This window comes from Fusarium tjaetaba (assembly GCF_013396195.1).
Source record: "Fusarium tjaetaba strain NRRL 66243 chromosome Unknown NRRL66243_c0000328, whole genome shotgun sequence".
Lineage (NCBI taxonomy): Eukaryota > Fungi > Ascomycota > Sordariomycetes > Hypocreales > Nectriaceae > Fusarium > Fusarium tjaetaba.
In genome coordinates, this window is record NW_023501524.1 from 1 (window position 1) to 106,653 (window position 106,653).

Consider the following 106,653-nt stretch of genomic DNA (forward strand, 5'->3'; position numbering starts at 1 on the left):
CTTCTTCCTCTTCCTCTTCTTCTCCTTCTTCTCTTCAAGGAGGGACAGGTGCTGGAACAAGGTGGCGACATGTCCCTGACTTAAACCCATCTCATCGCCCTGCATCCCTCACTGCATCTCTGAGCATCGTGGGCTAGGGAACCAACGTTAGCCAACATACCTGGTGGTTTGAGAGTACGAACACACCCAGCCAAGAATCAATGAGTCGCTGGCTTCAGAGTTGGTACACGGAGAGTTCTTTGCCTTGCATGGCACTATTACCTATCCCGCTTCGCCGGGTCTGGTCCTCAGTATGTACGTAGGTGGCCAACATTTTTGGGTTTCGCTAGAACCGTAACAACCAGGAGAGAAACAAACAAACAACTTTTTATGAAGTATGTTTGTAGTGTATGGTCATTTTTCTCCCTGCGACCATCAACCCCGACTACTTGGAAAGCCATCTTAATCTCTTGCACTTCCCTCGATTTAGTAATTCGCCGATGCCCAGACGGGAGGAAACCTTCCATGCTCTCGAGAATATTCTGATGCAACTTTTGCTGGGGTTATACTGATTGCATCCTCGCCATGTCCGATATGGTGGTTTCCGACCTGGGTTGGGCTGACGGAACGGGACACCAGGATGCCGCCGCATGGACAAAATGAGCTGAACAAAGGATCGAGGCGAAGCAGCTGATGAGCATTAGTCAGAAATTTGAATACTGTATTTTCCCCGTGGAATAAATAGAGTTGCGCACACGAAGAGCATTCCAACAAGAGACGGCATCTCCGATTCAAGTTTGGCGCGAAATGCCATGATTTAGATTCCAGATTAGCGACGTGGAAACGAAGAGAACATTGCTGTTACATTGGTGGTGCAGCTGGTGATGCAGGCCTCGAACTTTTTCAGTCGGCTGATTCGGAAAACCTCATTGATGAACCTGCTGCCCAGTGGGCAATATTATGTGGTATGCGGAAAATGAAACGCGCGATCAAATCAGCCACGAACTGTTGCACCAGAGTCTGAATCCCAATGCCACTGCACCTATTACTACGGCGGTGAAAGAATCCCTTCCATTTTCATGGCTTTGCAGTAACCTTGGGCAGAGCAGCATTGCAGCCAAGTTTTGGGCTGTACTTCGAACATAGGTGCATTGATGCGTTGGCCACTTCGTGTCCTGGCGGATGGTGATGTGGTTCCACACCGATGATGTTTTGGCTGCGGTTCTTGCTGTAAATGATGGACCCTTTTCGGCTTGTTGTCAATCCTGACTCATAGAGAAATCTCAATACCCTGGCAGTGTGTGCAAGCAGGAGCCCAAACCCGAGACTCTGGGCCTCAGTTTGCGAGAGACCATGGCGTAGAACAATAATCAGGGCTTGCACACAATTCTGACGAGAAATGAACCGATGTTCACGACTGAGCTGATGCACGCTTCGTGGTCACCCTTGTCAGACAAGGACTCGACGAGGGGCCCGTCCTCAAGATCCTCCTAGCAAACACACCACAACGACACCACAACCATCCGACGCTCCTGGACTTCCAGGGCTGTACGCGTGGAGAGCTTGATAGGCGCTGGGACTTGACTAGATGATCGAAAGCGTGGGTTAACCCTGACAACCTGTCTGCCCTGGACATTATTCACCATTCGGTTCGCTATTGCCCAAGGTCCCAACAATATGATTGTAAACATCCACCAATCCAGGTCAATGAAGCGGATTATTCAGTGCTGCCGAGGCTGCTGTGCACCGTTCATATTACGAGGGTTCGCACATGGAACATGTCTGTACATCGAAGGGATAGATCAGATTAGTCCGTACTAGAAGAGCAGTACCACCAGGCTGGGATGCACTAGAGATAATACTGGCCAATTGGCGAAACCGAGATTGGTGAAATGCCTTCACCATGAAGCTGGCCACTTTTCGCACCGAGGAAGGCTGTGGCCGTACTGGTACAACCTCATTGAGCGCCTCGGCGAACTTTGCGTTTTTTCTGTTATGTGAGACTACATACCTGACTTGCGTTGCAATTTCACAGCGGTCTGTGTCGACCCAACTCACCGCCCAGACCCTCTTATGCCCGTCATCAACATAGAACAGAACATGTGGTACATTTGCTTCACTCTTCTCGTAACACTGCTGCAGCGATGTCGTCCTGCCCGTGGCGAGGCGCAATCATGCAGTGAAGCCAGAATGGTCCTGACGGAGACCCAGAAGACACGGCATTTGTGGTGGTGGCGGTCGGCGGCGTGAGCGCATACCGTCTGCATAAAAAGATTCTGTCTGGCCGAGGTTGAGGATAGTCTGCCATCACAAATCCAAACACTGCCACAAGTTCCATGATTTTACTCTCATCAGTCAGCATTCGGCTTGCTTTGTTGGCGAACATGGCAATCAATGGGACATCAGGGCCAGCCTGAGCTGCAGATTAATTCGTAGCGGCCGAAGCTGGGGCGGCTCATTAGTCGTACCCGACTCCAACTCCGCTACAATATGCACGCTTCTGGTCCGTTTCTAGATCAGCGGCGGCGGTGGATGGATCTTTATGTGGCCCGCCCAAGAGCGTGCTAGTGCGATGACGATGACGGATGGTCCCTGGCGTGGAGTCTGTAAGCCCTTGTGCCGTCCCTTTTTGGAGTTGTTCCAGGCGTGAGCAGTGTGGCATGTTGAGTGCTACTGTAGGCAAGGCAATCCATTGGTCCCAAATGACCATTCTCCCCTGGAATCGATGGACGAATCGGCGGGCCAAGTTTGGCTATCCCTGGCCTGTTTGGGTCGAATGTTCCTGGGACTCGATCCGTCTTCGGCAAGTGGAAGTCTGACCCTGCTTTGTTTATTTTTGTTGATGTTGGTTGGGTTTCCCTGCGTCTTTGGTATTATACACATGGGCTTTCATTGTAAGTTCAATGGCGATAATGAGAATATGATTTGTCTTGCATCAAGTGGTATGAAAGGCGGAAAGTATCCGCATATCAAAGGGGCCTCCCTGTTTAAGGCTTGGGTGTACTTACTTGACCTTACCTTCCAAACTTACATGTCGCCCTGCAAGTGGAAGGAGCCGTTATCCCTCCAACAAACCTGCCGCGCACACGCACACACACCTCATCAGCCAAACTTCCACTATCGGTCATCCATCCCAACTCATCGCATGCTACCAGTATCTCCATCTTCATCTCCATCTCCTCCCGCGGATCCCATGAATGACATCCATGGCGAACCCACTTGTCCCATCTGATGGAAGGATCACACACTGTGCCCAAAAGCGTATCTTCACCTCTCGGATGAGTCTGTGGGGCCATCATACGTCGCTACACTACGTTATACAGTGATTACCGTGTATTTGCAGCGCTTCTCGTCATGACGATGGACTATATCGGCAAAGACTTTCATATCTTGCATTGGGAGCGACAAGCATTGTACACACTGTACAGAACAGAGCAGATTTCTCCTCCCGTGCATCTGTCACTTGCAGAAAATGAAGACTCGTTTAAACAAAGAAAAAAACAGGACATGGTGAGCCCCCGTGATACCCCCCCTAGACTGAGTCAAGTAGCGTCTGACCTTTGATTCCCTACTCATCTAACAGAGACGGGAAACCAAGACTATAGCAGCAACATGGCTCAGATCCGAATATTGGAGGGTCACGTTGTCGCTGCAGTATTAAAATTGCACTCCAACTCCCACACTTACTGTACAGGCTTGCCCTAGGCTGGTTGGGTGCCAGGAATCAATCTGAATTTCTCAGCTTGCTTGGTATTGACAGTTATCGACTCAGACTCGAATTCCGTCCCAGTGGCGGTACCTTGAGTGGTGGCTACCGACAGTTTGACTCACTAGCTCATCTAAGCATCGATCGCTTCAGCTGAGTGTTAATGCCGCCCGCCATTTGGGCGAGAGGGTATCTACAGAAGCCACTGTATTTTCCACTGGATTCCAGGGGCGACAGCCCCAAACCATTCGCTGTTTTAGTTGCATCCAGTGCAACTCCCTCGATAATTGCCTGCTGTACGGCTTGCCTCACCCAGGTGTCCTTGTGGATCTCATTGAAGCCACACGCCCCTCCTATTCACAGGGACCTCCACGCAGCTGCTATTAGGTTACTCCCTACACCCTGTAGGGGTCATTCTGACTACCCAAAGATACTTTGGTCGTTAGTTACCTGATTTTGCCTCTGCGTCTAGGCCCACCGCTCCCTCCAAACTTCAGCCATGCCACGCGATTAAGATGAATCCGCGCTTGGCCTCCCTTAAAAAAATTCTAGCCCAAGGAAGGCTGTGGCATAGGATTACTATCGACTCGGATCATGGTTTCGATGGATACTTCTGTGTCTCGTAGTCCAGCTCAGTCTAGCCAGCTCCGTCTAAGTGGCTCCCCTGCTCGCACCCCAAACCAGGATGTAACCCATATATCAAATATCCCCGTCTCCCGTCACTATCGTCCCCTTTTCTCTCTCTCTTCCCGTTATTGATGTTTTTTTCCTATTTCTGTTTTTTTCAAACACCCGTGTCTTGGATATATACAACAAGACGACTTTGAATATTCCCCATACTTTATTTTGCATCGCAATATAGATTGTTGCCTATTGCGCTAGCCACTAGACACATTCACTTGGTCGAAAAGCAACTATCCGCCAGAAGAAGAGAATACAGACAAATCAGGACCGCATTGCATACAACCGAAACGAACTGCGAGGCGACACACCGAGAGCACATCCACAACGAAGGAAGAAGGAATATCATCTGTACTGTCACACAGCCGTAATTGGGTACACACAAACCGACGCTGTCCGCTGCAAGTTCACTGGATCCTTGTAAGTCGACCGCATAATCTCAAAACCACCAGTCTGCGACTCGCTCGACCACTGTTCCGCCTACTGCTTGTCACTCAAGGTACAGCATCTGGCCGATGAATAGTTCTTAGCCGAGTGCATCTGCAACTGGCCGTATCGTTGTGACTGCTTGGTTTCATCCTGAAGCCCATGTCAAGCTTTTGCTACAGTTCTTGTTATAGCTAACACGTATCGCATCAGTTCAATTGGAAACCTGGAATCAGTTGACAGACATTCGACTCAATCACTGAAATACTTGGAGGGCCAAATCAGTAAATTACCATCAACATGACGGCGGATCAAGGGTTCGGAGGCCCGGTCGAGCGATCGAGGCGGAGTCTGTCTACCTCGGGACCTGGACCTAATGGCGAGGGAGAGACAAGACCTGAAAAGGAGACAGCCCGAAAACCATCCACAGACGAGAAGGACGATGCTATAACTACCTCGCAAGTCTTGCCTCGCCGATACGATAACCCTTCTGGTACACCAGCCCCAGTAGCTGCACCACTATCACGAAATCCTTCAGAAATGTCAACAACATCTAGTCCAGGACCTGAAAGTCGGAGATCTCCTGCCCCATCACAGCCCTTGGAACCTCCTGTAACGAAATCAAGTCTAGGAGAGCTCGAGGTTTCCAAGATCATCAACAACCCCAAACTGAGGCACGATATCAACTTTGACCCTGAGCTTCATTTCAGACCTAATGTGGAGGGCGATAAGGGCCGAAGAAAGCACGATCGTGCTAGCATTTTCTGGACGACACTCAAAGAGGAACTGGTTGAGTTTATCGTGGACCGAGACAGTTTTTACGCCAAGCATGGCACAGGAGACGACTGGTGCTTGCCAAAGCTTCTCAAGTCTGTGAAGGAGATCATCCAAACCCTTGTGCCCCAGCGCGACCGACAGTTTCTGGATGAGGGTCTAAACGTGGAACTTCTTATGCAACAGTTTCACCGAGGCATTGCTGATTTGGAGAAGCTTGCTTCGTGGCTCTCACGAGTCCTCAAATCTCACTGCGCACCAATGCGGGACGAATGGGTCGATTCGATGTACAAGCAGCTCAGCAACGGTAACAGCAACAACGATGTTGAGGAGCTTGTCAATGGCATGCGAAGTTTGCTCAGTGTTTTGGAGGCAATGAAACTCGACGTCGCCAATCATCAAATACGCTGCCTTCGACCTGCTCTCATTGAAGAAACCACAGCTTTCGAGCAAAAGTTTCTGATGAAGAAGCTGCGAAATCGCAAAATGGATATAGGCGATGCCAAACCATGGTACCAAGAGGCTGCTCGAACTTATCCTAACGGTGCCGGGAAGATGTACTCATGCTTTGGAGATATGGGGGTTTTCTTTGAGGGAATTTCGCGCTCTATGCTCCCCTCTGCTGGAGAGAAGCCTCTGCCTGGTACTTTCTTCTTTGATGAGGACCGACTTGGACGTGTTCGATCGGATATTCTGGATGCCATCAACCTAGACGTCTGCATGCGCATGTACGAGGATCTTGAGCGTATCGCGAAACTCAATTCGCCCCCTGCTTTTGCAAGCGCTATGTCAGATGACCACGAGTTCAACTTCAACACTCCTCCCTCGAGCTCAAGACCTTCCAGTGTTACACTGAGCTCTGCAGATTCAGCTTCGTCATCGCCACGGTCCTCCATGGTCCTTCCCCTCTACCTCAACTCAGAAACCAACGAAGCCAAAACAAGAGCCCGAAATCTCCGCGACAGTCTGGTTGCTCTGCTTCAGCAGGCACCACACGACCAACATTATCACGAGAAGTGGCGCTCAATGGCTCCCTCTATGGCTCTGCAGATCTTCCGATTCACCAACGCCCCCATGGATATGCTTGTCCCCTTCGAGGAGAAGCTCCTGGAGAACGTTTGCCGCATCTCCTCACCTATCTACAAGGAGATGGAGGAGGCGTACCGCATTCGCCTGCTTAACGAGCTCGCCATGCGCGTCCGCTACTTCAAGGCTCTTTCAGGTGTATGCTTGTTCTCGATTGCCACTGGTAATCGTGTACCAACAAGTAGCCGCAGCCTGGATGCAGGACGAGACCGAGACCTGGATGCAGCCATCCGCATGGGTCAGCAAGAGGGTGGCATCGAAGATATTGCGACTCGTATCGCTCATGTGGGCGTTGTCCACTGGAGGATATGGGCACGCATGGCATATGTCGACGAAGACGACATGTCTATGGACTAATCAGCCCGCGGCGGAACAACATCATGTATCCCTTTGTGTCACCAATTCGTTATACCCACATTTACCTACTTTTTAATGTCGATACATGATTAACTACGCAATATCGGCTGGACCGCATTACACACACTGGCACACAACCTCACCTCACGCACACGCATACGCATACGCATACGCACTATGCACTTCCCTGGCCTGGAGCCGTTCTGCTCTGTCTGCCAAGGGAGTGCAGATTTTTCGAGTCAATATTCGGGTACCTACCCAAAAACATACACTGGTCGGCGGCTCTCTGCATTTACTCAGTTATCACTGCATGTTCTGCACCTTTTCATAAGATATGCTTGTTTTGGTTTATTCTCACCCAGTCTGCGTTTGCTACTGTGGCGTTGCATGGTGGACAGTCTCTGTTTTATTAGGGGATCAGTGAAACCGGCCCCTTTTGTTTTATTTGGTCCAATGGCGCTTTTGGTGTTGTGCATTGGAATTATCGAGTTGTGGTGACACTGACGTCGTACGGGCAAGCACATGACCTCTTCGGCTTCAGGCTGTACAAACATGTGCGCAGCTTATTCGCATTTAGATCAGGCGCACATATTTATCTATCTGACCTGCTCATACTGGAAGATTTGTTTCTTGAACATACATGGGGCGCTTATATGGCAAATAGACTAGACAGAGAAAGACTAGAAGAAAATCTACATGTTCTGCAACGATTGGTCCCCATCTGTGATTGATTGACTGTTTTGCTGAGACTGTCATGCCAGCTTCTGTTCTTCTCAGTGAGACTTTTGGTGGTAGGTTGCACTAACAAGGTGTCGTGTAAGGTCAGTTTAATTGTTCGACAAGACCTCCTGAACTATTCCCTTGACTTCCAAACAGTTTTTGTCAGACTTGACTTTCCTTACGAGGGATAACGTAAGGCCATACATACAGAATGTGAGACTGATGCCCCATGATGCCTCCCGTGTGACTACCACCACATGTGACTTGCTCACAGTATAAATGAATAGTCCGTAGTTCAATATGTCGACTGCCAGGAATGGAAGTTGGCCTTTGTAGTATCAGTGTGTATTCAAAATTTCCTTTCCTTCGCTTCCCTTTCAATCTTACCCGTAAGGTACTAAGCTTGGCTTATTGACTGGTTTCACCACATGTATCCTCATCCTTCCCTGAGTAGGATTCATGCGGAAGGGTAATTATAGAAATTAAAGAAAGTCAGCTTATGTCTCCCTTTTTTTTTTTCGCTTTTCTTTTTTATCTTCCTTATGGGGTCTTGGTCGCTATCATAGCACTCAAGTTGAGTTCGAAGAAATACAGTATTCCCATTTAGAGTCTGCTTGTCCAATAAGACAGATTGAGGCGGCTTCGTAGGAGTATAAGGATTAGCGAATAAGTCGCTGAATACTCACATGAAGTAGCCCATGTCCGTATCGATATACTTAACTCTCCGTGTTAGCTTCCTGTGCTTGATGAGTCTCTTCTAAGTCAACAATAGAACCGAGAGAGTTTCATCAATGACCAGTCTGTTTGTTAAGCCCTTTTCAAAAGTGATGCACTCATCCAAGACATATTATGGCATGGTGCAACGGGGACAGCTTCACGAGAGATGGTCACAGCTGAGGTGTTCATCCATGGCGCATCAACATGACCAGGGGATGCCAAAGTCTCGATATTCTAAGGCATTTCCACAGAAGACTTCATAGCGAGGCTGAAAATTCGTAATCATCGAATGGTTAATCAGGCCAAGACTGCCGTCTCTTACTCAAAGTCTCCCGGCCACTGTCCAGCTCCTAAATTCTATCAACAAGTTCCCCCCTTTTGCTTCCGACTTTTTAAGAATCATGGATTCATCCAATTCACATTAACTCTTAAACCCCTGCAAGAGCAACTTGCATATTTTGCTCCCAGCCTAAAAAAAAGATGAACTGGTATCTAAAATCACCAAATCTAACTTGTTGCCGCTCAAAGAATCAACTGTAATAAACAAAACTCCGGCAGACAAGATCAGCGACGAAGCTTAATATACAACCCTAACATCTCAGGGGTCAGCTCATTGAGGGTTCAGGGAGGCTCTGGCAGATCCCTGATCCCGCTTGAATTTGGCAAGCTCTTCCTCCAGCTGGCGTGCTCTAGCACGTTCCTCCTGTTGATATTAGTTAGCAATTGCTCTATGCACAAGACAATCTGGGATATAAAACATACCTTGAGGCTCTCTTGGAACTTCTTCCTCTCTTCACGCATCGTGGCCCTGAATTGCTCACTCAGCATCGAGGCTCCTCTGCCAACACCACCATTTGGTGGGATTGCCTTAAGTCGTTCGCCATCAAGATCCTCTTGAAGCTTGGTGATATGCTCGCGAGCCTTCTCCATATCTACCTCGAGGCGCTGACGAAGTGTCGTAACCTCTCCTTCAAGAGTCTTCTTTGCCGATTGGACGTCCTGAAGCTTGTTCTCAAGCTCTATCTTTTCTCGTTCGGCACTGAGTGTCTCTCTTGTGACCTCCTCCAGCTCTTGAACAGTTCCAGCTAACTCATTCTTTAACCTTGTGAGCTGGTTCTGGAGCTTCATCACCTCGCCACTAGTCTTGATAGCTGCGACATCAGCGGCCCTCTCTGCACGGGATCCATAGGCTCCGTCCAGTTCCGCTTGGGCAATCGTGAGCTCCGTCTTCATCTCTACGAGGTTCATGTTAAGAAGCTCAAGTTCGTCCTCCTTATCTTTCAGCATCTTCTTTCTGGAAGCAAGCTCTTCCTTTTGGCCATCCACCCGTTGCTGCAAGGACCTGGCATTGTCTTCTGCCATTTGCTTGGATCGATTCACTTCATCGAGCTGCGCGTTGAGAGCATCGATCACTGAATCGACCCCAGTCAACTGGTTGCGAGTATTGTTGCTTGAAGACTCGGCAGCCGACAGCCTCTCTTCGAGTTGTTTGATGTCGGACTCAAGAGCTGCGATCTTGCTGTTGCGCTCCTCAAGTTGGGCTTGAGCAACCCCTGCAGCTCCAGCAGCTCCCGCCAAGTCTGCTTGAAGAAGTTCCATGTCAGACTCGAGATGGGTAACCCTTGCATTTCGTTCTTCAAGGCGGGCTTCAAGGTCATTTGCCTTCTCCAACTCGGCCTTGAGTGTAGAAATCGTCGCACTGTGCACCTCAACCTGGTCTCGTAGAGTATTGACTTCTTGAACCTCGGTGTGAAGAGTAGCAATCTTCGCGTCCCGCTCTTCGATCTGTGCATGAGCAGTACTGGCCTGCTCAAGCTCGGACTGGAGCGCTGCAATCCTCTTGTTTCGCTCCTCGATTTCACTCTGGGCCGTCTCCAGGTAGTCCAACTCTGCTTCCAAGGCAGTGATCTTGCTTTCGCGATCCTCGATTTGAGACTGCGCGGCAGCTGCCGAAGCTGCCGCGTTAGCAAGGTCGGACTTGAGCTGGTCGAGGTCCCTCTCAAGCTTGACAATCTTCTCATCCCGTTCCTCGAGTTGAGCGTGAGCTGCACCCGCCGCACCCGCAGCACCAGCTAAGTCGGCCTGAAGACGTTTCAGGTCTGCTTCCAGCTCGGCAACCTTCCTGCTGCTACCCTCAGCCTCAGCCTTCGAGGGGCCAGCGTTGTGCGCAACACTACGGGCACTTTCGAGTTCTTCAAGGGTCTCTGAGAGCATTGTCTGGGCAGTCATCGCATCTCTCTCAGCGCGAGCCAGTAGAATTTGTGTCTCATCCAACTCCTCTTGTTTCCTTGCCAGCTCTTCATCCTTCTCGGCGTCTGATTTGTTATTGAGCTCGCGCTGTTGCTTAATCTGTCGCTGGAGCACAGATTTCTGGTTCTTGAGTGTAGTGGCTTGAGAGTACAACCACTGAACACGATTAGAGAATCCGGGAAGGCTGAAAGCCTCCTCAATATCGAATTCATCGTCAGAAACTTCGTCATCCTCATAGCCTCTCTCCATGCGAGCCCTTCGACGCTCCTCTTTCTCCTTCTTAATCTTGGCGAAGCCTGTCTGCATCATATTCCACAAGTTCATCAAGATCCTCTCAACTTGGTCACCGTCCTGTTTCTCTGGTGGCCCGGCCTGAGCTGCCTGCACGGCGCGTTCTAGCTCCGAGTCGGCAGTGCGTAGTGCATCTTCAAGATAGTCAAGCTTCGTCTCAAAACTGTCTTGTGGTGAATGAGGTACGGCCGGGTAACTGGGATCCACTGTGAGGAGTAGATCTCGTGCTTGCTGGTTTAGGGACTCAATGCGTTTCTCGAAAGCGCCGTCAGTCTTGACGGTCTCGCCAGAAGACTCTTCCTGTTCGACCTCGATGGCATTGAGACCCATCTCAAGGTAATCCAACTGGTTGTTGAGGAGCTCTCCTGGCTTCATTCCCGAAACTCCAAATGGGGGATCATAATAGTCTTCGTTCTTGGAAGGATTGAAGCGAACAATCGCATCTCGCAAAGAGCCGTTCAAATTCTCGAGTCGTGCCTCCATCTCCGTTATCGACTTAACCAATGAATTAGACTGGCCCTTTAGATGTAGATTTTCATCCTTCATCTTCTCCATCTCGTCTCTCAGCTGATTTTGTTCCCGAATCGGTGATTTAAGGGGTATTTCTATGGGTTGCTGACGGGGTTGCCCTCTCGTTGAGACTCCATTGGCTTGGTCGTAATAGTCATTATCGTTGAAGTAGTGCTCGTCTCCGGCGCGATCCGTGCTGTTGCGTGTATAAGTATATAGGCTCTCTGGGCTGCCAGGCATGCCATTGAGGGGTTGAAGTGGAGGAGTGAGATCCTTCTTCTTATTCGAGGCCTTATGAGTGAGTTGAAGAATACCAGCAGTATGCTCCAGGAGGCGTCTTTGGGGCTCCATCAGTCGCTTTTCAAGGTTGAAGAGCTCCGCAGCCAATTCTTCACACTTCCGCTCGCTGGCCTGTCTTTCCGCCTCTGCTTCCTTTGCGCGAGCGTGATCGCCGCTATTACGACCTAGTAGACTCCTTCGCTTCCCATCCAGTTTTCCGGGGTTGTATAGCCTCGCCATCGAGATTGCGGCATCTCGGTATTTGGACTGAATGGTCAGGTTTTGCCGGGTTGACTCGACACGCTGGGATAAGGACTGGCTTTGCTTCTTGAGGTCGTCCACCTCTTCTTGCGACAGAATCGTATACTCTTTGCTATCAGAGAGGGCTGTTTCGGTTAAGAGATGTACCTGAATCGGGTCTCGGAGGTCGACAAGCGCTGAACTTTGCGGTCGATCAGGGTTCATCTGTACACAATAAAGATTAGAAGCCGCAGGTCCATCAGCCTCCACGACGGTGGACAAGAAGCGTACCGAATTATACAATTGATGATCCTTTTCAAAGCCGTTTATTATATCGCTGCGATAGCCCTCGACAAATATCTTTCCGCGTGGGCTTGGTGCTGGTGGTGACATCCTATTAGAGCCATACCCATACGGGCTGCCCTCTCGCGCGTATGCACTCATGGTTTCGACGGGCTTGGGATCGTGCTGTGTAGGTTATGAGGCATGGGGTAAAAGTCGGACTGAAGCAGTGCATAAAGATATCAAAACACCTCCATAGAGAGCAGTGAAAAGGCTGACAAGTATCCAAAGTTTGGACAAAAAAGTGGTTGACCGGGATCCGTGTCGTGCCGCTGGGTGAAGCTGAGCTGAGATTGGATGTAACAAAGGGGGCTTTGCGCCCAAGAGCCACTGAGGCTGGAAACCCGCAGAAAATCGACAGCAATAAAACAAAAGGGTCTCGAGTTACAACCTCAAAGAAAGAGTACAAAAGTTGTGAGAAACGATGCAAATGCTGGGGACAGAAAAGGAGAGGTCGGGACTGACCATGAAGAAAAGGAGGCCCATCGAGAACCCCAAGAGTAATGGAGGTAACTTAACTTAAGTTATCGAGTGGGACCTTTGTGAAGACCTCCACTGAAAGTTGAATTACAGCGGTTGAGCTAGTGGTCTAGCCGAGTCAGGTTGGTAGGTACGTACCGTACCTGCGTAGATCCCTTACCACACGTGCCAATGGACTTTCAGTTTTCAGGGGTTTCGCGGCGGCTGGAGGGGCGCACCCGCATTACTTAGCACGCTTAGGCATGGGTTTGGCAGCGCTAGGCTTCATAGAGCTCGCAGCTCTTTAACGATGCACCAGTAGGAATGCAGCTTTGTTTCGAGGGATTGTCATATTAAAAAGAAAAATAGATTAAAAAGAGTTTTGTTCTGTTTATACGATTGATCCGTGCATGAGGAAACATGATGATTCCTTCTGTAGAGTCTGAGCTGACGTGTCTAGAATCCTTTACTTAGACCCCAATGCTCCCTTCTGACCGTGGCATACCGTCACGTTGCGTGGCATTAATGGCTGTGTCCGATGATCGACGCAGATATGCTGACAGTCGATGGTGGGATCGTGGCTGACAACGCCATGGATAAAGTTGCTGTGAGCATTCTCCTTGGACGCACGGAAGTCCGTTAGTTTCGACAACTCAGACTCAGAGATGCATTCTATTTACAGAAAATGATATCCCTGCTCTGAAGATGCCCTACTCCGTAGACATTCAAGGGATGTCATATGCTCATTGGGCTGAAACATTCCCCGGGAGCCAAGGTATGCTCTTCAATATTGTACTGTAGTCCCCTATCCCGCAATTTTTCGGAAACCATTGGCTATTGCCCAATTGTGACAATGCGCAATGCTAAATATTGCTACCATACGTACCGACCACTAAAGCACTTCTCGGACTTGATCCATGATTTGTTGCCCCATCGTTCTCCGGCGCTCTGCCTGACCCTCCGTTGAAGCCTGAGCTCCGGTTGCGACAGCTGTTGTCGAGTTTTCATCCTCGAGTCGACGTCGAAGGCCCTCAAACTCGGCACTTCGTCTATGGGAGCTTAGTCCTACAACCCAGCCCGGCACTCGCCAGCGCACGAGGGCAGCCGGGAGAAGTCCTTCTCGCCACGAATATCCAACGATCCATCCAGTGGCTGCGCCCAGGACCGAGCCTGGCCATTGCAACATCGCAAGATGCAACGCAATGGCGTACTTGTAGGACTTATCCGAGAACGTGAGACCAACGAAGGGTCGGTCCGTTGGAGGTGCCTCAGACGTGGCAACTCGATACTTGTACATGTGCGGAACCATGGCATGATACTGGGCCAGAATAGCAAAGATGATGGGAGTTGGCCCAGCCGGGATGTAGTTGAACCATCCAGCAGCGAGAGGCCGCAGTACCATTGAGACAACAAGGGGTATGATGGAGGTAATGAAGAAAGTGACAGTCAAGAAGGACTGCGCACAATGCTATTAGTAATGTGAGGATGAACGTTTCTTGAAACCACTTACAGCGAATTTGCGAGAACCCCACATTCTCTCAACGATGCGAAGGTTGTATAACGACATGGCCGCAAAAAGTACCTCTGTTGAGTTGACATAGCATAACTGGTAGGCCAAGATTCTCCAGAACTGCCGGTATCTCCATATGTGGGTGTCAATGAGAATATAGAAGTAGTGCTTGACGTCAAGAACACTCGCAATGATAGAGCCAGCTACCAGGCCGACCACGCCGAGCCGAGTGGCAGGTGTATTGGTAAAAGACATGGTGAGGGGTTGTGTCGAGATTCAACGTGACATGCTATAGAAATAAGCCGACCCTAACTCCCGTGGGAAGACAAGGAGTTTCTATCGGATGCAGTTGAGATTTGATTAATTGCAATTAATGTTGAACCTTGCTTGGCCTTTGAAAAATGGCTAGTGTTGTAACGAGAGTGAAGCTATAGATGCAGTTCTCTGAGCTACCTTACCTATCCGCAAGGTGGCATTAACTATCACGTGCAGCTTCGGGTAACTATGGATCGCCCCGCATTGCCGTTGAATAGCCCGCTGACGTCGTTCTGACATTGATTTCCCATCCAATGACAGAACAGATCTTAGATGAAAGCAATTAACTCTTAACTTGATAGGCTGATCTACAACAGCAGTGTTGGTTAGGAAACAGAAATTGAGCGCCAAATCGGGGCTCCTTGACTCCTGGTTTTCTTTCTTATCGAACCTTTAGGACCCGGGGCTCTGTTCATGGACGTGCCGTGAAAGACAAAAACCAGGGAAACGATCCCCCTAGAACATGTCTCCAGTGGAAGCCGTGTAAGTAGCTACGATGGACAAAATACAAATTATACACTATATACAGATGAGATCGATCCAAATGATGAATTGCTGCCTGTTATTGTAAAATAGTATTCGATCAAGGCAGAAATAAATGGGCGATGTTGGCTGGAATTTCCCAAAAAACTCACGTGATAGTTAGATTACAAGTAGAGGCACTACCCTATATTGATAGTGATGCCTCAGGGACACTCACCTCTTCACGATGGAAAGGATTGTCTGTGTTGAATAATTGATCTATTCCTTGTAGTATCAATGCCCGATTAATTAAAGGTAGCCCGAATGCCAATAAAGGGATAATTGAATTAGTTGCGCTTGTTTGAATGACCTCACTTTATTTGTAATCTCTCTCTCTCTCTCTCGCAAGTTTGTAAAACTGGCTGTACTCATTCATCTTCATCCTTGATCAACCTCACCTCATCCTTACACCAAAAAAACACACCCTCCACCAGCGGCTCACGCGGATATGAATAAAGACTCAATCTTGTCGACACAAACATCGAAACTTGTGCGGATCCGTCTTGGGCCCAAGACTTTATCGCTCCCTCTGCCGGTCTCCCGCTGCTCATCACCGAAGCCCGAAAAAACAGGGCATTAATCCCGATCACGCCCTCCACTATCCCGTCACTACCACACTACCACTATCACTATCGACTCCCTGACATCCATCCAATTCAATTTCACCATGCCACTCGCCAACTTTGGCACCCTGGTTCTCCACCATCTCGTCTTTGTCGCGCATTTGGTTTATTTCCATATTGCTTTCTCGCATATGGAACCTAGCGCGCTCGTGGCTCTCTACTGCGTCTCCAAGCTACTCGCCCGTCGCGCCGACGACATTGACAGCCCTCCTCCAGAATGGCCCCCGCCAGTGATCCAGTGGTAGCCGGAGCCGAGCTGCAGCCTCCGTCTCCGTCTCCGGTCCCGCCATCTGGGTCGACGTCGGCACTGGCTACGGGTTATGAGTCTCCGTCTGAAGAGAATCCGCCCTTCTTCTCCGTCGTGGCCTCGGCTCCAGCTGCTCCAGGGACAGCACATTCAAGACATCATGTTGTGCCACGGCCGGCCTTGTCTCAACGGCCATCGTATATCACTGCTATACCTCCTGAGCATACTAATGGTCATGCCCGTCCAGGTCGATTGCTCAACAATGAGTCTACTCTCACTTCAAATAGCCTGAACCATGTTATCGCAACAGCTGAGAAGGGCCCCGGGAACCAAAAGGTTGGCATTCGAGATCGCATCGCCTGCTATCAATGGACCTATTTCACTATGGTATATCAACGCCTTGTCTCTCCGTTGTCTCTGGTCTCGCTAACTCTGGGATAGACCATGTCGACTGGAGGCGTTGCAAATATTATTTACTCATGTGAATACACTATCTCTAATGTCATGTTGCGCCCCAGAAGAAAGTAGCTAACTCTTGCTAGTGAAGTGGGAAGCACCTTGGCTCCGTGGCATTGGCCTCTTCTTCTTTTTTCTCAACATTGTCCTTTTTGCAATGAATTGTATTCTTATCTGTACGAGATTTCATCTGAGGCCGGGGAGTTTCGTGAACTCCTTCACAGACCAAGTTGAATCGCTCTTCATATCAGCTTCAGTAGGGCTCCCTCTTCTTATGGCATGCTATTAAAACTAATGACAGCCAGTTGGTCTCGTAAGCAACAGATAACTATTATCCGGGCTCAAACACATTCTAACAAACTTAGTATTGCTGTAATATTAATCAACACCTGCCAATATGGTATTCCGTACACCGGCATATGGCTGGTCCACACCATGGAGTGTGTCTTCTGGGTTTACGCTGCCCTGAGCGTCTCTCTCAGCGCATTCCTATATCTTATATTATGGTCTACTCTGTAAGCTCAAGCTCATATGCTTATCTGGCCTGGTCGGCTGACTATCATGGCCAGAATATTTCCCGTCCATACCATGACGCCAACTTGGGTCTTCCCAGCATACCCTCTATTACTCAATGCCCCCTTCGCAGCAAACCTGATCGCGGCTGCAGATTCAGCTGGTCACAAACTATCAACCAACACTGTAGCAATGGCACTCGGGGCCACTGCTATTCAAGGAACCGGTTGTTTGATCGCTTTCATGATTTCATCGGCCTTCATATACCGCCTCATGACGCAGAAGCTCCCGCGGGACATGCAGAGGCCCGGCATCGTACGCACGCTCTCTCTCCTGTTTTTCGACGTTGCTGACCCTTACAAGTTCATGTCTATCGGTCCCTATGGCTTTACAGCTGCTGGCATAGGTATGTTTCGAATGTCTTGCAAAATATGTATCATGTCTGACAACATCAGCTCAACTCGGCAGCCAAGCAGACTTGGTAATACCTCCAAACTTTCTTGACAATCCTCAATTTGGCGCTATCATTAAAGTCATCAGCATTCTCGTTAGCCTCTGGCTCTGGGGTCTTGCTATGTGGTTCTTCATAGTCTGTGTCGGCGCATTGTGGAAATACTCTCTCTCCGGCCATCATTTGCCTTTCCAGATGACATGGTGGTCTTTCGTTTTCCCTAATACGGCTCTCGTATGTAACCCTTTTCACCGCAGCACTTCTCACTGTATGCTCAATGGGTTTCCTCTAGGTTACTGCTACCAGTGTCATGGGTAAAATATTTGATAGCAATGGCCTGCATATATTTGCCTCTGTCATGACCGTTGCAATCATCATCGTCTGGGCTCTTATCTTTATCCGGATGTGTTGGAGTCTGAAATCGAGAAAACTTCTGTGGCCCAAGGATGGAAGATAGAGCATATTAGAGTGATTACAGCATGCCACCGTTTCTGTGCCTTTCCCTTTCGTCTCATCGAAACAGTCTTATTGATCAAGATATCAGTAGGTCTAGCATATCTGAGGTAACCAGGCCAGCATAAACCGGCGTCCGGTATCTTTAGCATAAGGGCAGTCATATCAAACTATTTATTTGAATTTAGAACCTCGCTACTGCGATTTGTCCTAAAGACACTGCTTGATCCAAACATCTAGTGGCATGACCAAGTCAACGCAAAGAAAATGCGGTTTATTTCCCTGACAGGAACTCCAAACTCTTTGACAATGCTGTTCATAAAACCGATACTTGCCATTGCGCGCCTCTCATGAAAACAACAACAACAATATAATCATCCAAGCAAAGATATCTTGATTCGCTCACGGGAATCTGCAAACGCCGCCAAACTCCATTAGCAATACCCCTGTACTAGTACATACAACCTCTCCGGCGTCTCCAATATAAATAACAATAAGTGAGAAGCATGGTTACTCTACAACTTCGCCTTGACACCTTCTCCAGCTGTAGCCTCGAGATTGACAGTTACCTCGCCTGTCTTCTCCCCATGGCCGAAGAAGATGACTTGCACAGTCAAGTCATCACTGAGAATCATTAGTAATATGCTATCCAACACCAATATCATAACTTACCGGTATCGTCGTGAGAAAGGCGAAGGCAGCGTGAGCAAAGCGCAGACCTGTTCGTCGTTGTTGCCACCAAGGGCGTTTCGGACAAGGTGTGTAGCCACATTATTATCCTTCACGGTGAAGCGATCCTTAGCATCCGGGTCAATACCCCATTGCTGAACACGGATAGGGGTCTTGTTGCCATCAGGTCCGGCGGTCTTGCTCTCCTCAACGGGTAATGGTGTTTTTGACGAGCCAAAGATCTTGTTCCATGCAGCATCAAACTGTGAGTTGGTTCCAGACTGTCCCTGAGTCTCAATCCACTTGCCTACAAGGCCGACAACCTCTTCATTGGTAAGCATCTCCCAGAGGCCATCGGTTGCCAGGACAAGGAAATCACCATTCTCGGGGTTGACCTTGGTGGTTGTAACGATAGGCTCGGCGGTAACATAGGGAGGAGTCTTTAAAAGAGGTGAAGGGCTGCGACCAAAGAAGTTCTCGCGCAACTTCCAGGCTACATCTCTGCTCCACTTGTAGACGGCGTCTCCAAAGGCACGACTAGGCTCTAATCCACCAAGAACACGGCCATTTCGGATGACGTTTTCCTCCCCAGGATGCTCCTTGCGCATGCGCTCAACCTCTTGAGGGTTGCTACCCGTCTGATCCTCTGATAGAGCAGTGGCTGTCCACTTTCCGTTCTGTGCCCTGCGACCAAGGACTGCGCGAGAGTCACCAGTGCATGCAACCCGTAGGAGGTTGCTGCGGCTGTCGTAGAATGATAACAGGGCACACGATCCTGATAGAGCGGGCTGTAGAATCTCGGCTGCGACAGTCTTGGAACCGCCCTTGAACACCTTCTCCACGCTCTTGTGGACGATCTCGTTATCAAGGTTGTTGAACCCAGTTTTGATGGCCAGATTTACTGCATCCTCAGAGGGAAGATCACCGGAAGCCTTCTTGTAGGTTTCGTTCAATTCGCGGGCGACGTAGTTAATCAGGCTTTCCCTCAAGGTTGCAGAAGTAGTCCATCCTCTATGTCGTGTGAGTCAACACCCTTTTTATAAACCGTGACACAAGCTCTATCACAAGATGAATGAATACTTACGAATGGCCGTCAAAAACACCCCAAAACATCCAATCGCTGTTATCTGTCTCGACAGAATATCTACTGGGGACTTGAACAATCTTCTCGGCGTGATCATCCTCGATTGGGTCGTTACTGGGCAGCTGTACCAGGTCGTAACGTGTGACACCCTGTCCTCGGCTGACGGAAAAAGACTGTTCGAGGCGACGAAGCTTCTGCGTTGCTTGGTCGGGAGTCAACATCTCGACAATGCGACGCCCGTCGTCACTAGTTGCCTTGGAGATGGGTCCCTCGCCAACAATGGTGCCTTGTCTAAGTTCGTCGGCGCCTACTACGAGAACAGTCCGAGTCGGTAATACATCCGCTGTCTGAGTCGAGGCGAGGCTAGTCCTAGAGCCTACAGCCGAGCCGGGTGTGTCAGAGCTGTTGAGAGAGTACCAGGCGCCGTATCCGACGACGATACTGGATACCAGCGCGACTGGCAGGCGACGAAAGTACATAGAAGACCTTAGGGGAATGGCACCTGCAGGGTTGCGGCGACCGCTTCGAGCGTGTGCGCTAGCCTTGGATCTTGCCTGGGCGAGAGTGAAGGACGAGACGGCGAAGCCACGACGAGGAGTGCGGGAGAGAGTGCGGACGGTCGAAAGTGAGGTCGTCCTTAAGGCTCTCACTGCGGCTCGATTCATCTGGACGACGGCGGAGGAGCTTAGGGCCAGGCTGGCAGAAGATTGAAGAATTGGCCTATGGTTATGAAGAAGAGGCAGAAATTGTTGATCTCTTGTTATCAAAGAAACAACTAAAATATCCGACGACAAAGTAGACACAGTCCAGTCAAGAGGTAACAGAAGGACGGTGATAGTGATCCAGGATGATGAAGGTGGATGGAAGCTAGTAGTGGGTCTGCGCGCTATCTTATCGCGACCATTCCCCTCTGAGATGGTAATTATAGCCTGAGGTGAAGCTTGCAAGGTCTTGAGACTTGAGTGACTGCGAAGATCGGAGCTTGATGATCTTGAATGAATACCTTACCTACCTAAGTATTTAATATTTACATGATCTGACTTGTTTGCCTCTTCTTTTCCCATTCATACAAAACATCTGCCTAGACCTTCTACTGCGATTTATCCCGAGTTCCCTCTCACACTCTCACACTCTCATAGTCACGTCTCATGTCTTTAGTCTAATCGGTCAGCCCCACGTGAACCAGTGCGATAGCAGCCGACCTGAGCTTAACTCACCTCAGTGTATAAACCCGACGTCTACCGAGGCCCTCGCTCTTCACTGCTGTTTCAGAGGCTCTGCGCTGCGTGACCCCTAAGTCCTGAATAGGTAAGTCAAGCCTTGACCAAGGTAGTAGTCCTGTGAGCTTTACCAACCCCGGATTGTCCTCTCACATGTTAGTGAGAACCCTTGCACACTATCACTACCTAGTAGTAACACTCTCTTGATGACATTGAACCCTCATGTCTCAGCTTCCGTGTTCATAAACTCATTGAGTGCCTGCAGATATCAATATTTACCCAATCGTCACCTCCTCCAATGGATCAACAGCAGGAGGCTTCATCAGCCCAAGGGTCACTCACGGGAGCTGACCGCATCAGAGCTCTGAAAGATGAAACTGCCATCTTCACTGCATTTGACACATACCCGTGGTCAAAAGATAAAAACTTTATGGTAACATTATATCACAGGATATCAAATGGTCTATAACTCGGTCACTGACATTGATCTCAGTCTGGTCTCTACGCTATTCTTGGCGAACCAGGCCAGCAAAACCCTCAAGCATCTCTCGCAGACATGGCCATCCACGCCCGAATATTCTACTATGCTCAGCGCATTGGTGTCAACATCGACTTCAGCGCCTACAAGGCGTGGCTTGCCAGTAATCCTGACTATCAACCCCCAGATGTTCTGCCTGAGGAATATCGTCAGCGAGATGCAGCCAATGTTTCTCCAGTGCCAGCCCTAGACTGGCAGAAAGCTGCACCAAAGACAGATCTATACATTGATCGGAAAACCGCTGCTGCTCAGTCTGGCTCACAAGATCAACCAAGTTACCCAATGGGATTTGCCGAAATGATTCAACTTATCCAAGAAGGCAAGCCTGTGCCTGGCATTCGCCAGATCCCAAACACTGTTGTCAGAGATCCTGTAGGTCCAAATCTGAGCGGCGACTGCGCGCCTACACTAACTTTGATACAGGCTGTGAAGCCAGTTGGAGCGAGAGCTGTTCCCAGAAAGCCGTGGGAAAAAGATACCACAGTTGAAATGCCTGCTCTCCCAGATCTACCAAAAGCACTCGACACAGAATTTCCCCCAGTACAGGACGATGTACCTGTTTCTTCGGCAGCTGGGGCTTCTTAGTTTTCAGAACGCCATGTATCAATATCATATAGCATCAATGGCGTTGGGAGTAGCGATCGCTGGCAAACATACACTTGATTCTGACGTTGGGCGGAACAAAATCACCGAGGTACTATAGATATGACGATGTACTATCACAGTATACGGGAGAGGGAAAAATTATAAGATAATAAAAGCATCAATCGTTTATTAAAAGATGTTTAATAACTACCGTGACGACTCGAGTGCTATAGGGAGACGCCGAAACCCAGCATCCGCATAGAAAAACAACATACAAATTCGTGAACTCTCCCCGACCTCTAAGGACATCCTTTCGGATCACCATCACTCATGCTCGCTGATTGACTGAAGAAGTGTGGCTCTAGTATCCCATTATTAGGCTCGTTCCCGCTCACCTTTCGAGTAGCAGCGTATGAGCGGTTGGATAAGAGAACCAGTCCTGCGAGGGCTGCTGTGGTGATTAGCATCTGCCATCTCCTCCATATTGCAAAATCGATAACCATAATGTGTCCAATGCACCCGAGCAGGCTGTAGCTAGCTGGGCGTAGGATGACGTGTGATCTGTAAATTACTTGCGCTGGGAGATGTTTCTTAAGAAAGGTCGACATATTCTGGTTTGTTGCGTGATCTTGACGAGTGGAATGATTGGTGATTCAGATAGGGGTTCCTTGACACGGATGAAAAAAAGAATGAAAAGAAAACAGGGGTAGAATGGGGGAGGCTCTGCATTACCAGCAGGCAGATGTCCTCGTCGATGTCAAAGATCGATGGGCAAGGTAGAAAGATTTTAGCGGTAACCATTGTTGTAGCGCGGCCCAGGTCCCATGCGTCCGCCCATCCCAGGGCCAGCGCCAGGACCAGGACGAGTTGCGACCGCGTGGTTGGTACAAAGCATACCAACTCGGGAGCCAAACTTGGAGCCTCGCAGTGAAACCATGTGCTTTCGGATGTGGGCAGCAACGATTTCGCGATGCTGGGGAGAGGCATTGTTCAGAATCCACTGAATAAGATAGTTACCGTATTGATCACTTGCAATGTCAATCAGTGGAATGCGAGTACGGTCACGACGACCTTCACAGACTCGGTCCAGGTAACGACCAAGGAATTCTGCACCTCCAATTTTGAGACACTTCTCAACGACCTTCGAAGCGAACTGGTCGGTACTGTACTCAGCGGCGTAACGAATAACATGGTCAATAGCTCGACTGCGATCCGGGGGAGCACCGTGTTCACAAATATGCTGGATACACCAGTTGCCAAATTGCCCATGGGCGACGATGTCAATGTTGGCAAGGACTTCTTCGATACAAGGGCGCTGTTTGTAAGAGTTAGCTTGCGACTTTGACGGTAAATGGGTGAACTTACCTTATCCTCCTCGAGGCAGTTTTCAAAAATGTTCTGCACGACAAGACTACCGGTCTCTCCCAGGGCAACCTCATGCCACATGCCCCTGAGAGCATCATTGACAAATTTCATGATTTGTGGGGGTGACTCTGTCCAACGCAGCTCAAAAAGCTTCTGCCAGACGTGGCAGGCATAACGGTGAATGACCGTCTCAGGGATTCGACGAAGAAGCTCGTGAACCATGATAGCCTTGAAGTTTTCAGGAACAGAGTCAAACGCCTTTTGAACGACGTGGCATCCGAAGGGATCCATAGACAGATTCAGCGTGTTGCCCCGAATGGCTTCCGCGATGTTGATGACTTGGTCAGGTGTCCCATGCTCAAAGCATCGCTGCACCAAAAAGTTGCCAAAGCGATTGATCATCAATGGATAGGCCTGGGCGACGATTGCGTCGACAATTTCGAACTTCTGGTCAGCGGTTCCGACCTTGAGCTTCTGCTGCAGGAAGATGGAAGCTTGTTGGTCGTTGTTGCAGACAATCTTGTCAACAATGTACTTCCAGTTGCAATTTACGTTGCGATCCAAAAGACGGCGATAATTCAGCGGCTCTGTCGGAGCGAGGTAGGTCTGGTCACCGGGCGCCAACACCTGTCTCGGGTTTAGCGTTCTGTGTGAGTACAACGCAGGCAAACCAACCTCATTCTTCCATCCAGAACCAGTGGTAAACTCGGAAGCGTGAGGTGAGAGAGGTGTTCCAGCAGGGTTGGGATATGGTGGGTACACACCCATAGGTCCTAATCCTTGGGGAGCGTTGGACGGTACTCCAGGCGCAGGACTTCCCATGTAGTCTGACTGATTCATGGGACTATTAAATCCTCCTCCGTAGCCAGGTCCGAATGGTTGAGGTGAGTTAAAACGGCCCTCGAAGCGGTTTCCTCGACGCCCGTAGTTCGATCGCATCATCTCAGTATCTGGGGTCAGGCGTTCACTTCGGTATCCTTCCATCACGGGAAAAGGCGTTCCGGTAGGTTCAGAACAAGGCTGGCTGAAGACACGCCCTCCGAGCCATTTTCCTGGTGTTGGTTCCATGACTGGTGCCTGGACTGTGTTGGCAAAAATTGGCTGATTGCCCCAGATCTCTCGAGTACGATTGAATGTGGAAGCGGACACGGCGTCACTGGTATCAGAGTGACTGTCGTCGGGAGGGCCCCAGGCATTCTCACGAGGGGGGTAAATTGGACCGCGGGTCCCGAAAGGGGGCACATCGGCTGTGGTTTTCACAACGCGTGTCTCGGCTAGTTCTTGATCAAGCTTCGAGATTTCGTTCTGTGCCTGGGCGAGCTGTAACTTCAGACGCATTACCTCTTCGCTCTCGCCGCGAGCTTCGTCCAAGGTAGCACTTGCAGGGCGTGTAGTAGGAGCTGTACTCGGGAAAGCATCAGTAGCAGGAGTGACGGGAAGAGAGTTGCTCGAAGATGCATGATCAAACGCTCTCGCATACTGGTTGGCTTCGTCCCTGAGCTTGTTGGCATCGTTTTGCTGATTCAGGGCAGATTGCTGCTCGGAGAGCTTTGCAAGGAGTTTATCCACAGGGTACACCTGATCGATGGTCGAGCTATCATGGCTGAGTTTCATCTTCTAACACGGTCAGCAATTTGCAAATTATACATCCTGGGCAGACGCTTGATTTCACCTTTGGAAGGCCTTGATTCGCCAACTTCGAAGTGGATAGAGCGGCGATGTTCTTCTTTGCAGGAATGCTCTTGCCAGTTTCCTTCTGCGTCCCGAGTTAGTAGGTTGTTCTTGAACGTCGGCAAGAAGAGATTTCATCAAGGGTGAACTTGATCAAAGAATGTTGATGTGGCAAAACTCTACTTACTGAGCCCGGGGCAAGTGGCAAGGGATTTGAGTTTTCAGCCTGCACATTGGCAGCGAAGATGGGGACAGTCCGTTCAGGAGAGACCCCAGTAGACCCAGCTGAAGACATGATGTCGCAACAATTGGTCCGAGCCTCGGCGAAGTGGTTTTGGTGATGTAGCAGTCAAATAAGAATTGTAGATGACAGAGTGAGCTGTAGGGAACACACGATGAGATAGTGAACGAGTGTAGATGTGTCAAGTTTGTGGTCCAAGAAGGAGTTGATTGTGAAAGGAAGAGAGTGTAGAGGGGAGAGAGTGAAGAGGAGGAAGAAAAGGAAGAGAGGATGGTGGTGAAGGAAGGGGAGGTTATTCACTGACGCAGATTTTTCCACGGGGCCAAGTTGGAGGGAAGTGCGGATGAAAGAAGCGCAGAAGCGGCAGGTGCCAGCAGCCGACAGTTAACAGCCTAACCACCAGCGTTCCTTCCACTTTTATTGCAAGTGTCAGTCGCAGCGGGCACCCGACTGACAGTGGAAGCAAATGGGGGCATATTATGGAAGAACCATGCGGCTTTACAGTGACATGACACCCTGAATTCTCGGATTCGTTCGAGCATACAGGGAAGTCAGTGTTCCGAATCGTGTACCTACCTATGATTCAGTCTTAAAAGACAGATCGATATATGCAGGACAGGCTATGCAACACATGGCGCATATGCCGACCTAGGTAAGCTCCTAACCTTGAGCTTGTATCGGAGGTGCTAGGTATTCTAGCTGGGAGTTCTTGCTTCAGCTAAGAGTTGATGTCAATAGGAGCTGAGGTAAGAGCGAAAGGAATAAACCAGATGCGAGACCTTGACTGCAAGCGACACAAGCTTAGAGAAAAGGCTTATGGTCAAGGAGATGTAGTATCAAAAAGCTCGCAGGCAACCTTGAAACAGTTTTTATTTAGCGAGATGGTGCGTGTTTGCAAATGCATTTGTTGCTTCAGTGCAAAGCATTTGTTCTTTGGCCGAGGCGTCACTGTTGGGTTATTCAGGAGTCATACGAAAGGCCTTCGAATTTGTTGGATATCTATAGTCGAACAGCCCGCTAGACTGATCATCGAGAGTCATAGCACAAAGGGTAGAAATTTCGAAACATGTTTGATGTAATGGGTACTGATACAAATGATTATACATACTGCGATACATGGCCACTTCGGGATCTATTTGCTCTTCCGGCCACCTTTATCCCTCGACCAAACTTTATGAGTCGTACAATTGGCGTATGAATTGTCACATCGTTCAACACTTATGATCCATGGTAAGGGGTCTCTTTGCCGCTAGGGCCAACATTGGAAATATCCTTGTCATTATTGTTTGATTTATCGCTTCTTGTGAGTAGGAGCTGTAGGATGTTAGTAGCTTTTCCCGGCATAGTACAATATACATACCTGGAGGCCCCTTCTTCTTCTTGGGTGCACTCTTTCCGCGGAGTTTGAGCCTAGAGATCACGTCGTCAGCATTTGCACATATCCTCGAGGTTCCCAGTATCTAGCTTACTCTTCAATGTACTCGAAGCGATCCTCTTCACCCTCATCCCAGGTAGCCAGTGTCGGTCCGAACTCTCGCTTTAGATCCTTGATCGTCGCTGTCTTTCGAGGATAGTAAGCCGCCATGGCCGGTCCTCTTAATCGCTGTCGTAGGACCTTGTTGCCCATGCGTACGCCTTCGGGATTGTATGAGGTCGCGAAGACCTGGCATTGCGCCTGCGAAATGTCATTAGGTGGACCTAAGTCATGTTATGGAGAGCCTCACCTTTACCAAGTCCAATATGCGCGCTCGTGGGACACTCATCGTGGCGTCTTTTGCATCAATCGTTGCTCCTGTTAACTTTTTTGAAGCTTGACTTGACGTCTGATGTGAAGTTGAGCAAAACACTTGATTGGCTAGAGCGGAGATCTAGTGGGTCTTTCAGAAGAGTACCTTGAGACCAACCAACTCCGATACCTCCACTCCATTGAAAATATTGGGCGCCTTCGACTAAATTTACAAGTTGGGATTCGATAAGATATCACATAAAACGAGTGCTTGTGGGATTTTCTACATAATCCGTGATTGCGATTCATATTATGCCTTCAACACTCATAAAGTGTTTATGAAAATTACATGTTATCAATGGCACAAGTGCCAGAAGACTTAAAATGCATTGACGAGGTAACTTATGTAGATGCCTTATGAAGCCGGGAAATACCTGAAAAGGAACTAACTGAAACTCATCTCAAATAAGGTAATATCTTAAAGTTGTCCAAGAAACTTTTATCAGTTATGGTTCAGATGCCAAGTTTTCTGCCAGCTGAGAACTCTCATAGCTGAATTGTGGGTCTTGTCTCTAAGATTTGATGGAACATCGAAAAGCACAGGACTTCCATTAACTTTTTTTATTCGCGTCGCATCATAACAAGAATCAATAATGTCTAAAAGGCCAAACCAAGATGATCACTGCGAAGAGTATGAGCCACGCAAGCGCGTGCAACTTGATTCAGGGAAAGCTCCTCTGACTGGTACTATTGCTACTGTCGCGCCTGGGGTGTCGCGCTGGACCGTGGCAGACATCGCTCCATGCCTACCACCTCTGCCACCGATAAGCCCAGAACTAGAGGAGCAGGTTTTCAGGCATCCTGGGCTGGGAGCGCCCAACTATGAAAGGCTGGAGTGGTATGGTGATGCGGCCCTCGAAATGATATCCACAGAGCTTGTCTTTGAAACTTTTGACTACCTACCCACCGGACGAAGTAGTCAACTTCGTGAACAGCTGGTCCGCAATATCACACTCGCGGATTATTATCGACAGTACGGCATGCAGTATAAAACAAAACTTCCCATGGATATGGGCTCAATGGTGGGTTTGATACATCGAAGCGGCAGAGACAAGGAGACGATCAAGATCCAAGGCGACGTTTTCGAAGCATACGTTGGAGCAGTTGTGAAATCGGATCCCCAGCATGGGGCCGCAAATGCCGTAGCTTGGCTCAAAGCACTCTGGGCTCAGACAATCAAGGAACAAATCAAGCAAGCAGAGCAGCATCGAAAAAACGCTTTGAAAGGCCAGCGATTTCTGGCTCGATCTTCTGCGGCTACAGCACCCACAAAACAGACAGTCACTACACAAGCCAAAACGGCCGCGGAGCCCAAGGCGCCTGCGTCAAACAAAGAGCGCCTTTCTCGAGCAATCGTCGTCAGGGGTATCAAACTTCGTTACGAAGACATGCCTTGCAACAAGAAGGATAAGAACCTCAATCTACCATTGTTTACTGTTGGCGTCTATCTGGATGGGTGGGGAGAGGCCGGGAAGCTGCTAGGTTTTGGGACGGCTCTCGGGAAGAAAGAAGCTGGCGAGAAGGCAGCGAAGTCTGTCTTGGACAACAGGAAGCAATTGAAGGTCTATGAAGCTAAGAAAGAGGCTTGGATGAAGGATGCGCAGGAAAAGGAGCCAGTTGCTCAGACATAATGCTGAATGAGAGTGTTCTGGAAACATGAAACCGAGTCACTATGAGATTATGAATACATTGCATAATTCCTCAAAGCATAGAGTAAACGAGTAAATAATGAATAACTCCATATTAAATACAGAGACATATGCATATACAATAAAAGACGGTAATATTCAGGCCAGCAAATGTCTATTCTCTGATCAGTTGGCACTCAATTCTAACCAAAGTCCACTTGTTAGTTTTATGCTGTTATTATCATGAAATCAGGCCGAGCTCCTGGGCAAGACCCTTTCCCATGTGAAATGACCCCAGGCCCAGACACAAGAGGGTATTGAGGGGAACTAGTTTACCTTATCCCTGGGGAACCTAGGAACCCTTTTCTAGTGGAGCCCGCCCTGAAAGCACATCCCCCGTGCCCGTGTTGGCGAGCCGGGAAGTGCGCCGAGGTCAAACATTTGCCGATAAACGGGCCTCCGCATGCTCTAAGTTAGGAGCAGATCTATCATCATCATCATCCAATTGCTTCTGATAGCATTAACTCATCTTAGTTCCAATGACCCTCTTATTTTCTATCCTAATGGAGTCATAATACACGGCGACTAGACTTTTTTCATTGCCTTCTACGTGTAGACTAATTATTTCTCTCTTTATTTCTTCCCATACACCCGTCATTTTACAATCAATTGCGAGCTTGTTATTCTCCTTTCTATTCGGGACCTTTCTCTTTGTGGGGTTCCGTTATCTCGGCCAACAAGCCGCGGTCCGGACGGCTCCAGGTCCGATAAAGGACCCCAGGTCGAAGGTTGAGCTTGAGCTCGACGCCATCGCCACCACCTCTGTCGGCCGCAATTTGCGAGTCGCGAGCCATCTTTCTTACATAAAACATAACCGCCAATATGGCGGACTCAGTAGGTATGTTGCATTTTTCAATTTGCGCCTAACATGCTGTACCACGGTGGCTGACGTGATGATACAGATCGCGTGTTTGTACACGCTCTCAATACTGTCAAAAAGATACCCAAGACTGGCGCATCGAGACCACCTCCAACCGATCGACTCCGGCTATATGGACTTTATAAGCAGGCTATGGAGGGTGATGTCGATGGTGTAATGGAACGTCCAACGGCCGCCTCCGGAATGGCTTCCGACGACCTACAGCGCGAAAAGGACAAATGGGATGCATGGAATCTGCAAAAAGGACTTAGCCGAACAGAATCCAAGAGAAGGTATATCGAGGCGCTGATAGATACGATGCATCGATATGCGACCACGCCGTAAGCGCTCTCCTGAAGCCCAGCCTGGGCCACGGTACGATCGGTTTACACTAACACAGTTTCCCAGGGATGCCGAAGAACTTGTGTCAGAACTCGAATTTGTCTGGAATCAGATCAAGAACAACAGCCCAAGCTCATCGTTATCGTCGCCACGAGCGAATCGATCGGCCGGTGCATCCCAACCATACGAAGACGCTGCGCAAGGAAGCGATGCCGAAGGCCCTATGAAGGAGATCAGACCGATGAGTGAGTACGACGAAGCGGAACTCCGGTCCCAGAAGCAACTAGAACTCGAGGACGATGATATAGATGGTACGCAAAATCACGATCGAGTTAGTGGCCGGTGGCAGCGAAAGGTCGAGCGTGCCCTGACAACCATGTCTGCCGAGGTAGCTGCTTTACGAGAACAAATCACAACAGGTCGAGAGTGGCGGGCAAAGAAGGAGCGCAGCTTACCAGCTTGGGTGAAGTGGTTTGCCTGGGTGGTAGTGAAGCATCTGTTCGCCGACTTGGTTATTCTGACTGTCGTGTTATTATGGCTAAGAAAGCGCAAGGACCGTCGCCTGGAAGATCTGGTTAGGGCAGCTGTCAGGCTTGTTAGGGAATATGTTCGAAATGTGTTGCCTTCTCGAGGGTGATGGTTTGGGTGTGTACGATCCGGCGACAGCACTTCTCGAGGTCACTCAGCATGGTAACGATTATCAGGCGCATATCACCAGGGCACAAACACTACCTCTCACCATATTGGGTAGTTGACATGGCTCTGTCGGGCTACTAAATGATTATTGCTCTCGGTGTATAATCATAAGTATCAGGCGCTTCATGGAGTATGGGATTTATCATTGTATTTGTAACAAGAGAAGCGTGGTCATTTTGTATTTTGCAGTATGTATCAGGTAGATATTGGCATACATTGGATGGATGGCACTTGTTGTAGAATTTGAAATTCCCCAGCCATTTATCAATATGAGTATGAGACGTTGTTTCATGATGACTGAATATTGTTTAAGCCAAAAAAAGAAAGAAAAGAAAAATGAGGCTCAGCTTAACAGACGGTTTCCGTAGCTTATTTTTACCTTCACTTTTGTTACCTAGGTAGATAAGGTTGCCTACCTGTCATATGCAGGTACAATCGCAATACAACAAACGCTCCAATATTCGCCCGTCAAACCCACCTACTCACCTCCAGCATCATCAGCCTCAGTGCAACACCAACTGCACAAACAACCACAAAGTTTGCCATGTCTCATCCACCATTCCACTAAAAACTCTTAAAATAAAAGCCATGGCGCAACCTCCTCGACCTATCCCGACCTTTGACCCTCTGCTGGGGGTTTCAGACCCTGAAGGCTATCCCATCATCCCAAGGCTGGTGTCATGCGCGTCGGCCATTTTCTGCCCTATTGGCGAGGACGACAAACTCAAGGATCCTCTCAGCTCTTCCTCACTCACCAAGCTTGACTGCCTGCAGAAACAACTCGATGCTCTGAATACTCACTCGGTCAAAGACCGAGAGAATTTCCTCGCCCTCGCTGTTCGCGAGCGTGAACGCATCTTTCAGGAAGGGCGCCGCTTTCATGCCCTTGAAGAGCTGCAAGGCGGCCAGGTAAAGCCAGACGTGCCGCTCGGCCTTACATCCCAGGAACTCGGCATCATGGTTGCAAACATGGAGGCTCCAGCAAGGCCAGGTATCCCAAACACGGAGAAGATCCCAGCACCAAATCTTGACTCTTCTAATGCTCGATCATTGCGTGAGCGCCAAGCTTACGAGCAGATGCGTAGTGTGGCTCATTTCTCACAGATGGCCGCGCATCGTGAGGCTGAAATCAACCGTCGCCGCGAGGCCCTCGAGGCAGATATCAGAAAGGAGCAGCTTAAGCAAGACCAGGAGCGTCGAGTCAACTAGAAGTCGGCTCGTTCACCGGGACAACAGCATGCCACAGCTCAAAGCATCAAGTATGTCAATGGGGCATCACAAGTCAACCACGACAAGGAGATGTACATGTTCCTCACGAACCCGAATCGCAAGCGAAAGCTGCCATGACGAATCATTTAACGATGTGCGCGTCGTAGTGAAGGAATTAGGTATTCAACTCATCTACCTTCAGCCTCCATCCGACGTCCTATATGTACAGATGCTACGAACTTCCCAGACGCATAAAAACAAAGCAAATATTTCTATTCTTTTGCAGCCACCACCTCATACGCCGTACTCGACCTGGCCCATGGGCTTATCCTCCTCCATACCAGGAGCCATAAAGTTTGTCCTAGGGTCACCCGTAGCCTTAGCCGCTGAGCAGCGAGCCATTGTGGGAGAGCTAGACATAATGTTAGCAGGGGAATTCACGTTAATTATGAATCGATTTCACATACCTTCGTGAGATAACATCGGTGAAGTAAAAGTTGTCGATAACCTTCTTGAGAGGTGTTCCAGTCACCTGGGCACCCTTATTCTGGTCGACGAGCTGGACCTTGCTCAGAGCAGGGAGAGCGACGGGCTCGACAACGTCATAAGCAGCCAGAGCAGGGCTGATTTCAACCATACGGTCTCGGACCATGGCGACATCGTCATAAGGTAGAGGGGCGCCAAGGAACTCGCTGGCAGCTCGGAGAATCTTCCAGTCAGTTCGAGATGCACCGGGGAGGGAGGTAGCAGCTCGTGTCATCTGGACACGGCCTTCGGTGTTGATGTAGGTACCAGCCTTCTCAGTATAAGCAGCACCGGGAAGGACAATGTCAGCAATCTGAGCACCCTTGTCACCGTGGTGACCCTGGTAGACAACAAAAGCGTCCTTAGGGATATCCGCCTCGTTCACCTCATCAGCTCCAAGGAGCCACACGAACTTGGGCTTGGTTTGGGCAACCTCAGCAGAGGGGGTCGTGAAGCCAACCTCGAAAGCACCGGCACGAGAAGCCTCACGCTGAAGGACGTTGTAGCCCTGCCACTCCTCAGTTCGGAAGTTAGAAGCATGCTTATCAACGAAAGCACCAATGGTCTCATAGTATGCCTTGGCATCTGCGTGGTCGGTAACACCAGAGCCAACAATAATCATAGGTCGCTTGGCGTTCTTAAGAGTCTCTCCAAAGGGACCAGAGAGGGCGGACTTGAGAGCAGCGTGGTCGGTGCCAAAGTGCTCGAACTCGAATGTGGAGTCCCATGTCTCGCCAACAACACCGATCTCAAGGTCGGATCGGAGCCACTGCTTTCGGATACGGGCATTGAGAACGGCAGCCTCATGTCGAGGGTTGCTGCCGACGATTAGGATTGCATCAGCCTCCTCAATACCCCAGATCTGAGAGTTGAAAAGGAAGTTGGATCGGACATCGACACCGTGGGCGATAGGCTGGCTGCCAGTAGGGGTATCGAGAGCCAGGTTCTCAGAGCCAAGCTTGTTAGCCATGTCCTTGGCGACAACCAGAGACTCGACCTCAGTAAGAGCACCAGCAATAACCTTGAACTCGTTACCCTGAGGGTTCTTAATCTGATAAGCACGGCCAATCTCAGTGAGAGCCTCCTCCCAATCAGCAGGCTCGAAGCGGCCCTCGCGACGGACCAGAGGCATGGTCAGTCGCTGAGTCTTGAGGCCGTCACAGGCAAATCGGGTCTTGTCGTTGATCCACTCCTCATTCACATCGTCGTTAAGTCGGGGCAGAATTCGCATAACCTCGAGACCACGGGAGTCGACACGGATGTTGGAACCAAGACCATCGAGAACGTCGATAGACTCGGTGTGCTTCAGCTCCCAAGGACGAGCTCGGAAAGCATATGGCTTCGACGTGAGAGCACCAACGGGGCAGAGGTCGATAACGTTACCAGACATCTCGGAGTCCAGGTTCTTCTCGAGGTAGGTGCCAATCTGAATATCGTTGCCACGGCCAGTGGAGCCCATCTCCGGAGCTCCGGCAATATCGTTGGAGAAACGAATACATCGGGTGCAGTGAATGCATCGGTTCATCGAAGTCTTGATCAGGGGGCCAATGTTCTTGTCCTCGACGGCTCGCTTGCCGCCAATCTCGTGGAATCGGCCTCGGTCGGCTCCGTAACGCATAGACTGGTCTTGGAGATCACACTCACCACCCTGATCACAAACAGGACAGTCGAGGGGATGGTTAGCCAGCAAAAACTCCATGACACCCTCTCGGGCCTTATGGGTCAGAGGAGAGTTGGTCTTGACAACCATTCCGGGCTGTACGGGCCAAGCACAAGAGGCAACGGGCTTCGGGGCCCTCTCAACCTCCACCAGACACATTCGGCAGTTACCGGCAATCATAAGCTTCCTGAAGCATTGTCAGTGATGAATCGATCGTGGGAGGATTCGAGGGTATCGTACTCGTGGTAGCAGTATCTAGAGATAGTTAGCTAGGCTATTCAAACTTGGCACGAACCGTCTTGACATACCGAGGGACTGTTGATCCCGCCTTCTCGCAGGCTTGAATAAGAGCAGAACCAGCTAGAATTCCGTCAATATGCGCCCATTAATACAGCCAAACAACCCGTCATACCTTCAATCGAGACCTTCTTTCCATCTAGTACCAAGGTTAGCCTCTACATCGTCGTCAATGGCTCTATGCACAAAGATGCTCACCAATTGTCAGCTCCACCTCGGCCGGGCGCTGGCTTGTCGTCGCGAAGGTTCGCGAGACATTGACCGCCCGCCGGCTCGTCCGCCAAGCCGAACGTGCTAGAGTATTTCGGAGCATCGTGTCGCCTTGACGGAGGGAAGATGAAAAGGGTTGCAAGGTCGCTGGCGGCGAATATATGCTCAGTCGTTGACGTCTTGAAAGGGAACCTGCTGTTCGGGTGATGGATTTAGTGGCGCTAGCCTGCGATTAATTTACGTTAATGCTCATTGGTCAGTGTCGTTTTCTGTTTGCCTCAGGCCACAGCGCTGGATCCTACCTCATATTTTGCAATTTGCAGCTGGAGCTTTTTTTTGAATTTTTCTTCTTCTACCAAATTAATTGTACACGGGCACACTTTATTGTAGGTGAGCTTGCGCAACAGATCTGCTCCGGCAGAGCTGTTGCTTCAGTCGAGTCTTCCTCTATCTTGTGCTCAAGATTGATATTCACGCCGTTTATGGAAGCATGGGAGAGTAACCAATCTCCATGACCGCTGCCTCTTACCGCCGGTCGTTACATACCACCAACCAAATACTTAGAGTAGTTGTAGATCTTGCATGAACCGAAAAGTGTACGTGTCTCCATTTTGGGTCTATGTGGTCATCTATGAACTGCAGCTGCATTGCATGGCCCGCTCGGTCTTTGGGGGGTCATCTGTCCATCGGAGCTCCTCATCCTTATCGCCCTTGTACGTCTTGCCATCGAAGGTCTCGCCATCCCAGCGATCTTCAAATGGATTGAGAGACATGTGCATGACGCGGTTCAACACATCTCGTTCGCCGTCCTTCTCAACGCGTTGGATGAGCTCATCAAGGATCCAACCGCGAGGAACGAAGTTGGGGTTCACTCGCTTCATCGCCTCGATTCTGTCACTGTCTGTAGACTCTGAGACGTCCCCTCCCTCGTCCTTCCAATCTTCGATAATACGCTCGCGCCAGCTTTCGAGCCAGATCGCGAGACGCGCTCTGGCATCCACTTCGGAAATAGTCGTTGGGGGCCCTTCTTTGTGGAAGAAGACAGACGCCTTCTCGTTACGTGCTTCTCCCGTGGCGATATCCTGCAACTTGATCTTGCTGAGACGACGAAAGAAGTGGTGAAAGTCAAGTTCCAGGGCCTCCAAAGTGTCGAGAGCCTCACTGAAGAGGACATCAAAGTCAGAATCCTTGTGCGTCTTGAGACCCAGACGAGCAGTCATGAGTCGTTTGTACTCCGCAAGGAACACTGCCTTGTACTCTTCTCCAGCCTGTGTAATTAGCTTCTCGGCCCTTGCCACTACTTCAGCCTCTTGCTCTTTGGTAACGCCTTCGTTAACAAAAGTTGAATCGTCGACATTAGCGCCTGCGCCCATCAGTTCACCGACCGCCTCGCCAAAGCGAACGAGGTTCCACCAGATTATGGTGGGTTGGTTTCTGTAACTATAACGAAGGGTGTAATCATCATGGTTGGGTGTATATGCAGGATCAAAATTGTCCATGAAAGCAAATGGACCAAAGTCTATTGATAGACCGTAGACCGAGGTGTTATCGGTGTTCTGCTATGGGTCAGTAGGGTTTCTATCTCAAAGTATGAACAACTTACCAAAACGCCATTCATAAACCCATACGCTTGCCAGTGGGCCACCACTTTGGCGTTGCGCCGTACAACTTCACGATATAATCTCGTAAATCTGTTCTCTTCAGAACCATTATCTCCTTCAATAGTCTCAGAAGAAACGCCACGCTTGGGATCCAGTGATTTAACAGGCTCATCGGGGTCTTCAAGTCGACCTGGCAGCTTATCCCAGCCACCAAATACATCCTCGGCGATGTATGTGGCCAGTTGTCTAATAAGCTTACGGTCTCCTCTAGCTCGAAGGATATCAAAGTTACCAAGACGCAACCATGACTGTGCAAAGCGCAGAACGATGGCGCCCGGCTCGATCGTCTCTCGACGAACCTTTGAGTCTGGCAGAAGCGTAAGTGATAGAGCTCTGGTAGTTGGGATCTTGAGGGCATTGAGTGCTTCCGAGACAATAAACTCTCGGATACTGGATCGTAAGACAGCCTTTCCATCAGCGAACCGTGAGTAGGGTGTCATGCCAGCACCCTTGAGTTGAAGCTCATAGCGCTCACCAGAGGCAGGGTTGGTGGTCTCAAAAAGAGAAATAGCTCTGCCATCACCCAGTTGGCCAGCCCATTGTCCGAATTGAAAGCCTCCGTAGCATTGAGCCCAGGGATATCCGCCCTCGAGCTTCTCTTCATCCCAGCCATATAACTTGTTCCCAGCTACCAGCTGTCTAAAGTCATCGGTAGACTCTTCACCAGACTTGATTCCCAAATCGCGCAACGCAGCTGGGCTAATGGCCAGGAGCTCCGGATCCTTTTGCTCGGCCGGCCTGACCCATGTGTATACGGCATTGCGAACTTGACGAGGTGTAATCTGATCTCGAGGAGTTTTGTGGGAGTCGGCAGGCGTTGGGAAGATGGAATCGGCGGGAAGAGATTCGGTAAAATGCCATGACTTGGGAAGATCCGCAAGTGCCACGCCTTCGTAGCTAGACGCCGGCGATAATGCGCCATTGCCGTTAGAAATATGGGCAGCCATTTGCTTGAGTCTTGGTAGATGTGATGCTGGTGGTGAGCGCGGGACAGCTCTGCGTAGGGCGTTGCGACAGAGCATCAACGGCGGGACGATATGTTTAGGGAAGAGATGGGTTTATAAGGAGTGTGTAAGGATTTGGAATCATTTATGTAGACATCAAAGAAGGCGACATTTCAATGGTTCATGGCGATGTAACAGTGTTTGGCTGACAAAAGTGGCAATTACTGACGGTTATCATCGTTTATCTTGACATCACCTCTAGTTTCCGCTCCGGGGCCTCGGTGCCGCCCCGCGATCCAGATCCAGACCCAGATCTGACAGGACTGACTTGACTCTTCGGTAAAGCAGGCCCCGGTTATTCGGACGCATGTAAGACGGAGCCGGGCCGCCATTCAACTTCATTTACATGATGTAAGAGAGTATGTGGAATCAAAAAGATTACGATAAATCAATGAAGTTCAAGAGACTTGCATTGGCCGATCGCTTGACCGGTCCCAAGTTGACAGGCTACCCTATATCATCTGCCAGTTGCTTGACATGCAATTAGAACGACATGGACATTGCTCTGTTATTCATAGCACATCAAAATCAAAATACGAACTACAATACGTCTCAGTTGGTGGCTACCACTCGTAGTCAGTCCCAATGGGCTTTGATTCTACGAGTGGATAGGCCTTGTTTCATCATTGACGCTCTCCAAGGTGTTCGGGTCATCCGTATAGAAACGCCTCTCTATCGAACTCCTAACCCCCCAGATCAAATTCTTCAAATGGCGTGAAGGAGATGTTGTCAGAGACCAAGCCCTCCATTTTTTTATTAGATATCTCGTCCGCGAACCCAAATAACCGAGAGGTAATTTAGAATTCGGAACCTTGCATCAGAGTTAAGCCCTAAATTTAGGAGCATTTCGAGAGAAATCTTGATCATCATATCATATTGACTGTAACTCGCCCAGCTAAATCAAGCCACTACTACGCATTACGTCTATCTGACACGAAACGACAAACAGACCACTACGTCCTCCCCTAGGACCTGTCGTTCTCATCAAACTTGTTCCTCCAGAACCCACGGAAATGCTTCTTGGCACCAAGTCGAGAGATCTCTGCAATCTCATCCTGTGTCAACTTGAATTTAGGTAGCTTAGCCAAGTATCCCTCGAGTCGCTCAACCTTGTTGCTTGTTGTAAGCGCAATGATGTCTTGGTCGATGACCCATCGAAGACCGACTTCACTCTCTGTCACGCCGTACTTCTCAGCCAACTTTGCGTAGAAAGGGTCTACAGGCCCTCCCTTAGCAGTGACAATAGGAGTAAGGGGGCCGTAAGCAGAAACAGCAATGTTGTGCTTCTTGTGAAAGTCAACAAGATCGCCGTGCTGGAGATACGGGTGGTACTCAATCTGGTTGATAGCAGGCTTGATCTTGGCGGTCTTGAGAACAGCCTCAAGGTGCGACTGGAGGAAATTGGAAACACCAATAGACTTGGCCTTGCCAGATTCCTTGATCTGCTCTAGCTCGGCCCAACGCTGCTGCAGGTCCTCATCGGTTTCGGCAAACCAAGGGCCGTGAATCAAGTAGAGATCCACATACTCCAGACCCAGCTTCTGGAGAGAAACATTGAAAGAGTCAATAGCAGAGCCCTTCTTCTCAGCAGGGATCTTGGTGGTGACATAGAGCTGTTCCCGAGGGACACCACCAGCCTTGATGGCTTGCCCAAGCTCCTCTTCGTTGCCATAGACTGTAGACTTGTTAGATGTGGTCACAGCTTGGTACTCTGTTCTGCTCACCTTCGGCACCGTCCAGATGGCGATATCCAGTCTTGATAGCCTTGGTAGTGATGTCGACTACATGCTGGTCGAGTCCACTCTGGGGGTCTTTCTTGTACTGAGCTGTTCCCAGACCGAAAGCTAGCTAATGATTGTGAGTAATGTTCCGTATCGAGGATGATTTGGCCTGCTCATGGCTCTCTCGGAACCCAAAGAGGATAAACTTACAACCGGAATCTCATTGCCGTCATTGAGTTTGTAGGTGGGGACATCCTTTGTAGCGACACTGCCCATTTTGGCGGTATTTCACAGTTTTGTTGAGGGAGGAATGTGTTTCAAGTATAAATTAATTAATTGTCAGAAGTTCAGAGTCTAGAGCGAGAAACTTGGTATGAAGAAGAGTGATTGCCACGGATAGCATGTACATTGCCGTGTTGGTTTAAATAGGTGGTTCCCCTTCCTTGTACTGATACCTACTTGATCTCCTCCCCCACCCTCGGGTTTGATATGGCGATTTACGGCGGGCCAATTCCGTGATTTATAACGACATGTATGAGGATGGGGTAAAGAGGAGGTGAATCACTACGTAGTGACTATTGCCGTATTATTAATATGAAGTGGGTTGCAGAATTCACGCAATTATAATCATCAGTAGCGAGACCAGACGTCGAAGACGTTGATCTAGATCTGGCTGGTCACACTCGATCGTAAATGAGGAGGGCATTCGACCCTTGTTCTGAGATGCTCTCGAGAGACATATCCCATATGTTAATAATGCTCCAATTTAAAAAACACTTACAAGTTATTGATACTTATTGCTGGTACGTATGTGTTCTTTATCTTGCCCACCTTGGGCGACTACGTTTTGCTTTTGAGTTGCGCTATTGGATAACTTGATATAAGCGTTAACTTAGTACAAGCGTTAAAATACCATTGCTGAATTTATTTTGACACTCGATATCAATGCCGTGTTTCTAGATGTGAACCTGCAATGCATTCACCCCGAGGCTCGTGATCCTAACAAGTGAACCCCTGTATACCCAATAGCGCAGGATCGATTTAAATGTTGGGTAGCTCTATGGCAACTCGCTGGCGCCCTGAGTCTCATCCCTCTAGGCTGTCTGGCGCCACACACTCTTCATCATGTTGGTAGCGGGCCATGTAGCAATAGCTGCGACCATAAGCTCTGGCATAAGCCCTTCTTCAGTGCTCCAGTGAGCCGACAGAGGCATCCATGGAAGTGTTCCAAGGACCTCAGCCTTCCAGTTATTCTTCCACTCCTCCTCAGCAGCGACATCGCCGCTTGTCGCTCGGCGCGCACGTTCAACCAGCAAACGGACGAGCTCGAGGGCGACCCACGCGCACCATGAGCGAGCAGCCATGATACCTAGCTTGGCGCTCGTCTTTGGCGACAGGTTGGTAGCGCCCTTACAGGTCAGCCAGCAAGCACCTTCGCCAATGTTGTAGACCAAGTTACAAATGATCTGCACAGTCATGAAAGCAGTGTTGACTCGGTTGGGAGCAGGCACTTTGGCACCATTCGCATCGAGTTTTTGACCACGTAGACGAAGAATCAGATCTTTGGCCTCGAGATATGTGCCGATGATACCCCACATACGGTTCATAGTGCGCCACTCACCCAACATGTTGGTGAAGCCCTGAATGTACTTGGACAGACTGAGGGCTAGAGTAGCAAGAGGCGGCGCAGTCGCGGTAGAGAGGACGACTGAGGTCGAGGGCGGTAGCTTGAAAGCCATCTCGACGACCTTGCGAGCGGAGTGACGAAGAGTAGTCCGACCCAGGATGTTGAGAATGGCACCGATCAAGCGAGCGGTGTAAGTTGTGAAGAGGAGGACAGTATCTGTGCCTCTTCGCGTCTGAATGACGCGGTTGAGATGTTCGACGAAGTCATCTATGGCAGATGGCGACTTGAGGAGTCGCGCGAGAGGACTAGACTTTTGTGCGACATTTTTGGTTTTGCTGTTGATGTCGGAATTGGAGTTGGAGTTGGAGTTGAGGCTCTTTTCGATGGGCTCGGCCGGAGGTGCATCGGCGACGACGGGCTCCGCTGAGGGATTGACGATAGCCTCGGCGGGGGACTCAACTACTACAGCTGTTTCTGTTTCTGTTTCTGTCATGGCGGCGGGTGATTAGGGAGGGAGAAGCTCACGGTGAGCATCGAGAGGAGCAAAAGAAAATAGAATAAAAATATGTAATGAAAATAACGGAAGACAAAAAACTTGGCAAATGGAGGTCAACGGTAAGAGGTGCTTGGTTCTTCATTACATTACTTCTAAGGTTAGCGGACTCAGGGACGACGTGGGGACATACGGAGTAGATTTTTATCAATCAGTACATCTCCCATGTACCTTTATGCTCTTTTCGCTGAGTTGACCGAGGCCGCAGGTGAAAACTCCGTAATCGTCAAAGGACCCGTGCCTCGGTAGTGGAGTTGCCCGGGTGAATGTGATTCGTGCGTAGGCCCGAGATATTTGCTCGGTAGTTTATGTCACTGCAAATGCTGCGTAAGGCATGCTCAATACAGAAAAGACGGCGGCACTTTGTTGCATCAATGACGACTGAATGCGTACGGAAAGGCGTGACCTTATTTGTTCATGATCTGTCTTGCAACTTGGTATCCATGCTATGAGGGTAAACTATACATATACAATAGTGGTTTGCCGATACCGGCCGCGCAACAACCAACAGATTAAATGTATATACATTAACAAACTTTGGAGAACACAATACACAACGCTGTCCCGGCAAACTGTCATCAACCATAATTCAAAGCTCATCGTCAGATTCAGTGTCACTCCCTGCAGGAGCGGGTACAGGTGCAGCCTTTGTCGACTTCTTTGTCTCGAACGGCAGAGCTCGCGGTGGCGGCGGTCTCTCGCTCTCCTTGGAAGCAGTCTTTCCCCGTGAAACTGTGTCTGGTGCCTTGTTTTGCTGAGGTGGTCTTGAGTCGAGGCCATCGTCATCGTCGTCGCTATCACCAGATGCCGTCGCTTCTGTGGTGTTTCCGGGATCCGTATCCACGGCCTCCTGCTTAAGGTCGACGCTCATCGTGTCAACAGCATCATCGTCCTCTGATTCTTCAAGTCTTCTTGATGCGGGAGCCTTTCTTTTCGATGCCCTTGACTTGCCAGCTTGGCGAGTAGGCTTCTTTGGTTTCGGTTGCTGAATCGAGTCTTCCACAGCCTGGGAACGCTGAAATTGGCCCGCTATGCTTGGATTTGTTGATAGTATATTTAATGCTTGCTGCTGTTCGCGAATCTTGACCTTCTTCTCGTTCAGGAGATCCCTGAACTTCCTGAGCAACGCTGTTTCATCCTCCTCTTTGGCTTTGATTAACTCTTCCAGCTGTAACTGGAGCTGGGCCACAACAGCATCCGACTCGGAGGATTTTGCCGACAGGTCTGCCGCAGTTTGTTTACTTGAGGCAGAGGCCTCGACCGCTACACCACACCAATCGAATAACTCAATGGCCTCATCTGGATCATGATTTAGGGTGATTGAGCCCAGACGTTGCTAAGACGGTTAGTAAAAAGACCATGTTTTAGAATGGTATCATGGTCTTACAGTGATACCCTGTATGTCCTTTCGAATGGTGATTGAGATGAACTTTTCGCTCTGGACCGTGGCGGTGGCTTGAATATCCAGAAGGGGTTCCTGCTGAAACAAGTCTTCGAGAATCCGCTGCCATTCGCTGTCTGAAACAGGGCAATTCTTCACACGGAGAGACACGACTCTATCATGTTTCACTATCGACAAAGTCAGATTCAGGGATCGAAAAGTGATCACGTTCGCGCCAGTACTGGAGATTACAGAGACATGGGTCTCCCAGATTGCGATGTTAGAGGGAGAGTAACGGAAATGACTTACAGGATGCAACATAAGGTTCCTCTCCTTCAGTGCCCACCAGCTTCAAATCAAGTCGTTTCGAACCATTGGGCGTGGCTTGCAATAGGACAAAGGAGGATTTGTCGTCACTCCGGGGGAACTTGAGGACTCGAGCTTGAGAAGCCATTGGACAAGATAGGTCCCGGTAGAAAGGGTCCAGTGAGACTCGTGTGGTTGTCAAACCTAACGGGGGTTCAGATCAAGGCCGGTGGAATGATGCCAGATGATGGGGCGCCACGGGAAGAATATTTGATGGAGCGTTCTAACTCCCTTGTCAAAGAAGCAAGTGAGACACGGTATACGGGCCGAGGAGATCAGCGTTTGAAAGCTGGCTTGTTTGAGGAATGGGGGCTTTGAATCAAGTGTCAAAGCACGTATCCTTTTGGAGCTATATGCGGTCTTGGCGAGATTCGAGCGTCGAGGGAATGTCTTATTATAGAAGAGACAAGAATGAAGAAAAGAACGATGATCTTGACGAGAGTATTATATAGAGAACCTCAACTCAAACTGGGTATCGGGTCCGCTCTGTCAGCTTCTTTGTTGTTGTGTAAGATGGTGGTGTTGGTTGTGCTTGGACCATTTCTCTTTGAGCGATGTGTGAAGCTCTGCTTATTTTTTTTCTAAGTATATAGAAAGGCTTGGGGGTAGCTCAAGAAACAGTCCCACAGGGAGGAAATGAGAAGAGAAAGAAAGGAATCTTTTGGTGTTAGAGTTTAGGTTTCTCCAAGTTATATCCGTAATAAGTAAGTTGATTTAGGTGTAGGCAGCCGTTCCACTTGGAGCCTCTCGCGGAATGCATTCATGCACAATGAAGCGGTTGGCTGCAGGCTGCAACACATTTTAGGCGAGGCCTATTCAGGGCAGCTCTATCCGTACCTTTAGGTAGGTAGCCTAGGGAGGAAATAAAACTCGGGACCTTGAACCTAACTGATAAAAAGACTTAGGTAACTGAGTATAAATTTAGGATAAGTTTAGTATACCTTTTGTAGAGTTTATTTTGTCACCCTAAACTTGGGTCTCGTGTTTTCTTACTCCCAGAGGGTAGCTTCTAGGCCTGGATGGACCCGCTTCAGGAACTTGAAGTGCAGCGAATCAACCTCCGCCTAGTATAAGCTGGGGCCTACATATAATTTTGGCCTTGTCCGGTTAGTTCACAACCTTTGGTGATTCTTTATCACAGTCTATCAATCAGCATACATACCATTGTAAAACTCAATATCGGTCAAGTATGAAAATTAATGTTGGCGTTCTTTGTAACCGTGACCCATTCCATAAGTCCAAGTCTGGATGTATCAGTCTCGTAAAAGAGCCTACCTATGGATATTTGTGTCTTGCACGACGCATCTCCCAACTGGGACATTTACGAGCGGCCTTCCCTCGACGAGCTTCAACTTTAGAAACCCCGGGCATGAGATCGTGCCTAGAACTGTCTTGTGGAGTGAGAAGCCGGTATATAGTCGTATACTAATATTTTCGACGAGACATGTTGGAGGGAGGTTAATCTATGCGGGACAGTGGCCTGGGGACGACGAGATTATCATCATCATAATAGCCAGGGGTGTCTATTTGTCTGTCTGCCCAGGCAGGTTTTTAGCTTTGTGAGATCATCCAAGATCGTCCAGGCACGCCAGGCACAAGATATGGAGGCGAAAAGCTTGGAAAACAAGCTGAATTAAGCTGACGGAGCTGGCTCTTGAGCAACCAGCCACCAAACGCAAACTGGTGACGTCCTGTGAAGAAAACTTCGACTTGTCGCGACCATGACGCGTGAACGTTTGGGCCAATCGGGCGGTTCCCCCTCGCTTCAAACGGTTTCCCACAGGCAAGAATCTCATTGTTTTCACAGCTAGACTTGTTTGCGCAAGGGTAATCACGTGAAATCACTCCCATTTCTCAAACCTGCCTCCGAATTTTGCTTCAAAGGTCTGGTCACATTCTGGTCCGTCCAGGAGAGACCTTTTCAGGTGTAGCGTCTGTAAGCATTCAGGCGTAGTGCTTAAATAGCGCAGCAGCCAAGAGCTGACCACTTGTCCTGTGTGGAGCCACCTCTAGCGATAGCAGTGCCCAGCAACTGATGGCTACAGTGGGCACGTCCCTTAACAGTTAGCGGGGGCCACCTCCAGCCACGCTCAGAGTTACCCCCCCAGCCTTCCATTTCTCTACCAAGCTGGAGTGCACGGGAGTGGAGTGCACTGTGATTCACAGAGCACCTCACCTCAGTCGCCCACCAAACCTAGAGCCAAACTAAACAAACCAATCCACCTCATCCACCACCGACCGCATTCCTGACCTTTGCATCCTGTCTCGCACGTCACCCTCTCGACCATCAAAAAAATCCTCACCTACGTACAGATATCAAATTCGGTTTCCCTCTTCGAACGAGCTTTTCCTGTGTCGATCTTGGTTTTTGTTTGTCCATCCGCTCGCAGCACACGGCGACTTGGCGACGGTTTTCTTTGTTACTATTATCACCACATTTCGCTTCGCTTCTTCTCACACATTTGAATACTTGATCAGCGACTCGCACAAAGCTACTACAAACGCATCCGCAGCTTTCGCGAAGCCTTTCCCTACGATTGTCGATTTTTTTGTCTACTTTTCTTGACGCAGCCTTCTCCTCAAACGTCACATTGTCACGCTTGAAGGATATGCTATTGTATGCGGGGAACAATTACCATTGACAATAATGACTACACGCAATTGACATCGCGTCCCCAACAGCCAGGCCAACCAACACGATTTGTACAACCTTGGCCTCAGCATACAGATTGCGTACTGCACATAGCAACACATTCACTACCATGGAACCCTTACGACTTAAGCCCAGACAGCCCGTCGAGGCCGACATAGAGAATTGGGACGACGATGACTTCGTGGTAGAAGGCGACGATTTATCCTTCCGAAGCCCATCTACTGCCACAAATAATCCTTCGCGACCATCCTCTTCAAGACGACGCGATTCTGGGTCATCCCACTTTTCATTTAGATCTGAACTCGAAGGAGAAGAAGAGCAACAGGTCCATATCCCGGGAGATGACGAGAAGTCAACGCTAGATGCCATCGCCGCAGCCCAAAGTGCCGGCATTCCATTACCATCAAATGTTCCATCTTCTGCTCTCATGGGAGGTACTATCAAACGTCTTGGCGGACGAAAGATTCGCAAGATCATCCAAGACGATTGGGAGAACGATCTAGAGATCCCCGACTCATCGCAGGGTTTGAAGATGAAGAAACTAGAGCAACCCAAGTCTCCCGAGACCTCGCGACATGTCAGCTTTGGATCTACACATACTAGCCCTATGAGCTGGGGCAATTCACCTCCGACTTCTCCCTTTGACAAAGTCAACCGACGTGAGTCCACTCAATCAATTCAGTCTATACAAAGCATGCAGTCTATTCAGTCTGCCACAAGCAGTCTTTCTGCCGCCATCAATCTGGATAGATTTAAAGACGCTGATGACGACGATGACTTTTTTGGAGATGGAGGTGATACTATTAGAGCCTCCAAAAACCGTCAACTTCCTAAACCTGTTTCCTTTATTACACCGCCTACTCCTCAGAGAGAGGCCAAACCCTCCAACCCGGAGGATGATTTTGAGATGGATCTTGAACTTCCATCAGACGGAAAACTTAAACTTTCTACCAGAAAGGAGATCCCCAAGACACCTTCCAACCAGTCAGAGGATCTGGACTGGGGAGAAGGAAGCTTGGGCACTCGATATGGTGGTACCAGGCGAGACGCACGTTCTGCCCGAAGCTCAGCGGCTTCTGCGCTTAGCCCAAGTGTGTCAAGTTCTATCACTGCTGAAAGTGAAGATGAAACATTTGATGGACTTGTCCTCCCTCCAGGGCCTGTTAATTGGACCGAGAGGCTTCAACAGAGGCGGAAGAGTCGATCGCCCAACCGCATTTCCGAAGAACCTATTGTACCTGCAAAGAAGATCCCGGCAGCAGAAGCCGATAAGCCTGATTTTCTTGACGGCCTTGATCTCGGCGAAGGAGATGTCTTTGATTCGAGCAAGCTCACTCTGCATAAGAACGTCAGAGTCAAGGAAACACGGCCGGTGAGCCCTGCTCGACCCAAAGCGGCAGTGTCGCTCACGTTTACACACAAACCACTCAATTCAACTCGGATACCTAGGTTGAATCACCATGAGCGAACACACTCAACATCGTTGGAGCCTGTATCCGAGAGCGGTGGCCCTATCCCGCAGCGCACTCGTCGCTCTCATTCCAGATTGGGTCACTCATCCCAATCCTCCATCGTCAGCCTACCAACTCCCACTACAACCTCACCATCTCATGGACTGCCGCCCACTCCACGCAGGAGGGAAGTTAATCTTCGCACCTCTACAAATTCACTTCGAAATGAGCCGACAACCACTAGTGCTCAGCTACTTAAGCAGAAACGCTCCCTACCTGCAATTCGTGGCCCGGCCAAGCAGCCTTCCTACCGTCATGAGAGGCCCCCTTCGAGGTCGGAGAATAGTCGACCATCGTCTGGTGTGAGGCCAAAGACGCCCACAGAACGTCAGCGACATGGCGCGACAGACAGCCCGGCAACTGTCCGCAAGTCTCACCTGCCATTTCTGCCTGCCGGTGCCTCTCAGTCGCAGTCACAGCACGTTGCTACAAAGCAGACTCGTGGATTCCGTCGACATGATTCAGACAACTCTATCAGCTCTATTGACCTACGCCCTAACTCTCGTACACTTTCCCGGTCGACAATGCGATCACCCAGTCCAAATCATCGTCACCGCGCTACTGCCGATACTTGGGAGCGTCTGAGCAAGCCAAAGAACAAAAAGAACTTTGGTGATGGCCACGAATTGGACGGCTTTGATGATCTGCCCACATCCAAAGAAACCGAGACGAAGTACCTGAAGCAACCGACTAGCTCAGGACCAAAAGTTGCTTTGCGTAACAGGCTGTATCAAAACGTTCTGCCAGACAGGAACACTACCATGTCTCCATCAATCCCTCCTACCCCTCGACCATCCTTCACTCCTCACTTTGCTCGCGACACAGCTGCAAGTAGAATCGCCCGGGAGACTGCGCTGGCTCAACGGGTCCCTAGCAGTGGCCCGTTGACGCCTCTAAGCTCCCAGCGTGTGGCTCACCTTTCCTCGCGAGGCAATCTGACGCCTACCATTCCTCAGTCAAACATTCGATCGAGAAAACACAAGCGACCACAACAGACCAAGCCACACCTAATCTCAAACTTGAATAGTGGCAAAGAGTCTAAGAGTGAGTTTATTAGACCTCGCGTTGATACTATCGCTAACCAAAAAACAGTGGTGAATGGTATGTTCTACAATGCAGACACATACAGATGGGAAGGCAATGAGAACGCCCTCAATGTTTTTGAACCCCCTGTACAAACACCTACCCAAGCTGTTGTCTCAAGCAATACCCGCGAGAAGGAAATGTCGACACCTCGTCCTGCACTCATCACCAATATTAGCGCCACAAAGGGCGTTCAAGTTGTCGGTGGCATGGTTTTTGATCCACAGAACATGTGCTGGCTTAAACTTGACAATCCTGCTAAGCCTACCTCTGAGACCAGCGACACTATGGATGGCTTTGACGCGCTGGACGACGAAGACGTTTTCAAGGATATTCCTGACTTGGAAGATAACACTGCTGCCGACGATGAGGGCGCTCAGGGTCGCGTTAGCGACATCAAGGATGAGTGGCTCGTCGGCGAAGAATTTGATGTTGGGCCTGAATTCATCAGGCGACAACGAGAAGAAGAAGATCGGTGGAGAAAGAAGTGCGAGAAATGGATCGGCCGAGGATCCAGAGATCGCGAAACCTGGCGTTGGACGATACGCGAGCTTGTCTCACAGTTTGACGATTTGGCGGCTATGTGAGAAAACTCGAGCCTCACGGCTCTTTACCATTCTTCGGCATCACTGTTAAGCAACAACTTGTAATACGCACACTGACCATGCCGAGCAATTGTGGACACACACAAAATATGGCAGGGTCACCTACACGATTTATGGAACAAACAACTGATTGTCATGAAAGGGATTACGGCTGGATACCCCGGGTGGTTTGGGTCAACATGACTCCCTCTGGTTTTTGATATTTTTGTTACTCTATTTTGTTTTGTTTTTTTGCCAGCGCCAAAGGGATATTGATGACGACCATGTACTATATGGCAAAAAAGGGTTAGGCTGGCTTTGGGTTCTCGGGAATGATAGAAAAAATGGCGGCCAGCGGCAAACCCCCTTACGGCTGGGAAGCTGGGCTATTTAATGACGAGATGAACTTTACGACCTGCTTTATTAGCCACGACATTCTTTTTATTCATTTCTTTTGTGGTCTAGTTAGATTTTATATCAAATGAGATGCTTATAACAAAACGAGGATACCCTTGTAGTTGAAACTGTTGTGATATGAATGGACTCCAAACACTTTTGTTTATTATCTAGCGTATAATATGAAAAACCCTCTACGTGAACAACACTAAAGGTCGTCAAACCCGTAACCATTTTTAGAACAAGAAACTCCCGCGAATGGTTGAGCAGTTGGTATCTACTTCTGCTTTGTGATCTCCTTCTCCTTCTTTGCCTTTTTGCTGTTACTTTTAGGATCCAGACCTCTTCGGCGCATGGCATTCCTTCGTCCCTTCTCCATGTACTCCTTATCCTCCTCCTCATCCCAGCCGCCAAAGTCGTCATCAGGCTTCGTCTTGCCTGTCTCCTCATCATCTGTGGCGATAGGTGTTCTATCGACGACCTCTTCCTCGTCAGCGGGGCCAGTAGAACGGTCACGAGCGTTGGAGGCATTGGCGGGCGTGGGGCCGATCTTATGGAACTTGGCAACGAAGAAACCGTCCACGTTGTAGGTATGAGGGTAGTATCGGCGAGTGTGACGCATAGAGGGGTCGAACTTTTTGCCCATGTAGCTGGTGAAGCCCTCCTTTCCGAATGCGAGACCAGCATCAACGAGGCGAACATTGGGACGACGAGAGAGGGCATATTGAACGACTTGTTCGTTCTCCTCAACGGTGACGGAACAGGTTGAGTAAACAATGTAGCCGCCTGTCTTGGAGCTGTGGTTGACTGAGTCAATGGCGGCGAGAACAAGCTGCTTCTGAATGTGGGGGAGTTGCATGAAGTCACGCTCTGTCTTGTTGGTCTTGACACTGGGATCCTTTGCAATAACACCAGTTCCAGAGCAGGGAGCATCGAGAAGAACACGATCGAAACCACCCATAGGCTTGGGGAACTCACGGGCATCGTAGTTTGAGACAATGACGTTGCGCGTTCCAAGACGGTGAATGTTACCGATCAGACCCTTAGCACGAGCCTTGTTAGGATCGTTAGCCACGACGATACCGGTGTTCTTCATCATAGCAGCCATGTAAGTAGTCTTTCCACCGGGGGCAGCGGCCATGTCGAGCACGCGCTCGTTCTCCTGGGGGTCGAGAGCCATGCAGGGCAAGAAAGAGGATGCAGCTTGGAGAATGTAGTGACCGGCAAGATACTCAGGAGTAGCACCGAGGGGTACGCTACTCTCGAAAACCTGGAGACCAACCTTGGACCACTTTCCGACGGGCTCAAGAGTAACACCACGGTTGATAAGAGCCTGGGCAAGATCACGACGATGAGTGCGCAGAGTGTTTGTGCGAATGACGACAGGACGGGCCGACTCGTTAGCCTCGAAGAAAGCAAAAGCCTCACGAGGGGTGAAGAGGTTGAAGAGCTTCTCAGCGAGATACTCGGAGTAACCATAGTAAGAGCAAATGTCCTTGAGAAGTTGTGATGTGTACTCGACTCTTGAACGACCCTCCTCGGACAGGTTGGCGAAGTCGTCGAGGACGCGGATGTTTTCCGTGATTCTTGTTCGCAGAAGCTGCAAGTCGGGGGCTAGGAGGGCGGTTGTCTTCTTTGATAGCTCATCGTCGCTGTCTTCATCGGACAGAATGTGAGGCTTGTCGCCGTGGATGTTGGTCTGGAGAGCCTCTTGTGCCATCTCAGCCTCTGCTTCGGCAGCTTCCTCTGCCATTTGAGCATCCAATTTCCTTGAAAGACCCGCAATGTTGGCGGCTGTGAGCTTCTCCTCGGCGTCGGACTCGTCCTCGTCCTCAGAGAACATAGCTTTCGTGTTCTTGCCTCCAGCATCTTCATCGGAGTCGAATACAGAGTCATCGTCGTCTGAACCGAGGAAATCGTCGCCGAGTCCGGCGCCGCCCTCAAGATCTGAATCGTCCTCAAGATCCTCAAGGTCAAACTCATCGTCCATCTCCTCATCGGACACATCCTCCAGCGCCGGCGCCGGGGCCTTCTTGTTCTTCTTCACCTTGCCATTGGCCTTTGGCTCCGGAGCAGGCGCTGCAGTCTTTACAGGCTTGGTGACCTTTGTCTTCTTGCCATCCTTCTTAGCGGCGACACCATTTCTCTTGGGCTCGATGACCGTCCTCTCCTTTGTGTTGGTCTTTCGCTTCTTCTTCTCGGGCGCCTCGACAACGGGATCGACAGGTAGACCGGCCTTGCGCTTAAGTCTTGCAAAGTGTTCCTCGGAAAGGGGTTGAGGAGGACCCTGCTTCTTCATACGACGTCCGACACCCATTTTGAAGTGAGCAGAACAACAATTGAAAAGTTGTCAAGAAATTAGTTCGACCGAGATGCAAAATAGATCTGGTCTTGGTTCTTGGGCCTAGGAAAAGTTACAATAGATCGCGCCCCACCGAAACTTTTTTCTGCGCGCGCTGCGATTACCAGGGTCTGATAAGCGGCAGAACTTCGTATCGGATTGCTGGAAAAGTGCTTTATGTAATCGTTTGTGGGTAGCTTGAGCTTGTTCTGGTGGGTGTGTTCAATGACGATAGTTGATGAAGCTGGCTAGAACCTACTATTGATCGGTTCCTATTGTTGCGAAATAGAGACTATTGACATCTTTACTATACCTTTAGAGTCCTATACATTCGAAAGGCTCTCTCTACTATCCTTCAACTTTCTCACCTCTGCATTCATCATCGCCGATCAACCCCGCCTCCGTCGAGCTAACAGTCTACCTACCACAACGAAGCCATCATCATGTCTGAAACCGCTTTCGCCCAAACATTTCTGGCATCGCTAGAGTCGCGGCCTATCCGACTCTCTGCCGACCATGTCGAAGACCCCAAGACTTACCCTGCTAGGCCACCTGTATGGACTTCGTGCTCTTCCTCCAGGACACATGCTAATACCAGCTCTAGTACATCATCCCCCGCATGCCCAAGCCCATGAGCAAACCCAACAACCTCGCTCCCGGCTCCGAACGAAGCATCACCGTGTCACTCAAGTCGCTTCGCAACCCTCCTCTGAGCATCAAGCTCACCTCTCAACCCCTAGACACCTCAATCCTGGACATCAAGGCCAACATCGAGAAGCAGACAAGGATACCCGCCGCTAAGACCAAGTTGTTGCACAACAAGAAGCCTATCCCTGATAGCAAGATTCTTAAGGACCTACTAGGCGAGACGGATATGTCTATTGAGTTCACGGTTATGGTTATTGGAGGTGCCGCTGCTATTCCACCAGAAGAGCCTGAGGCCACTCCTGAGGCCCAACCCGTAGGCGCCCAAGCCTTACAGACGGAGGCCTTCTGGAGTGACCTGAAAGGATTCTTGATGCAACGACTAAAGGATGAAGCCGAGGCGGAACGTCTCTCTGGGCTTTTCAAATCAAGTTGGGAGTCGAATCAAGCAAACCCATAGAAGGTGACGATATTTAGAAGCAATGAGAGCATGACAGAGACAATCGGATAGATAGATGATAAAATGCCAATAGTTGCCACATACCAGCATGCGGTTTTATTTCCCGTGGTACGTACGATACATGGTCAGTGTCGACAATTGTGCGAATTTAAGTCTCGCCTCCAGAAGCAAACTCGTTGGTTTGCGTCCCTGGAGGAAACGAAACATTTCATGGTCCCCGCGCGTTTGTTCCACCCCCTCACTATGCACTCCTACTCATTTGCTTGTTTTGGTGTCTCAACTCTTGAAACAGCCATAGGTATGTTCAAATTCCATATCCACCCGCTTCTATATGGGAGCGCGGGCGGCGATTGGGTAGTCGGTGACAGCGCGCTTAACCAGCAAGACCCTTGCTGACGGTCTTGAGGATGGAGTCGTATTCGATGTCATCAGTGTCGTTGGCCTGGAGCTCGGTGGCAATGCCAGTGAGCGATCGCTTAAGAGCCTCCTTGGAGGAAGCGTAGATCATCTTGGGCTGCAGTTGGGTGTTAGTGGGGGGCCTGAATGAGACGCATTGCCAAGCAATGTCGCGTGTCTACGTACCTGGATACCGGCATCATCGGGAGACCAGGCGATGAAGGTGATCTTGTTTCTGTCCGATTGTCAGTGGTTTGGGCCACATGCAGGCCAGGGGAGGACGGCATACCGGATACCATCGCCAGAGGCCAGGCTGTACTCGAAGTCGTAGACGGCGTAACGGGGACCCTTGCCAACAGCGCCCTACAAGAGATGTTAGAATTGGTGGTTCGGTGTCATTCTACGTTCGTCGGGTTGGCACGCGTACAGTTCGGCTCTTGGAGGTAGCGTTGACGAGCTTCTCACGGAAGTCCTCCCAGTCGCTGTTGTCGGAGGCGTGCTCGACAACGATCTCCTTGTAGTCGTCGGAAAGCTTGTAGACGATGTACTTGTACTTCTTGTTAAGCTTCAGGTCGTTGAAGGCAGTTATGCAGTCCTGCGAAACGGTGGCACTGTATTTCGAAAAAGCAAAGTCTAACGTTAGCGCCGTTGTCTCAAACAATGCTGTCTAGGTAGCTGTTGCATGTTTGCCCCGCGCCAGGCGTCATAATCATGGTCGAGGGGGAGGGGAGATGAGCAGCGAAGCGAGGCTCAGCCGCGGGGAAGTGAGGATTTCATGGGCGCACGAGGATCAAACAGCTGAAGAAGAGAGTGACAGGACGAACCCAGATTGAGACTGCGGATTATCGTTAGATTCAGGTTATTTTTGGTGGTTTTATAGGGGAGCTTACCATGATTGCGGTCTACGTCAGGAGACGGGATGTTTAGGATGAGGGGTGGACGGGCTGGCGGGGAGCTCTTAGTTAGCTAATAGACCTCAAGTACAGGCTGTAAGAGGATGAAATTTTGGTTGGGGGTGGAGGAAGAGTAAGAGGCTCTCGGCGTACGTACAGAGTGGATTGAAGTGTAGGAGAGAAAATCGACAGTCTCACGATGCAGAGCGAAGCGAAGCAAAAGGACAAAGTCGATGGAAACGGGCGTGAGAGTGAGTGGGTTGTATCTCTTGGGTTAGTTCGGTTTAGGCGGTAGAGAGAGAGAATTGCCTTGTATTGTCCCATAGAAAGGCGGGGCCGTTGCGGGAGAAACTTGAGTCGAGTCTCCCCTCTCTTCCTCTCTTGGGTGCTCTCCTCTTGGTGGGGGTTGCCTGTAAGGATAGCTTCACGTGACTGGACAAGAGTGTATGTCAGTAGAACATTATTACCTACAGGTACTACTTGGTTCAATACGACATGACTTGTTGATATCTTCCTTGGCTTGTATTGAAACTGAACTCTGGTCTTGTATACATATGCAATGGTATCTTATACTTACGAAACTGTCTACTGTTGGTGTCTGTTCTTGAGGCAGCATAACTCACCCTTGTCGTAAACTCGTCATCTCTTGTCTGTTCATGCAATGAACCCCTGCTCAATCTCGGCGACTCGGAACTTGCCTTATACAATCCTACCAGTAATGCAAACAATCAATACAAACATATCAGCATGTTACTCAAAGTACTACTAATGTCAAGTCACATAAAAGATAAGAGACCAGGTGTTTCAATGTTTTTCATTCTTGCCTCTCTTTTTTAACTTTTAGTATCTCATATCTTTTCATGCTAATGCTACAATCAATGCTATAATACATGGCTTTCAAAATCTAGCCTGAAAATCCGTAAGGGGTATGAAGACAAATGCCGTGGTCCGACAACCGATAGAGAGGAGATGAGCTTGCAAGACCACTTTACCCGTCCCAAGATAACACGCAAACCATTGTGCGCCATTCATCCATCCAGCTTTTTTAGTGATACAGCACAACATAAAGTCATATCATTCCGTCTTTTACATCATACCTCCCATACCGCCCATTCCTCCCATGCCGCCCATGCCACCCATAGGAGGACCACCAGCTCCCTTCTCCTCAGGGGCGTCAACGATGGCAACCTCAGTGGTACCCAGAAGAGAGGCAACACCGCTAGCATCGATGAGACCAGTGCGGACGACCTTGAAGGGGTCAAGGATACCGGCGTTGATCATGTCAACGTACTCACCCTTTGAGCTATCGAAACCCTTGTTGAAGTCACCGGCGTGCTCGTCAGTGAGCTTACCGACAACAACGGAGCTCTCAAGACCGGCGTTCTCGATGATGGTTCGGGCAGGGCGTGTAATAGCGTTCTTGACGATGCTGACACCGAGCTGCTGGTCGAAGTTGGCAGTAGGAACCTCGTTAAGAGCGTGGGCAGAGGCCTTGATAAGGGCAGTACCACCACCGGGTAGGATACCCTCCTCAACGGCGGCACGGGTGGCGTTCAGGGCATCGACGAATCGGTCCTTCTTCTCGCCGACCTCAACCTCGGAGGAGCCACCAACCTTGATGACGGCAACACCGCCAGAAAGCTTAGCAAGGCGCTCCTGGAGCTTCTCCTTCTCATACTCAGAGGTGGTAGGGTCAGCAATGACGCCACGGATCTGCTCGCATCGCTGAGCAATAGCGTCCTTGCTGCCGCTACCGTTCAGGACAATGGTGTCCTCCTTTGTGATAGTGATAGAACCGGTGGAACCGAGCATGTCAGGGGTAGCCTTGTCAAGCTTGATGTCAAGCTCATCAGTGAAGACAGTACCGTCGGTGAGGATAGCAAGATCGCCGAGGATGGACTTGCGGTTGTCACCGAAGCCAGGGGCCTTGACAGCGGCAACCTGGAGCTGGCCACGGAGCTTGTTCAGAATGCAGACAGCGAGAGCCTCGCCCTCAATGTCCTCAGCAATGATGACAAGAGGTCGTCGCTGCTGCGTAGAGACCTCGAGAGCGGGGATGATGTCCTGAACAGCAGAGATCTTCTTCTCGGAGAGGAGGATGAGAGGGTTCTCAAACTCGACCTTTTGGGACTTGGTATCGGTGATGAAGTAGGGGGAGACGAAGCCACGGTCAAATCGCATACCCTCGGTGACCTCGAGCTCATCGGCAACGGTCTTGCCTTCCTTGCAGGTGATGACACCCTCCTTGCCGACCTTCTCCATGGCGTTGGCAATCATCTGGCCGATGTGGACGTCACCGTTGGCGGAGATGGTAGCGACCTGAGCGATCTCAGCGCTGGTGGTAATATCGCGCTTGTTCTTCTGGAGGAACTCGACGACGGCCTCAACAGCAGCCTGGATACCTCGGCGGAGGTCCATGGGGTTGCAGCCAGCGGCAACGTTCTTGACGGTTTCGGAGAAGATGGCACGGGCGAGAACGGTAGCGGTGGTGGTACCATCACCGGCAACCTCGTTGGTCTTGGAAGCAACATCTTGGAGGAGCTTGGCACCAAGGTTCTCGAACTTGTCCTTGAGGCTGACAGCGCGGGCAACGGTCACACCATCTGTAATAAGTTAGTTGAAAGCTTGGAAATGGTTGATGGGGTTTGTACGAACCCTTGGTGATCTTGGGAGATCCAAAGCTGGACTCAATGAGGACGTTTCGGCCCTTAGGACCGAGGGTAGTAGCAACAGCCTTAGCGAGGGTATCGACACCAGCGAGGAGAGCAGCACGGCCCTCAACACCGAACTTGAGCTCCTATAGAGTGAATTAGTATACAATTGGGATATTGTGACGTCGTAGTATCATCATACCTTGTGAGCAAATCGGACCTGCTGGCTGAGGCTGCCAGCTCGGTACTTGGTGGCCGCTGAGGAGAGGACGGAAGCCCGAGCCCGGGTGCTCAATGCGCGCTGCATGATTGTGGAATTAAGAGGGGGTATATGGGGAGAATTACAAGTAAAGGAGAAAAAAGAGAAACGCTCGTGAGAATTCGACCTGGGGATGTAGGACGGACGAGTCAGAGTCAAAGGAGGAGAGGGTTCGAGTGAGGGAGACAAAGGTTGATATGTTGGCGGCGACTGAGAAGCTCTCAAAAAATTGGAATCGTCCCCGTCGCTCGGAGTGTCGGTCTCGGCAAAACCCAGCTGCGAGGCTAACCCCGATACGTACTAGCGCCACCGGCCATCGACTTCTACACCTTTCCAACGACGTCTGTGAGACTCGCTGCTAAATGCCCTGGAAGGCCTGAAGATGGGGCATTCCAAGACCCGGAACTCCTATTACCGGCGCCATAGCCGAGGGCGGCATACAGAACTGGCTTTTGACGGATCACGAGCGGCTTTCGATCTCCAGACCGAGACTTTGAGTGCTTGAGCTTGAGCCTTGCTCCACGGTGAACGACTCCACTGCCCGATGTTGCATGACAAATGGCCCATCTGGGGTTCGCTCGTTTTCCATGGGGCTCAACGGTGTAAGTTGTCTGGGTAGATCGAGTGAGAATCTCTACTGAGAACGAATTCGTGTCATTGGCTATCCTATACTCAAAAGATAACTGGCACTGAATAAGATAACTTTCAATGTTGAAACTGTGTCACATATCTAACTACATAATGTCTTACAATTGTTATCAGCATGAGTTGGCGGGGAACATCGGATCGATCTTCCCAGGTAGAAATTCCAAGCTGAGGAAGATAACAGGGCAGGGATATTGAAACTGAAGTGGGCAGTGAGTAGTTGGAGTCAAGAACAGCCGTGATATTGAGAAGTATCACATGACTCATCATCATATTGGATATACCATCCAAGTCAAAACAGTCGAGTCTTGGTCAAGACTAATCAAAATGTGAAATCAATCGAAGTTCTATTTGAGTACAGCCAACTCAATGAGCAAAGCAAGTGTCAATCAGACCTTGTCGCTACATACATCAAATTGATCAAATGTATTCCATCCCAAGACGGTGAGGTCTGCTACTACTCTGCTGCCCGTTCCTCCAATCACTCACGAGGATATGCGCTGGCGCTTGAACTTGCGCACCATACGGAAGATAGATGATCGCTCACTTCGTTCGGCCCTATCGGAACCAACAGCGGCGTCCTTCATTTCCTGGGCGGCGCTGATGGCTTTGGCATCTGGCTGCGGGTCGGCGGAAGCCATCTGCTGGATATGAAGAGCTTGCTCAATGAGCTCGCGAGCTTGTTTCTGGGAAGCTTCCTCAACAGCGCATCGGATGGTCTCGGGGAGTTCTTTCGACAAGTCGATGAAAAGCTGGTTGGCAGACGCGAGGGTCTGGGCGGCAGCCTGGTTGTTATAGATCTGAGGCTCGATGAGGTTACTCAAGTGAGTGACAGAAGCATTCATGACTTTGTTTTGCTGCTCTAGAGTGTCGGTCTGCTTCTTGAAGAAACGGCTGTGTTCCCGAAGGCTAGCCTTGTGGTTCAGAAACATGCTGTGCTGCTGCATGAAGAGGTCATTCTGTTGGTCCGCGTGTAGCTGGAAGAGATCATTCTGCTTCTGCGTCTGGTGCTGAAAGACATCGGTCTGGTGTCGAAGGAGGCTGGTTTGCTCCTGGGCCTGTTGTTGGAAGGCATCGGTTTGGTGTCGAAGCAGGCTGGTCTGCTGCTGAACAAGGCTGTTTTGTTGCTCACTTTGTCGCTGAAACGTGTTGTTCTGCTGTCGAAGAAGGCCGCTTTGCCGCTCGACAAGTCCATCAGTCTGTCGTTGGAACATGTCATTCTGATGCTGCAGGAGGGCTGTCTGCTCTTGGAAGACTTCGCCTTGTTTCTTGAGATTAGAAACGTTCATGCGGAGGGGTCCAGTGGCGTCGGAGATGCCCTGCTCGATGGTATGCTCGACCATAGAGCACATGTCATCGTGGACGTCGATGAAGTCTTGCTGAGTAGGGTTGAAAACCTCACGATGCTGGAGCGCAGTGTTTGAAGCGTTGTAATATCGCTGCTCAGCTTCCACCGCTTGAAGGTAGTGGTCAACACGGCGGGCGACTTCTTGATCAGTCTCGCGCTTGAGAGATGCCTGACGGACCTGGATGCCGAGTGCAACCTGCTCGCGGAAGTGGACGTATGACTGAGGAGCAGGAGCAAGTTGGTTACCACGAAGGCGGCGAAGATAGATGAGCGAATTGTAGTCTTCGGCAACAGCATTGGCATCCAGAGTAGGCTCGGTGGTAGGAGGAAATTCTCCGTTGCGTCTGGCTTCAGCAATTTGGAGGGACATCACCTGGAGCTGACCAAAGCTGTAGACCTGACCGTTACGCATGGTAAACGTGGAGGTAGAGTTCCAGTTGTTGCAAGGGTAGTTGGGAGTCTCGGGCCGGGAGAGAAAAGCCTCAATGGGCGACTCGGGGGGAGTGCTATCCATGCTTGAGATGCTACGCTTGTTGGACATGCTACGGCCAACGGAGCTGATAGTCTCGGCTGTGGTGCCGCTCTCACTGGGAACGGTCTTGCGATTGGCAACCATCTTCTCAAGATTGGCGACAACAGGAGACATGGGCTCATAATCAGGCATTGCCATCTGAGCATCAAACTCGGAATCGCTGTCCTCAAAGGTGAAGGAGAGCGGAGTACGGGCTGGAGTAGGACCCAACATGATGAAAACTTACCTAATAGCAAGCAACGAAGCTCAAAAGATGAAGCAGAAGTGTTGTGTGCTTTGGTATGAGCAAAGATTGAGTCAAATGTGCCTTGAGAGAATGAGTTTGAGGTAGCAGAAGAAGAGCACTTTACTTACAGAAAGTGAATCAACACTCAATTTGCCTTGAGTCTTGCAAGAATAATCAGAATGGAACGAAGCCGGCGATGGAGTTCGCTGTTGCAAAGCAAATGAATGTTGAAGGAAGAATGAGAACTGATGGTGAGTGTGGGATAGGGAAGAGAAGAGATATGCTCCTCTCCATGAGCATAGAGGATACCATGCATGCTCTCATTCATTAGTGACGGTACCAACCACAATAGGAAATTCTGGCAGAATTGCTATTGTTCAATTGATGCTCAAGTGTGACAATAGGGGGTGCATTTATGGAGTGGGGCTTGAAGCCATCACTGGCAGTGCCTGGCAGACGGCGAGAAATGTAAAGCCGGACTCTATTAGTGGCTTTGAGTACCTAGGCATGTAGGGAGTTTAATTGAATGTGATGTTCGATCGAATGTTGTTCCCGCTGAGTGTCCGTGATATATGGTGCTTACGATTTGACAGCTGAGGCTAGAAATCAAATGTAATGGGATGGACACTCACCGATTCTGGATTACAAAAGGCATTACAAACTCAAGTCACTGTTAACGGGCGAGCATACTAAAGAATCAATTGCGATCCTGTGAATTTAAAAGCACAGATTCATTTCTTTCGTTGCTACTTGCATCTCTTGAGACTATCCTCGATCCATGGTCCTGATACCCCAACTCTGCGCATACGCTGTCACATCCTAATCAGATATCTAGCTATCCATGAGATCATCAAGACAAAATCCATGGTGAAGCTGCTGTTCCAAGTGTGCCTATTCTCGTGCACTAGGCCGTTGGATCTGGACTTAAGAATCAGAAGGGGGCGCATCTGTCGTCGAAGTTAGTAAATTATCGCGAACGAAACATCGAGGACACATACCAGAGAGCGAGCCAGTAGAATCAGCCGAGTCCTTTTCTTCTTCTTTCTTGACCTTGCTCTTGCTGGCAGGGGTCTTGGGCTTCACATCTTCATCGTCTTCGGACTCCTCCTTCTTGGCCTTACGAGGAGTGGCTCGCTTCTTGGCACTTCCAGCGCCCTCGGCCTTGGCCTTGCGCTTGGGAGTTGAGGGAGCAGATTCGACCCCGTTGCCGTTAGCGAGGGCACCGGGACGGCTGATGCCGTGGGCCTTGAGCATTCGCTCATATCGCTTCTGACTGTTGCGTCGTGAGTTAGTGTTGATGGTGGGGAAGGGGGGGGCATAACTTACGCAGCGGCCTTGGAGACGATGGAGAGCTCATCGGCAACAGCCTGAAAGTCAGGCTTGGTAGGTCAGCAGCGCAACGTGAGACGAAAGAGGGACTTAGACTTACTCGACCGTTGCTGGTGTGTCCGATGCAGGACACAAGGAACTTGACCTGATCCGCAGGTTCTTGCTTGGACATGTTGGCGGTTGCTTGGGCTATGAGAGTGAGCGATGAGACCGAGACGAAGACAGGATAAAGAGTCAAGACGAAGTGAAGATGAAGGGCGTGTAAACTTACAGTGTTTGGGACTAATGTGGTCGTCTGGCGTTGTGGTGTGAGTGAGTGCGATGATCAGGCACAAAACTGAGATGGTGAGAGGTTGAAAGAAATGGTTCGGGAGAGATTAGACAAGACGAGTCTAAGTTTGCTTGGAGTAAACAGAGCAGGGAGAAAAGCAAAGAGGTACTAGAGGGGAGATGTGGCAGCAGGCCACACATATTGTGGGCAAATATCAACATCAGACGAAGCGGCCCTAACCAAGCAGCACGAGAAATACTGTTTGTGCACTAACCAGGCAACTAAACCCTGTGGCACAGACAACTGATACTGCGAATACAGTTACGAATAACTGAGGCTCATCTGCTGTCGAGTTGTTCCCGCTTGACAGTGTTGCCAGCTGCCAGCTTGATTCGCTGGCACAAACACTGTACGAGATTCAATACTGCATATGGGCATTGCTACGGACTTGATTTGACATATTTAGTATATTGAGACTTCTTCCACGATCTTGGTCTATGAATATAGAAACAACAGAGAAATCGTAAAAATTACAATATTCAGGGGTAGTCCAACCTGGCCACTAACTCATAGAGAACGAACCCAGGCCGGCGATAGTATTGCGCTCAATTCCTGGATGAAACTAGCCAGGTTTCTAGCCGGTGCTGCCATGTCAATTATGGTCTGCGAAGATTCCATCCCAGCTTTGTTGCAGTGCCACTCCATCTCTCGTCCACTCTCCCGCCCGCACAAGAAAGAAGAGTGGATGAGATTTCAGTCTACAAATTCGGATCAAAACCCGAAATCACATTATAGCCCGATATTAATTAGATGTGTCTCAAAGTCTCATTTTCATTTCGTTGTTGCCTCCAGATATTGACTAGCCAGATCCTTGCAGTATTCCCCCTAGACGTGATATGAGGTCCTTATGAATCTTCCAAGCATAGTCGACAATACGATATCCTTGCTCCCGACACTTCAATAATTAGTTAGTGTCATCATCCTCGACCTCGGACTTGATCTCCTTCTTCTCCTCCGACTGAGCTTCCTCCTTGACTTCCTTGTCATCCTCATCATCCTCATCAGCCTTCTTGGAAGACTTCTTAGAGGGGCTGCGAGCGGTGGTGGTCTTCCGTGGCTTCCTGACAGCAGCAGGAGACTTTCTTGGGCTGGAGGTCGAAGCAGAGGGCTTGCGAGGACTAGGACCAGCTCCAGCGCCATCACTGCGCCAGCCGTGACGGACGGACATCTGACGGAAGCGCTCCTTGGCGCATTTGGCGTCCTTGAGACTGACCGTGTTCGCGACAGCATCCCAGTCTGCGTCCGGCTTCTGGGTCATATTGTCGAAAATTGCCTTGATGAATCGGAGCTCACCATCAGTGAGGCCGATGGGGGACCCATCCTGATCGGCACTCTTCTTGGGAGGCATGATGATTGATCTGTGGTGAGGTTAGAGATGATGATGAAGATAGAATAATTAGAAAAGCGACATACTGGTAGGGATTGGTGTTTGTAATGTGTTATTTGTGAAAAGTGTCAAGCTTGTGAAGCAATGTGCAGATGCTTGCTGCGTGTTGGCAGAGAGTGTGGTGGAAGAGGAAAGGTTGGGAGGGAGAGGAGTGGGAGGGTGGATATAAATATTGGCAGGCTGCAGTGAATATCCCAGGGCTACGGCAAGCCTAGGTGCGCCATAGTGAGGACAATAGAGTGAATTATGGCGAGTTGGGTAGGTGAAGTGAATGTGACAATAGCTTGCAGTGCCAGAGCACATGCAGCGAGAACAGGCAGCGAGAAAGGCTAAAGTCCAGAGCTCGTACAATTCGCACAGAATGGAATGGGCAATTCGGAGCCCATTGATTTTATCTATTCATTACAGCTAGCAGATTCATCTTCAACTGTCCATGATATCTCCAGTTGAGCTCGGAACCTCCAGCCTGACACTCGTCGACTGCGAGTCGGGTCGTGAGAATATATCACTACAAATTATCTAAGGCGAGTCACCAAAACTTGAAATTAATTTGAGACGTGGTAGAATTGTGATTTGATTGTGTTGTTGCCATACTTGGCTTCGTGGTATCACATTGCCGTAGCTAACTCCTCAGATCGTATATCCCTTCTGAATGCCCCAACTCTGACTATAAGCAACCATAAGAGATCGTAGTCTCGATACGAAAGGCCCAAAAGTTCTCTCAGCCGTGGAATTACTGCTGGAAGAAGGGGAAGTTGGCGGGATCGATATCATCGTCCCCAAGGTCTTCCTTCTCCGGAGTCTTTTCCATCTCACGGTCCTCAGCCTTGATGCCGGCCTTGACCAGCTCGTCCTCGTCTTCATCGTGCAGGAGGACAGCCTCAGTCTCTTTCTTGACCTTTGATCTGCCCTTGCCGCTACGGGGAGTCTTGGCGACACGACCACCAGCGGTCTTCTTGGGGGTTGTAGGACCGCGGGTGGGAGCAGTAGTCTCAGTAGAGATACCGAGCTTGCGCTTGACCTGGCCGAACCGAACCTGTAATTTTTGAGTCAATATATGAATTCAGATGATAGAGTTGATCATGAGATGATATGCGACGGCATGGGCAAAGGAGGATGATGGCAACTTACCTTGGCGACATCTGCGTTTTTGAATCCAGCCTCAGAGGCGACAGCGTTCCAGTCAACGTCAGCTTTGTTTCGAGTGTGCTTGACAATGCTGAAGAACAGCATAGCTTCGGCGGCAGTGGGCTCTTTCTTATTGTTGTCGGCCATGGTAGCGTCGTGCTGTAAATAGCATTAGTCTGAATACTATTGACACCTCAGGTAAGTGTCAGGTATTCCTTACCGTTGTTTTGAAAGTGAAAGGGGATGTGTTTGGTTGTTGGGTGTTGATAAAATGGACAAAGTATAAAGCAAGGACGGTGTGGAGGAGATGAATCTGGGCGTGGAGGAGCGATAGAAATTTAGGCCTAGATCTTGGGGAAGAAGAAATTCGAAATTTAGAGAAGTTTAGGAGCTTTAGTAAAGATGCGATCAGTGTTCTGCTATAAGGGATAAGTTGAGAGAGCTAGTGGGTACACCAAATAACTGTAGCGCTTTATAAGGGCGAGAACTTTCTCCTGAGACTGAAGCCTATGGTTCTCTTGTTACTATAGTTATGCTGTTGGTGAGGTTTGTCTGTGTTTGGCACTGCTTTAAAGGAACTATATTACTGCCAAGTGTAAGTTAGATTTACAAGCCTCTGCCAAATCAGAATGCCAATATCACTACACTTGTATGTAACTGACATGATCAATATAATATGAATATGGGCACATGCTGTGTAGGAATCGATAAATGATTCTCTCAATTAGACTGTGAGTTAAACGCTATTGTACAACTTCCAGAGCAATATATAAGTTTCAGCAAAGCAGTCTTCCAGTAACTGGCAGTCTTTTCATCCTTGAAATGATGTTGATCCTAGTAGAGACTTGTGATAATTGTCTTTGATGGACCAAACTTGGAAATTGTGTAAAGCAGAACCGTGACAGAAGGACATAGGAAAAGCAACCATATCGAATAAGCAATTGTCATCAATTCATCAAGCAAACGCAGTCTAACAAATCACCATTTTGTACACAAGCAACCCTCTATCCGTGGGGTTTCCATGCTTTCCGTGTGGGTATTAAAAAGAAGTGTCGTTGAAATGGTCAGGCCATTCAGAGCTGCAATCCGCCATGGAAGGGGCGCCATTGAGATCAAGGGCAGCTGGGCTCTGTGCATCGCCGAGGGCCGAGTTGTAAGATGTCTCATTACAAGCGGCGTCAAACGTATGAAAATGGGACTGCCCCATGGCCATGAAGTCATGGATCGCTGGTTGGGCCATGAAGTCAGGGGGGCAATCCATCGAAGGACCAAATCCATTTCGCTGTCTGGTGTCTTCGAGTGAAGCAGGGTTTATGGAAAGGCCTTGTTGCATATCATCACTGCAAGGGGTGAGGAATCGAGAACTGCAACCAAAGTCGTCCAAGTGGTCGTTGAGGAAAGGGGAGGAAGTAGAGGCGGGAGAGAACTGTGCCATGTATGCATGTTGGTTCTGTTCTTGCTTGATGATAGGGCTCTGGCGAACCTGAGCATACGATGAGACGCTCGAACCTGACTCAGAGTTTCCGATGCTGTTCTTCTTGGGCTGTTGTGTCTTCCTTGCCTTTGTCACCCGAGACTTGTCTGTAGAGTCGGCAGGACGAGTTCTCTTCTGTGGCTGAGTGCCAAGGACTGTGGTTTTGAAACGAGCAAAGCGCATCCTTGCGGCATGTCCATTTGTGATGGGTTCGATGAGAACAGGGTCTGAGGCGACTTGATTCCAGTCGATCTGGGATTGCCGCCGTTAGGAGGAGAAGCAGAGCAACGTTCACGATAGAATAAACTCACATCCTTAAGGTTCTTCTGGTTCAAAATGGCTAGAAGAAACCGGGCCATGGCGTTCTCGCTGTTGGGAGCCATCGTAGATAGACTTGGCTGATGTCAAGGGGAGAGGAGGAGGAGAAGTGGCGTGTGGCGGTGGAGATAAGGCTGTCAAAGGAGGCAAAATGAGGAGAAGTGGAGGGAAGGATATATAGATTAGAACATGAAGTGTAAACTTTAGGCAGCTTTGGCTGATGGATGCCTGACTTGAGCGTGAATTAACTTTTCGGGATGAGTATATTGACCGAAAACGAGGCTGTACGTTTTCAGATCAAGACTTGATTCGATGGAGTCTGTTATCGTGAAACCGAATGCCGTGAATTCGATAAGAGGGAATCGGCGAGGCTGAGGCACACTCAGATACAGATCGAGTGGACGAAAAGAGTTATTGATGAGTGGACGATAAACGGTGTGGCAGACGTTGAGGGTTTTCTGACCAACGGGACGGACGAGGCGGGAATAGAACAGGCCAAGATAGTGTTCTCGGCGGAAAACCCGTCGTTGAAGAGGAGGGTCAGCTGAGCGTAAAGTCTTTTATGTATGCATATGTAGCGTTTGGATTGCCTTTTGAGTGCTAAGTTTGGAGTTGATGAAGAATGTGATGTGAATGACACGATGCAAAGGTGAATGTGGCACGAAGACACAAAGAGGCAGAAAGAGGCAAGCGGAGGAAGAAGGGGATGGGAAGAAGAAAAGCAGGAAGGGATCCGTATTATATGTAGGTAGACAGGCAGATAGTGCCTACTAACGTATGAGTCGTCTGGGCTGTCTGCTAAGATCCAATCCAACCTAAATGTGATGCCACACACACCAACTTACATCCATATCTTATACATACACCTACACACCTCCTTGTCCCGTCTCTGTGGGGGACTAAAACCAGGCAGATACAGGGGGGCCCCGAGCATCCCCGTACAGGCACAGTACAGTAGAGAGCATGGATCGTGCAAATGTGCCGTAATATAATGCGTTGCGCAAGCCATTGAGAGAAAATGTCTGAGAATGCTACGATCCATGATGCAGACGATGCTCCATAGTTGCCTGTTCCTCCTGTCGGATCCAGGCGATCCCTCCCGTTGATGGAAATTGGGGCGCGACGAGGGGCTGCGGTCTGCGCGAACACCGCGTAAAGTGGTTGCTGACCCCCTGCTAAACCCACTAAATTCGAGTCTAAGACCGCCGGGCTCCAGCGCACCACGGCCCCTGTCTCCAGGGCAGGGTGTGCTGCAACCACTACAGTTCAGCGGTGCCGCAGGTCCCATGGAAGAATTGCTTCCAGATGAGATCTCAAAGGAGAAAAGAATACATGACTGATCAATTGAGACAATGATATGCTCACTCTTAACTTGAGTTCATTTGAGACTGGAATGTTTAAGTTTAAGTGGTTTTGCTCAAAACCGGTCTAGCTGATCTTCCCCTCTTTCATCACTCTTTTAATTCTCGTAAGCTGAAGGTTAGTAGCCAGCCAACGGCAATTGACAAGAGCAAGTTTTCTAAATAGACACATAATGACAAGCTAAAGCATACCCGAACAGGGATTACAAGCCTAGGAATGGGTGAAACCACAAAGTGTGACTCATTGCGCGGGTCACCGACGAATGGTTAACAGCACATTGGGCATACAACATGCAACAACGCAGGGGGAAAACGATAGAGGACCGGGTTGGGCGACTTGGCGATCCATGGCGATAGATATCCTGCTCAGATGGCCTCGTGGTAGTTATACAGACAAATGTTTAATTGGTTAGGGGGATGAATTGAGCTTGAGCTCAAACTTGTGGTGGTGTGCAGCAAGCTCAAACTGAATGCATGTTTTAGCAGACTGACTACTTTGCTTGTGATGAGAAGAGAGAGATCAGAAAGAGCAAGGATCGGGGTCTCGAGGCCCAAGAATGAAAGAAATTGCAGCATGCAGCCGATCCGCCGAGGTTTGCTTTGCCTGTTTGCCTCTTGACGCTCAGCTGAGGGGTGTAGCCTAGAAAAAAGTTGGTGGTCGCAATCGGTCACGACGACGATGAAAAGCAGCAATTCAACGACCGCGAGAGCTTTGGAAGTCGGGAAAATTCTTGAGTATATGAAGTGTAGCTGAAACATTCATCTCTAGTAATTATGAAAGCTTTCATGGTCGTGTATCGCCCTCGATTCAATGTCTGGTCGTTATGGAGGGCATGAGATGAAGTGGGTGGGAGACGCGACGGGCGCGCAGTTGGTGGGACCTTGCTCAGACTCATCGGGACAGGAAATGGGAACGAAAGCACGTGAGGGGACCTCGTAGCCTGTCTCCACTCCGAAGTCATCTTTTCTTGTCCCCCTGAAATCCCTTGCTTCGCTTTGTGGCGCATGTTGGCGGGTCCCCTCCCTCTGCCACTCTACCACTCCGTCCGTTTACCAGATGGTCTAACGTTGAGTTTGGCTAATCCTCTTTCGGCACCGTTTGTTTACGTTGGCATCAATGGGGTTGTCGATGTGATTTGCTGGTCTTTGTTGAATCATTGGGGGCCTTTGCTTTGCTATCACAACTACAAAATAACCTGTGATGTACATGTCTTACTTGTCGTGCTGTCCAATATGTTGATTGAATTTACCATTTTGAGTTGGTATGAAACTGAGGTACACAGCAGCGACAAGCAAGTCAAAGAGTACTGTTGCCCGACAACTACTCCGTACTCCGTACTTGACTCGACAGTACAGATCTAAGTGAGCAGTCAAAAAAGCAAACGTACATACAGTAGCTAAGTAGACACTGCTAGAACATCTCGAAAAAGCAAAACTCTTGAGCCGATCACCCAATTTATCTCGATTGATAGTTAGGCTCTCGACTCGGAAATAATATTCATCCGGATCCGAAGTGCACTGCCCTTTGTATTCTTTCCCCGGGTAATGGATGTCTAGAAGAAGCTTGGACCATCATTATCCCCCCCAACCTCGCGCCTCAGCGGGCTCCCCCATTCCCTTAGCAATTTCTACCTACACTATCAATTTTCCCATTGATTGATCGATCCAAGCCGTTGCCTTAACAGCGTCTAACCATCTTCAGTCGCGTTGCCGCCTTGTAACCCATCGTTCTTTGTCACGTCGACAATTGCTCTATTTCCCTTGAATTCAGCATGAATAGTAAAAATTGGAATGACAGAGCTGACAAAGACTTGTTCTTTACTATTCTCTCTGTCAAAAACATTGGCGTCATAAGCGGCTCAGAATGGACCACCATTGGTAACCATATGAGGAGCCTGGGTTATGGCTTCACCAATGAAGGCTGCCGGTGAGTACTTGTCTCTTTATACTCCCGTTCTTGTCTATACCCAATGACTTTGCCATTCTTATAATCTCATCACATTTTACTCATCACGATGTATAATTCGTGCTGGTGGTCGTTACGCGTCAAGTTGGCTTATACCTGAGTCGTCCGTTTACATCCACTTATTATCTATCACACATCATCACATCCTTAACTCACCTCATATATACCAAAAACCCTACTCAACTCCATCCAACTTCTCAAATAACACAGACCTAACATGCATCCAGACAACATTTTCAGGGGCTTCGCAGAGCTCAGAATAAAGCAGAGACAGCCGGACCTAACGGCGATATCATACGCAGGAATGATCCGACTATGAATCCGATCACCCGTCGTCCTGGTCCTGGAAGAGGTCGGCCCAGGAAACAGCCTCCTGTTCCTGTTCCAGGAGCTGGAGAAATCCCCACCGATCAGCCCATGCCGGTTGGTATCGCTCCTGGGCCCAACCCCATAGCTCCCTACCCCCATCCTCATCCCCAGGCAGTCCAATCTTATGGTGTGCCGCCTGGCAACCATCAAGCTGGCGCTCATCTACCAGCTCAACCCGCTGCACAGCCTGGCAACATCTCTCCTGCGATTCCTACTCAACAAGTTCCTTCCCCCAGCAACGTACCTCATGTTCAGGGTCCGATAACTTACCCAAGCCCCCCTCGTGCCCCTGACACTCCCCAGGAGCCTGCTCATCTTCATCCTCTTCAGCATGCACAATCCGGTCAACCTGGCCAACAGCCTCAACCAGAACAGCAACCCCCGCCTGGCCAACAGCTCCAGTCAGAGTTTCAACCTCAACCAGATCAACAGGATGAACCTGATCAGGCTTCGCAACCAACTGCACAGCCTCAGCCAGAGCAGGAAAACTCAACTGAATACCAATCCCAGAATGTCTCCCAGGAAGCTCCTCGAGAGGCCCGTGAAGAAACCGATGCAAGTGCTGCATCTCACCATGCTCCAGTGGAGCAGAACGATGAGGACTCTCAAGCTGCTTTGACCTCGGAGCCTCTGCAACATCCCAACGAGGATATCGATGCTGATGGCGATGCTGATGGTGATGCCGATGCCGATGCTGACGCCGATGTTGATATTGACGTTGACGCTGACGCTGACGGCGAGGCGGATATCGATAATGATGAGCCGGCCGCTAAACGGCCACGGTTAAGTTCGCCTGAACCCCCCAAGGATACCGATATGGATGATGAAGCTGTCTTGGCCCTGGCAGCTCATAACGGGTCTACAGACTTTGCTTCCGAGTAAGTATTTGTCAACCTCTTCATTAATGATCTGTTAACTAATCCTCTTCAGTTTTGCTACTTATGGTGAGGCATAGCAACCGACTTTGCTTGTAGAATAACATTGATACCATGGGCATTGGCGTTAAAGAGTAGGAGCTTCTTAAATTTCCTTTGCATTTGCAAGGGGTGGGATAGAACTAAGCGAGCGAGGACTGTGTTTTTGGAGAAAGAACATTCTTGGTGCGTGTATAATATGAAAGAAAAAGGGCTGGGATGTAGCGAGCAGAAGAAAGACCTGGAGTCTCTTGGCTGAGAGCGTACATCATTTCTCTCGAATATGTCGAAATTTCAGTAGTAGATAGGACAGTAACAATGCCAGCCATGTAGAGTGTTTCTATTATCACTGATATCCGCAGTGCGAGGCAGTGCCTGAGATGCAGGTTTCCAGTCACTACGGTGGTGCTTGTGCTGGGACAATGACAGCCGCTACTTTCAGAGTATCTCTGTGCTATAAGGTTCATTGTTCTCTTTGGGGATATAAATTCATCTCACGATCGGTTCTACCCAGCTTTCTTCTCTTCCCACCACCATCACCCCTGACATCTGGACTCCCATCTGCATCTTCAACTTCAAATCTACCGAATCAATCAACGACAAACGATCTTCAAGATGCCCGGAAAAGCGAGTGATTGGGACAACGCCGAATTCCTCCTGGATCTCGTCGTTGGCCTCTACACTGGCGCTCAGGTCAGCGGGGGGTTGACTCCTCCGGTCAAGTCGTCTATTGAGGAGTATATCAAGGGGCGCGGATATACCACCTCTTTTGACGCTGTGCGGTAGGTGATAACATTTCCTTGCTTTGTCATTTGTGTTTATGCTTTGATTTTGATCGTTGAGCTGTCTTTCTGCTGTGCTGCTCTTGAAGTGATTCACCCTGATTCACTTCGAGGTTATGCCAGGCTATTCACATTTTTGTGCAAACATGGCCTCACTTTCCACTCCTCCACTCTGTTCTAAGCCTTAGGGCTCAGTGAGTACAAATATCCTCGCGGGGGATATCATCTTCTGTTGCTTCATCTTCTCGTCTCCTCAACTTCTCAACAACACTGAGCAAACTCCGTTCTTCTTCTTCCTCATCAACATCTTCAAAAGTCCCCTTCTCTATCCATTCCCTATCGTCGTCGCCATGGCCAAGCGTCAAGTCATGCAGTGGGATGCCAACGTCCATGAAGACATCCTCATCAGTCTCTTTCAACACATCAAGCCAAGTGCTGAAGACTGGAGCAACGTCATGGGTGATCTTCAACAAAAGGGCTATACCTTCACTGAGGGCGCTCTTCGGTACGATTTCTGACTCTGGCTTCTTTTTCCTGTTGCATATTGGTCACTGTTGTTTTCCCATCCCCCACTTTCATTCATCTCAACTTCCCCTCTCTTCTAACCTCTTCATCCTCTCTCTCATTTTTCCTTCTCCCTTCCCACATCTCAGACAATTCTTCTCTGAACATATTCTCATCTCTTCCTGTCTCTTCATTCAACATCTGGCATCAGTCATTCTCTGCCCAAACAATCCAACATATAAACCCTCTCGCGTTATCAAATCATCCATCATCAACGTCATGGCTCCCCGCGCTGCTGCTGCTCCTGCTGGTGCTGGTAAACCTGCTCGAGGCTGGGATGCGACCTCGCACGAGGATCTACTCCTCGCTCTTCTCGAAGAGATCAAGCCCAACAAGGCTGACCTTACCAACGTCGCCGCGAAGATGCGCAGCAAGGGCTACTCTTACTCCTACGACGCGATCAAGTACTTGTCTTTCTGTCTCTTGCGCACGCACAGTTTCAGAGGTCAGCAGCTAACATGTTTGTCTTTACAGCCAGCACGTCCAGAAGCTGCGCAAGAACCGCGACACCACTGCCATCCAGAACTCTGGTGGCTCCGAGAATGGTACTCCTCGCAAGCGCGCTGCTGGCGGTACGAAGACGCCTGCTAAGCGTACCCCATCCAAGCGTAAGGCCACTAAGTCTGCTTCCATCGTCGACGAGGACGAGGATCTGGAGGATGAGAAGATGCAGCTGAAGATGGAGACGGACGACGTGGAGGGGGAACTCATGTCCCCCAAGGGCGCTAAGCGCACTAAGTACGTTGAAATTCACCAAGTCAACTTCCATGTTCTTTACTGACTGTCTCATAGGTCCGAGCCCGAGGACGAGGTCACTGTTGGTGAGATCTAGGTCCGAATTTCTTCTACCTTGTGAGTTGATGTCCAAATACTTTTTACATATGTTCTCGGCTAATTGACCAACAGTCTAGCTTCCACGGTCAAGGGATTCGGAAGTTGAGTCTTCGACGGATGATGAACATTGGAGTGGTGATCAACAGGCGTATGCCTATCGCAGAGAAATAGGGGTAAAACTAGGCTAGGATGGTTTCCATGTGCCTTGGATGTTACGATGAGAGATTTGCCATTTGAGGGCAATATTACGAGCATGTCTCTGCGATGAATTGACAGATACCACCCGTCCTTTTCTCTTTTTTGTGTAGTCTATCGTAATATCGTGAAGTGTTGATGCACATGTCCCATGTCCCGAGCATCCCTTGCGCATCTACACTTTTGCTGAGTACTCATCGAGATCTCCTCTGGTACTCACTAAAAGCTTTACGATATTGGCAAAGTGCATACGGTACACCTATAGACTGTTTCTAATCGATGCTTGTTGAGTAATCTCCATGTTTGATTCCGATTCTCGTGACCATTGCCATGGGATGCTTAAAATTTGAACTCTACTGTATATGCGATATTTGTAGATACTTCAGTTTCGAAATTCTCTAGATAAATCAGTATCAGAATGACCACAACTGCGTGGCTGTGTTGGCGTCGTCAGTCATTATGTTACTAGGCAGATGAATCAAGCGCTTCCACCAGTTGCACGGCCACACGCAGGCTTTATCCCCCAAGATGACTCTCTTTTTTCCTTCACTGAGGCTTTTCTACCCTCTGACGATTTTCCGTTCACTCTTCAGAATCACTCTTTTTCTACCATCCACCACTCTTCCATCTTTTCCCTCCACACTTTTCATCCACTCCTCTTCTCCTTACATACTGCACCTCCATCCCTCATCCCCAGGGCAACATCCTTTACTCTACATCAAAACATTCTCTCATCTACTAAAATGCCTCCCTCTGAGAAGAAGTGGGATGCCAATGCTGAGCGTGATCTGTGCGTCGCTGTGATCATGGGGGCTCAGGACGGTGAGCGCATGCGCTTCAACTGGCCAAAGGTCCATGCCTCGATGGCAGCCCTTGGTTATTCCTTTACCAAGGACGCCATCTCGTAAGTCTCACCATACTTTCTCATATCTTTATCATATTTTTCTTCCCTTAAGGGCCTTGGGCCTCCCATCGCATAGCCATATTCATCACGGCCAGATACTTACCAGCGACAGTCAGCATTTCAGCAAGTCCATCATGCGCGACTTCAAGGGTCGACATGGCGATCCTGCCAACAGCGCTCCTACTGCTACACCCAAGAAGGCTGCTACCCGCCGTAAGCGAGCGACTCCTTCTAAGAAGAAGATCGAGAACTTGGACGAAGAGGACGATGATGCAGAGACAATGGTCGGATCTCCTGTCCATAAGAAGATGAAGCACAAGAACGAGGACGACGATGAGGATCTCAAGACATCCGTTGGTATCCAGGGCAAGCCTGGGGGTAGGTATGTTCGACTGGTATGCATGTCTTGATACAAATACTCATATTCTCATAGCCTTTCTCCTGCTGAGAAGGAAGCCAAGTTTGAAAACTGGCTCGCCAATGTTGACAGCGCTTAGACACTGCTGCAAGTCTATCATGAAAGGGCGGATATCTGAAGGGCTGGTAATGTCGAGGCTTTAGATGCTATTGATAGGGGGCGAGATAATAGGGGGAGATTTACAGCCCCGGAGAACTGGATTGATAGCCCTCGCAACATGAAATTCACTTTGATTTCCTACTACGCATCTCACCTGCACACCGATAATTCCCATGTGATACGGCAGTCATTTTCTGCTTCTTTTAAAGGCTTCTCGCGGAGGAATCCTCATTGCGACTTTCGACTTAGATCGCGATGCTCACTAGGTAGCTGTCCACCCATAGTCACTTTTTTCTCAAATCCAGTAATTTCCTGTTTGCATGACTATCGAGAAGGCCAATTCTGTCTGCAGTCACCTTCTGAAGGCATTAAAAGTTCGATTCCTAAGGTGTCATGTATTTGTCCTACGCAAAGCCACTTTGCTTTATGAAGGATGATGGACTCTATTCAAGGCCAACGTTTCTTGTTTCTAGATCTTGAATGTACGTAGTCTCTACTGTGTTGATTTTTGGAACGGCAGTAAGATGGTCATGCGCATGCGGATGCCTTGGGACGTGTATCAATATGACATGTTCTGCATGGCTTTCAGTGTCTCCAATCTTTCATGCCAAATGCTTTTCGTTACTCGTCTGCGAGTGAGTGCAAGAAGATTGAGACCAAAGGAGGTTTCTCAGTGAAAAGAAGAAAAAGGACAGCGAGTGATCATTCATTGAAAGTCAAACATCTTGAGGCGTAACTTCATGGCTCTGATCGCATGAGACTCGTATCTTGCAAATGTCCATGTTTATTCATTCCTGTTGGCATCAGTCACTCACACGGGATACAATGACAGACTGCCCAGTATAAGTCAAACCAAGCTCTAAATTACGTTGCCCTACCACCCAAACGCCAGTCCAATTCATTGCATTGTCCTTGTTCATCGTGGCCGTCGGCCGTCGAGTCTGTTTCCTTCGCTGGTACCCTTCTTCTCGGGGGCCTTGGTCTTGTCGTCTCCTTCTCCCTTTCTCTTGACGGCACCTCGAAGTGTCTGGCCTTGGCCAGCAAAGTGAGGCCTGTTGGCGTTCTCCTTCTCCTCTTCCTTGTCGGCGTCCGTCTTGACCGGCTTGATCTCGTATCCGAAGAAAAGCTTGTTAGGTGGTAGACGGAGAGCTGCTGGAGCACCATCACGCCTCCTAGGCATTCCTGAAATCTCCACCGTAGGGACCGGAGTAGCTGGCTTGGGTGTTGGAGCCTTGCTGCCCTTCTTGGCAAGCTTTTGACCCTCTCCGAGAAAATTCGTCACATTGCTTGTCACTGATGGAGCAATAGCGCTGTAGTTGATGGCTTGCGCCATGGTTCCTTGGTTGTGTAGCAGGCCTCCAGCAGGAACGCCACCTCGCGTGCTTCTTGGGGTGCTGGTTCCGCTCTGGCGCTCAGGTTCGACGTAGCCGACTGGGGGTGCGAATTCGACTGACACGTCGGTCTCTATCATACTGACTCCCATCTTGTCCGTCTCGGGCTTGACATCGAGAACGGCCACATCATAGACTTCATCGTTGTAGGCGAAATTGAAGACATCACCCTTGGTAAGGGTGGCAAAATTGCGGAAAGCCTTCTCCAGCACTGCCTTGGGATCACTAATCTCAAGGAAGTTGACGGATTGAGGCTGTAGCTTGACCATCTTGGCCAGCTCCAATGATGTGGTACGGACCTGGATCATGTCGCCAACGTCCATGCCAAGAGTTTCCATCATCTAGTGAGTGTTAGTGACAAGACCTTTCAATAGTACAGCGTCTCTCCATACCCATTGAGGAATGTATGCTCGGCCTTCCTCCGCAATGAACTCTAGCACACCCGCATGTGAATGTCTGCCTTTCTCTCCGTTGATCAACTCCATGAGCAAAGGCCACTGCACATGAAGCTTCGACACCTTGTCGAGAGCGGACGGTGGCAGAATTATCTTGGAACCGTAGTTGAGTTCTGGTCGTTCAGCTCCGGGGGCCATGACTAGAGGATAGCATCGATAGTATTCGTCAAATCGTTGCACAATGGGTCGTCGTCCATGGCGGGCCATGTTGTAGAGGTGGTCGGGGTTAGCGGGGTCAAACCCACCGCCGAAGCCTGAATACTGCGTGTCCTTTAGCGAACCGAATTATAAGACGAGGCATGATGGCTTACCATGGCGACAATAGTTCGTTGGTTCGCAGTCGCTTTAGGGATCTCGTGAGTGCAGGACTTGAAGATATAGGCGGTCAGGAAGCAAATCGGCTTCCTTGAAAAGATGCGCTGTTTTCTTACGCTTCTGAAAAGAAACGTGCGTCTTAAGTAGTCGGAGGGAGGATGGTGGTGATTCACAGTTGCGAGGTTGAAATGTTTACAGGATGAGCTTCCATCAACTTTCGTTGAAGATCCAAAGCCACAGGTAACGTGGGGCCCGTGGAGGCTACAGAGGCAGCTCTTGATGACGCAGTTTGGTTTGTCAGGGACTCGGGCAAAGGCACTAGGTACGGGGTAGGTAGTACAGTGCTATACCATTTAGATAGCTTAATAAGGCACCTCACTTGTTTTTAAAACATTTAATTCCAAACTCAAAATAAAAAAAAGTATAAAAAAAACTCTGATAAGTACTCAAACACATGTGGTACTGAATTTAAAGCCCTGCTATTGCTATTAATTGTACTGCCGATTGTCCCTACTTAAGACAGGTACTTGATAAGGTACTGTATGTCCTCCCAAGTTCAGGTACCCGTCAACTAACATCAGCCCGGTGGAGCTGATTGCCCCAACCAGAATAGCGAGTTCTGGAATCCATGCTCAAAAGTCTAAAACATACATATAAGCTCCATCAAGCTTTCTTCATCTTTTCACTTTGCATGCCCAATTTAAGCAATCCTCACTTTGACTAATACCCTGCTAATCCCCATACTCTTGGCACTCAACAAATCAATCAATAGTGGCCATGGCGTCACGATATTCGGCAGCGCGGCCGAAGCGCGACGGCGAGAACTTTGCGCGTACCCATCATAACGAAGACGGCGGCGATTCTAAGAGAGTCAAGTTTGACGTTCGAAATCCCTCCACGCTTGCGCCTGACGCGCGCGAAGAAGATGCTATCCTCGATGCCGATGTCATTGGTGTATCTGGAGCTACGAAGCGTGGAGCTGTCAACCTCGACGGTTATGATAGTGATTCAGATAACGAAACCTTCAATGCACGCGCCGAGAACCGCAAGCGAGGCAAAGTCGACATTCTTGAACAGCTCGACAATTACGACGCCACCAATCATGACCCTTCAGCACCAGGTACTGCGGCTGGTGATGATGATGACGACGACGATGACGACGATATGTTTGCTGCGGACGATGCTGGTGGGGAAAAGGAGATCCCCGAGGAGGGAGACTTCGATAAAAATGGTCGCAAGAAGGACAAAGTTCGGTTCCTGGATGCGGATAAAATCGAAGGCGTGGAGAACACCAGCAGAGACAAGGGAGGCATCCGACTCGACGATGAAAGCAGCGACGACGAGGCAGATATAGACCTAGCCATACAAGAAGAGGGCATCGATGAAGAGGTCGGGGCTGGAGGTCTCAAGAAGAACGCCCCCAAAGTCGAAGCATTCAACCTGAAGCAAGAAATGGAAGAGGGTCAATTCGACCAAGATGGCAACTACGTTCGCAAAGGCGGCGACCCTGACGCCGTACACGACAACTGGTTGGAAGGTCTCAGTAAGAAGGAGATGAGAAAGGCAGCTGCCGCGCATGAGAAGCGCGAGGCTGAGGCGCGAAAGCAACGCCTAGAGGACGACGAGATCCTCGTGTCAGATTTGCTCAAGACTCTGATACTCAATCTCGAGCGCGCTGAGACGCCACTCGAGGCTCTAGCCCGACTCGGCAAAAAGCAAACAAAACCTAAAAGGATCCCGAAGTGGAAGCTCAAGAAGATGAACAAGGGTGCTGAAGGCATGGAGGTTGATGGCGGTGAGAACATTGAGGATGCGGAGCAAAAGAAGATCAAGGCATCAATTGATGCCATCACAGAAGCTGCAGATAAGCTGTTGAGCCGGGATCATGAGGAGATTTACGAACAAGAGAGAGAGCTCCTCATCCGAGCATATCGTAAGGAGACAGGAGAGGACTGGGTGGAACCAGAAGCTTCAGGGACAAACCAGGATGAGCAGGCAGCGGTGAAGCCGGGAACAATGTGGGAGTTCCGATGGATAGACGGACGCGATGGAAACGGCAGTCAAGGGCCATATGACGGGGCCACAATGAAGGCGTGGAAGGATGCTGGGTACTTCCCAGAGGGAGCGGTCGAGTTCCGAGCGGTTGAGGAGGGCCGCGAGTGGTCTTTACATGTCGATGCTTTTGAGTGAAGGCATGACAACGGGATGGGATGTCAGCCGAGAAACAAACTTAAGGTAGTGCGGGCTGAACAGATATCTGGTGTGGCCCAGCCCCTGTCTCTATCGCAGAATGATTGGCAACGAGCGAGTCTCAGCTTAAAAGGGCATCTGCAGCGGCCTTTCCCATGTTCCGGAGATGGACATCCGCTGGCTCATGTTCTTGTATGGATGCTCTTACAACCAGTCATATGTGTACAGGGTCAAGAACAAAACGGGCTGTAAGTGGGCGTTTCAACCCCCGACGACATGATGGTGAGTGGATCCCGTTTCACGTCAAGTACCTACAGCCTGCACGGGAAAGACTGCATGGCACAGCTAGCTTCGGGTCTGCGGCTCCGGATCTGAAGACAATATTGAAAATCAAGTTATCTTATTAGATGGACACGGTCGCGATGATCATGAGGCCCGACGAGGCTTGGCCGCTGACTGGGTCATGTTTCCACAAAGGTCAAGGGTCGAGAATCATGATGGTGCATGATGGTGCCGCGGGAAGATGACGAAAGAGGGAAGCTAAATGCCAAAAAAGACCACCAAAGGTTTGGAAAGACCCATGATAGATGGACATGATAGGGCATACTGTGGCAGGTCGTTCCTGGGGATCCCGAAGTGCGCCGGGAACGGGTGAGGCCGGGCGAGTGGGATCTCGAAAAAGAGGCTGAAAAGCCGGGGCAGGGAGTATGGAGTAAGATAATGGAGACATCTGGGGAGAATGATGGGGTTGTATGGGGTTATACGGAGGGACGGACGAGGTTGGAACCTACCATTTGCCCCTGGCATGCGAGGCTTGAGCCGATCCAAGCCCGTGATCCCGTGATGCTCCGGTACGTGGAGCGGGAGCCGGGGCGGCAGCCGTAGCCGAACGGCCAAGCACCGAGGGAGCAGGAGGTTGAGTCCCGGAGACGAACGGGCTAGATCGGAGGAGCAGGGATTGTTCGGGAATGATGTATGTCAGAAGTTGCATCTCAGTATGTAAGTGAATTGTAAGGGTTCGGGATCTATTCGACGACGAGTTTTTGTACGTAACATGATGAGGGCCTATGTGGGCTTGGCCTTGAAATCATGTCGATCAAGGTAAGGTATCTCGGCATTGTTGCTATCAGTAGTATTGGGTGATTCGAGTAATGCCAGAAGGATCGATATCATGAACTGATATTGCAATGCGTATGTATCTTTGGACGTGCTGTACTGGATGTAGCTAGTCCAGGTCCATGTCAGATTAGCACTGGATTCGCTCAAGGATCACGGTGGAGGATAGGAAGAGACAGGGCAGGGGTTCGGTCAGCCCCGGTGGACTCAGGTCAGGAGAGGTTCGATCTCAGGCGAGGAATCTCGGTGAGATTTCAAGATAGATACATAATGACAGTCAGTATCGACGAATATGAGACCATAAGGGTCCGTGATTTTATGGGATTGTAGGCACGATGTGATAGGGCTCTGGCAGATTCAGGGTCTCCATTTTTGGTGATTGGAAACAGATGCTGGACACACCCAGGGGTCTCGACAAAGGCCCGATGTCAGATAAGCGGATTTCGTTTTGGCGATGGAATTGACATTACAGATGGCATGGCATGGACTGGTCTGATCCGATGTGATGTAGTAGAAGAGGACAACATAAGGAGAAGCGAATACAGTCGGTCCGCGGAAGCTCGTGGCCTACCAACGGGCCGACAGAGGCCCTGTTTTCGATGAGTTCATGTTTGAGCTGGGCTGAACTGAATTGGGTGAGTCTATTAGTTGAGCTGTTTTTGTTCCATCATGATACCTCTCAACAATTGTTACCTCACCGAAAGAGAGGTGAGGGTAGCGTGAAATAGTACGAGGTCAATATTGGCTACCCTATTGCTTAGATTTTGGAGACAGGCATATCTAGCTAAAGCTGGTAAAAGTAGGGCATCCTTAACTAGAACAACTGACACGATGAGCTGCAACAGCTGGTTATAATCGTATTATATCATGTTTACATGTTGATATCGAGTCAACGCTCTGACTGAACAGAACCCCCGCGACTCAAAGACCGAGAACGTACAGCTCCGCCACATTGCGTAAAAGACGCAACACAAGCTGTAAAAACCCGCAGCTAGATTCGAGCGAAGATCAGGCACTAAGCCTCATTCAGTGTCACCGTCTCGGTGGTGAATCTTCTAGCTCAATTAAGGTGACTCCGGTATAAGTGGGCAAAGCATTGGATACGTAAATAGGAAATTAAAAACATTTGTCGTCGTGGAGATAGGCATATCGAAAGACGAGATGGAAACAAGACACGTTCACAAAGGATTGGATTCATACGAGAATTGCCTGGTAGCGAGGACTCGGAACCGTACGACTCGTTTGTGATCGGTGAACAAGGCGAACCGAGCTTTCAATATGTCGAGCGAGGGACGTGCATATTCATCGGCGGCGGCGGCGGTGGCAGCTGTTCACGATGAAACCAAGATAGAAGCATGTTATTATTATGGGTTGGTAAAGTGAGTGAGAATGGATAGGACAGGATAGGATAGGATAATATGGCGGCAAATAGCTAGGGGAGCCAGGGATTGCATTGTAACTTTGCGGCGTAAAACCTATAGATCTCATCGTACCGTATGTACAGTAAGGAAAGGTAGCCAGCCCAAGATGATGAGGCGTTCATGTCCACTATAACCGGAGGCTCCGGAGTCCGGACAGAGATGGGATTGTGTGAAAACATCTGATCTGATCGACAAGTGACGCATTCCTTGGATAATCAACTATCGAATTTGCTGTCTGTCCTGTCCATCACGGAGAGTTGCACGGTAGAATGCGGTGGCTTGTTCGGCGGCACCTACAGAAATATCAAGGATGAACGTGGACTTGGACGTGGACGGGCGAGCGATGGAATCAACAGAGAGTGGCACCTCATGCATGCATCCATCCATGGAGGGGTAGAAAAGATACATGGTTTTGGGAGGGAGGGGCATATTGCAGGGAGGTAGCTTTTCAGGGCATCACCCCACCACGAAGCTCTCATCAGTGGCGGGGTCTGAGACATGATGAAGCTGAGGGCAGTACAGACGGTGACTGAGTTGCTATCTATAGGTACCTAGTATTATGGATATGGATTTGTAAGTCCAGAGAAAGAATGTAATGCCTTAACTAAGAAGTAGAGCCATACCCAGCAACAAGGCTGTGAATTGGTCATGATGGCCTTGACTGACTGAGCTAACGTGAGAGAGAAAAAAAAAGAGCTCCCACCCTCTCATCCCATATTGAATGTTCCATTGGCCCCTGCTGTTATGATACACTAGGTAGTCTACTGTATGTACTGTACCCCCCGGGCAACAGGGGTGTATGTTCGTGGGATGATTGATGATGTGGTGTTGGTGGTTTAAAAGTGGGTTGGTTGCTAATGGTACGGATAGACCAGAGCATATTCTGATGAGAGAGCACAGGGAGGATGAGTGAATAAGGTAAGGCAAGGCAATCCAATGTCCGGGAATTCATATATGTACCTCTACTCCCACTCCCACTGCTCTTCTCTTCTCTTTCCTTTCATTCTCATCATCCTCAGCTTCATAGCAACAACTTCCACTACAAACTTCTTGGTATGTGAACAATTTACCCCTCCATCTCCATCATCACCATCACCACCACGCATCAGTATCATAACATGATGATGATGCATTGCTTTGCCTCTCAACTTCTCCTCTCGCCTCTCCACCAGCAAAACAGATTGTCATGTCATATCATATCTGCATTCGATCCAACATAATGAGAAGACGATACGACGACACGTCAATCGATATGGGTGATGGATTGGTTGGCATTGATTGGCATGGATGACACGGGCAAAGCATGGCATGGCATGGCATGGCATTGGTGTTGCTATAGAGAGGGGAACAGACGAGACAGACAGACAGACAGACAGACAGACAGGCTGGAGGGAGAACTCCTTTTGGGGCATTGAGCTCTGTAATTCAGAGCTCTACCCTCCTGTCTCTTGTCTCTCTGCCTCTCTGCCTGTCTCTCTCTCTTTCTAGCCTCATCTGCTTGGCCTGCCCCTCCTTTGCACCGACGTTCCAATTCCAATTCCAGTCCACACCCACTTCTAGTCTACTTGCTCTTTCCCTCCATGTGCTGTGGCAACCTTCCTCAGCAAAAAAAAAAAAAAGCTCCCTGTTCCACTCAAGCTCTCGTCATACAGTTATAAATTACCCCACCCCCTCTCTCTCTCACCTCAACCTCAACCTCATCCTTCTCTTCAGCTCTTCTCTCTTCTCCATCTCACTTCATCTATCTTCGTCCTAAGGATATCTCATCTGACTCTTGTCTCAAACAGAAACTACCATTTCTTCCACAATAATCAAAATGGCTCCCATCAAGGTCGGCATCAACGGTTTCGGTCGTATCGGCCGTATCGTCTTCCGCAACGCCGTCGAGCACCCCGACATCGAGGTTGTTGCTGTCAACGATCCTTTCATTGAGCCTCACTACGCCGTAAGTAGACCCCCCTGCGAGCTCGTTCGATACTACAAACAAGCTACAAACAACCCACTCCTCGGGAGGTTGTCGCTTTGTCACGACTCTTTTAAATCCGCGTCGTATTTCGGCTGGAGCTTGCAACTCACCGCACAACATCGTCCATAATACGGATTGTGGCGGGTCATGTAAATGGCACCGCGAGCTGTTGCCAGCTTCATGTCATGGCATGGTGCCAGAAAGCAAAGCTCACTCGAGCAATGCTTCATGTCCCACCAAGCTACCCCTCACTGCCCCACGTCCCATACCATATCACATTCAGCTTTGAGCCTCAAGCTAACCTCAACTCCCTTGCGCAGGTCTACATGCTCAAGTACGACTCTTCCCACGGTATCTTCAAGGGTGAGGTCGGTAACGATGGCAACGACCTTGTCGTCAACGGCAAGACTGTCAAGTTCTACTCTGAGCGTGACCCCGCCAACATCAAGTGGTCCGAGACCGGCGCCGACTACGTCGTCGAGTCTACTGGTGTCTTCACCACCATTGACAAGGCCAAGGCCCATCTTACTGGTGGTGCCAAGAAGGTCATCATTTCTGCCCCCTCTGCCGACGCTCCCATGTACGTCGTCGGTGTCAACGAGAACAAGTACGACGGCTCTGCCGACATCATCTCCAACGCCTCTTGCACCACCAACTGCCTGGCTCCCCTCGCCAAGGTCATCAACGACAAGTTTGGTATCGTTGAGGGTCTCATGACCACCGTCCACTCCTACACTGCTACCCAGAAGACTGTCGATGGTCCCTCCGCCAAGGACTGGCGAGGTGGCCGTGGCGCTGCCCAGAACATCATCCCCTCCAGCACTGGTGCCGCCAAGGCTGTTGGCAAGGTCATTCCTGAGCTCAACGGCAAGCTCACTGGCATGTCCATGCGTGTCCCTACCGCCAACGTTTCCGTTGTCGATCTTACTGTCCGCCTCGAGAAGGGTGCTTCTTACGACCAGATCAAGAAGGTCATCAAGGAGGCCTCTGAGGGTGACCTCAAGGGCGTTCTGGCCTACACTGAGGACGATGTTGTCTCTTCCGATCTCAACGGCAACACCAACTCCTCCATCTTCGATGCCAAGGCCGGTATCTCTCTCAACGACAACTTCGTCAAGCTGGTCTCCTGGTACGACAACGAGTGGGGTTACTCCCGCCGTGTCCTCGACCTCCTGGCCCACGTTGCCAAGGTCGATGCCTCCAAGTAAGCGTAGAGCGCTCAAGAGGCTGGAAGCAAAACCAAACCTAATCAGACGCGACATGATGACGATGCCAATCTGCCGCGTGTTTTAATGAAGCAAGGAAATGAAAGGAAGTAAAAATACCAAAATTAAGGGAGATTGTCGGAGGGGATGACAACGACTTTGTTCTCATCGGCTCCAGTTCCCTACTAGACAATTGATCTTAGTATAGCCGTGGACAGAAAAAATAAATAAATAGATCCATCCCTCTTGAAAACCGTTCATGACCATATGTGATTAATTTTGCCCATGGCCAGCTTGCCAACCAAGCTATATAAGTCTCTTGGCGGTTCTCGGGGAACCAGAAGACATCAGATCTTGATATAGGTCGTTGAAATAAACTTAGCCAACGGTATCCTAAGCTTATGCCAAGTTATCTAAGTCTTTAGGTTATTTAGGATCTCGACAGTGTCAGGTCTATGCGTCAAGCCATTGAGTTCAAGTCCTTTATTTTCGTTCCATGCTGGTGCATGCACACATTTATGTATGAATGTATGTGTATGCACACCTGACGAAATGGTATTTCCCTGTAAACACACCCTTTGCTGTTCCCTTTTTCTTTTTTCGCCAGATGCTCCTTTGACTCCCTCATCTCATTATACGTTGTCTTTCTCGGAAAACAACCCCCTTTTCAGCCGGAGAGTACAATAAATAAAGAAAAGTGAGAAATGTCATGTCATGACCGCACTCGCGACGTCCGAGGAGTAAGAGATGAAAATTGAACGCTATTCGTTTTGACCCGGGGATATCATAGTACAAGCAAAATAGGTAATATTGGTCCTTGCCACGCTCCTCAGCAGGGTGGCAGGTCAGGGGGCAATATGCAAACTCGACCTTGAGTTGAGTAAGAAGCACATTCCATGAGATGTGCACAATGCGAAATCATTTCGCTTAATTCGAGCTTCGTTTCAACTGGATGGCGTCTATGGCGCGCTCCCAGTGTTATTGTAGATGCTATTACACTGGTTGATGGTGAGTTTTTGGGTTTGGCCTATCGATGACTTATGAATGTGGAATCCGCAGAATCCGTTCTTTCGTCAGCGATCTTGATATAAGCGTCAGCCTAAAAGATTATTCGATGATCCTGTACGTGACACGACAAGGGAGAATGGCTTCATTACCGGGCAACCCTAATGCTGGCTTCATTAGGATCAAACTCCGGTGACCACTGGACATTCTCCTCCTGGCACCAGTGCCGAACAACACGCATCGACGCTTGGCAAACTTCCTCGACGGTCGACCAAGGCGTAATGTCAGCTCGAAGACGAGAGCTTCCTATGCCATCGTAAATGGTGTGAACCGCGGGCCAATTTCGATACCGAGTCGACTGGTGTGCAAAGAGCTCCTCCTTAGAGATATTCTCATAGTTGGCAGATGCCTTGAGAAATTCATCCACAGTGATGGCTTGTAGAATCAAGATAAGAGCATACATGGGTTGGCTTCGCCGCGAGTCACGGCGTGTCTCGTTCGTTAGATAATCCACCATCTTGATCAGGCTTGCCCAAGAGCCCGGATCAGATGGTTTATTTTGTAAATTTCGACTGACGTTAAGAAGGTAGAAGCTCGCCATGAATGCAACTGTGCTCTCCACGGCGAGTGCGTAATATTGTTTGCGACTCGAATCGGCCCCTCGTTTGTCGCCACTACTCGAAAGCTTGTTAAACCGCTGATTAGCGACATCGCCTTCATGCTTCAGTCGCCGACCTAGGGTGGAAAATCGTGTGTGTTTGTCAAAAATGGCCCGCGGGTCGGCCTTGTCACGGGCGGCATCTGTGCCATTGGTGGTTGGCCGATCTGATGACCCAACAGGTACAGGTGTCACAGTGAACGAGTCGCCGGGTGTATGAGCCTGCGAGTTGCTGGAACTGACTCGGGACATGGCTGCACCCTTTTTAGAAGGAGTCGATGGTGGTGGGAGACTCGCAGAAACCGAAGGCATTCGAGGTCTTTTGACGGCTATTGTATCGCCGGTATTGTCTGATGATGCGGGGCGCTTCTTCGCCTGGCTGATAGATGGCGCCTCTATACTTTCAGACCGCTCTCTGCGCTTAGAAGGTAGGGCCAGGATACGCTTCAACGTTTGCCGCATTCTCTTGGATATTCGTAGAGTAACAATCAACCGTTTCTTCTCTTTAGTACGGTGAGCATCACCATCCTGCTCCTCTCCGCCCTCTCCGTCCTCCTCTTCTTCATGCTCGACAGGCGCTTTCCTCGCCGTTGATGACTTGTGGCTTTCTTCGGAACGCTTCTCACGTGGTTCGTCTTTGTCTCGGTCATCTTGGGGTTTTGACTCCGTTGCTTTCGTTGAACCCTTTCTCCGCGATAGCTCAGCCTCTAGGGAGCTTGGTAATGTGGGGGATAGTAGCGCAGGCAAGCGTATTGGGGATTTTTCTCTGATTGAATCGTTCTTTGTCTTCAATGCCGGGGGTGGGTCCAGCTTCTTCGGCTTCGTTGCTTTGGTGGCATCCACAGCATCCTCACGCACCCGTCTCCTGTCGCCTTTGTCCGTTGAGTTTTGGCTATCCCAGTTTAAGTGAAGAGGTGATAGTAGCGGGGGCACGGACGACCGCGAAGCATTATCTATCTTGTTTGGTGTTCCTTTCGTGCTCCCCGGTGCGCCAGGTCGAACGCCATTGACAGAATCACCACGTGCGCGCCCAGCTGGAGAAGGATTGCGGGTGGCGGTGTAGGTACTCTTTAAGATACTGCGTCCATTGGGAAGCGACGAAGAGTTGGTAGGCTTGTCCCTTGGTGGGATATCGGATGGTGCCAAAGAGTCTCTATCCTTTCTGCGAGGGGGTTCATCGCGGCCTGGTCGCGATCGATCATCGTGAGAGCGAGGCATGTCCGGCCTGTGTCGTTTTTGCGATCGGTGGTCATCTTCGACGTTCGATGCACGTTTCCTGCTGTCTGGTGATACGGGACGAGGTGGAAGGGATGCGGGCGGTTTAGGGGGTAGCCTGAAGCAGAGTCAGTATGGGAGCGACATATCACCCAGGCAATCATGGGACAATCAAAGCCGCATCTTACCTCATGTCGACAACTGGAAGTTCCCTGGACTTTTGTGATTTGGTATCGGGGAGCTGATCCTTTTGTCGCTGGGAATCGGGCTTCCTGATCTCGGGTACAGATCTTGGCTCTGCAGATGTGCGCTCTAGGTCGCGCTTTTTGGCGCTGGGTGGTTCTGGGGTGGAGGCATCCGAGGTCACACCAGACGTCTTTTTGTTCTTGTAGTCACTGAGTGACAGCTTCTTCTTCTCGCCGCCTTTTGCGAGAATGCCCACGTCGCGAGGGACGGGCTTAGGAGGCTCGACACGCATGTCGTAGTAGGATCTAGTAAGAAGAACACCGCGATCGGCTTCCGACACGAGAGTCGAATATTGCAGGCGAGTATTATCCCATTCCTCAGGATGCTTCTGTCGGGATTCGCTGGCGGGGATGTGATATCGCCAGTCCGGGGAGTAAGAGAGATGATGTGGTTTCTCGGGCAGGATGCGCTGTGTGAGCTGCTGAACCGTCTTCGCCGCGGCTTCCATTGTTCATGGATGTCAGCATGCCGGAAGGACGAAGACGGGGATGTGGTGCGATGCGGTGCGGTACGAGGTTTGGCGATCGCAGGTGACGCGCGCGAGGGGTACGCAGGGAGGCCGAGAACGCGACGATGGAAACGCAGAGGAGAGACACAAATGCGATAAAGGACTTGAAAGCAGCGCGAGTCCCTGAAAATGGAGGATGCTCAAATCATGCGTCATTCACGACCGATTGGCAGGGTTGTCGCGATGTGATGGTGGCTGATAGTGGTGGTGGTTGATGCCGAGCGACAAGGCATAGGAAGTGACCCAGTCGCACACGATAAGGGAAGATTGGAGAGTGTTAGCGCGCTGGCTGGAGACGAAACAACAAAGCGGCGGTGGATCGGAGCCCAGAAGCTCTGTCCAGGCCCCGGAGAATCTGGTTGACAAAGAGAGCAGTGATGTTTATTATGCTGATCGGGCCGAATGAAACGAGAATCGGGTCATGAATTAGAGAAATAAGTGAGTTAAGCTGGAAGGGTATGGTCTTTTCTTGTCCCTTCTTTTGTTGCTGAGGTCAAAAAGAACAAGACGTACCCCCAAGTAGGCCGGGATCTAACTACTAAAGTTGGTTGGGGTCTTGGTTTTAGTCGGGATTGGATTGGATGTTTGAGATTTCCAATGCAGTGGGCAGTGACAGCCCGCCCACCTCAGTCAGGCAGGGACAGTGACAGTGACAGTCGCACTTGCAGTTGCAGTTGCAGTGACAGATACTTCATCTCACTGACGTTATGTGGCCCGGGCAGTTGACAACAGTCAGGAAGGGAAAGCACCACCCGTAGTGGATCAAGGGTACCTACTTAATAGAGCGAGACCTTAGCCTTGCTCTGTTGTACATGTATCCCTCCCATCTAGCAGTAGCTGCTAACCTAACGTTAGTAGGTGGGCTTCATTCCCGTCCGTCCCGTCCGTCACTTGACAGTTTCATATTCTGCTCTTAAACCTGTTGACTGCACTTGATCCATTCTCCCCTTCTATTTGTGGCTACTCTAATCCCTTCCCCTCATGTTTTAGGTTTTTGTGGCTGATATTGAAGCAGTTTTGTTTATGTCTTAGTTATGGCCTGTTCCTGAGCCCTGTTCTTCTAGTTGCAGGCGCTTATAGGATAAGCATTCATTAACATTACCGTACAGACCATTATCATGTCAGTAGTACGGAGTAAAATCCAGCAATATATAAAGTGTGGCTAAAGATATATAGTAAAGATAATAATTTTAGAATGAATGCATTTTATATAAATAGCTATAATATATATAATCTATCTAATAAGATTTAATAATATAATTTTATTTTTTTCTTATATTTAACTTTATTATATATTTTAACAGTAAAATATATACTTTATGTATCGAATGTATATAGTAGATACTTATCTTAATACATAGATTCAAGTTCGAGATATTCTTGTTAACATAGCGACATTGAGGTTCACGAAAGCCGATATTAAACTATAAGTGAAATCACGGATGTATTTTCTCCTGACAACAATGCATAAAACGCCGGATCCGTAAGGGTATAATGCTGCCTTGCCACCGTTGCCTCTCTCCTCCACATATTTCAATTGATGCCAAAAGTAACACCCTGTTTCTCTAATCAAGACCCAGCCCGTACGAGAAATCAGTTATACAGACAAAAGTGTTCAACTGACCAACATGTTCCATACAACTCCTCTAAGCCAAGTCTTTGCTCAATGGAGGCCGTTAACAACCAGAGGGCTGCCATTAGCTCCTTTGCGTCTCTTGCTCGAGACCTCTGGCGAATCGCGACTTCGGGTCTCAAGATGGCTGACCCTGGTAGCCAGGCTATCCAATTGTCCCGCAAACTGAGCTGGCACATAAGCAGCGATTTGTTGAGCGACACTGTCATGCCATTGCTTAGAGCTGAAGTTCTTCGCCCAGTCTGTCATCTGGACTAGCTGGAACTGGATATCATCGATCCCAGTCCTCGAGTCCTTGCGCACCTTTTCAACGTCCTGGGTCATCACAGCAACCATACCCTTCAATGACTTAAGTTCAGTGCTCTCTTCCTCAAGGCGTTTTGCTGTGTCGTTTTCCATCTCATACATTTCTGTTTTATTTTCGCCGACGGACCGCTCCAACTCTTCGATTTGCTGGCCCAACTTCTTGGTTTCATCCGTATTTCGCCTCGACGTTGTGACATGCGCATCGAATTCCTTCTTGTTCTCATCCACGCTTCGTTTCAAACCTGTTACGCGTCCATCAAGTGCCTGGATAGCTTCCTCTGACTTCAATGTACGGGCATTTGCCTGGTCAATAGTCTCGGCAACTAACCCAGAGGATATCTGGATCATCTCCGTACAACGTCGTTTTAAGGCATCTTCCAGTCTATCCATCTTGGGAGTGATCAGTTGCAACGTCATGTCCTTCGTCATGAATGCAGGAGTAGGTGTGGGCGTAGGGTGTTTGGAAGACCGTGCAGTGACTTCCGACATGGATTCCCTTAACTTTGGCAAGTCTCTAACTAGTTGGTTAAGCTCCTCACTCGGTGGTAGTTCTTCAAGACGGAGTTTTATATCCGTAGCAGATGGAGTTTCATCCAGGAGACGCTTTATGTCACCAGGAGGTGGCATTTCTTTAAGTAACCGCTCGAGATCACCATGAGGCGGGTATTTGGCAAGCAGCCGCTTGGTGTCCACAAGAGAGGGGAATTCAACAAGAAGCTGTCGAATTTCACCTGCAGGCGGGTACCCCTGGACTTTTGCCTTCAGGTCTTGGAAGCCTTGCAATGACCAGTCGGCGGCACTGGCCCGTAGAGCGTCGACGCTCTGCTGCAGAATGTTGGCCTTCTTTTGCTGTTCCTTAACTTGCTTAGTCAAAGGCTTTAGAGAGGTAAGCGTTGACAAGCGTGCCTCCTGAGACCCCTGGGTCTCTTGTATTTGTTCCACGGATGATCGCAGAGAAGTGATAGCTTCAGCTAAAGATTCCCCCTTTTGTGAGAGACTCTCTACAGCTGATTTTATGCCGGAAACGATACCATCTATGGTCTTTTGCTGTTCTCCCTGGCTTTGACATGTGCTTTGTAAAAGCGAAATATCTTTTTCAAAGGACATTTGTTTTGCCCCTTGACTTTCAGAGGTGTTTTGCAAGGACAGCATTTCCTTTTCTAAGAAAGCTTGCTTTGCGCCCTGGTTATCAGACGTGCTTCGCAGCAATGTTATGTCCTTTTCAAGGGATTTTTGCTTGACATCCTGATTCCGAGAGGCAGTTTGTAAGGATGATATGTCGTATTCTAAGGATTTATGCTTTTCTCCCTGCTTTTCAATGAGAGCAGAATTCTGCTCATGGTGCGACTTGGCAGCCTTGATGCCTTTCGCGAGCCTGTCTGCAAGGTCTCCTGTGTCTTGCTGGAGCTTCTGCATCTTTATGGGATCACACTGACTTTTGATAAAGTTTATGGTGCGTCCCTGCATTTCAACTGTTGTCTTGAGCTGGTTATGCTCAGAAGTCGTTGTAGAGGTAGCAGGCTGGCCCTTGTTGGCGGCTATCTTTTCTTCCATTGTGGTGCTGACGCCATCGAGCTTCTGCTCGAGCCGGCTGAACTTCTCCTCCAACAATTGGTGTTGCTGTCGGCCTTCTTCGACTTTATTTTCCAGAAGTTGGGTTTTCTTCTTCTCGAACTCGAGGCTGTCGACCAGTTTCTGGATCTCGCTATTATCTGGCCCCTGAGCGACTGGCAAAGAGGTTTTGAACCTGTTCAGCTCAGTCTGTAAGTAATCTTCCATCCATGCCTTCGTTGGCTGGTGGGGTTCCAGTGATTGTTGCAGCTCTGATGGGGAGTTCTGGAACTTTGTCGGAGAAGAAATTGCTCCTTCTTGGGTGTTGGATCCTATGGAAACCTGATCTTGCACGTATTGCTTCAACAACGAATCGAAAGTATCATAAAGCGTTGGGTGCAACTCTTTGAGTTTCTGCTTAAAATGGTTCTTTTCGGTCTCGCATTTTTGGGTAGCCTGACGTTGCAACTCGTCAACAGAAGGATAATCAAAATTTTTAGTAGTCGACTTTTTCCAGTCATGCATTATTTTCTTAAGCCTGCTATCAGCTTGGTTGTGCTGCATGCGTAGATAGGCTGCATGGCCGAGCAGGTCTATTACATGTGGCAGGCCTTCAAGTCTCGTGGCGCGTGGCTCGGCTGTAGCGGTCGATATTGAACCTAAATGGTGTATGTCAGCGATACTCTGGTCATGTACTTTCTCAAGACTTGTGCTCTTACCGCGATCACTAGCATTCGTTGACCTCCTGGAATAAGATCTTTCCAGTGGTTGTTTACTGTATTTACTGTAAGGCAACGCTCCCCCCTTCCCACCGCCCCTCCCCCGATCATAGTCTGCATCTCTGGAATGAGACGATTCATCTCGGCGGTGTGAGAGGCGGTCGGGGAATAACTCTGAGGGGGAGCTACCGGCTGGTCGGCGACCGTATCGATCGTCTCTACCAGCCATTGCGGCTCCGGTAGTGAAATGGAGCCTTGAGCATCCGTCGAAATGATGAATAAAGTGTTCAAGAAAGGACGAATGCCGTGCGCGCCGTTGGATGCGAATCGAAGGTGGCCCAAGGAGGAGGGTGAGAGGGTATCGATGAGGACTGTATGCGACCGGAGGAATTAAGGGGACCGAATAAGGACTGCGCTAAGTAGGTAGCACTTTGTACCAATGCACTTTGTACCAATGCACTTTGTACCAATGGGACACAAGACCAAATAGGTACTGAGTTGGGTGGTGATCGGACAAATAGTTGAGTGAGGCGGGAGGCAATCGCGTCGATGAATCGGTTGGGTGTGTGAGTACCTAGAGAGAGTGCGGCAACGCCTACTAAGAAAACAAAGGAGAGTTAGAGAGCCTCGGGTTGAAGAGAGAACAAAAGGAGTGAGAGAGGGGAAGGAGAGGAAAAGCAAAGCGAAGCGTGTGCATTGAACGAACGAGGATAGAAGAAGAGAGAAGAGGGAAAAAGCAATGCGAGGCGACACAAGAGCGGGAGCACGGATGTTAAGGTAAGGTAGTTAGCCGGTTCATGAAGAGAAAGGAAAACCAAGAAAAGATCTGGAAAAAAAGGACCAAACTAACTAATAAGGTATCCGTTACACCTGGACCAGGGCTACGCAGTGTGGAGTTCAGTTCGTGTGGATTATCATCATATGATATAGGTAGTTAGGTGGTTGCAGATGAATTTCATCAAATACCTAGGTAACCTAGGTAGTTTATTTGGGGCAGCTCAGTTGTTAAGTATAATAGACCCCTAATCCTCGCTGAATCACGGCCTAAGCGATCAGAGTCTAGACTCATCTAAGAAAGAATAGCGGTTGGTCCGATGATAGGTGGTTGCCCAGATAATTGACACTAATGATTTTAGTCTCTATAAAGTGGAGGGGAAGCATCCTCTATTCTCGTCATACGGGAGAGGACAGCATAAAACGAGGACGGCATAGGGGCAAGTTATCTAGGTAATGTATTTAGCATCTACAAATAATTATATATTAGATGACTTAACCAACTGACTCCTAGTGGAAGCCTACCTTGGGTACGGACTCGAGGAGATGATATGTATAACCTTGTTGGGTTAGTTGCTCCAGCAGCTGGAGCTGAATGGATCTCTCAAGTCTCAGGTAGGTACTCGCGTGTAATCGCGTCCATGCAGCGCTGTACCGAGTTGTGGAGTCACATGGATTGATTTCACAAGAGTGGATCACTAATGTGGCGGTGCGTACCCAGCACATGGCGCTAAGCGCTAACAGTCACCCTTAAGCGCTAAGCGATAGCCGCGTACTAACAATTTTTTGCTCGAAAGTTATGCGCAGGCTCGTGCCGTGCAGCTGTCGCGATCTAGCTCCCAGCCCTGCTCTTCAAGCTTTCTTCATCAAAGCCGTTGCCTTACAACTCAATTCCATAACGATCGCTTACATTACACTCGCGCATAACACGCGACAAGATGGCTGCCGTAAGTAGAATCTGCTCATACCTTGCGCGCAACCAATCGCTAACAGTACATTTCCACAGCCTGTGATGACCGTGTCAGAGTCCAAAGACCTTCGAGGTCTGAACCTGATCGCAGCACACTCCCACATTCGAGGCCTTGGTGTGGATGCAACAACCCTTGAGCCTCGAGCTGCTTCTCAAGGTCTCGTTGGACAGGAGAAGGCGCGAAAGGCCGCTGCTGTCATCTTGCAGATGATCAAGGATGGAAAGATTGCTGGCCGTGCGGTTCTCATTGCTGGACCTCCTAGGTATGCTCATAATCGCCATTATCGTGCTGCGCGCATTGACACATATGAAGCACAGGAAAGACTGCCATCGCCATGGGTATGGCTCAGTCTCTAGGCCCCGATGTTCCCTTCACAACACTTGCCTCATCAGAAATCTTTTCACTCGAAATGTCCAAGACCGAAGCCCTGACCCAAGCCTTCCGAAAGTCCATCGGTGTCCGGATAAAGGAGGAGAGCGAAATCATGGAGGGAGAAGTTGTTGAGATCCAGATCGACCGCAGTGTTACTGGGAGCGCAAAGCAGGGAAAGCTAACCATCAAGACCACCGACATGGAGGCAGTCTACGATATGGGTAGCAAGATGATCGACGCCATGACCAAGGAGCGCGTCATGGCAGGCGATATTATCTCGATAGACAAGTCTTCTGGAAAGATCACCAAACTCGGCCGATCGTATGCCCGATCTCGCGACTATGATGCCATGGGTGTCGATACCAAGTTCCTCCAGTGCCCCGATGGAGAGCTCCAAAAGCGAAAGGAGGTTGTTCACACCGTCACACTACACGAGATCGATGTAATCAACTCAAGAACCCAGGGCTTCCTTGCGCTCTTCTCTGGCGATACTGGCGAGATCCGGAGCGAGATCCGAGACCAGATTAACACAAAGGTCGGCGAGTGGAAGGAAGAGGGCAAGGCCGAGATTGTTCCTGGCGTCTTGTTCATTGATGAAGTGCATATGCTCGATATCGAGTGCTTTTCATACATCAACCGAGCTCTCGAGGACGACCTTGCTCCTGTGGTCATCATGGCCAGCAACCGAGGCAACTCCCGCATCCGCGGCACTGACTACCGCAGCCCTCACGGACTGCCTCTCGACTTCTTGGACCGAGTCGTTATTATCAACACACACGCATACAACCCTGAGGAGATCAAGCAGATCCTGTCCATCCGAGCCCAAGAAGAGGAGATCGATGTGCATCCCGATGCTCTCGCCCTTCTCACAAAGATCGGCCAGGAGGCAGGTCTCCGATACGCCAGTAACCTCATCAGCACCTCGCAACTTGTTTCTGCCAAGAGAAAAGCCAAGCAAGTCGAAGTCGGTGATGTGCAACGTAGCTTCCAGCTCTTTTATGATCCCGCCCGCAGCGTCAAGTTCGTGGCTGAGTCAGAGAAGCGCCTGATCGGCAACACAGGTGCAGTCGACTTCGCAGTAGGCGGAGCGGCCAGCAATGGCGATGAGAAAATGGATCTTAGTTAATTATAATGGCGAGCACAGCCTGGCGTTAAAAGGGTATTGGGTTGTGAAGATGGTAGACCTGAAGTGAGATGGACATCTGTATCATAGTGATTTGGGCGTAGAATGGGATAATACAAAAATCTTCAAAGAGCACTCAAAAAATAGTTTTACTCTCTCTCTACTCCCAGCGGACCAGTGATGACATCTCGTTTCAGAGAGGATATTTCCAGATGCTTAGTTGAATTCAGATCTTGTGGTGAACAGTGAGAAGTCCTGAGATACGAGGTTTCTGCTGCGAGTACTATAACTGGCAATTGTGCTACAAATATCATACTGAAGAAAACATGAGGCTTGTGCTGAGTATGTGATACTAGTAACAAGCCTAATGTTGGAGCGGTTGCTATAAAAAAACTATATACCTGAAGTCATGCCACAAACATCACCCTACTCTCCCAGTATCATTCACGGGCTTGGAGGCCCTTTCAAATCTTTGGGCAGGGCTGAGCATCAGTGGGCGTAATATTAAAGTGCTTTGAGAAGGGGTCATCAGTCGCAACACGAGGAACATGCTCAACAATACTAGCAATGCGTTCGGACTGTTCTGTACCCCAGAAAGTACTGATAAAGGCAAATATGAGATCCAGTCCAGAAGTGACCTAAGAAGAGTATCGGATTAGAAACATCGACAGATTCAGGGGGTGATCAGCGACTTACGCCTGAGGAAGACCAGACTTTGCCATCGATAACATAACGAGCGGGAGATACCCAGTTCACTCTAGGACCCATTTCCTTCATAGTCGCCCAAGCATTCTTGTTAGTCGTTGCTAAATGCTCATCCAGAACACCCGATCTAGCTGCAACGCCGGCGCCAGTGCAGATAGTCATCAATATCTTGACCTTGGGATACATCTTTGCAATGTAATCCGTGACAGCCTTGAGATTCGGGTTCCTCGCACCAGGGCCACCAGGAACAATAAGCAGATCAAGATCCAGGTCGTCGTTGAATGTATTGGTTGGGGGGATTGTTGGGAAGAAGCTCGAGTTGAACTTGTTCATAACCAACGGGGCTGTGCTAACAGGTTCAAGCGTCTCAGCGATGAGGTGAAGATTGAGTTGTTGGACGCTGAGCGAGAGGATCTGGAGAGGATCTAGAGGACCGAAGACATCGATCATGTCGAGAGCCTGGAATAGAACAACTCCAACGTTGCGGATCTGAGAGCCCGTGATGTTGGGGACGATGCCTGGAGTTATACAAGTTGGCTCAGCATCGCGCGAGTAGTAAGGAACATGGTCTTCAGGCCCAGTAGTAGTTGAGGCAGAGCTGGAACTCAAGAGGGCGAGGCCACTGAGAAGAGAAATCGAGAACTGCATGTTCGTGACGCGCCCTGATGTAGAGCTCGCGTCAAGATAGGTATGTTCTGTAGTTGACAAAAGCAAGATAGAATAGCAAAGCACACGCCTGTAAATGTTCTTGGACTACAGAGACACTCGACTATATATACTACCTGATATACATCCCAAATAAGTAAGACCAAGAAATCCTTCACTCAATCCGTAACAAATCCTCGATCCTCGATCCTCCGTGTTCTTCAAAAACCTTCTCAAAATTGCGCTCAGCTTCCTGCAGCCATATGCAGCTCCCCGTCTACCAGTTACAGCCAGTCATTCTCAAGCTTTCATCTGATTGAAACCTTTTATAATTCTCCAGAGTGATCAAACAATCCCTCCTAAACTTGTGAACCAATATCAAGGCCATCATCTTCCTCCTAGAGCTTACATAGACGACTTTAACAGCCTGCAGTGAGAGCTCGTTAACGATGGAACAATGCCAAGTTTCCGCAGACTATTAGCCAATAACAAGATCACCTTGACTCGCTTCAGGTGTGCAACCCTGTTCAATATGTACTCTGTCATCTTGATCCCTGAACCCCTTGTTTCCATAGTACTCATCAATTCCCTGATACGACACGTGGTAGGCCTAGGTGGTCATCTTGGCCAATGTCACTCAACAAGCGATCATCTCTCTAGGCTGGTATGGCTTCTTTATTTCATTCTCGTGTTTCTCGTGTAATGTACCTTCTCCAACCGCCTCGTCTCATGGGCTCATGATGTAGAGATAGAGACTAGTTTCTCTACATCTTCTCTCGTTCGTATTTCGTTATTACCACCTCTTGCTACTTCCATTGGGTATTCAACCACGCCAGTAAGCTATGACGTCCAGCTCCTTGAAACCATCTCTCTATCCGTAGAGAGTGTATTTTCCTCCCATGAACTCCTATACGCACCGGGGGACGGTCTTCCAATCCCTTTTGTCCTAATAGAAAACAAACACCGACCAAATCGCATGTCTATACACCGATACATGGCACGCATCGCACTCGATTGAGAAAGGGGGTTCAGATGCGCCCTTCTAGCGCAGCAAGTTGAGCAGCCAGTGCCTCATTTCCTTTCAGTAGATCCTCCAGCCATTCCGCTGCCATCGCGAGCATAGTACTCTTACTGAAACCGCCTCCGCGCAGGCCAGGGACAAGATCACACAAGTCGTCAAACCCTTCTTTAATCAGAGTGCGCCGTTTTTGTTCACTCTTTATGTGGTTCTCGCGCTTCTGTTCTTCTGAAAGATTCTCTCTCGACACTTTGCTATTGTTTGCTGCGGACTTGCGACGTTTGCCCCCAGCAACGTCATCTGCAACAGCCGAAGTGATGGAACCTGCACGTTCTACTTTGGGTTTCCGCCTCCGCACAGGCTTCGGCGTGACTGTCTCTTCTTGCGCCTCTTCATCTGGAGTATCCTTGTTATTTCTGCTCTTCCGCCTCTTACGCGGGGGCGTATCAGCTTCTTGCACTTTCGTGAGCTCAGTCAATCTGCTATGAGGGAGCGACCCCTTGGTATGAAGTGGGCTGCTGGGTCGCGTGTTATCGGCACTTTTACTAGGTTCGAAACATTCAAGAACTTTGAGTTGTTCCTTCGTCAAGGACTCGGCGGTTTCTTTCTCCGAGTTGGGAGTATAGCCTTGAATGCGGTTGAAGTTGGCATCAGAACCCCACTGATATTCGGCAGGCGGTGCTCGATGCTGGCGCTTCTCATGGGATCCCATCATCCAGTCCGGGTAATGTTCTTGCTCGCTTGCTGCAACGCTACGTCGATGGTCTTCCTGGAATTCTTCTATAGGTTGGTGTCGTAGGTGGCCTACTGGAGGTCCTATTGGGTGCCTCTGTACCGAAGTATCAATTCCGTTGGAATTCTGGCGCTGATTTGGGCCGTTTTGAAGCAGAGTGGCCGCCGCGTTCAGAACATCATCGGGAGTGTGTCGATGCTCAGTCTGATGTTGTAAATGGGAAGGAGGAGGTGGTGGTGGGGGCATCATATGGGAGCCCAATGGTGCCATGCCATGGAACTCGTTCAGACTATGGGAGAGTCCTTGGGCCGGCTCGCCAAGTGAAGATCCTGGCTGCTGACCGAATGAAGTAGTGGTTCCCATGAATTGCGGAGGAAGACCTAGCCAATCTTCGCTGAAATTAAGCCCCTCCCCGAAGGAGGGCATATTGTATTGGTTGGCATGGAAATCGTTGAAGAAATTCGTTAGCATACTCTGGTCGGTATCTGTCAAGAGAGGAGCTCCAGGTGCAGGCGCCGGCGGATCGTTGATCGGAGGATCTTGATCAGAGTCGAATGAATCTGTTCGGATTAGAGATTAGCGGACTGCTCCTTGTATTGGTGGATATGATGCGAAGGATAAGGATCTCGGCGAGTGGTTCACTTACAGCCAAAAAGCATAAAAGGGTCTGAGGGCGGCTGCGACGAACCCATCCTCGGAGCGTGCTGTACGGCGAGCATGGATGCGTCTTTTGTAATATGGGGTTTCTGGAAAGCTAGCGCTGCGCTGCAAGTGAGCCACAGTAGATGTATAATTTTTGGTGATTTGAAGGACTGAAAATATCTGGCGGGTGTATCTCGACTCGAGGGTGTAAATGGTAATATTTCTAGAATGTTGTGCTTTTTCGTTCGACATCAAGCGATCAGGACAATATCAAGCTATGTTCTGCCTGTCTAGCAGATGGCAGTTCAAGCCCACCAGGTTGATGGCAAGTGAGTACGCCTGGGCAAATTTCGATTCGCTTCAAGTGAAGCGCAAAGAAGCAAACTGTTGTATCTGGCCGGTATTCAGGAGGTAGTTGCTGAGTCGCGAGAGCACGAGGCGGAGCAGATCGATACGATTGTGCCGGCGAGTGGTTCGTGAATATATTATAGGCTCTGCGATTGTATACGCGGCATGTACGTTGCTGTTTTATATGCTTCTTGGGTAGGAGACAAGGAAATATGCTGATAGTCGAGTTTTGTCGCTGGAAGCAAACAGCTGTGAAAGGAAGTTGGAGAAAAGCCGTTGATGGTAGAGTTGCAGAGCTGGCTGCTTAAGCCATGGACGAGAAAGAAGAATAATAAGAGCGACAGGGGATCAACACAAGAAGGGATTTAGTCTGGACGGGGAGTGCATGTGCTAAAACGTGCATTTGGTGCGTCACATCACACCCGCAACCTAGACCTAGATGAAGACGAAGAAGGGACAACTAGGGCCCGGCATCTCCTGCTTCTTCATAGGATGGCTTCTATGCTCCTGGCCGGGAAAGGTTTAGAAAATTACCTTGTAGAGGTCAAATGGCAACGGGCCAGAAAAAGGATGTGATGGGAGGAGGGTTGGGATCGTGGAGGTGAGTGTGGTGGTGGTGGTGGTGGTGTTTAACTACTAAGGTAAAGCGGTTTACTGTAGGTAGGCTAGGTTGGAGGAAAGCGGCGGGAGCCCACCGTGACTGTCCTAGGTGCAGACTGCAGAGGAACGGTACGGCAGGTGGAACTTGGAAGGCGGACCGCGAGTAGGTAGTAGCTGAGACTTGTATGGAAGGTCGTTTTGTTTTTGGGGAAATGCACCCAAGGACCAGGCCTGCACGGTAATTGGACTTATTGGCCCATGTTGAGCATGTTCAGGACCGTCTTAGCCATGTGGGGTTGCCTCGGAGCATTAGAAGCACTCAATCTCCAGGTACTTTCTACCTCGCTCGACCTGATCCATTGCGCTCTAGTCATTAATCCCCCATGTTCCCCCTCCCCCAGGTCGCTGTGTCACCTGCAACTTTCATCGACGTCGACCAGCGCCTTTTAGCCTTTGCAAAAAGCTTGGTTTTGAGTGTTGTTAGGGAAATCAGATCGTGGGTGATGTTCAACGAGTCGAGTCGGGTCTCTATCAAAACCATAAAGTGATCCAAGCCCCCGCGCCTTGTTCAACAATTACCAAAGCTCTTTCAACACATTCGTCGTTACATCCCCCCCCGAGACTCCCGGTAGGGTAAGGTACAGTACTGCCCGCCCTGTAGGTATGGGTATGGGTATGGTATGGGGGGTGTTCTATGGGTCAGATCACCTCGTCATGACGTATCCGTATATCCATAGTCTATGGGACTATCACATGCTTGAACCCTCTCTCATCTTCAGCACTCCCAACAGCTCTATTCTGCGACCTTGGTTGACGACGACGCCTCATCTCCAGCTGTCATTCATTCGCCCAGCCAAGCCCTAAGAGTCAGACAGTTCGTCCATTCTTGATTGGCTCTGTTTCTGCTGCTGAGAGACTCGGGGATTCTAGTCACCTGTAGTCAGCAACACGATGAGGCTGAACCAACAATAATGCATCGTCTGAATCAGCCAGCATAGCCACAAGCACATGCATGCCTCTTTGTTCTCTCGAAAGTGACTAAAAGACCTTTTTTTTTCTACATCGACTCGTGACCAGAGCCGGCCCGTGCCAGTATGATATTCAGGGCTTACAAGGGTTGATATAAGACCTCCCTGGAAAGGAAAGATGCCAACTGAAATCATGCTTTCTGTGGGAAATCAGGCCAGGAAGAAGAGCCGAAACCTGTTAGAGCCCCGAAATTCGTCGTGGGGCTTCCCTGCCGCAGGTTGTTTTGTTTTTCGAGAACAATTTCATTTCCATGTGTGAATCTAAGTATGTCACTTGGAATTCGGATACGAACCAACTGGCTTAGACGTAAACTTGGGGCTTTGATGCTAAGTGACAAAAAAGAATTAGGCAAGTCGGCATAAAGTTAAGGGGCTCTATAGTGGCTTTAATTTGGCACCCATCTTGAGGTCTGGAATTTCTCCCAGGAGTAACTGATCAACTGATGAAACTGTATATACCAAGTCGTAAGAGATCTGCATCATTGGCTTCTGGGCTGTTTTGTTCTCCTTTCTCTTCCGTACGAGATGTAAAATTTCTAATTCCGGCGGCTGTCAACTGAAGGATTCTCAATCATTCGGCCTTATAAGGTAAAATTTACGTACCGGACCCATCTTGTGCACATGCCTCCTTTCCCAATGCAGCAGCTGGCTATCCCTGTACCCCAGAATTACGGGCAGACAGGCGGGGCCCTCCCTTTGACCACATGCAAATTGTTGTACCTACAGATGTTAACGTTAGCGATAACCTCACTCAGCTGTTACTTAATCTCACACCTAAAATACCTACCTACCGTTACAACGAAACGACCCGGATCTGCTCAGCAGCCGTTACAGTAGAAAATCTGGAACGTCTCATGTCTAAATCTGTTTTCAACTACCGTGCCCAGCAGGCCCAGGCCCAGATTCATCGGTTCTCGGCTTTGGTTTAGCTGAGCCCCTGAACTCTCGGGTCATCATCGTCACCAGCGTCACCAGCAACATCGTCAGCCCTCCAATTCGGGCATTATCCGTATAATCTGCCACGAGTACTTTTGAGCTTAATTCTCTCTCGAATGCTCGCTAGGCTGTTTCATACTCTCAGCCTCACGGATCTGTTACTCAAAGAATAATAGTTTCTGTCGTGATAGGTTAGTTTCACAATCCCGCGTACGTATGGACGGATTTCTCTCATCTGCATCTGTATCTGCATCTGCATCTGCAACTCCATCACCATGCGGCGGCGCGGTTGCGCTACGCTACACTGCCTATAGCCTTCCTTGGCAGGGGGGGCGTTGTGATCTACCACCTGTCAAGGTAAATCATTTACGTATCTCTCCTCTCGGTCTATTTCCATACGATCCATGCTTGCCATGTTGCATATTCACACGCGGCATCTTGAATTGTCTATCAAGCCGAGGCTCCAAGTGAGAGCTCGGCGATGATATCTCCACATTTTTTATCATCTTCAAGGGGAGATTTTATCATATCAATCTCCTGACTGTTCATTTATTTCATCTGGCCAAGAGCCTAGATATCTTTGCCGCCTTTACCGTCAAATTCCTGCCATCAACCCTCTGTGATACTTCCTCAGGCGTTGCATGATGTTGGCATATCCCCCCGCTACTCCTAACCGCCGACCTCCCTTTTTCGATCATCTTTACACCACCTTTTTCTCTATTCATTATACTTTACAGGGGTAGATCTGTTATTGACCGCTCGTACACAGTCAAGATCCCCGCGATCATCCTTCTTGTCAGATACCCACCTTCTGAGTGCCACCGGTAGCAGGTGCCGTAGCCCTGCTTCGGGACATTGTTGGACATCTCTTATGCTGGAGCAGCATGGCTATGCCTGCAATTGATGTGCGCCCAGCCCGAAAAGGGCCCCTGAGGCTCGATTCTATTCCCGAGATCCTACGCCCTTTGATTCGCGCCTATCTCTTGGGCTATGCATCTGCCGTGGCTCCCCGGCTGTTGACATTAGTGTTACAGCATGTTGCGAAGAGAAAGAGGAAACTAGCCAACCAACTTGCCCCGGACCTTGACGATACCTCATTCGTCAGCTCTGCAGCACACATAGTGAAGACAGGCTTCAATCCGCAGCGGTTTCCCACGTTTTGTGCCATACTAGCTGGTGGCACTACTCTATTGAAGGCAAGTTAACTTATCCTAACCATGATGGAGTCTATCCAGTCCCAGAAATTCGCCTACGTTTTTCTGGCACTGGTCGCCTTGTCCTTGTTGGCTGTCAGAACTCACCGGAACGTTAATGTTACTTTGATATGCCGTTAGCTAATACGCCGAAAGGAACCTTTGAAAAGCATTCTAGAGAAAACTGCAAGGGGGCTCAGCGAGGCAGGTCGTTTGAGGTAGGCCTGCAGTTTCACTCTAATGAATCATGATGTTCTTTGCTAAACAATCGTCCCAGACTTGCAAGATGGTTGTCAACATTCCTTGCTGCCTGGTTTGGCCTGCGGCTGCTGCACTCCTACGAGGGCCGAGCGTATACCGAAACTGTGCCACCGAAAGAGGGTTCGGCCCATAATACCGAGCCTCAAACAGTCAAATTTGCTGGTCGGACAATGGATCTAACCCTGTTTGCCGTCACTCGAGCCCTCGATGTCCTTGTTGGTGATCTGTGGGCGAGGCACAAGGCCCGTCGTCTGGCCTCCAACAGGTGGTCCAAGGTAATTAGACCATGAAAATCACCTGATTGTGATTACTAGATATCCATAGTTGCTGACACCTTCCTAAGGCTGAACGATTTCTCTCCAAGTTTGTTGATCCCCTTGTCTTTGCAGCTTCATCGGGCCTTGTTATGTGGGCTTGGTTCTATCATCCCAGCCGTTTGCCCCGCAGCTACAACAAATGGATCACTTCGGCAGCTTCCGTGGACTTAAGGCTCATCGAAGCCCTTCGGCGGTGCCATTCAGGCGAGTTTCAGTACGGCAAGGAGACTGGTCAGGCACATCTCCTTCAAGGCATGTGTGTGGACTACGAGTGGCCACTTGCCTGGGGAGATCCTGCGGTAGTTGTTCCCATACCTTGCCAGATGGTGCACATGTCCAGCGGGCCTTCATGCGAGTACCATGCTGCAAGCCGCTTCTTTCGTGCCTGGAAGTGGTCGATGGCTACGTACTTGCCCCTGACACTCGCTCTCGCTCTTCGAAACCCCTCTCGCAAAGCTCTGCGTCGAGCCATAATCTCGTCTTGCCGTTCCTCTAGTTTCCTCGCCACCTTCATCACACTCTTCTACTATGGAGTCTGTTTGAGCCGCACACGCATCGGGCCTCGTCTTCCTGGCGGCACAACCATTGAGCGTCGTCAGAGCATGGATAGTGGGATCTGCGTTGGCACGGGTTGCCTGCTTTGTGGCTGGAGTATCATGATTGAAACAGAGAGCCGGCGAAAGGATATTGCGCTCTTTGTTGCCCCTCGTGCCTTGGCCACTGTTCTACCTCGACGGTATTCTTTGGACAAGGAGTGGCGAGAGAGACTTGTGTTCGCCGCCAGTACTGCCGTCGTCTTTACGTGCGTGGCAGAGAACCCCGATCGAGTGAGGGGAGTCTTTGGAAAACTGCTCAAGATGGTTCTTAGTAAGTAAACGAGCTGGCTCGGCATACATTACGAACTGGGACCTCTGTTTCAGTCTAATCATTCCCATCCTTCCTTTCTCAACGCAACCATTGTGTACAATAGAGCAACGTTGCATAGAATAGTACTTGAATTATAATGTATAATCATTAAGCAAAGAAGACGATATCTGGTCAAGGCCATGTCTGCAATGTAATATGATAATTCAACTGCAATGTATCTATGCTACTGAGCCAATTATCCCTTAAACCAAGCAACAGCCCCCAACACGAAAATACAGGCCAGTATATCACTCCTCACCGTGGTAAATATCTGGCCATAACGCATCACGACCTCAACATATCCCTTGGCAGGCTGGGGTAAAAATTGCACCACAGTACCCACAATGCCAGAAGGGGGGCTGCCTCTCCTATCCAGAAAGAAGCGAGTTGTGAGTAGCAGCGACTCAGCTGTGGCGAATGTCCAAAAGAACAGCTTTTTGCGGTGCTCCAGTTCCGTCTCAAGCTCAGGCTCAGTAGCTGCAATAAGCGGATCGGCGGGTGTTGTGCCTGCAAGGGCGGCACGCTCACGCTCGATCTTGCTTCCAGTGAAGGGGGTAAGTATGACGATATAGAAGCCCAAGCCGAGAGCTACAAGTGCATGGAGAAGACGCCAGAGGTTTGTAGAGGCGCTATTGCGGACGGCTGTGGGTGGTATGGGGGGCCCTTGGCCGGGCGCCATGCCTGGCATACCAGGAAAAGGAGGCATTGAGCCAGCAGGAAGACCAGCGCCAGCCATCAGCTGGGACATCATCTTCATCATAGGATCTTCCTCAGCTGCTCCGGGTGCAGGGCTAGCGGTACCGCTGCCATTACCACGCTCGAAGCCAAGCATCATCTGCCGTAGCTGGTCCTCTGAGATGGCGGGTTCTGTGATTTCAGGCGCATTCGTTCGTGAAGTTGCGGTCCGCTTCGGCTCGTAGTAGTGATCTGAAATATCGACTTCTTCTGGGTCGGCATGGTCGGCGGTGGCAGACACACCGGATGCTGAAGCAGCGGGTGCTGGCGCAGGTGCTGGTGTCGGGGCATCAGCCATGGAAGACGCAGTAGTGGGTTCTGGTTCTGTGTAAGAAAGTCAGCAACTTTGCAGCTCGAATTGTATGTAACAACTGAAACGAACCTCCTGGGATACGACCTCCAAGACCAGTAATCTTGTTCAACCTTGCAGAACCTCCGGCTTTGAGCTTGGCTTCACGGCGTTCCTTGCGAAGACGCGCTTGTTCAGCAGCTCGCTGAGCGGCAGCATCTTCAGGACTTTGCGTCGTCTCCGACATGATTCGATAGGTATTGTTAGGCGTCTATTCGGTGTTGATATTGAAATATTGGTATTGATGGGCTCTGGTGACGATGATGTGGTGCTCTGGTCGAGTGGGGATCCATTGACAGCTGGCCATGATATAGGGCAAAATGATGTAAGTCACCTACCCTGGAGACATATGCTGGTATCGCTATGCCTCCCATTTTTTCTTGACTCGTAAATAAATGATATTCAAAATTTGTATGTAATATTTCGTTCTCATACCTTGATTGCGAACGGATATCCTACTTCGCTACCATTCTGTGAAAATAATCACATCTCTTTATCAAAGGACACATCAGAAGTTCCGACGAGTGTCGAGCCAGGGGGGAATCGAGCCGGGGGTTCCAACAGTTGATTACGAGTGGGTATTTGAAGAAATATGACAGAATTTTAGAACCATGGTAACGTTGTGAAGTAGAAAGGCACACAATAACATCATCATTTATTTTTCTGTCTACCAAACCCTCGGCGTGATTGTCTTCATGTAAAACTTCGTCCCCAACGATGCACCCCGCGCTAGGCTATTCAACATCACATCCATTCACACCCTCGTACATGATCCATAAGCAAGGCAAAATAAGTCGTGTTACACTAGAAAGGAGCTCGATCACGGAGTAGCCTTGCTCATGCTAATCAATCGCTTGACACCGACCTATTGTTGGACGAGTTAGCATTGCCACCGAGTCATGACACAAACGAGAACTTACCATCCAGTTGCCGCACTCCTCAGTCTTGTCTCTCTGAAGCTCAACCTGAAGCTTGTGTGCACCTTCGTAGTTCTTGGCCTCAATAGCATTGGCAAGCTCCGTAAGCTGTTCAATTGTATCGGGCTTGACAAGTTCCTCGTTGTTGAGGTGGTCAAAGAGCAAACCAAGCCGCTTCTGCGTGTCCTTGACTTGGGGTGCAAATGTCGCTGGAGCCTTGGATGCAACTCGTTGCATATCCTGGTCTAGGATGTCTACCAAACGCTGGGCATTGGGCGGGATATGCGAGCGGTCACCCGCAGGATGTCTGGCCTTGGGA

At 49.6% G+C, this 106,653-nt stretch overlaps 40 protein-coding genes across 40 annotated transcripts; 15 read left to right on the plus strand and 25 right to left on the minus strand.

Moving 5' to 3' along the window:
- Window positions 1-5,092: 5,092 nt before the first annotated feature.
- Window positions 5,093-7,009, plus strand: FTJAE_12231 (SOK1; the record flags this gene model as incomplete). Its single annotated transcript, XM_037345256.1, has 1 exon — window positions 5,093-7,009. The coding sequence occupies one exon, from the start codon at window positions 5,093-5,095 to the stop codon at window positions 7,007-7,009; it is 1,917 nt and encodes a 638-aa protein (XP_037200688.1).
- A 2,047-nt stretch (window positions 7,010-9,056) lies between these two features.
- On the minus strand, window positions 9,057-12,460 carry FTJAE_12232 (nonmuscle myosin-II heavy chain; the record flags this gene model as incomplete). The annotated part of the gene is made up of 2 exons (XM_037345257.1): window positions 9,057-9,149; window positions 9,209-12,460. 2 exons carry the CDS (start codon window positions 12,458-12,460, stop codon window positions 9,057-9,059), a joined length of 3,345 nt encoding a protein of 1,114 aa, XP_037200689.1.
- A 1,249-nt stretch (window positions 12,461-13,709) lies between these two features.
- On the minus strand, window positions 13,710-14,582 carry FTJAE_12233 (UBA domain protein; the record flags this gene model as incomplete). Its single annotated transcript, XM_037345258.1, has 2 exons — window positions 13,710-14,273; window positions 14,328-14,582. 2 exons carry the CDS (start codon window positions 14,580-14,582, stop codon window positions 13,710-13,712), a joined length of 819 nt encoding a protein of 272 aa, XP_037200690.1.
- Window positions 14,583-16,004: 1,422 nt separating this feature from the next.
- On the plus strand, window positions 16,005-17,911 carry FTJAE_12234 (Malic acid transport; the record flags this gene model as incomplete). The annotated part of the gene is made up of 6 exons (XM_037345259.1): window positions 16,005-16,421; window positions 16,796-16,803; window positions 16,856-17,005; window positions 17,060-17,409; window positions 17,459-17,688; window positions 17,747-17,911. The coding sequence occupies 6 exons, from the start codon at window positions 16,005-16,007 to the stop codon at window positions 17,909-17,911; spliced, it is 1,320 nt and encodes a 439-aa protein (XP_037200691.1).
- A 511-nt stretch (window positions 17,912-18,422) lies between these two features.
- FTJAE_12235 (Type 2C phosphatase) lies at window positions 18,423-20,325 on the minus strand (the record flags this gene model as incomplete). The annotated part of the gene is made up of 3 exons (XM_037345260.1): window positions 18,423-18,531; window positions 18,580-19,587; window positions 19,661-20,325. The coding sequence occupies 3 exons, from the start codon at window positions 20,323-20,325 to the stop codon at window positions 18,423-18,425; spliced, it is 1,782 nt and encodes a 593-aa protein (XP_037200692.1).
- An 853-nt stretch (window positions 20,326-21,178) lies between these two features.
- On the plus strand, window positions 21,179-22,003 carry FTJAE_12236 (uncharacterized protein; the record flags this gene model as incomplete). Its single annotated transcript, XM_037345261.1, has 3 exons — window positions 21,179-21,313; window positions 21,374-21,790; window positions 21,842-22,003. The coding sequence occupies 3 exons, from the start codon at window positions 21,179-21,181 to the stop codon at window positions 22,001-22,003; spliced, it is 714 nt and encodes a 237-aa protein (XP_037200693.1).
- Window positions 22,004-22,790: 787 nt separating this feature from the next.
- On the minus strand, window positions 22,791-25,334 carry FTJAE_12237 (meiotic coiled-coil 2; the record flags this gene model as incomplete). The annotated part of the gene is made up of 5 exons (XM_037345262.1): window positions 22,791-23,318; window positions 23,369-23,995; window positions 24,044-24,982; window positions 25,041-25,124; window positions 25,227-25,334. 5 exons carry the CDS (start codon window positions 25,332-25,334, stop codon window positions 22,791-22,793), a joined length of 2,286 nt encoding a protein of 761 aa, XP_037200694.1.
- Window positions 25,335-26,571: 1,237 nt separating this feature from the next.
- Window positions 26,572-27,043, minus strand: FTJAE_12238 (RSM27 mitochondrial ribosomal small subunit; the record flags this gene model as incomplete). The annotated part of the gene is made up of 4 exons (XM_037345263.1): window positions 26,572-26,594; window positions 26,641-26,690; window positions 26,750-26,955; window positions 27,005-27,043. The coding sequence occupies 4 exons, from the start codon at window positions 27,041-27,043 to the stop codon at window positions 26,572-26,574; spliced, it is 318 nt and encodes a 105-aa protein (XP_037200695.1).
- A 616-nt stretch (window positions 27,044-27,659) lies between these two features.
- On the plus strand, window positions 27,660-28,697 carry FTJAE_12239 (ribonuclease III; the record flags this gene model as incomplete). Its single annotated transcript, XM_037345264.1, has 1 exon — window positions 27,660-28,697. One exon carries the CDS (start codon window positions 27,660-27,662, stop codon window positions 28,695-28,697), a length of 1,038 nt encoding a protein of 345 aa, XP_037200696.1.
- An 879-nt stretch (window positions 28,698-29,576) lies between these two features.
- Window positions 29,577-30,592, plus strand: FTJAE_12240 (endozepine; the record flags this gene model as incomplete). Its single annotated transcript, XM_037345266.1, has 3 exons — window positions 29,577-29,592; window positions 29,657-29,954; window positions 30,022-30,592. The coding sequence occupies 3 exons, from the start codon at window positions 29,577-29,579 to the stop codon at window positions 30,590-30,592; spliced, it is 885 nt and encodes a 294-aa protein (XP_037200697.1).
- A 647-nt stretch (window positions 30,593-31,239) lies between these two features.
- FTJAE_12241 (uncharacterized protein) lies at window positions 31,240-31,860 on the plus strand (the record flags this gene model as incomplete). The annotated part of the gene is made up of 1 exon (XM_037345267.1): window positions 31,240-31,860. One exon carries the CDS (start codon window positions 31,240-31,242, stop codon window positions 31,858-31,860), a length of 621 nt encoding a protein of 206 aa, XP_037200698.1.
- A 294-nt stretch (window positions 31,861-32,154) lies between these two features.
- Window positions 32,155-35,162, minus strand: FTJAE_12242 (NADH-ubiquinone oxidoreductase 78 kDa subunit mitochondrial; the record flags this gene model as incomplete). The annotated part of the gene is made up of 7 exons (XM_037345268.1): window positions 32,155-32,272; window positions 32,328-34,232; window positions 34,286-34,300; window positions 34,354-34,405; window positions 34,458-34,498; window positions 34,541-34,744; window positions 35,113-35,162. The coding sequence occupies 7 exons, from the start codon at window positions 35,160-35,162 to the stop codon at window positions 32,155-32,157; spliced, it is 2,385 nt and encodes a 794-aa protein (XP_037200699.1).
- Window positions 35,163-35,181: 19 nt separating this feature from the next.
- Window positions 35,182-37,235, minus strand: FTJAE_12243 (FMP40; the record flags this gene model as incomplete). Its single annotated transcript, XM_037345269.1, has 2 exons — window positions 35,182-36,108; window positions 36,156-37,235. The coding sequence occupies 2 exons, from the start codon at window positions 37,233-37,235 to the stop codon at window positions 35,182-35,184; spliced, it is 2,007 nt and encodes a 668-aa protein (XP_037200700.1).
- Window positions 37,236-38,182: 947 nt separating this feature from the next.
- FTJAE_12244 (alcohol dehydrogenase) lies at window positions 38,183-39,214 on the minus strand (the record flags this gene model as incomplete). The annotated part of the gene is made up of 3 exons (XM_037345270.1): window positions 38,183-38,892; window positions 38,942-39,065; window positions 39,149-39,214. 3 exons carry the CDS (start codon window positions 39,212-39,214, stop codon window positions 38,183-38,185), a joined length of 900 nt encoding a protein of 299 aa, XP_037200701.1.
- An 818-nt stretch (window positions 39,215-40,032) lies between these two features.
- FTJAE_12245 (peroxin 11c) lies at window positions 40,033-41,058 on the minus strand (the record flags this gene model as incomplete). The annotated part of the gene is made up of 1 exon (XM_037345271.1): window positions 40,033-41,058. The coding sequence occupies one exon, from the start codon at window positions 41,056-41,058 to the stop codon at window positions 40,033-40,035; it is 1,026 nt and encodes a 341-aa protein (XP_037200702.1).
- A 649-nt stretch (window positions 41,059-41,707) lies between these two features.
- Window positions 41,708-42,953, minus strand: FTJAE_12246 (mitotic apparatus p62; the record flags this gene model as incomplete). Its single annotated transcript, XM_037345272.1, has 3 exons — window positions 41,708-42,454; window positions 42,506-42,687; window positions 42,809-42,953. 3 exons carry the CDS (start codon window positions 42,951-42,953, stop codon window positions 41,708-41,710), a joined length of 1,074 nt encoding a protein of 357 aa, XP_037200703.1.
- A 2,674-nt stretch (window positions 42,954-45,627) lies between these two features.
- On the plus strand, window positions 45,628-48,699 carry FTJAE_12247 (cytokinesis inhibitor byr4; the record flags this gene model as incomplete). The annotated part of the gene is made up of 1 exon (XM_037345273.1): window positions 45,628-48,699. One exon carries the CDS (start codon window positions 45,628-45,630, stop codon window positions 48,697-48,699), a length of 3,072 nt encoding a protein of 1,023 aa, XP_037200704.1.
- Window positions 48,700-49,369: 670 nt separating this feature from the next.
- Window positions 49,370-51,409, minus strand: FTJAE_12248 (nucleolar 2; the record flags this gene model as incomplete). The annotated part of the gene is made up of 1 exon (XM_037345274.1): window positions 49,370-51,409. The coding sequence occupies one exon, from the start codon at window positions 51,407-51,409 to the stop codon at window positions 49,370-49,372; it is 2,040 nt and encodes a 679-aa protein (XP_037200705.1).
- A 467-nt stretch (window positions 51,410-51,876) lies between these two features.
- Window positions 51,877-52,538, plus strand: FTJAE_12249 (ubiquitin supergroup; the record flags this gene model as incomplete). Its single annotated transcript, XM_037345275.1, has 2 exons — window positions 51,877-51,987; window positions 52,038-52,538. The coding sequence occupies 2 exons, from the start codon at window positions 51,877-51,879 to the stop codon at window positions 52,536-52,538; spliced, it is 612 nt and encodes a 203-aa protein (XP_037200706.1).
- A 373-nt stretch (window positions 52,539-52,911) lies between these two features.
- FTJAE_12250 (cofilin) lies at window positions 52,912-53,827 on the minus strand (the record flags this gene model as incomplete). The annotated part of the gene is made up of 6 exons (XM_037345277.1): window positions 52,912-53,052; window positions 53,121-53,169; window positions 53,224-53,297; window positions 53,362-53,545; window positions 53,759-53,769; window positions 53,825-53,827. 6 exons carry the CDS (start codon window positions 53,825-53,827, stop codon window positions 52,912-52,914), a joined length of 462 nt encoding a protein of 153 aa, XP_037200707.1.
- A 1,086-nt stretch (window positions 53,828-54,913) lies between these two features.
- On the minus strand, window positions 54,914-56,785 carry FTJAE_12251 (heat-shock hsp60; the record flags this gene model as incomplete). The annotated part of the gene is made up of 3 exons (XM_037345278.1): window positions 54,914-56,430; window positions 56,483-56,624; window positions 56,681-56,785. The coding sequence occupies 3 exons, from the start codon at window positions 56,783-56,785 to the stop codon at window positions 54,914-54,916; spliced, it is 1,764 nt and encodes a 587-aa protein (XP_037200708.1).
- A 275-nt stretch (window positions 56,786-57,060) lies between these two features.
- Window positions 57,061-59,475, minus strand: FTJAE_12252 (uncharacterized protein; the record flags this gene model as incomplete). The annotated part of the gene is made up of 2 exons (XM_037345279.1): window positions 57,061-57,403; window positions 57,872-59,475. 2 exons carry the CDS (start codon window positions 59,473-59,475, stop codon window positions 57,061-57,063), a joined length of 1,947 nt encoding a protein of 648 aa, XP_037200709.1.
- A 937-nt stretch (window positions 59,476-60,412) lies between these two features.
- On the minus strand, window positions 60,413-60,989 carry FTJAE_12253 (uncharacterized protein; the record flags this gene model as incomplete). Its single annotated transcript, XM_037345280.1, has 4 exons — window positions 60,413-60,435; window positions 60,487-60,761; window positions 60,815-60,867; window positions 60,918-60,989. 4 exons carry the CDS (start codon window positions 60,987-60,989, stop codon window positions 60,413-60,415), a joined length of 423 nt encoding a protein of 140 aa, XP_037200710.1.
- A 1,063-nt stretch (window positions 60,990-62,052) lies between these two features.
- FTJAE_12254 (uncharacterized protein) lies at window positions 62,053-62,496 on the minus strand (the record flags this gene model as incomplete). Its single annotated transcript, XM_037345281.1, has 1 exon — window positions 62,053-62,496. One exon carries the CDS (start codon window positions 62,494-62,496, stop codon window positions 62,053-62,055), a length of 444 nt encoding a protein of 147 aa, XP_037200711.1.
- Window positions 62,497-63,268: 772 nt separating this feature from the next.
- On the minus strand, window positions 63,269-63,810 carry FTJAE_12255 (uncharacterized protein; the record flags this gene model as incomplete). Its single annotated transcript, XM_037345282.1, has 2 exons — window positions 63,269-63,571; window positions 63,667-63,810. 2 exons carry the CDS (start codon window positions 63,808-63,810, stop codon window positions 63,269-63,271), a joined length of 447 nt encoding a protein of 148 aa, XP_037200712.1.
- An 892-nt stretch (window positions 63,811-64,702) lies between these two features.
- On the minus strand, window positions 64,703-65,520 carry FTJAE_12256 (uncharacterized protein; the record flags this gene model as incomplete). The annotated part of the gene is made up of 2 exons (XM_037345283.1): window positions 64,703-65,389; window positions 65,449-65,520. 2 exons carry the CDS (start codon window positions 65,518-65,520, stop codon window positions 64,703-64,705), a joined length of 759 nt encoding a protein of 252 aa, XP_037200713.1.
- A 3,068-nt stretch (window positions 65,521-68,588) lies between these two features.
- On the plus strand, window positions 68,589-70,106 carry FTJAE_12257 (uncharacterized protein; the record flags this gene model as incomplete). Its single annotated transcript, XM_037345284.1, has 3 exons — window positions 68,589-68,743; window positions 69,010-70,029; window positions 70,082-70,106. The coding sequence occupies 3 exons, from the start codon at window positions 68,589-68,591 to the stop codon at window positions 70,104-70,106; spliced, it is 1,200 nt and encodes a 399-aa protein (XP_037200714.1).
- Window positions 70,107-70,680: 574 nt separating this feature from the next.
- Window positions 70,681-72,243, plus strand: FTJAE_12258 (uncharacterized protein; the record flags this gene model as incomplete). Its single annotated transcript, XM_037345285.1, has 5 exons — window positions 70,681-70,758; window positions 71,036-71,352; window positions 71,501-71,815; window positions 71,886-72,149; window positions 72,204-72,243. 5 exons carry the CDS (start codon window positions 70,681-70,683, stop codon window positions 72,241-72,243), a joined length of 1,014 nt encoding a protein of 337 aa, XP_037200715.1.
- Window positions 72,244-73,183: 940 nt separating this feature from the next.
- Window positions 73,184-73,841, plus strand: FTJAE_12259 (uncharacterized protein; the record flags this gene model as incomplete). Its single annotated transcript, XM_037345286.1, has 3 exons — window positions 73,184-73,344; window positions 73,457-73,726; window positions 73,778-73,841. The coding sequence occupies 3 exons, from the start codon at window positions 73,184-73,186 to the stop codon at window positions 73,839-73,841; spliced, it is 495 nt and encodes a 164-aa protein (XP_037200716.1).
- Window positions 73,842-74,777: 936 nt separating this feature from the next.
- On the minus strand, window positions 74,778-76,021 carry FTJAE_12260 (ubiquitin fusion degradation 1; the record flags this gene model as incomplete). The annotated part of the gene is made up of 3 exons (XM_037345288.1): window positions 74,778-75,593; window positions 75,645-75,968; window positions 76,019-76,021. The coding sequence occupies 3 exons, from the start codon at window positions 76,019-76,021 to the stop codon at window positions 74,778-74,780; spliced, it is 1,143 nt and encodes a 380-aa protein (XP_037200717.1).
- A 778-nt stretch (window positions 76,022-76,799) lies between these two features.
- Window positions 76,800-78,212, plus strand: FTJAE_12261 (LIN1; the record flags this gene model as incomplete). Its single annotated transcript, XM_037345289.1, has 1 exon — window positions 76,800-78,212. One exon carries the CDS (start codon window positions 76,800-76,802, stop codon window positions 78,210-78,212), a length of 1,413 nt encoding a protein of 470 aa, XP_037200718.1.
- A 4,353-nt stretch (window positions 78,213-82,565) lies between these two features.
- FTJAE_12262 (glyceraldehyde-3-phosphate dehydrogenase) lies at window positions 82,566-83,923 on the plus strand (the record flags this gene model as incomplete). The annotated part of the gene is made up of 2 exons (XM_037345290.1): window positions 82,566-82,694; window positions 82,892-83,923. The coding sequence occupies 2 exons, from the start codon at window positions 82,566-82,568 to the stop codon at window positions 83,921-83,923; spliced, it is 1,161 nt and encodes a 386-aa protein (XP_037200719.1).
- Window positions 83,924-85,073: 1,150 nt separating this feature from the next.
- FTJAE_12263 (uncharacterized protein) lies at window positions 85,074-87,492 on the minus strand (the record flags this gene model as incomplete). The annotated part of the gene is made up of 2 exons (XM_037345291.1): window positions 85,074-86,916; window positions 86,987-87,492. The coding sequence occupies 2 exons, from the start codon at window positions 87,490-87,492 to the stop codon at window positions 85,074-85,076; spliced, it is 2,349 nt and encodes a 782-aa protein (XP_037200720.1).
- Window positions 87,493-89,215: 1,723 nt separating this feature from the next.
- Window positions 89,216-91,567, minus strand: FTJAE_12264 (uncharacterized protein; the record flags this gene model as incomplete). Its single annotated transcript, XM_037345292.1, has 1 exon — window positions 89,216-91,567. The coding sequence occupies one exon, from the start codon at window positions 91,565-91,567 to the stop codon at window positions 89,216-89,218; it is 2,352 nt and encodes a 783-aa protein (XP_037200721.1).
- Window positions 91,568-93,473: 1,906 nt separating this feature from the next.
- FTJAE_12265 (RUVB) lies at window positions 93,474-95,004 on the plus strand (the record flags this gene model as incomplete). Its single annotated transcript, XM_037345293.1, has 3 exons — window positions 93,474-93,482; window positions 93,542-93,768; window positions 93,819-95,004. 3 exons carry the CDS (start codon window positions 93,474-93,476, stop codon window positions 95,002-95,004), a joined length of 1,422 nt encoding a protein of 473 aa, XP_037200722.1.
- Window positions 95,005-95,465: 461 nt separating this feature from the next.
- On the minus strand, window positions 95,466-96,354 carry FTJAE_12266 (uncharacterized protein; the record flags this gene model as incomplete). The annotated part of the gene is made up of 2 exons (XM_037345294.1): window positions 95,466-95,639; window positions 95,698-96,354. The coding sequence occupies 2 exons, from the start codon at window positions 96,352-96,354 to the stop codon at window positions 95,466-95,468; spliced, it is 831 nt and encodes a 276-aa protein (XP_037200723.1).
- A 1,025-nt stretch (window positions 96,355-97,379) lies between these two features.
- FTJAE_12267 (uncharacterized protein) lies at window positions 97,380-98,821 on the minus strand (the record flags this gene model as incomplete). Its single annotated transcript, XM_037345295.1, has 2 exons — window positions 97,380-98,662; window positions 98,749-98,821. 2 exons carry the CDS (start codon window positions 98,819-98,821, stop codon window positions 97,380-97,382), a joined length of 1,356 nt encoding a protein of 451 aa, XP_037200724.1.
- A 4,052-nt stretch (window positions 98,822-102,873) lies between these two features.
- Window positions 102,874-104,352, plus strand: FTJAE_12268 (uncharacterized protein; the record flags this gene model as incomplete). Its single annotated transcript, XM_037345296.1, has 4 exons — window positions 102,874-102,932; window positions 103,127-103,385; window positions 103,454-104,294; window positions 104,348-104,352. The coding sequence occupies 4 exons, from the start codon at window positions 102,874-102,876 to the stop codon at window positions 104,350-104,352; spliced, it is 1,164 nt and encodes a 387-aa protein (XP_037200725.1).
- A 177-nt stretch (window positions 104,353-104,529) lies between these two features.
- Window positions 104,530-105,604, minus strand: FTJAE_12269 (uncharacterized protein; the record flags this gene model as incomplete). Its single annotated transcript, XM_037345297.1, has 2 exons — window positions 104,530-105,392; window positions 105,451-105,604. The coding sequence occupies 2 exons, from the start codon at window positions 105,602-105,604 to the stop codon at window positions 104,530-104,532; spliced, it is 1,017 nt and encodes a 338-aa protein (XP_037200726.1).
- Window positions 105,605-106,237: 633 nt separating this feature from the next.
- Window positions 106,238-106,571, minus strand: FTJAE_12270 (uncharacterized protein; the record flags this gene model as incomplete). Its single annotated transcript, XM_037345299.1, has 2 exons — window positions 106,238-106,282; window positions 106,338-106,571. 2 exons carry the CDS (start codon window positions 106,569-106,571, stop codon window positions 106,238-106,240), a joined length of 279 nt encoding a protein of 92 aa, XP_037200727.1.
- Window positions 106,572-106,653: the final 82 nt, after the last annotated feature.